Genomic DNA, 144,179 nt, shown 5'->3' with positions numbered 1-144,179 from the left:
ACCTATAATTCAGCCCCAATACTTAGCCATCTATCTAGTCATTTGACACATCATTTGATACATTGATATATTCTGTTGCCGAGCATGATTGTAGGAAGCTTGGGCTACAGGAATAATAACTGATGTAACCTAAGATACTAAGTCATATAAAAATAATTTAGATAGTTAAATGTTTTGAGTCCTGTTATTTTTCGATGAGTTGAATTTCTTAGATGAATCACATTTTGGCAAGTTGTAGTGTTTAATATATAAATAAATTGTTCTGCTGCCCCCTGAAGATCTCAGATGGTCAGAAGAGGTGCTGTTTCAAAGTAAGAACAATAATTTTGATTTGCAGAGAAGCCATATATCTAGAGTTGATTCCATCAGGAGAGCAGGATCCTTCTTGTGCACAACATGCTTCACTGCTTTTGTTTCTTCTCCGTAAGCTCTTTCCTTGAACATAAATCTGCTGAATTTATACATCCTTTCCATGTAATTTTTAAGAAGGAGATGTCGAAAGATCAGAATCTTGTAACTGAATGTTGGCTCATTAAGTCAATAATCCAAGAGAAGGTGCGAAATAAGTGATACTCAGGCATACATGGTGAGCTGTAGCCACTGAAAGTAGAAAATGAGTATTGTAAGATAATAGGCATTTCTTTAATAAGCAGAACTAACTGATTTGTGCAAATCCCTTTAACCCAATAAAGAAATTGACTTAAAATACAAACTGAATGTGTTCAACAAACAATTTTGTTTGCGTTCTGTTTGTATTTTAAGTCAATTTCTATTCCTATACTCAGATACTTATGTCCAAATAAAAATATACAGGTGTATTATTACACCTGTGACACTGCATTTGCTAGGTTGTATTAGCTCAATTAGAAATTAGTTCATTCTTCAAGCTTGTACTCTATCACAAAGTTGGGTTAGAACTCTTAAGAACATTTATTTTTTGCTACCTCAAAAATAAATTATAATACACACTATTAAAGGTAAATTAAGGTTTCACTATCAGAAGAATAATCTTTGAAATAATTTCAGACACATATACAGTAAATCCCAACGCTCAGGGATGAGTTGCTGCCGGTTCGGACTGGATCGCCCAAACCAGTAGCGACCTGCTGATGACATCATGATAGTGTCACAGATCCAGTTCAGTTGGTGCCGGTTGGTGGACGCCACCATCTTCTCTGGAATATTTTTTGGAATTTATTTTACTGTTTTGAAGTTTTTTTCATCTGCTGCAGATTGAAAAAGGGCCCTCCTGCCCACCCCTGAGTTTATACTTACCTTTGTTCCTTTGCCGGAAGCACAGTTGATCAGCTTTTCAGCTGTGTTTCGGGCTGATTATAGCTACTGAAGCAAAAATGCACTGAAATCTGAAACAGCCAGGAGTAGGTTGCTACTGCACCGATAGCAACCCACTCCTGGCTGTTTTAAAGGCAATAAGGAACCCATAATGAATAAGGATGCAGTGATGTGTGTGCTAACTATCACTATATGCCATGACTGTTTTTCATCTGTATTGTAAACTTTGCATTTGGGTGCCAAAATTCGGCAATTTAAGTACAGTGGTACCTCTACCTACAAATGCCTCTACTTAAAAACTTTTCTAGATAAGAACCGGGTGTTCAATATTTTTTAGCCTCTTCTCAAGAACCATTTTCCACTTACAAACCTGAGCCTCCGAAACTGTAACCGGAAAAGGCAGGGAGAAGCCTCTGTGGGGTCTCTCTAGGAATCTTCTGGGAGGAAACAAGGCTGGAAAAGGCGGGGAGAAGCCTCCATGGGGCCTCTCTAGAAATCTCCTGGGAGGAAACAGGGCCTCCACCCTCCCTGTGGTTTCCCCAATTGCACGCATTATTTGCCTTTACGTTGATTCCTATAGAACAAATTTCTTCTTCTTACAAACTTTTCTACTTAAGAACCTGGCCACAGAATGAATTAAGTTTGTAAGTAGAGGTACTACTGTACTGATTTTGACTTGTGAAGTCTTACATGAATCAGAAAATCTAGCTTCAATAACTGACACATTAAATGGGAACAACTTGGGAAAAACTGTTCTTTACTCCTTGGGGTTCATAAAGATTAAGGGGAAATGAGAGAAAATGCTTCTCTGATATGACCTTTATCATGGAATAGTTTAATTAGACTTCTGTGTTGGCCTTTGGGAAGAAAGTTAAGATGGACCCCTTTCAGAGAGTTAGTTTGTTTTTCTAAGATAATTGTTTGTTTCCTGGTTTTAAAAATAAATAAATATTTGCTATACATTTTTAATTATTATAATATGGGCATTCTTTTCTGTAAACTTCTCAAAGTGGCATGATTATCAGCGTTTGAGTAAATACATCTGTAGTTACCTCTAAGACGTTCAGTTTAATAATGCCATCTCCATCTTTATCAAAGGCATTGAATGCACCTAACATGAGAGAAACATAAGGAAGATCATTCTATGTAGGAAGCCAAGAAATTGGAACAGTAAACACAACATATTAGAACCACAATTTGTTCTCATTATTGTTAACGTTATCATTTCAATATTAATAGGAAATTCCTAGCTACTGTATACCATTCAGTCAGATAATTTATCTTATATAACAGAATTGCATAACTATCAACCCTCAGCCTTGGATACTTCGATATTTGAGAAAACATTTGTTTAGACAAGTAGATATTTTCCTGTTAATAACATGGACTCTCAGTTTAAAGAGGCCATGTGGGATTTGGATGTTTTGATTTGACCAAAGAAGCAGTCTTTCCATGAAGCAGGCAATATGAGCCGGGGTGGCGCAGCAGGTAGAGTGCTGTACTGCAGGCTACTGAAGCTGACTGTAGATCTGTAGGTCAGCGGTTCAAATCTCATCACCAGCTCAAGGTTGACTCAGCCTTCCATCCTTCCAAGGTGGGTAAAATGAGGACCCGGATTGTGGGGGCAATAGGCTGGCTCTGTTAAAAAGTGCTATTGCTAACATGTTGTAAGCCGCCCTGAGTCTAAGGAGAAGGGCGGCATAAAAATTGAATAAATAAATAACACGATTAACCACAAGAGCCCCTAACACAGTTTAAAAATCGAATGAATGAATGAATGAATGAATGAATGAATAAATAAATAAATAAATATCAATTTTGTTGTTTGCCACCCAGAGTTGCTTGTGAAATGGATGCCTATATAAATGATATAAACAAACAATGGAATGAAATGCTATCTGTTTCTGAAAATACTTCCAGTCAGGTAATAACTCCTTAAAACCCACCTTTGTCGTCAGGCATGGGGGAACTGAGATATCTCCCCCGGGCCTATACAATGTATGTATGGTATGTTTGTATGTATGTTTGCTTAATAATGGGGTTTTTTAAATACTTTAAATTGTAAATTATTAGATTTGTTATGAATTGTTTTATTGTGTTGTGAGCCACCCCGAGTCTACGGAGAGGGGCGGCATACAAATCTAATAAATAAAATAAAATAAATAAATAAATAAATAATATTCATGTGGCAAGAGCTAAGATAGCTAAAGAGACTAGGGATTTTTTTGCTTTAGGACACTTCTACCAAAACAAATGCATTGCTTATTTCTAGTTCCTATACAACAGGAGTGTCAAACTCGATTTTATTGAGGGCAGTATAATAACAATTAATAATTTAATAATAATAATTTATTGGATTTGTTTGCTGCCCCTCTCCGTAGATACTACTCCGTAGTATCATGGGGCAATATCACTCATGTCTGGGGCACCCCCCCCACCAGGCTTCATTTTTGGCTGCGATGGCCTCCTGCAGAGCTCTGCCAGCCAAAATGGAGCTTGGAAGGGCCACTCATGGCCCTCCCGAGTTCTGTTGTTGCTGGCAGAGGCACCGTGGGCTGTTCCTTCAGTGTTTCCAGGGAGGCTCTGCAGGCCAGATCTAAGCACCTTGGGCCTGGGCCTTGAGTTTGGTATCCCTACTATACAACTTATGAAGAGGAAGCACTAGAGGTGGATTCCTATTACCATCACTACCGGTGTACTGCATACATAGCATTGGTTAGCTTGTGTGCGTGTGTGTGTCCCAGCATGTTTTTGTTTCTGTGCATGTGCAGGAAGTAAAATCTCATGAGGGGCCGCGTACGTGCGTGAGATTTTTTTTGCTTCCACTCATGCGCAGAAGCAAAAAAATCACTGAAATTTCTTTCTCACACCTGTCCCCTCACAAGATTTTGCTTCCTGGACATGCGCAGAAGCAAAAACTAGGACGCATGCACATGTGCACACACGCTAACCGAAGCTGCGTGTGCAACACAGTGATTGCTACCGGTGTGTCGTTCTTTACCATACTTATTTTATTTATTTGTTTGTTTATTTTGTCCAATACACAGTAATACACAATGAAGCTTATATAGAGGATATAGTAGAGAAGAAATACGAGATATAGGAAGGACAATAGGACAGGGGATGGAAGGCACTCTAGTGCGCTTATGTACGCCCCTTACTGACCTCTTAGGAATTTGGAGAAGTCAACCGTGGATAGTCTAAGGGTAAAATGTTGGGGATTAGGGGAACATACTACGGAGTCCGGTAATGAGTTCCACGCTTTGACAACTTGATTACTAAAGTCGTATTTTTTACAGTCAAATTTGGAGCGGTTAATGTTAAGCTTGAATCTGTTGTGTGCTCTTGTGTTGTTGTGGTTGAAGTTGAAATAGTCTTTGACAGACAGGACATTGCAACATATGATCTTGTGGGAAATACTTAGATCATGTTTAAGGCGTCGTAGTTCTAAGCTTTCTAGACCCAGGATTGTAAGTCTAGTTTCGTAGGGAATTCTGTTTGGGTAGCGGAGTGAAGGGCTCTTCTGGTGAAGTATCTTTGGACATTTTCGAGGGTGTTAATGTCAGAAATGTGGTATGTGTTCCAAACAGGTGAGCTGTATTCTAGGATGGGTCTGGCGAAAGTTTTGTAAGCTCTGGTAAGTAGTGTGAGATTTCCAGAGCAGAAGCTACGTAGGATTAGATTAACAACTCTTGATGCCTTCTTGGCGATTTTCTTGGTTAGCTGGTAGCAACCCGCTACTGGGAAGCACTATTTACAAGGCCTAAAGTACAAAGAAAAGTTGAAGATAAGAGCAGCTGAATTCCAGTTGGAAGACCCTATGTCCCAGCATCAGATGCTATTCATGAAACAGATTCTCTAGGATCTTGCTACCTGTTAGCCACTTGGTGAAAAGCTAGTTTGCTCCCTGTGATGTACCATGGATAGTGTACATGCATGAACAAAATGAATTAGCAATCTTTTACCACTATTTTGTGGTAAAAACCATTGTAGACTTCCCTGGTTATGTATGCCATATGCTAAAAAACCCCAACCATCCTGGGATCTTGGAATAGAATAACAAGATACAGTGGTACCTCTGCTTAAGAATTTAATTAGTTCTGTGACCATGTTCTTAAGTAGAAGCAATTTTTCCCATAGGAATCAATGTAAAAGCAAATAATGCGTGCAAACCCATTAGGAAAGAAATAAAAGCTCGGAATTCGGGTGGGAGGAGGAGGAGGAAGAAGAGGAGGAGAGTCGCTGCTGAGGAAGTAGGTGAGGTGAGGGGAATCAAAAAGATCCAAAACTTTAAGGTTTTTTAAAAAAGAGGGACTCTGAGGTGGCGAGGAGGAGCACGCGCCTCCCTCTGTTCGTTCTGGGCTGCCAAAGCCTCTTTAGGCACCACCAAAAGGCTCCTCTGGCAGCCCAGAAAAGCCCAAGATGGCTGGGATTAAAGGGGGAATGGCAGGAAACTGGCCAGGCCTTCGTGCTGCTCTCAAATTTCCTGGGAAATTTTTCCGGGCTCAGGTTCATAAGTAGAAAATGGTTCAAAAAAATCTTGAACACCCGGTTCTTATCTAGAAAACTTCTTAAGTAGAAGCATTCTTAAGTAGAGGTACCACTGTAGAGACATTTTAAAGAAATGTACTCACGGAACATTCCTTCTAGTCGCACAAAGCAACAGATGAAACTGTCAAATTCAATATTCATATTTCTGTTACCGTAGCGCATTGTAATGATATCATATAATTGGTTATTCAGTTGAAATCCTGAGGAGAGAAAGAGATGAGAAGGTCCTGATGGAGAGAAGTGACTTCTTTTCTGTGAAAAGTTACAAACATCCAGACAGAGAAAATAAGAGAAGACCTCCCCACCCCAAATTCTGTCTGAGAACCCGGCTAGCACCATACAAACCTGCATCTTTAACTGCATTGCGCATCTCATAGCTGTTAATGGTTCCTGAGTGATCAGAGTCATAACGCTTGAAAATTTTCTGGAAAAGCAAAAAGTGAAATAACTTGCAAGAATTTGACGCATAAACTATTTCCCAGACTAATAATGCACTGTCCCAGAAATGCTGGTAAACTAAATCATGAAATGACGAAGCAAGAATCACAAAGAGAGAATGAATCATATATGTGGACCCACTCAACATTCTTTCCTATACTTAGTTCAGGGGTGGGTCCACTTACCTTTCCTACAGTGAAGGGCTGCAAAAAGTTTTACTACCACACTGTAGGTGTGTCTTATTTTGTGGGTGTACCCTGCCAGCCATGTGACCAGGTAGGAGTAGCTTGACGATCATGTGACCGGGGCTGGCTTAAAGGTCATGTGTCTGGCTTAAAGGTGGCCAACTTGAGGTCACTCACATCAGGGGTTTCGGTTAGGATTAGGGTGACTGGCCTCTCCTTGCCTTAAAGAGATACAATTTCCCTGTCTATTTACTATTACTAAACATAAAAAATATACTATTTAATTTTACGTATAGTGTTCCCTTGCTTTTCGCGGGGGATGCGTTCCGAGACCGCCTGCGAAAGTCGAATTTCCGCGAAGTAGAGATGCAGAAGTAAATACACTATTTTTGGCTATGAACAGTATCACAAGCCTTCCCTTAACACTTTAAACCCCTAAATTACAATTTTCCATTCCTTTAGCAACCATTCAGATTATTTACACACCATGTTTATTTATTAAAGTTTATTAAAAAAATATTTATTAAAGGCAGACGAAAGGTTGGCGATGACATGGCATCATGAGCCGGGAAAAACCATGGTGTAGGGAAAAAACCCGTGAAGTATTTTTTAATTAATATTTTTGAAAAACCGTGGTATAAACTTTTCGCGAAGTTTGAACCTGCAAAAATCGAGGGAACACTGTATATGCCATATGTGTGTTGGGTTTAACCACTCTACTACATGCTTGCACTCTCTTGTAAACATACCTCTATGGTCAGGTCGCAATTAACTGACTAGCGTGTCACCTTTTGATGACCAAAAGGGGCAGGTACTCTGCAGACTATATAAACTTCTGCAGAGTAGATGCTCCTCCCCTTCTGATCCTCTTTTTGGCCCTGCTGAGCCTTCTTCCACCTCCTTCTCTCTCCCTGTGTGCTCCATTGTCCTCGGTTGAGGACACATGTGTGAGATCAATCCGAAGACATCCTCACACATGGAAGCATCCAGAAGTTATTGATATATACTGAAAAATAAGCATATATGCCTGCATTGTGTAAATGCATGAATCAACTGAATTGTAAGTAAAGGTTACAGTTTATTTCATCTTTATGAAGGAGTGATCATTCATTACCAACAAATGGGATTCTAAGCCATACAATTGATTTCTTGCCATGCTGAATCCACTGCAACTAAAGCCAGCTAAACTTTGCTAATGCTAGTAATATTAATATTAACCAGAATACCCAACAAAGCCCAGACGGGGAAAAAAGGGGGGGGGGGGGATCAAAATTTTTCTACCGGTTCTGCGTACCTGACCATACCCATAGGAGCCCATCACTGCTTTCCTACCCATTCACATTGCAATGGAAGTGTGTGTTTTGCGCGTGCGCCAATGTCACATTGTGCAAAACACCAAGAAATGACTCTCTGTGCATGCACAGAAGCCTTTGTGCATGTGCAGAGTTTTTTTTTTGCAAACTGATGACCAGAGGACTGGTTAGGGAGCGTGGACTACCGGTCATCGCCAATTCAGCAAGTGGCAGTAAATTTTCATTACCAGTTCTAAAGAACCGTTCCGAACCGGCAGCAATCCACCACTGACCTAGTTTTATATTTACAATATTTGTAGCCCTCTCTAATCATTCCAACTATAAGAACTGGATAACAAAGCTGCAAAACATAATGCAATAAATCTTGGAGTTTGGAAAAGAAACACTATATCATTTCTTCCACGTGCTTTAAAATAATATGTGAACAGAGTGTTAAAGATGGTGATTTACTGGTGAATGACCAGCTCTTCTATTTTGTATCCTTATTGCTGTTGTCATGTTCTGTCTAGACCACAATGAATTCAACAAAACAAGAATACCTGCCAGCTTTTAATTTTAGTCCAAAGATGGCGAAATTCATCAAGATTTATTTTCCCGGAACCATCTGTCTGTGATAGCAGTTAAGTTCAAACTTTTCAAACATTTTTCTTTTCGTTTCCAGAAATGGAACATCTGAGATAAAACATCTTAATTGCTTAGATAGTGAGATATTAGAAAAGAGGCTCTTTAAACAAGGGGTGTCAAACTCAAGGCCTGGGGTCCGAATCCCAACTAAGGAGTGCTTAGGACTAGCCTGTGGTGCCATCCTGGAAACAAGCTCCGTTTTCGCTAGCAGAGGGTTGCAGCAGGACGCCATTATAGACAAAAAATGAGGTTGGGAACCCATTTTCTCTGGCAGAGCGCTCGGGTGACCACAGGCACTCCCAACATGAGCAATGTTCCCTCTAATTTTTTTTCGGTGTGGGCGGAAAAGTATAGTGTCTGAGCGACAGTCCCTTTGGGACTGAGCGGCATAGAAGTATAAATAAATAAATAAATAAATAAATAAATAAATAAATAAATAAACAAACAAACAAACAAACAAACAAATAAATAAATCTTTTCTTTTTTATTAAAAGGAATTAATAATTTTAAAAAACCAAAATCCATTACTATTAAAACTAAAACAACCAGAAAAACGATTAATAAAAACAGGTGAGGGCTGGGTTTTTTTCTCTGTTATTATTTAAGTGCTTTTACTATATGCTTTAAATCAAGAGTCACTTCTCTCTCTGTTTCTATCTCTTTCGTGTCATTCTCTGCCTGAATCATTTTCTCATTTCTCTTTTTTTCTCCCCCTTTTCTATCATTTCTCTCTCTCTTCCTTCCACTCTTCTCTCTCTCTCTTTCTTCCTCTCTCTCACTTCCTTCCTTCCTTTCTCATCAGGGCCGAGAGGCCAGGAGCACGAGGGGGCCGGAGGGAGAGGCAGGGACGGCCGCGGCTCCCTTCTACTGCCTGCGCCTCCCCGCCCGCCCCCCCCGCGGGCTGGCAGGGGGATGAGGAGCGCGCGACCAAGGAAAAGGGTGCGTGCGGGGGTATTTTAGAGAGAGCGCACTCTCACACGCGCAGCTTACAGGGAACGGTAAACATGAGTGACATTGAGCTGGCTGTGCCCACTCTGGCCACGCTCACTCCAGCCCCCTGAGAGGCTGCCCTGATGATGGCCTCAATGAAATCGAGTTTGATGCCTCTGCTTTAGATGAAGAGTGTGTGAAATCTGGGGGGGCTGAAAGTCACAATGAAATGGCATGCAAGAACCCATTCTCTAAGAACCGGAAAAGGCTAGAACAAAGTAATTAACATCTACATTAAATAAAAATCAAATGAAATGATTCACACTATTATTAGTTCTCATATATTTCATGATTCCACCCTTCTACTGCATTAACATTTAACCATTTATTAACAATTTCATAGGGTCATTCATGTTTTTGTTCAGACAAATTCAGCCAAGGGCTTCTGGTTGTAGATAATTCTTTACCCGTGAAATAGAAGTTATGTTCTCTTATAGATTGTTTCTGTAAGAATTAAAAAAAGTACTAAAACAATTACAAAAAATTAATAGAACAATTATGGAGTGATTTTAAAAATATAATTATAAATAAAACTCATTGCACTTCAATAATATGATGACAATTATTTATTTTATGACTGCATATCCCATCCTGCTAAATCATGTTTCCCCACATTGCAAAGATATAACTATATTCTGGGTCAACTGTCATGGTTTTGCTCCCAAAATTGATAAAGTTTATAATAGGAAACAAATCTTTAAAAGGATGGGAATAACAGCTTTTTAGCGCAAGGAATTATTGTTATTTTGTCTTCTAATTTTTTATTAATTAAAAATATCAAACTGATATTGAGGCACTTTCTAAGTGCAGGTCACTGAAATGGTTAGCCAAGAACAAAACAGCCTTTCAACTAGAAAAATACCTGACAATGGATCTGACTCAATACCATAGAACAGCACTCACTAGAGCAAGATTTGAGCAGTTAGATTCTATGGTCAAATATGGACGATTCCACCAAGTACCATATTTTGAGAGAACATGCATTTGCGGTGCACCAGAAATAGAAGACATTGCACATGTGCTACTCAATTGTAAAGTATACTCCTCAGTAAGACCTCAGTATTTACAGACCCTACTTGACAAAATCATACACTGGGACTGTAATAAACAATTATCATATTTTCTTCAGGGTACAAATATATATGTAGTTTCTAGAACCGCTAAGTTTATAGTCAAGGCTGTTCAGATGAGAATACGTTTTATAGAAGCAAAGGAGATGAACTCACTTAAGAATATTTTATATCAGTATCTTAGATTTGTTTAATATAATCCTTTGCACGAGTTATATTCTCATGTTTTACTACTCAATTTTAGCATATTATACTGCATTTTAACTTATTATTTATTCAAATTCCCTCTATTTTAGCCAATTTTATTGTATTTTAACCAGTCACAGTTTTATGACGACTGATGTGATCCTTTTCCTCGCTTTGATATGATCGATTGACTAATCAAATAAAGTTGATATTGATATTGATATTATTAATTAAAAAGGATACATCCATTAAGGCAATCATGCTGCGGCAGGATTCCAGGGCAAAACCTTCTGTTTTCAAGACTTTATCTAAAATGCAGTGAAATACTCTATTACTATATAACATGAAAGCTAACTGTGGTCTTGGTACATTTAAAATGTAAACCAGTTATTACATTCTGAGCATTAAGAAACTTTATATGTAATATATGCACATTCCTAGCCTCCCCCCCCAAAGCTATAGTAGTCTGCAGATGTAGAGCAAATTGTAGTAATCCATAGGGAGATGGACCAGGGCATGAGTAATCAAGATAATTTAGCAAAATTGTAGCCCTTCTAGTCATAGCTGCTGCCTGCTTCTTTAGAATAGAAGTGAAATCCCAGATTATGCACTAGGATTATCTGGGGCAGTGCAACCCCATTTAAGTCCAAAGATGATAAACCTGATGCAACAATACAATATATTTGCTGATGGCTTCCTAATGAACATGGCTACATTTGTGCTTCATATGCCAAATTATTATTTTGTACCATAATGGGAAAAGTTCAGATCTTTAGGATTTCATCACCAGAATAACCTCAGCAAATCATATTGTAAAATGAGACTTGTACAAAATCCAGTCTCTGCGTCTTTATATTCTTGGGGGTTATATAAGGCAGGGGTAGGCAAAGCTGGCTCTTCTATGACATGTGGACTTCAAGACCCAGAATTCCTGAGCTAGCATGATTGACTCAGGAATTCTGGGAGTTGAAGTCCACAAGTCATAGAAGAGCCATCGTTGCCTACCCCAGAAATAAGGAAAGAGAGAAGCAACGCTTACGTTTTTTCAGAACGTTGTTGAGGACATTCCTTAATTCATCAGCACTGATCTCCATGTCCTGTAAGTCATTTTAAAAAAATGCAAAGAGCTGTGGAAATGAGACATTGCAAGAACGAGCATATTATGTTTAGGATGGGTCAAATTGTTGGGGTAATCCACATCATTTCTTTCCCATATCATTCAGTTATCCAAGCATCTCCTTGATCTATGTTCTGCTTCTAGCATTGTAAAGTATTAGGTATTTGTTACTAACTTTAAGGTTGTTAGCAATACACTCTTCAACTTCTTGAGTGGAATGTTGGAAAGAAATTATATAAAGGGATTCTGGGCTTTGTTGCCCTGTCAGTGGGAGAGTGTTGTGGTTAGCTCTGGCCCAGCTCCTGCCCCAAGGAATGTGCAGGTGGATGTGGGGGAAACATCCACATGCCGCAGGTCTGTTTTGCTCCCCATGGAATCTGCCGACGAAGCCTCCTCTGACCAAGGAAGCATGAGTGACAGGGAAGAGGGGAGTTTGGCAGACAGCCCAGGAGGAGATCAGTCATCTGTTTCATCCCTGGATTCTGAACAAGAATTAATGACACATCCATGCATGTGTAGAGTGATGCATAGGAGACAACAACTGAAGGATTATTACAAGAGAAAATGAGGCCACCTGTGGTTGGGTGGGGCTGCTGTAATTAGCGCTACAGATAAAAGTGCAGCCTGGTGTTTTAGCCTCATGGCAGTTTATCTGATTCATTGTTACGTCAAGATCGTGGTTTTTGCTGTTCAGCATTGTGTGTGTGGACTCTCTGGACTTTAGAATTGGACTCAATTTCCCAGTTATTGGGTGAGCAATTGGACTGCATTTAACCTGTGCCTTGTGTGTACTAGAAAATCCCTTTGACATTTAAAAAGGGAGCTGTTTCTGTTTTTCTGTTTATAAAAACTTTTGGGTTTTCCTTTTATCGTGTGGTGTGTGTCTTCCTGGACTAATTACCCTGTAATTACAGGCGGTTGAGACACGCTGGCAGAACAGAGAGAAGCCAACAAAATAAAAAAGGAGTTTGAAAATGGGCTGAATGAGCAAATAATTCTAAGGAGGAAAAAATCCCCATAAGAGAGAGGCTGCTTGGCAGCACTTCAGAATGCTGCTAACTGGGCCATTCTAAGCTTCCTTTCCTTCTTCCTTTCCAGACATGTAACCAAGAGCAGGAATGTTTTTAAGAAAGTTCTGTAAGATTTTCCTAATTTGTGTCCCCCCCCCCCCCCGCCTCTTTGGTCCTTGGGATTTTGAATAGATTATGTTTGACTTCAAGTTCTTGGCTTCTTCCATCCCCAATTGAATAATAAACCCATCTTTATTTTTATCCATTGGAATAATTCTTTCTGAACTGGGTATTCATAAGCATCTGGCAGATTTCTCCCAAAATTATGCTTGAAAGCTGATCTGCCACCTTTTTTTTTTTTTTTTTTAAAGAAAGGTTGATCAGCAATTCCAATACTGCAGGCTCACCAAGATTCCCAAGATCATCACCAGTGGTGGTTTGCTCCTGGTTCAGACCGGTTTATTTATTTATTTTGGCCAATGCACAATAATACATAATGAAGGTTATAGAGGTTATACTCGAGTAAAATATATTAGAGAAAGAATAGAAGTGAAAATTTAGGAATAGAATATATCAATTAGAGCAGTGTTTCCCAACCTTGGCCACTTGAAGATATTTGGACTTGCTGGCTGGGGAATTCTGAGAGTTGAAGTCCAGGTATCTTCAAGTTGCCAAGGTTGGGAAACACTGAATTAGAGAATAGAAGGATATTATGAGAGTAGTATAAGAAGAATAGAATAGAAGAATAGTAGGAGAGACAATTGGACAAGGGACGGAAGGCACCCTGGTGCACTTATGCATGCCCCTTACTGACTTAGAACCAATAATGCTGGCGGCAGGAGGCTCCACCCACCCATTCAGAACGCTTCTGCACATGTGCAAAAGCATTGTGAGCGTGCAAGAGCAAACCAGTAATAAAGGATTTCAGAACCCATTACTGATCATCGCCATCTCAATGTACAATCCCTAATCTTTTGTCTCACTTGCAGGAATCTGAAGTCTTTTGCTACAATGGCCTGGGAATATATTTTCCTTCAGCCCTACAAGTGTTTCCATTTCACAGATAAATTTATCTCAAAATCTTATTTGCTTTTTTCAGTTTTGCCCATCCCTTTCAACTTGCAGGTAGAACATCTGGGGAGGGCCCTTTTACCGTGGCCTCTTTTTACTTATAGATTACAGAACTGAAAAGTCTTTGAAATAATTTGGGCTTAGCTTTGCTTACCTACAGGCGTTGCATAAGCTATTTACTGCCAGCTGCCAATGCTGGCCTGCTTTAAGAAACAGCTATATACTTACGTCCCCAGCAATTTGTCGAAAAATATTTCTGAACTGCTCATCTTCTTCATTCTCTGTATCCCTTTCTGCAGGCTGTAAAGACATGGAATGAAAAAGAAGTGGACAGAAAGATTAACTTCTCAGCTTTTGGAAAGTAGAAGGGCTGTTAGATCTTTATGAGATACAGTACTTCATTGCTGAAATTACCTACAAACGCCTCTATTTACAAACTTTTCTAGATAGGAACCGGGTATTCAAGATTTTTTTGCCTCTTCTCAAGAACCATTTCCCACTTACAAACCCGAGCCTCCACAACTGTAACCGGAAAAGGTGGAGAGAAGTCTCCGTGGGGCCTCTCTAGGAATTTCCTGGGAGGAAACAGGGCCTCCACCCTCCCTGTGGTTTCTCCAGTCGCACACATTATTTACTTTTGCATTGATTCCTATGGGAAAAATTGCTTCTTCGTACAAACTTTTCTACTTAAGAACCTGGTCATGGAATGAATTAAGTTCTTAAGTAGAGATATCACTGTATTTCTTTCCAGATTCCTATCTTTCGAAGAAAATATTTTCCATCCTCTTTCTGGGTTATTTCTTCCTGAGAGAAATTATTAATGAGTTACCATGCCTCCCTGAAAATAAGACCTTGTCTTATATATATTTTTTAATCCTGAAATAAGCGCTTGGCCTTATTGCCATGTACTCAAAAGCCCGATTGGGCTTATTATCAGGGGATGTCTTATTTTGGAGGAAACAGAGTATTAACTTCAAATTATTTACAATATTTCTATTAGTGCAGAGCAATACAGGAACAATACAGCTAGTCCTTGTTTAGTGACCATAAAAGGACTGGCATCTGGTTGGTTAAGAGAAGTGGGTCCAAATGAAAAATCACATGGCAGAGACTGTGCTTAGATTTTATTTCAGCTTTCTTTTGTTTTACAGCATCATAAGGAAATGAGCCCAAACAGAAAAGTGAGACCAATGGTGGGCAAGGTGGCTGGACTTTAACTTGAATAGGCCAGAGATAGATTTCTAGGAAAGTAATGGCAAATTGATTAGGCTCTGTGAAAAGTGGAGCTAGCAAGTTAGATCAGGTCTATATAATTGCTTAGATTGCCCACAAGCACCCCACAAGGGCTGCGACAGTTGCTCCTGACAGTTGCAAGATAGCAATCTCTGGTGGGTTTAAAGTTCTGGGAGATTAGAGGATAGCCATCTAGATTGCTCGAATAGTAATTAGCACTTTTAAAAGGAAACTGGGTTCTCATAGAGATAATCCTCAACTGATGGCCGGTGGTTTAATGACCTTTTGGAGCTACAATTGCCTAAAAAAGAAAGATGCTTTATTATGGCCAATAAAGCATTTTTGGCCGTTGTAAAATGTCACAGAACTCCATATTTCTTTGTTTTTTATTTAATTTTAAAAAAATTAATAATACAATTAAAACATTGGATGTTGTGTAACTTCCCTGGTTTAAACAATTCCAATGACCTTACAAGAAACCAGTTTCCCCTACCTTATAACATTGTAAGCATTATGTACAATCTATCAACTTTCAAAAACACCCATTCTTTCCATTTTATACATTGTAACTATACATATTCCAGTCCTATCTTTCAAAAAATACTAGAACATAAATTTCTAAATTTTCAACTTAGCCATTATCACTTATCCCAGCATTCCTCCTCAATTCCAACCATTTATAAATTCATCCCAGATTTCATAATAATCTGTTTCGCTCTTCTTCTTGAGTTCTAACGTCAACCTATCCATTTCAGTACAGGATAATACCTTAATTATTACTTCTGAAGGTGTCTCTTTGTCTTTACATTTCTGAACAAAGGCTAATCTTGCTAATGTATAATAATGTATAGGGTTCCTTTGTGTGTCCAATCACACTTGGCCAATAAAAATTCAATTCAATTCTATTCAATTCTATTCTATTCTATTCTATTTGTTGAATTTGTCCTTGGTGATGTCTAATAAGAAGAGCTCTGGTTTCAACTCAATGTTTTGCATTAATATCTCTTCCAACCAGCGTTTTATCATATACCAGAATGTTTGGGCTTTGGGGCAGGTCCCCAGTGCTTCTTTACATTTGCAACATTTTGATGAACTCTTTTTATCCATTTTAGCTATTCTCATAGGAGGGAGGTCCTACCTATAGAACATCTTGTATAGATTTTCTCTATTTGTGGTTGCTAACTTTCTATTCCTTTCCCATAGTTCTTGCCAGTTGTCTAAATCAATGCCATATCCAAAATTTTTACCCCGAATTAGCATCGTGTCTTTAACTTGTTCTTCCCACATATCCTGCTTCAGTAAGTAATGGTATTTTTTTTATTACTTTATTCTCTGTTCCTAATAAGATTTTATCTAATTCTTTATGCTCTAATTTTATCTCCCATTCTTTATATCTCGATTTTATTTGGAGGCATGCCAACCATTCAAGTTCGAAAATGTCCTTGTATGTACATAGAATTCCATAATTAAGTGCTTGGGAAATGCCTCAAATTTATCACTGATTCCAGGTCTTATGGAATCTGATAATTTATAAAAATAAATTATTAAGCTTGTCCGAACTTGAAACTAGATTGGCGCTGGTTATTAACTGTACTGCAAATATTTTCAAAAGAACTAGGTTTTCCATTCCTCTTCAGGTACAGATTCTGTAAATCTGTCTTCCCATTCTTTGTATCCATATGACTCTCATTGCTACTGTAGGATTGGTTGGAGTTGTAACCTATAGGGGAGAAGAGCAAGGAACCTCTTCTCATGGCAAAAGTATGTCTACCACAGCAGTACAGCCAATCCATAAGAAAACAAATTTATTGGATAAGAATAAAGAGAAAGACAGCCATGAGATAGAATGACCTAACTCTATGGAATGAACTAAAATATTTTTTTTACATTCTCTCTCTGTGTGTCTCTTTCCTCCTTATAGCTAGTAAGCTACTACACAGTGAGGATGATTCTACCCAAATGGTGCAAACTGGGGCATGTAACAGGACCTCACCTTGTTGTGTGACACTCAGGTCTCAAGCCAGGGGTATGTTCCTCTTATTCCTACCGGTGTGTTGCAATTTTGCTTCTGTGCATGCACAGAGGGACAATTTTCCTTCTGTGCAGGCTCCGAGAGCAAAAAAATGCACTGAAAATTAGGAAAATAAGATGGCGCTGTGCACAGACTGGCAAAGAACCCACCTCTGTCTCAAACACTGTCAGCTTTCCAGTTGACAAGCTCAGCATCTTTAACCGCTGAGCCATCCTGACCTCATTAAAGAATAAATATTTTCTAATTCTCTAAGGAAGGTAAATATTATTATTTATTATTAGATTTGTATCCCGCCCCTCTCCGATTACATCTGAAAATACTTGCTTGCCATGTTGATTTAGCAATCAGAATATTTGGGGATTATTATTATTATTATTATTATTATTATTATTATTATTTATTGGATTTATATGCCGCCCCTCTCCGAAAACTCAGTGCAGCTAACAGCAATCATAAACAGTATACAATAATAATCCAATACTAAAAGTGAATTAAAAACCCCTTAATATAAAAAACCAAACATACATACAAACATACCATGCATACAATTGTAAAGGCCTAGGGGGAGAAGGAATCTTAATTCCCCCATGCCTGGCGGCAGAGGTGGGTTTTAAGTAGCTTACGAAAGGCAAGGAGGGTGGGGGCAATTCTAATCTCTGGGGGGAGTTGGTTTCAGAGGGCTGGGGCCACCACAGAGAAGGCTCTTCCCCTGGGTCCCGCCAAGCGGCATTGTTTAGTTGACGGGACCCAGAGAAGACCCACTCTGTGGGACCTAACTGGTCGCTGGGATTCGTGCAGCAGAAGGCGGTCCCTGGGGTAATCTGGTCCGGTGCCATGAAGGGCTTTATAGGTCATAGCCAACACTTTGAATTGTGACCAGAAACTGATCGGCAACCAATGCAGACTGCGGAGTGTTGGTGTGATATGGGCATATTTAGGGAAGCCCATGATTGCTCTCGCAGCTGCATTCTGCACGATCTGAAGTTTCCGAACACTTTTCAAAGGTAGCCCCAAGTAGAGAGCGTTACAGTAGTCGAGCCTCGAAGTGATGAGGGCAAGAGTGACTGTGAGCAGTGACTCCCGGTCCAAATAGGGCCGCAACTATTCTTTTGAGCGACAGTGTGAAGAACTACAGCCAGGAGAATAGTCAGAATAAGAAACAGCTTAGTTCACAGATGGATTATGGGTATGCCACCATCTAGAAGGTATCTTCCCTGGTTTCTTGGGCTGTAAAAGTGACAAGGAAGAAATGCACTTCCAGACTTGTAAGATTCTATTAAAATAACCTTACAATAAAATATACTAGTAGTTAGTTCATCTGGGCATGCTTCCTATCTGGGCTACCTCACAGAGCTGGCACCACTTTAACATGCTGATTGGTTAGAGTGCATGCAAGTTCCTCATGCTGATCGATATAAAACCTCAGTGCTCTTCTTTTGCTTATTTGGGCTCGTTTTTTCCTTGTCCTTTCTTGGCCCCTCGCCACCTTTCCGATCTTTCATCTTGTTTGCTCTGTCTGAGACAAAGATGATTGGCTACCGGAAAGAGGAAAAGCAGAGAAGTAGGAACTAATCAATTTGGGACAGATTACAGGATAGCAGGATAGCATTTTCACAGAGGAGATTTTTCTTCCTTTGCTCTCCCCCCACCCCCCAGTTATATCACGCAGAAAACATAGTGTCACGTATGGAGAACGAAGAAAGATCAAGTCAGGTTTTCTCACTCTAAACTCTATCCAGTGGCTCTCAATCTTTTCTTCACCACGAGCCCCTTTGAACACCTTTTGTGGCCATCAACCATGGCCACAGACCCCTCCCCTCAAGACGTAACTCAAGATTTAAATCATAAACATTTGGACCTTCAGAGGCCTTCATGGACCTCTGTGACAATATTGCAGAACCCCAAGGTTCTGGGCAGAGGTGGGCTGCTAAGGTAGAATGGTGACATGAGCTCACCCCCGTGGCTCTGAGTGCTAGTGGAGTCCAGTGCAATTATGCTACTGCACCTGAGCAGATAGCAAAATCACGCACGGACATGCAGGTGCAGCCAAACATGGGCGCACCTGCGTGTCTGCACATGATTTTGCTATCTGCCCAGGTCCAGTAGCATAATTGCACTGGACTCCACTAGCACTCAGAGCCATGGGGACGAGCACACATCACCGTTCCACCTTAGCAGCCCATCTCTGGTTCTGTGCATCACAGGACCAGAAACACTGTCTTATGTCATGCACAAGGGGTTTGGGTGTGTGGGTGTGGGTGTTTCTGTGAAAAAAGTCAGGATATGGGACAGGATCACACAATTGAAGATTTGTTCATTTGCATCTCAATTGCCATATTTATTTTTTTAAACCTTTTTCATGAACATCACTGGCTATGCCTTCAGTTAATGTTTGATGAAGTATAAATGCTGCAGCATCAGTTTCAAAAGGCTTGGAAAGTCTATATGATTCTTTACTGCAATTGTTCCTAAGCACAAGAACCTGCACTATAGAAATGAACCAAAAATAAACAAATAAACAATATTCCAAATAGTAGCAATGAGGATGATTCCACTCAAGATGTGCAAAGTGATATAAAAAAGTTTCTACACTGACTATAAATATGTAATGAAGCAAGAGAACCACAACAATACCACTTTTCTGGAGCTTCATGTTGAAAAGAAACAATTCAAATTCAACTTATATTTGAATTGTATAGAATGTACTCACCGAGATATTTCCTGCTTCTATCTTGGTTTCAACTTCCCTGTAAGAAAATTGAAAAAATGGAAAAAAGAAATAATGGTTGAAGTATCCTGTCTTTATTTGGTTTGGAAAAAACAAAATTAAGTGATTTCTATTCCTATCTTTACAGATTATCACCACAACACTGATGTGGATGATAAACAGGAGGGCTGAGAATATGAAACCCCGAGGGACCCACACATTAGGGGATTTGGGCTCAGCTTCTCCTCACCAGGCAACATTGTCTACAACTGGCCACAAAGGAAGGTGAATAAGCATCACAACACCGCCTCCCACTTTCATGTCCTGTAGCCAGTACAAAGGAATACAGGTAGTCTTCGATTTATGTCCACAATTGAGCACAGAATTTATGTTGCTAAGTGAGAAATTTGTTAAGTGAGTTTTGCCCCATATTATGACCTTTCTTCCCACATTTGTCAAGTGAACCACTGCAGTTGTTAAATTAGTAACATGGTTATTAAATAAATTTGGTTTCCCCATTGACTTTGCTTGTCAGAACGTCGCAAAAGATGATCACACGATCCTGCAACCATCATAAATATGAGCCAGTTGTTAAGTATCTGAATGTAAATCACGTGATCATGGGGATGCTGCAAAAGGCATAAGAGCCTTCTCTGTGGTGGCCCCAGCCCTCTGGAATCAGGTTCCCCGGGAGATTCGTACTGCCCCCACCCTCCTTGCCTTCCGTAAGAGTCTCAAGACTCATTTATGTCACCAAGCTTGGGGCTATTAGACTTCTGCCCCCTGGCCAATGAAAGTTATGCGAGTTAGTGGATTGAATGGGCATGAGTGTTTTTATGGTCTTTGTGTTTTTAGGTTGTTAGTTATTAATTGGATTCAGGATGTTATATATTATTATTTCATATGTTGTAAGCTGCCCCAGGTCCTCAGAGATGGGCGGCATAAAAGTCCAATAAATAAATAAATAAATAAATAAATAAATAAATAAATAAATAAATAAATAAATAAGTGTGAAAAATGGTCATAAGTCACTTTTTTCAGTGCCATTGTAACTTCAAACGGTCACTAAATGAACTGTTGTAAATCGAGGACTACCTATACCATGATTAATGGTGCTGAAGGCAATAAAAAATTCAAGGAGAACCAAGATGGCTGCCCCACCACATCCTGGCTCCACATTAATTTAAATATGCCCCAAATCTCATACGATAAGGCAATTCTTTCAAGATTTTATCATCCTATGAGATTCTGGACATTAAAGAGATGTTGCAGTGTTTGAAAATATATTTTTTATTTTGAAAGTCCACAGTCACCATCTAGTGGTGTCATGGAAATAAGTGGAGCCAAGGATGGTGTCTTGCTGACTTCTACATTGCCACTTAACATTGAACAGTATTGGCATAACAGGCGCTGGAATGAATATAAAGCAATATGCGTGTGTATATGTCTGTGGTCTGAAATCCAAAATGGGAATCTTTTACTTACTCTGAAAGACTTCTTTTCTCTGAGAAAACTCTCAGGATAAATTCTCCTTCTTGGTGGGGTTCATAGGTGGATGGGATGATGACGTACTCGTTAGGTGGTAGCCGGAAGCGTTCTGCGATTTCTCGCATGTTTATGTAAGACTTGCATTTTACTTTGGAGGCATTGTAAAGGAAAAAATCCTTTTGTAAGTGTTTCTTGTCACCCTGCATCTGTAAACATGAATCGAGTGAAATATACATATGGCCTGCGTTACAAGACATAAGAACATAAGAAGAGCCATGCTGAATCAGGCCAAAGCCCATGGAGTCCAGCATTCTGTGTCACAGAGTGGCCCACCAATTGTACATGGGGATCTTGAGCAGAAGGAGAAGGCAAAACCCTCCCTTTCCCTTGACCCCAAACAAATGGTACTCAAGGGAATCCTGCCTGCCTCAACCAACATAGAGGCGGCACACGGACATACGTTTCAATAACCACCGATACACTTGGCATCCATGAATCTGTCTAATCCTGCCTTGAAGCTATCAAGGCTGACAGCTGTCACGACCTCTTCTGGAAGTGAATTCCATAAACCAATGACCCTCTGGGTGAAGAAATATTTCCCTTGATTTGTCCTCACTTTCTTACCTATGAGCTTTAGGGAGTGCCCCCTTGTCCTAGTATTGTGTGATAGAGAAAATCATTTTTCTCTATCCACCTTTTCTATCCCATGCATGAGTTTATACACTTCGATCAAGTCACCCCTTAAATGTTGTCTTTCAAGGCTGAAGAGACCAAAGTGTTGCTATGTCATAAGGCAGGTGCTCAAGAGGACATCCTCATATTTGGTACTTTAAAATAAACTGAAATTAAACTATGGACACAGAAAAACCACAATTACAAAGTAGCCTTTGATTTATAACTTACAACCATTCATTCAGCCAACAGTTCAAAGTTACAACATTGCAGCAAGTCTCTTTTATGTACATTGAGAGCATGTTCACCAAGACAAATTCCTTGTGTATCCAATCACACTTGACCAATAAAATTCTATTCTATTCTATTCTATTCTGTTCCGTTCCATCCCATCCCATCCCATCCCATCCCATTCCATCCATACTCAGTGTTTGCAACCATTCTTCATACGTTTTAGCTTCCAGTTCCCAATCATTTCTGTTACTCTTCTCTGCACTCTGTCTAGAAACCTGGTTCCCAACTTGGGCCCCATGCCACACAGAAGTGCAATTTGATTTTTAATGGGGGCAATTGGGACCTTGTTTAAACCAAGTTAATGGCCTTTTAGGCTGGGAACCACTGGTCTAGAGTCTCAACATCTTTTTTATAGTATGGTGATCCAAATCGGATGCAGTATACTAGATGTGGTCTTACTAAAGCCTTATAGAGTGGTGTTAGTACCTCAAAAGATCTTGATTCAATTTCAATCCTTCTATGAATGCAATTTAGGGTTGCATTGGCTTTTTTGACTGCTGCTGTATACTGCTGGCTCATATTTAATTGATTGCTCACATCATGTCACAGATATTGTTTTTAAGACAGGTTTCATTTATAATTTCTTGCCGAAGTGTAAGAGTTTACTTTTCTCTATGTTGAATTTCATTTTGTTAGATAGGGTCCAATGTTCAAGTTTGTTGAGATGCATTTGGATCTTGAGCCTATCATTAGGAGTGTTGGCCATTCTATTTGGCTTCACAAAACTGTGAACTGCCCAATGTATGTGATCTTTTTCAATTGACAGAAAAAATATTTGAGATAGAAACATAGAAACATAGAAGACTGACTACAACCATGCCTAATATAATGTCTAGTTACCCTGAATTTCTTTAATTTATTAAATACAGTAGGGGCATCACGAATAAGAACATTTGACAAGAATTTGATCATTTAAATCATTTTCTACAGTCTTGTGCTAAGGAAAAACTCATTTGGGTCAAGTTCAATTTCTGTTCAACTCATAAAAATTATTGTCAATATAACATGTTTTCTATGACTTTTTTTTTTAGACTTCATGGAGTTTTTTGATTCTCTGATACCTGCCTTTCAAGAACTAACTGAACCTGATGTGACTTAGGGCTTTCTGTTGGGTAGGAAAATTAATCTAAGATACTAGTTCAAATCATATATGATTTGCCATCGCTTTATTGATATTGCTACTGTTGTGTAAACTATCTAAAATAATGTCATAAAGTGTAAGAAAGTTCTGGAGTAGATTCGATATGCCTATAGTACTTTAACAGATGTAAAAGTCATACAGTCAAAATTATTGTATTTTCTATCTATCTATCTATTGAAAATTATATTCGATATATATATATATCGAATTTTACACATGGCCTCTTTTATTTATAAAAGGAGCTATGCCGTTCCTTCAATATACCAGGGTGATTCAACAGGAAAAAATATATAGCCCCTCCCTGGTACAAGGCTGAAGGGATCAGATCCTGTGGCCTAGAGGTTAATTCTAATGGTCACTAAGAAATTTAACCTGGAAACGTCTGAAGAGTAGAGTAGAAAAGGAGTTGTATTCAAAATGTTACCCAAGCAATTGACAGGTTTTTTCAGTCTCCTCTTACCTCTTTCGGCACCTGAAAAGCAAGCAAGGTAGAAATGCAATTAGGAAAGAAGTGAAAATGTCATATAGTATGATTTAAAATCTATGTTCAGAGTTTTGACAAATGTACATTCAGCTTAGGATCTTTCCAACACTTATTAAATATTGTAGTTATGATTATTGTAGTTATGATTATAGTTCCATCAACTTTTAAGAAACCTTAAGCCAGGTTATATACAGGTGGTCCTTGACTAACAACACTTTGCTTAGTGACTGAAGCTACAATGACTAAAAAAAGTGACATGACCATTTTTCATATTTACAACCATTGCAGAAATCCCAGTTGAGCATAACATTTCTGTGGTCATTGCAGTGTCACAGGGTCATATGATCTCCATTTGTGACTTCTCAGCTGACCTCTGACAAGCAAAGCCGATGGGAAAAACCAGATTTGCTAAACATGTGATTTGCTTAAGACCACAGTCAAAATGCTTGTCAAATTGGGTTGAGTCATAGGTTGGCTCATTTAATGACTTTATCCCTTAGTGACAGAGGTTCTGGTACCAATTGTGGTTCTAAGTTAAGGATGTACCTGTACAATTAGTTTGTCTACTGTGTATATAATTGGGCTGGAATCAGACCGGCTCAATTCTGAAGCAGTAGGACGTGATTAATCAGTAGCCTGATGACTAACATACCTCATAAATGGCAAAACCAATTGTGAGGAGATTGGCTCCTAGTTTGCGCTCTTTTCTCCTGTTTTTCTGCATCAGTGCCACCAGGAAGCTGCATATCACCTCAGTATCTTCTGGATCATCATCTTCTTCCAGGAGTTTCAAACGATATTGGGGATTGGTCCAAAAAGTGTCTGTAAATGATGCCGCAATTTAAATTACATTTCATTTTCCTACACAATGTTTTGACAGTTTTCATAAGATTATGGACTCAGTGCCACTATATATGCTTTAAGGCAGTGTTTCCCAACCTTTTTGGAGCCGTGGCACATTTTTCATATTTTCAAAATCCTGGGGAACATTGAGGGGGGGGGGCTAAAAAAGTTTGGACAAAAAAATCTCTCTTCCTCCCTTTCGCTCTATTTCTCTCTCCCTCCCTCTTTCTTTCTCTCTTCCTTCCTTCCTCTCTTTCTGTCTCCTATTTCCTCTCTCATCTCTCTTTCCTTCCTCTCCCTCCCTTTCTCTCTTTCCTTTCTCTCCCTTTCTGTCTATCCTTTCTATCTCTCACCCCTTCTCCCTCTTTCATTCCCTTTCTCTCCCTCCCTTTCTCTCTCATTCCTTTCTCTCCCTCTTTCCTTTCTATCTCTTTCTTTTTCTCCCTCCTTCATATCTTCTTTCTCTCCCCCCTTCCTCCCTCTTTCCTTTCTCCCCCTCCCTTTCTCTTCCTTTTTCTCTATCCTTTCTACCTCTTACTCTTTCTTTCTCTCCCTCCTTCATTCAATTTTCTCTCCCTCCCTTTCTCTCTCTTTCCTTTCTCTCCCTCCCTTGTTCTCCCCTGGGGCTGCCTGTGCCTGCCCTGCACCACCCAACACGGATGGACAGCCCCCGGTCGTCGGTTCGTCGCCCCTCCCCACACGGAGGGAGATCAGGCTGGCGAGGGCGGTAGATCTGCGTCCCCAGCCACTGGAGGGAAATCGGGCTGGCGGGGGCGGCAAATCCACCTCCCCAGCCGGGCGGAGGGAAATCGGGCTGGCGGGGGCGGCAAATCCACCTCCCCAGCCGGGTGGAGGGAGATCGGGCTGGCGAGGGCAGTGGATCCGCGTCCCCAGCCGCGCGGAGGGAAACCGTGCAGGCTGGCGAGTGGCCGCGGCTCCCTGCACGCCCCTGGAAAAGGGTGCGCGGGGGGCATTTTGGGGTGCGCTGGCGCAGGCATGCCCAGCCTACAGGGAACGGTGCCCAGGGCCGCTGCACCCGGCAGCCTCCTGTTTCCGCTGCCATTGCCCTCCCGCCGGGCCCCAAAGGACAATTGTTGCCACCCCCGCCAGGAAAGCTCCAGCTGGGCGGGGTGCTGCCGGTGGCTCCGCCCTGGAGCTCTTGCTCACCGCTGCCATCCCCCAGCAACTGCCCGGGGCCGCTGCAGCTGGCAGCCTCCCGTTCCTGCTGCCACTGCCCTCCCGCCGGGCCCGAAAAGACACTTGTTGCCGCCTCCACTGGGAAGCTCCAGCTGGGCGCGAAGAATAAAGCTCAGCTTCCGGTCTCAGAAGCTGAGCTTCGCGGCACACCTGATGATGTCTCGCGGCACACCAGTGTGCCGCGGCACACCGGTTGAAAAACACTGCTTTAAGGAAATCTCAACGGCCTGAAGGGTATTAAAGACATTGAAATACTTAAGGCAGTGTTTCTCTACTTGGGCAAACTTTCAGATCTGTGGACTTCAACTCCCAGAAATCCTCAGTTATCCTTGAATTGCCAAGAATTAGAACTACTGCTCTAAGGAACTCTTTAGGCCTGTTTGATTATAAGATGTTTTTAATTGTTGTCAATCTTGGTACTATTACTATTACTGGTCATTTTAGAACTGTTGTGGTTGGCTCTGGGCCAGCTCCTGCAACAGGGAATTTGGACATTGCTTCAGGGGAATTCTTGGGTTCACAGAGATGGGTGTTATTGCCAGCAGATTCTGATAGTGAAGATTCATTGGCAAGGACAGACAGTGGGGGAGAGGAATCAGACGGCGAGATGGGTGCAACCAGCCCATCAGTTAATGCTCCCATTAGTGAGACGTCAGAATTGGAGGAGGATCTGCTTGTGGATGCCTGTGTGCACAGGCTCATGGCAAGAAGGGACCAGCTGCGCAGGTGTCATCGAAGATAAGGGAGAACATCTGTTGCAGAGGCAATTAGGTTAATGTGTTTGATGATAAATTACGGGCATTGGGGAGTGTGCGTGTGGGCATTTATCCATTGGAGAAAGACCATTGCTACTGTTTAGATTATTCCAGGACTTCTACTGACTTTTGGACACTTCACAGTTAAATCACTCTTGTGGATTCATTGAAGGGGGTGGCTGTGAAGATTCACAGCCGCCTTAATTGCTCATTTGTTTTGCCTTTTGCGGCATTCCAGGAATGTTATCTGGGTGAGAGAAATTTGGCTCTTTTAAGAGTGTGTGCTCACAATGCAAACTTATTTGCATTTCTTCTGTGATGTGTTTGAATTTGCATTCCTAACTCACTGGGGGCTATTAGTGAAGGGCCCGGGATAACAAGAACAAAGACTTTTTTCAGCAGAAACATTTCAAAAAGAGCATCTGATTATTCATCTGATTATTTTAGATTTAAATAATATAAATTTCAAGGCCACACTTGGCATTATGCATCCAGTTTTGGTCGCCATAATGAAAAAAAGATGTTGAGACTCAAGAAAGAATGCAGAGAAGAGCAACAAAGATGATTAGGGAACTGGAGTCTAAAACATATAACAAATTGTGGCTGGAATTGGGTATGTCTAATTTAATGAAAAAACGGATTAGAGGAGACATGAGAGCAGTGTTCCAATATCTCAGGGGCTGCCATAAAGAAGAGGGAGTCAAGCTATTTTCCAAAGCATATGAGGGCAGGACAAGAAGCAATGGGTAGAAACTAATCAAGGAGAGAAGCAACTTAGAACTAAGGACAAATTTCCTGACTGTTAGAACAATTAACCAATGGAACAACTTGCCTCCAGACGTTGTAAATATTCCAACACTGCATAACCAGTGTATGGTCTCCCATGAGTACGACATGGCCTTCCTATCTACTATTCAAAGCACTGTGCTATAAAATCTGCCATAGCAGAAACTTCTGAGAAGGAATCCTTTTTTTGGTTTCAAAAATATTGCAAGAGAAGAGGCATTCTGTCAGCTCTTTGAAGTAGTCCAGCAAACAGTACTTTCAAAAGTACTCCATCCCCTTCCCTGTATTTAGAGAGAAGAAGGTCCCTTCTGAGATGTTTTCTGCCCTCACTCCCCATTTTAGACTTAAATTCACAGTTGTCTAGGCTGCTGGTTCTTCCTTCTATGTCCCAAGTTTCTTCTCACTGTGTGTTACACATTCTCCTTTGTGTTTGAGAGATGGCAGAAAAAACTCATCTACAATGATTTCCACTATCCAGCTTTTTAAAAAGATTTGTATAGAAATAATTATTCAGCAGCAAAATCTGTTTATATTCTCTGTTCCATTCAAGCAAAGGATCCCTAACACTTTATTTACCTGGATAGTTACGGCAGCCACCTGCAGTGCTGCCTCTCACCCATTGTCCTTCCGTGACGGAAACTGTCCATGTGTGAAGTTTATCGACCTCAAGGGTATCAGGGGTGAGATTACAAATCTCCAACTTTGTGAAATATCTCAGAAAATCTTGAAATGATATCCTACAGAGAGGGAAACAGGAAGTCACAAGATAGCAACAACATTGTGCACTTCATACGATGGCTACTTAAATACTCAAGTTAGGATGTTAAACGCAAAAATGAAAAGATTCTTCAAAAAGAAATGCATCTTTTAAAAAAAGACAAAGGAACTTGAGTATTACCAAAACTCGCCATCCTCTGCAATTTTATGTTGCAAGCGGACCTTCTCAGCATTGTCAATTTCATTCCATTCATCTGAGCTACAAGAAAAGAAAGAACCCTTTTCAGCTGATAAAAATGGAGTTACTTTTTCAATCATAAAGCAGAAAGAGACTTGTTAATAATAATAATAATAATAATAATAATAATAATAATAATAATAATAATTATTATTATTTATTAGATTGGTATGCTGCCCCTCTTCGCAGACTTGCATTATCTATGAACAAAGTTTATCTTTTATTAATTTAGTAAATACTGAATTTAGTTTAAACTGCTCCTTTTCTACCTTATCAATTGCAAATTCAGATGGTTGTTCTTTACCTACAATTATATCATTGACTAAAATATTACAAATTATCATCTTCTTAAACATAATAGAGAATTAGCTTCTCTGAAATTTATCTCTGAGAAAAAAAGTTCCATAGCTTCCATGTTTATTTTCAGGCTGTGTGTGTGTGTGTGTGTGTGTTGGTTAAAGCTCAGAATATCTTGGAGTCATCCTAACTATAAATTGTATCTCCCTATGTATGCATCAATTAACACTAGATCCATAAAAACTGGTTTCAGCTTTCATTCTTAAATCTACATGAATCTAATCTTCAACCCAAATAGGTGGGGGGGGGAATTTCTCTTAATTAAGCTGATTATTCAAAAATTATGCTCCCCATGGAATCTTCATGAGAAGAAATCTCATGTAGAGGAATCTCAGAGAAGAAAAATCGAAGGGGTATGTACAGGGGTGGGTTCCTCCCAGTTCAGACTGATTTGCCCGAACTGGTAGCAGCCTGCTGGTGATGTCATGATGATATCACCTGTTAAGTCTGTAAAAAGAAATTCTGTAAAAATACTGTCTCTGTAAATTTTAAATGTGAATAAATCAAGGTCGCGTCTGATTGTGGTCTGATTCATTTCATCACCAAATTGGATTGTTTGTGAATTTTTTTTTATTTTCCCCCCCAGTTTTTTATTTTTTTTTATTTTTCTTGTGCATGTGCAAAAGCCAGGTTTCTGGAACTGCATATGCACTACCATTTTATTTTTGGTGTAGAGTTTTTTTTGCAATTTTGGGGAGGTTTTTTGCACTGCGTATAGCCAGGTGGCACGGGAGGAAGCAAAGTGTCAGCGACATAAGTTGGAACCCATCCCTGATATGCACACAAACACACTACATACTATTCTGTTTTATTTAAAAATATATATTATTGCATCACTGAATCATGAATATGCAATATATATATATACTTTCTCCTGCCATCCTTATCATATTTAAGGAAATTTATTTATATGTTTATTTTAATTAATTAATTAATTGATTGATTGATTGATTAATTGGTTAATTTATTTATTAGATTTGTATGCCGCCCCTCTCTGTAGACTCGGGGCGGCTAACAACAGTAAAAAGACAATATGAACAAATCTAATATTAAAAGTAATGTAAAAAACCTCAATTTAAGAAACCAATCATACATATAGACATATCATGCATAAATTTTATAAGCCGAGGGGGAAGGGAATATCTCAATTGTTCAAGAACAGTCTTAAAAAATTAAGATGGACAAAGGAAAAACATTTAATTCCTGACTGTCACATCAGACCAATATCATGTTGGCAATGTGTCTGAGCAAACTAAAGAATACAATTTTGCAAAGTGAAATTAAGTTATCTTATTCAGTATACATCAGTAGTGGGTTCTAAATGGTTTTGCTACCAATTTGTGTGCGTGCTTGTGCTTGTGCCTGTGCTGCTGCTGCACATGTGCAGAAGCATCACGGGTAGGTGGGTGGGTGGGTGGAGCCTCCTGCTGCTGCCGCTACCGGTTCAAAGAACTAGGCCCAACCAGGAGCAGCCCACCGCTGGTATACATCACTGGCTTCCAAGAAGATAATAATAATTAATAATAATAATAATAATTTATTGGATTTGTATGCCGCCCCTCTCCGTAGACTCGGGGCAGCTAACAACAATCATAAAAACCGCATGTGACAATCCAATAATAAAGCAACTAAAAACCCTTATTATAAAACCAAACATACACACAGACATACCATGCATAACTTGTAATGGCCTAGGGAGAAGGAATATCTCAACTTCCCCATGCCTGGCAGTGAGTCTTGAGTAGTTTACAAAAGACAGGGAGGGTGGGGGCAATTCTAATCTCCGGTGGGAGTTGGTTCCAGAGGGCCAGGGCCACCACAGAGAAGGCTCTTCCCCTGGGGCCCGCCAAATAACATTGTTTAGTCGATGGGACCCGGAGAAGGCCAACTCTGTGGGACCTTATCGGTCGCTGGGATTCGTGCGGTAGCAGGCGGTTCCGGAGGTAGTCTGGTCCAAAGCCATGTAGGGCTTTAAAGGTCATGACCAACACTTTGAATTGTGACCGGAAACTGATCGGCAGCCAATGCAAGCCACGGAGTGTTGAGGAAACATGGGCGAATCTTGGAAGCCCCCAGATCAGCTTTCACTTACTTATCACTCCAAGCTCCATTCCATTCTACTTGTCCCCAGGGATTTCTGAGCCGCACCAGTTTTATCTTCTCCCCTTTAAGTGTTGTCTTGATGATAGGAAGGGGAAGAAACACATAATTAGAGATACCCTGAAATATCATAGCAACTCCTTACAGATTCTGGCCTGTGGCATGGAGGAGGAAACATCTGGTCAGTCAGCTAAATCAGCCAAATGAACCTGGAGGTAATAGATATCGCAGCCAAACCAAATGTGGCAAAATAGTGAATGTCCTTACTTTTTCCAAGGTTATTTATGTTTCACTAATAGTCAGAAACATCTATTCCTTTTTAAATAATGAAATTGCTTGGTTCAAAATCTTGTATAGAAAGTCAAAAAATTGTTAAATCGATGTCAGGCTTCTTGATTAAGAAATAGAATTCCATACTTACATCTTCTACTCCTGTGACTGAATATGCATGGCCTGTGACCAGTCCATTAGTCATGCGCCTTTCATACAACAATGGAATGATGGTCTGTTAAAAGCAGAAAAAGCTTGTTGGAATGATTACAGGACCTATAAAAGGCCAACAGTTTACTTCTGGATCAAATGGGCTCAAAACATCTAATTCTGGGTCAAGTGCAAGGTTCTGATTATCACCTACAAAACTATATGTCAAAGAATCAAGAACTCTGGAAGTAGAAAGACAAGCATCTTCATTTCCAATGCTTTGTTATTGTTGGAGACTAACCACCATAGTTGGCAGGAGGAGTCAAATGTGGAATTAGTCTGGAGACATTATGTAAGTTCAAGAGGACAAGGTCTGAAACTCCCTCTTGAATGCCATTGGACTAGAGTATACAGGCATTATCAAGTACTATATATATATATTTACTATATATTTCACTGGGGAAAAATAGAAAAATGCCCCAATAGATTATAGTTTAAAAACCAAGTGCTTGCCTGGTAATTATTATTGAGTAGATAATTCCAACTTCATTAATCATAATATCCCCAAACCCCCAACACTTTTCCCTTAGATTATCTACGGTTGACCTATCCAGATTCCTAAGAGGTCAGTAAGGGGCGAGTACAAGTGCACTAGAGTGCCTTCCGTCCCCTGTCCTATTGCTCTCCTATATCCCCTATACCTTTCTTCTATTCCTATATCTCTTCTTCTATTCTTTCATTGATATGTTCTATTACTATATCTTCTTTTCTATTATTTCTTAGATATATTTTACTATGAGTATCTCCTCTGTAACCTTTATCATGTAATTTACTATGTGTATATAGATATATACCCACTAAAACCCTCATTGTGTATTGGAATAAATAAATAAATAAATAAATAAATAAATAAATAAATAAATAAATAAATAAATAAATAAATAAATAAATAAATAAATAAATAAATATTCTAAAATTCCAGTGCTACAACTTGAACCTAATGCAAATCTTTCAAGGGATCTAGTTGATGAAGATGGCATAAAAACCACATTGTTCTTACTGGCAATTCATTTGAATAATACATACCCGGGTTGTTCTCTTTTCTGTTTCTTCAATTGACTCATTCAAAAATTCAGAATTCACCTTCTGCAACATTTGGGAAATGAATTCTCCAATATCAGTTGTAGGAGCACTTCCATAAATAAATCCTGAACTGTCCTAGAGAGAAAAAATAGAAAAGAAAAGTAGGAAGATAGTATGAAAAATAAAGCAGTGATATAGCAAAACGCTGAATAATAACTGAATAACATTATAATTAAATAAAATGTACCTTTATCAACAATGCCCAACAACATAAAATCTCTTTTATTTCTTTTATATATGTTGTTGAACATTTTACCAGAATATTAAGAATATATTTTTATTAATATTGTTTTTATGTGTTGCAGAATATTTATGCAGAGTATTTATATGTAAATAAATGCAATGTCACTATAAGATCAAAAAATACATCGTCACATATCTGAAATCCACCTAACAGAAGGCACAAACTTCCAGCCCACCCGCTGTCTGTGACTGGTCAGCAGAGGTCGGGGTCCGCTCCAGTGCGAGGATGAAAGAACTCACCGTGTCTGCCGGGACTCCTCCGGTTCCTGCTTTCCTGATGAATCATGAGGAAAGCAGGAACCGGAGGAGTCCGGGCAGACGCGGTGAGCTCTTTCATCCTCGCACTGGAGCGGACCCCGACCTCCTACTGAGAGCGGCCGAGAACAGAAACCACGCAAACGCTCCAGCGCAGTGACTGTGAAGCACCGTGTTGCCGTAAAGCAAACAATTAAGGGTCTGTAGAATAGGTCTGGGTGTTTAGGTCAGGCCAGGGTCTGGGTCTTTACAGTATTGGGTAGAACTGAGTTAATTATATTAGTCCAGCCCTCTAAAACCATCCCAATTTCTCATGCGGCCCCATGGCAAAATTAATTGTCCACCCCTGCCTTAGAAGTATAACTTCCTAGGTCCCTGAAAAAGCCCTTAGGTTTCACAGCCTGGAAGAGTCAGTCAACATTACTTGATGTTCTGTATCCAGAGTCAGAGAAAGGAATGGTAACCTGAATCAAGGAATGAGCCGAGCTAGCCTGGCTAAAAAGCACCAATGTCTATTTTTTATATACAGATAGGATTTTCAGCCCTTTCTGATTTTTATTCCTCTTCCTCTGTTGTTTTTCATTTCCTCACCTATTTATAAATTAGTTATTATAGTACCACTACTCATTTCTTTATGCAAAATATTTCCTTTCCAAGTCAAATAACTGCACAGAGGATACACTGGGTTACTCCTCTTTCCTATAAACTGCAGTGCACCCATTGTTCTATTACTATTCTTCAAAGATTTATCTGAATGCTATTTTATCAATGAATGCTTTTCCCACAACAATTACACTTTTCCCTTTTGCCTATTTCTCAATGTCATGCTTTCATTGTATTACCTCCCTCGACACCGGAAGCCATAAAAGAGGAAGTAAAGGAGAAGATGATTGCTCATTATTCACCAGCCTATTCCCTGAGGCATGCGAGGTCACCATTTTTGAGATCCAGATTTATTATAGGATTTGTAGCTTTTAGATATTCTTCCGTGCAAATATTTCACTTGCATATTGGACTCTTGCTGTGTTATACCCTCAAGACTCATTCAGTGCCCAGGTTTCACCTTCATTTTGTTGCCCTTTTATTTGCACACAAGATGAGCCAAGACTTATTACAAATATATTGCCTAAAATGTACCTCAATGGAGCAAGCCATAAGTGATCCTCTCTCAATGGCGTGCTTCATGATTTTGTATGTATCTTTAGGAGCATCCTTTATCTCATAAAATTCTGTCACTCCTCCTGTGAAATCCTCCATGGCCTCTGTGGTGTTGCCTCCTTTTAATGCTTCATAGGACCCATGAAGCCTGAAAAGGAACAGACACAAAGTTAAATGACTCTCCTTATTAGTCTCCATCCATTTGTATGTACGTCAGCTATCTGCAGACAGCAAAGGTTTACACTACAAGAAAAGCTAGCTTCCTTAATAAATGTTTTTACTTATTAGTCTTAAGCATAAGTAGATTTATTTGGATTTGATTAAAGTGTTCTATGAAGTCAGTCACTGCAGATTATAAACCAGGGGTGAAATGCTTTCGTCCGTATCAGTTGTTGTGAAGAGATGGTCACGACGGGAGCATGAGGCTCCACCCACCTGCCTGGATGCCGCCATTTTGTTCTTTTACTCTGTGTGATTGGGCAAAGTGTTCTAAATGGCAGTGTCCTGGTAGGTGGGTGGAGCCTTACGCTCCCTTCGTGACCGACTCTCCGATGACTGACAGGCACAAGCGAACCAGGAGCATTTTATCCCTGTTATAAACCATAGTTTATTACTCATTGTCAGACACATTATGGAAATGCATAACTCTCTCAGAAAGATGAAAGGAAAGAGAGGATGACCAGCAGCATGACGGATGAACTTGGTTATAGTAGCAATGAGTACATCGTTGGAAGGTCCAGGTGAAGGACAGATCATCTAGGAGAAAATCTGACTATGTAGTCACTAGGAATAAACTTAATGATAATGATGATTATGTGCAATCCACATGATGACATAATCATCATATCAATATCTGACTACAACAATTGTGTAGAAATCATGATTCAAACTAATTAATCTGGTGGAAACAGAAAACAATTTGGCCAAGAAGCAAAGCACCCATTTTGTTTTATTGTGCAAAGATATAGAGTGCAAGAAAATGCAGTATTTGCACGAACAATGGGACAATGAATCCCAAGAAAAAAATATAATTAACTTTATTGTCATCACTAGGTACCATGTTATTTGTGAAATCTGCTACTGTTTTACATCTACGTCAGGGCCGCCGATAGACGGGTATTACTGGGAGTGGTGTCACGGGCCCGGGCCAAGGGGGGGCCCGGAGCCTGCCAAAAACTCCCCAACCCCAATTGAGACAAACTCTGCCACTGCGGAGCTTCTCCGACCGCGGCCTGCACCAAGACAACAAAAGAGCCAGGGCTTGCACGACCGGTGAGGGGGGGGACTCCTTTCCGAAGCTCCCAGGGGATCCCCTTCCCTCCCACGGCCGGGAGGGGAACGAAGAAGGGGGAAGCGAAGAGAGAAGGCTGGCAGGCACCGGTTTTTGTATGGCCCGAACGAGTCGCCTCTCTCTCTCTCTCTCCGTCTCTCCCCGCCCGGCCGCAGACAAAGGAGCCGCTCGGCGCCATCCTGCAAGGCGCAGGGAAGGTGGAAAGGGTGGGAGGTGGTCGGATCTCTCCCCCCGGGGCAGGGGAGGGAAAGTGGGGGCGAGGCAAGAGAGAGGGGGGAGGCCGGAAGGAGGGGAGAAAGCGGGGAGGCTTGGCCACTGGGTAGCTGAAAAGGAAGAAGCCGGTTTTGGAGCTGCCCCCTTAAAACGCGCGGAGCCGGTGCGGGCACCATGGCTCCGTCTTGCAGGAGGTGGCTCGCCAACGAGGGAAGCAAGCATCTGCTCGCGACGGCCAGCAATGCTGCTGATAGCAACCACCCGATTGCTGGGAAGGCGTCTCAAAAGCCTCCTCAGGGGGTTTAAAGCAGGGGCTAGAAGATTGCCTCCCCCCCGCATTTTGAAAGGGAGAATCCAGCAGTCAAAAGAGATGAGAGCTGATCATTGTGAGTGCTGAGACAGAGTTGTAAAACTTCGGAGAGATGGGTGGGGGTTTGGTAGAGGGAGGACGAAGCTTCGGAGAGGGAGGATGAAAAGGCAGGAGGGGCTGGAATCCAGTGCCTGGCAGCACGTCTTTTCCCCACCCCGTTTCCCTCCAACACGACCGACCGCCCCCCCCCCCCCCGGTTTTGGAGCCATTGGGATCTGTTCCGGGACGATCCTTCCTTTATTTCTTTATTGGCCAAGTATGATTGGATACACAAGGGAGGAGAGATAAACATATGAGAGAGTGAAGGGGAGACAGAGGGAGAGGATGCAGGAATGAAGAGACCTGGAAGGAGAGAATGAGAGAGAAAGAAAAGAGAGAAATGGAGGGAGGAAGAAGGAAGAATGAAATGAATGGAGGGAAAGAGGGTGGAAGGACCTTTGGGGGGTAATTTCTTTCTCTCTCAACATTCAAATAATACAATGCACCATCTAATTTTCCACGAATAAAATGCTGTATTTTCTTAGTAATTAATATCAATCATCCCAAAAGTTGCAAAAGGTTTTTTTCTAATTTTGTCATCCAGTTACATACATTTTCTTTTAGTTAAATTCCCTCCTTAATGTTCCTTCAAAAAATATTTCTAACTTATTAACCAGTATGCCAAAGTGCTAAATTCAATTCCATTTATGCATTAATCCAAATCAGTATCACCTACTGCATATCATATTATAATCAATACTTCTAACTTTATTAAAACAGATCAGCAATTCCTAAATTCATATATGTAAATAGAAAAATAGAAGTTAAAAAAGAGCAAACAAAACAATACTCTAAGCTTAATCAACCCTTCTCAAACTCCAATTTCTTCAATCTGAGCAGAACTTTCAACCAAACCCTTTTTTTTATTTTTTGTATCCCCTTTTAATCCCCTTTTCCATTTTATTCTTTCTATTCTTCCTTCTAGGAAGAAAGGATTTTGTTAGAAAAATAAAGGGGTTATCGGATCAAACTTTGGACACTTGACAAGTTAGTTATGATGGTGGCCATGTCCCAGGGTTATGTGAACATCTTTTGGGAAGTTCAAGCAGCTGCAAGGATTAACTTAACGACTGTGGCAAGAAAGGTGGTAAAGTGAGGCAGAACTCACTTAATAACCGTCTTACTCAGGAGATAGAAACATTGGCCTCATTGGTTCATTTACTGATGGTTCAAAGTCACAACGGCCCTGAATAAAGTGACATGGCCCTTTTTAACACTTAGCACCTTCGCAGCAGCCCAATGATCAGAGGATCAAAACTTTGCTGCCGTTTCATTTTTATGACCGTTGCTGTGTGTCCTGAGGTCACGTGACCCCCTTTTGTTTCTAACCGATCCACGCCCAGGCATGGAAATGTGCCGCTCAGACATTATACTTTTCTGCTCACACCGAAAAAAAATTAGAGGGAACACTGCTTGAAGATATCTGGCTGGGGAATTCTGGGAGTTGAAGTCCAGATATCTTCAGGTTGCCAAGGTTGGGAAACACTGGCCTATGGGACCGCCTCGCTTGGTGTAAAGCGGGAAATGATCCCTGGGGGATGGAGTGGCTCGGTGACTTAAAGTAGTTTTAAAATGGTGAGGGGCCCAGACACTTAGGCTGTATGGGGCCCCAAAATTCCTGATGGCGGCCCTGATCTACGTGCTTTAATCTCAGCCTGAAAAATAAACGGCATGTCCAAGAAAAGGACTGAATGGACAAAACCTCCTTACTTTGCATAAGCTTTTTCCAGTAATGCACTCCAGAATTCATTCTGCTGGGAGGATTTAGTGAAGACCAGACGTTTTCCATATGTTGGTAAACGATCATCGATAATAACTTCCACCCAACTTCCATAACGCCAGAACTGGAAGATTTGAAAAACAAACAAACAAATTACAATTCACCATGGTAACAGCATAAAAGAAATATGTCACTTATGATCAAAAGCTGGTTTATACACCATAAAAGGGACTAGACTATATTTAATGATTAATTCGTAATAGGAAAATACACTTATCAGCAGAAGGCGCTGCATGACTGATTTTGTCCTATTTAGAACTCATCAGACACACATTACTCTATCACAAATTGACCTCTTGAATCTCTGCATTTTAGATGACAATTTATATTGCTTTGACTTTAGCAACTATCCAAATCTGTCTGCTTAGTTGTTTGTGACTATATAATCTAGTTATTTGCTATTACATAATCTATTGAAATGGTATATATGTACAATCCATTTTCCTTTAAGTTCTCAAAGAGGGGTGGCATATCAATCAATCAATCAATCAATCAATCAATCAATCAAACAAACAAACAAACAAACAAACAAACAAACCTATAAGTTACTACAGTAGTTCTCTTCTGTGGGGCACAGTGAGTACATACATATTCTGCATTATTCTGACATTAGCAAAATAGTGATTAATATAGGCTTTTCATTTCTGGGTGTACTTCTGAGTTATTGTCTAGTAATTTATAGATCATAGTGGAAATGCAGAAATGAATACCATCTTGGATTAGAGGTGGGTTCCTCCCGGTTTGGACTGGTTTGCCTGAACTGGTAGCAACCTGCTGGTGACATCACAATAATGTAATGGAACCGGTTTGGTAGGTGCTGGTCCATGGACACGGCCATCTTTTTTTTTTTTTTAATTCCAGGGTTTTCCCCCCCTTCTGAGTATGCTCAGAAGCCAAACTTCCAGCACTGCACATGCATTGCCATCTTCATTTTGGCTTTTTTTTTGGGGGGGGGGGGTTAAAAAAATCCAGTACTGTGCATATGTGCATGTGCCCAAGAGGCATAGTCACGCAGCACGGGAGGAAGCAAAGCGACAGCAAGGTAAGTTATATACCCATATATACTGTATAATATATACCTGGAAGTGAAAAATCCCAGCATAATCTTTTGTGAAGGTCTGACCTTCTGGAATGACCCGAAACAACAATTTTTCATTCAGGGTCAGACAAGCAATGGCAGCCAAAAACCAACAATCCCCTGAAAGAAAATAAACAGGGTGGGAGAAATTCAATATCAGAATGAAAAAGAATGCAAGCAACTGAATAATTAGATTTTACACCACTAATCACATTTTGTTGTTTTTCAGACAAATGTTTAGTACATATATTAATTAGAAAGTGATAATTGATAAATTAATTGGATAAACAAAATAGTTTAAAACCTAAACAACTGCAAAGGAAGGATTTCATACCTAGTTCTCCTTGACAAATGTCAGACCTATTAGCTCCACCAAGGATAAAGCGTGGATTCTCACAGATTTCCTAGATAAAAGAAATACATTGATGAGAAATGCACACACAGATATACATAAACACACTTCAATGATTAAGGAATGCAAAAAAAAAAAAGTCTACCACTTGTGAAAACTTTTTGATGCTTTGTGAACAAAATAGTTCCTCTGATAGGATTCAATTCGTACATATTGAAAGGGTAAATAAGCAACAACCTTGAAGTTACCTAAGTGATAATTCCAAAATGTAGCACTGACAATCAGTTCACAGAAGGGCTGAAAATACATGCAAAATGTTCTTGATTGGAGGCTTCAGTTTCTGCATAAGAACATCAGACTTTTTACTGGAGCGTTGTTTCTCAATCTTAACAACTTTAAGACATGTGGACCTCAACTTCCAGAATTCCTTAGGCAGCATAGCCCAGTCAACATACTGTTTTTTCGGAGTATAAGATGCACCTTAGTTTGGGGGGAGGAAAACAAGAGGAAATAAATTCTGCCTTTGCCTCCCAGCAATTTGCCTCCCTGCAAAGAGATGATATACACTGTTTGATGTGTATTTCTGTGCATGTGTGTATGACCCATAGAAATAGCAAAGAATTGAAGAAATGTGCCATTATGGCAATATATTAATGCCAGAAAGTTTTCTTAAATGTAGCCACACTAACTCCTCCCAATTATTTAAATAGATCTATTCCAAACATGACTAAGTCAGGGTTTAACTCAGCTGCCTTATCTTAATATTAAACAGGACATTGCTACATTTCAGATTATATTGTACAGATGCTGTTAAAATTGATGTGGCTTTCTGGAAGTATACATTATTCTCTGCTATTTAAAACAAGATACAATAGCACTGGGCCTCTTCATATCAAGCATTTATTTTAAAAAGGTTCTTCATTTTGTTAAATTGTCTAGTACAGGTGTAGGCAAAGTTGGCTCTTCTATGACATGTGGACTTCAACTCCCAGAATTCCTGAGCTAGCATGATTGGCTATAGTCATAGAAGAGCCAACTTTGCCTACCACTGGTCTAGAACAAAGCAGTCTTTAAAAATAAGTCTAATAATTTGAGCATTCTACAGACACTTATGACTTATTTATGATTTACCTCTTGCATAGAGTTTCAGCCACTGATTAGCACAAGAAAATAAAATTCTGCCTTTGCTTCTCCCTCCCAGGAATTTGCCATTTTGCAGCTTTAGTTTCACTTTCATTTTAGCACTTGGGCCTTCCTGCAGCTCCTGAATCAGCTGGGGCTCAGGGGGCTGATATCAGTTGGTTGTGCTAATCAGGCTCTGTGCTGTTTGCTGCAAGGAGGTAAACAATGTTGATTGGTGGGACCCAGGGGAAAAGCCTTCTCTGTGGCGGCCCCGGCCCTCTGAAACCAGCTGCCCCCAGAGATCAGAATTGCCCCCACCCTTCTCGCCTTTTGTAAGCTCCTTAAAACCCACCTCTGTCATCAGGCATGGGGAACTGAGATATCCTTTCTCCCTAGGCCTATACAATTTATACATGGTATGTTTGTGTGTGTGTTTGGTTTTTAATAAGGGGTGTTTTTTTAGTTGTTTTAAATATTAGATTTGTTATATGCTGTTTTTATTATTGTTGTTAGCCGCCCCAAGTCTACAGAGAGGGGCGGCATACAAATCTAATAAATAAGTAAGTAAGTAAGTAAGTAAGTAAGTAAGTAAGTAAATAAACAAACAAACAAACAAACAAACAAACTGCTGGGAGGCAGAGGCCAAAGGATGGGGTGACTCAATGGGATTACATTTGGTGTATAAAATGCACCGAAGTTTTCTACCCTCTTTTTGAAGGTAAAAAGATGTGTCTTATACTCTGAAAAATATGGTAATCACACAAACACACATAAGTTTCTAGGATTGAGAAACACTGCTGTAGAACACTCTGGTTACTATACATTTGTCCATGCATTACATTAGCAGACTACGTCTTCTGGGTAAATATTTCTCCATAACTTAGCCTATGCCAATATTTCTCAACCTTGGCAATTTTAAAATGTGTAGTTTTTAACTTCTATAGTTCCCCAGCCAGCTATTCTGGGAATTGAAGTCCATGCTTCTTAAAGTTGTCAAGGTTGAGAAACGCCCGCCTTTGCCGTGGATAGCTACTGGATTTTGCTTCATCCTGCCACCACATTGCCAACTGCACTCCTTGTTTGCATCTGACTGATGACATAGGGCAAGTACAAAAGGGGTGGATCTTGCTGCACAACAACACATTGCTAAATTTGAGGGAACGAGCAAATACACTACAGTGATACCTCGTCTTACAAACGCCTCATCATACAAACTTTTCGAGATACAAACCCGGAGTTTAAGATTTTTTTGCCTCTTCTTACAAACTATTTTCACCTTACAAACCCACCGCCGCAGCTGGGAAACCCCACCTCCGGACTTTCACGTTTTTGTGATGCTTCAGGGGAATCCCTGCAGCACAAAAACGGGCACTTCGCTGGCAATGGAAGCCTGAAAGTGGGGTTTCCCAGCGAGGGAAGCCTCAGTGAAATCGCATCATTGCAAAAACACAGAGGTCCAGAGGTGGGGTTTCGAGGACTTCGGTGTTTTTGCGATGCTGCGATTTCACTGATGCTCCCTTTGCTGGGAAACCCCACCTCCAGACTTCCGTTGCCAGCAAAGCACTCGTTTTTACGCTGCTGGGATTCCTCTGCTGGGATTTCCCTGCAGCATCACAAAAACACGGAAGTCTGGAGGTGGGGTTTCCCATGGAGGGGAACCTCAGGGGAATCCCAGAAGCACAAAAATGGGCACTTCGGTTGGCAAAAGGGGTGAATTTTGGGCTTGCACGCATTAATCGCTTTTCCATTGATTCCTGTGGGAAACATTGTTTCGTCTCACAAACTTTTCACCTTAAGAACCTCGTCCCAGAACCAATTATGTTTGTAAGACAAGGTATCACTGTATTTCAAATTCTTCTTTTCCAGATAGCCTTTTAAAATGATCTATGCTTTCTCACAGTGTCATACTATACAAGGCTGCTTATGGTCCCCCAAAACCTTGTGTGCCACAAAAAAGTGGCTACGAAAAGGTGATTTTTTTAAAATGATGGAAGTAAGAAATTATAAAATATGTGTTAAATAAACACATTCATAAAATCCAGCTGTTAATTATTTTTTTTCTGACCTCGACTTCTTGTTCATGCCTAGGTTATTGACTGTAACTTCGCAACACACAATTCCAAGATCTGTCAAAGATTTCATTTGGAGATACAGTGATACCTCATCTTACAAACGCCTCATCATACAAACTTTTCGAGATACAAACCCGGGGTTTAAATTTTTTTTGCCTCATCTTACAAACTATTTTCACCTTACAAACCCACCACCGCCACTGGGATGCCCCGCCTCCGGACTTCTGTTGCCAGCGAAGCACCCGTTTTTGCACTGCTGGGGTTCCCCTGAGGCTCCCCTCCATGGGAAACCCCACCTCAGGACTTCCGTGTTTTTGTGATGTTGCAGGGGAATCCCAGCAGTGCAAAAATGGGCGCTTCGCTGGCAATGAAAGTCCGGAGGTGGGGTTTCCCAGCAAGGGGAGCCTCAGTGAAATCGCAGCATCGCAAAAACACAGAGATCCGGAAGTGGGGTTTTGAGGACTTCAGTGTTTATGCGATGCTGTGATTTCACTGATGCTCCCTTTGCTGGGAAACCCCACCTCCAGACTTCTGTTGCCAGCAAAGTGCTCGTTTTTGCGATGCTGCGATTCCCCTGCAGCATCACAAAAACACTGAAGTCCAGAGGTGGGGTTTCCCATGGAGGGGAGCCTCAGGGGAATCCCAGCAGCACAAAAACGGGCGCTTCGGCTGGCAAAAGGGGTGAATTTTGGGCTAGCACGCATTAATCAATTTTCCATTGATTCCTATGGGAAACATTGTTTCGTCTTACAAACTTTTCATCTTAAGAACCTCGTCCCGGAACCAATTAAGTTTGTAAGACAAGGTATCACTGTATAGTACACTGCTGCTTTCCATTTGAAATAATATTACCTAGATCAGTGTTTCCCAACCTTGGCAACTTGAAGATATTTGGATTTCAACTCCCAGAATTCCCCAGCCAGCATTTGCCAATATCTTCAAGTTGCCAAGGTTGGGAAACACTGACCTAGATGACTTGCAAATTTTAAGCACATGCTAAACTTTAGATCAGACAAGAGGCCTACATCTTTAAACTTTAGATCAGACAATCACACTTGGCCAATATAAAAATCTATTCTATTCTACTCACTGATGGTCTTTTCCACTCAAATTTGAATGGAAGCCTTTGACTGAAGAAAAGGGAGCTGTCATTAGCTGGAAACTCTGGATCCTCATAAAGAATCTTCTTCTCAAGGCACTTCTTATGACGCTCATGAAAAGTTTTCTCCTTGACTTCAGTGATGGGCTGGTTGCGGCTGAGGATGGCTGAATAGATCCCTCCTGTTCCACCACCTGTTTCCGTAGTTGTGGCAGCATGCTGACAGGGAATTGGTTCAGAGCCAGTCCTTTGAACAACAGTGCTACTGACAGTGGACGGCATCTAGATCCAATTGAAGCAAAACTATCAATTAAATTATAACAATTGAAAAAGAAACTAGGATCTGGAAGGAAGTAGGGGGGGGAAGAAGAAGAAGAAATGGCGTTGCACAATCTCTTCTGCAGACTGAGGGTTTCTTTTCTCTTCCTTTTTTTGCAAGACTTCAAACAATTTTACTGATGCCACCGAGTTGTATAGATGTTATCCTGAGGTTCTCACAGCAGTTACTCTGTCCTTTCATGTTAAAATCCTCATTTTAGAAGGAAGCAAATTTGTAGAGTAACTTCCATCCTCCGATTCATGTGTGTGAGGGTGGCTGTGGCATGCTTTGTAAAGGTTGCAGTTCTGACAACTAAAAATAAACTCTTAGGAAGCATATTGGCATGGAGGAGGAGATGTGAAAAGTTCCCTTGTCCGTGTTGGATCTTTCAGTAAGATTGAGAGTTCAAGTAAGTGCAAATGCCAGGGAACTTTACACAATTTTTTAAACCAGCATTTACTCCATATACAAAAATTACAGGATGATGTAACATTATTCTGATGCAAATCATTTTACAGTATATGCAGAGATGTGCTAAAAAGCAAGACAAACCTTTCCAAAGAAGGAATGTTCCTTCCTGATCATTTTTAATAAAGAAATGTTTAACAGAATAAAAACTATACAAATTTTGAAAGGAAAAAAAGTAAGAGAGGAAAAGAATAAGTAAGTGGAAATTGTAAAGAAAGAAATAAAAATGTGAAGAAGAATAGAAAAGAGGAGGAGAGGGAAGGAAAAGTTATAAAGGAATGTTTTCCAATCTTTTAACAGCAGTTACAAGTACATTTTACACTCTCCCTATACTGTACACCCTTTCTATATAACATAGTTTCCTTATTTCCACAGATTAGATTAGATTAGATTTGTTGGATTTATATGCCGCCCCTCTCCGTAGACTCGGGGCGGCTCACAACAATGGTAAAAAACAATACATAGTAACAAATCTAATATTTAGCAATCTAAATTACAGTTTTAGGTTAAAAAATCCAAAAGAAACCCCAATATATAAAAAACAAGCACACAGTCGAATCATACACAGAAACTACATGGGCAAGGGGGAGATGTTTCAATTCCCCCATGCCTGACGGCAGAGGTGGGTTTTAAGGAGTTTCCAAAAGGAAAGGAGGGTGGGGGCAATCCTGATCTCTGGGGGGAGCTGGTTCCAGAGGGTTGGAGCCACCACAGAGAAGGCTCTTCCCCTGGGTCCCGCCAGACGACATTGTTTAGTCGACGGGACCCGGAGAAGGCCCACTCTGTGGGTCCTAACCGGTCGCTGGGATTCGTGCGGCAGAAGGCGGTCCCGGCGGTCTATCATCAAACCCATAAACTCATTTTTTTCCAGGAAAAAGTCCATAAAGCATGCTCCTACATCATCTGGAATTTTATCTCCAAAATATTATAAAGCATTTTGATTCAGAAAATTAACTTCTAAGAAACTACGTGACTCCACAAAACAACTGTGTAGGATCTGAAAGAGAAATGGGACATTCTTGAGATACATGTATCACTATTTGACTGAAAATGTTTTCCCAACCAACAAGGGGCATGCATAAGCACACTAGAGTGCCTTCCGATCCCTGTCCTATTGCTCTCCTATATCTCCTATACCTTTCTTCTATTCCTATATCTCTTCTATTCTTTCATTGATATGTTTTATTCCTATATCTTCTTTTCTATTATTTCTTAGATATATTTTACTATGAGTGTATCCTCTATAACAGCGGTCCCCAAACTACGGCCCACTGAGGCCATTTATCCGGCCCACAGGTGAGTGACACAACACAGTGTTCCATCTAATTTTCTATGAATAAAATGTGGTGTTTTGTTAGTAACTAATATCAATCATCAAAAAAGTTGCAAATTTCCCCCCCTAATTTTGTCATCCAGTTACATTCATTTTCTTTTAATTAAATTCCCTCCTTAATGTTCCTTCAAAAAGTACAATTATATTTCTAACTTATTAACCATTATGCCAAAGTGCTTCCTTCTTTCTTTATACATTTTTCTACAAGCCAAGAAAACCTACAATCAGATGTTAGCAAAAGAAAATTAAAAACAAAACATAAACATATATGAATTTCAGACTTCTTCCCTCCCTCTAAATAGTACATTCCCATTTTGTTTTTTACTTTAAAATAAGGTATGTGTAGTGTGCATAGGGATTTGTTCATAGCTTTTTTGTTATAGTCCGGCCCTCCAACAGTCTGAGGGACAGTGAACTGGCCCCCTGTGTAAAACGTTTGGGGATCCCTGCTCTATAACCTTCATTATGTATTTACTATATGTATATCCAATATAACCCTCATCGTGTAATGGACAAAATAAATAAATAAAATAAAAAATAAAATAAAAATATTTACTTCCACATTCTGCTTTCTCCTGGTATCTACTAATTTAGTTATTACAAGACCTGTGCATGTGCTTCTCTTGCAGCAGGAAATACTAGAAGCAACGTAAGCTGATTGGTATGGGAAGACATGAGTGATTCAGATCACTGCACAGTTAGAACAGCGCCAATGATACATTTCTGCAACTTGTGGAAGACTTTGGATTCTTTCCTTCCCTGATTTATTCTAGTAAAAAAATTCAAGTCATTCTGACAGAGGCACAAATGAATGACTGGCAGTCATTCTGCACTCTCATCTTTCAATCTTCCATTAATCTATGGCAGAGTAATCATAACAGCTATTTTTGAATATGGTAAGTATTGTAAAATCCCTATCAGCATTTATTTGGAGTTAAATACTCTGTCATGTTCCCATGAATCTGAAATGATACTAATTGGATAAGAACTGGCTTTTAGACAGAACTAAATCCATACTCACATCTAGTGGTAAATAAGCCTTACTGAAATTATGAATAAGGTCTTAAATTCTAGAATTTATAATACTCTCCTTCCCCCTTATTCTTTAACAAAGCTCACACTACAAGGGCTTTTTCTAAATTTAAAGTTCATTTTTATTGGCTATAGGTTTGTTTCAATTTGTCCAAAACGTATCTTGAAACAACATTTACCTCAAAATTTAAATTATACAATTGCTATTTAGATGAAATCTTTATCATTTGTCAGAGCAATGAGTATTTACCTATCTAGTCCTCAACCACAGTCGATTCGGTGAGATGGGAGGCTATACTGTATATATTTGATTAATAAATATAAATAAATGCAAATGAAAATAAAAAAGATATTTTAAGTTTTGAAAAGAAAATGCTCAGTCATTTCGAAACAACAAAGAACTTGGAGCAAAATATGTTCTTGAAAAGTAGAGGAAGGAACATTACAATGAGTTAAAAGTAAAAAAGAGAGGTTTTACTACATTTACACAGAGAGTGTGTGTGTGTGTGTGCTACACTATATATTACAGGTTATATAGAACAGTACAGATATCCTAATTTAGTAAATGGTTGCTAAGTCACATGGTCACCAAGTGAGCCATGGTCACATGGTCACCAAGTGAGCCATGGTCACATGGTCACCAAGTGAGCCATGTGACTGAGAAAGAGGGATGCTAGGAAGATTGCTGGTTACTGCCTCATTAGATAAAGTTATAACTTTATCTGATACAGCGTCCTCTGTCTGAACCGTTTCCCCTACACACTCACCCACTGGCTTGCAAGGTGCAGAGATTTATTTTATTTATTTATTTGCCAAAAACATGTACAAGATAATAGGTATTGGTATAAACATAAACATAAGCAGAGTAGGTACAGGTAAATTTGGACAATAGGACAGTAAGACAGGGACGGTAGGCACAATGGGTGTGCTTATGCCTACCCCTTACAGACCTCTTGAAAATGGGGAGAGGTCGACTGTAGACAGCCTAAGGTTAAAGTTTTGGGGGTTTGGGGAAAAAACCAGAGTCAAATAGTGCATTTCAGTCATTCATCAAGTCGCATTTTCTGCATTCAAGTTTGAAGCGGTTTATATTGAGTTTGAATCTATTGTGTGCTCATGTATTATTGTGGTTGAAGGTAAAGTATTCATTGTGGTAGATGATTTTATGAATTACATTTAGACCATAAAGAAGGCAATGTAGCTCTAAGCTATCTAAGCCCAAAATTGCAAGTCTGGTAGAATAAGGTATTGTGTTGCACTCAGAGGAGTGGAAGACTCTTCTTGTGAAATATTTCTGGACTCTCTCGATTGTATTAATGTCTAAAATGCAGTGTGTATTAAGTTTATTTATTTATTTATTTATTCATTCATTCATTTGTCCAATACACAAATACATAGGAAGAAAAATAGACGTAGTAATATATATAAGGGTAAAGTGAACTTAGAGGAGAGGATATATGAAAGAAAGAAAATATATATGATAAGTGAGAGAAAAGAAAGACAATTGGACAGGGGACGAAAGGCACACCAGTGGCCTTACTGGCCTCTTAGGAACCTGGAGAGGTCAATCGTGGAGAGTCTAAGGGAGAAATGTTGGGGGTTAGGGGTTGACACAATTGAGTCCAGCAATGAGTTCCACGCTTCGTTAACTCGATTGTTGAAATCATATTTTTTACAGTCAAGTTTGGAGTGGTTCGTATTAAGTTTGAATCTGTTGCGTGCTCTTGTGTTGTTGCGGTTGAAGCTGAAGTAGTCATTGACCGGTAGAACGTTGCAGCATATGATCTTGTGGGCAATACTCAAATCGTGTTTTAGGCACCGTAGTTGTTTAAGATTGCTTAAACAAGCTCTCTGTTCCTGAGCTGTTTCCCACCCACCCCTATCCCCCCAAAAAAGGGTTATGCCAAGTTAACAACACTCCGAGATCAGATTTCACCAAAACTGCATTAATTGGCACCAGTTTCACTAAAAACTGCACTAATCAGTTTCACTAAATGCACTAATTGGTCTGAAAATGAATTGTTTACAGTTAGTTCTCAACTTATAACTGCAATTGGAATCAGAACGTTTTGTCCTTTGTTAAATGAATCATCAGATGGCTGTGCCCAAGCTTACGATCTTTTTTGCTGCAGTGGTTAAGTGATCTGGCTTCTCCTACTGACTTTGCTTGTCAGAAGCCAGCTGAGAATGTTGTAAATGGTGATATCGTTTCCCTTCATAAATGCATGCCAGCTGGCCAAGCACACAAATTGGGATCACACAACCATGAGGATATTGCAACAGTAGTAACTGAAAGGAGTAGGTGTAGGTCTTTTTTTTTTGCAATTTGGAATGGTCACTAAATGAAAAAGTGGTAAATCCAAGACTATGAATTACCTTTATTATTATTACCATGGTATTTGTTAATGTTGCTATCTAAGACTATTGCTAAGTGACCAGATAGGTCCAAGAGTTGGCCTTCTCCGGGTCCCGTCGACTAAACAATGCCGTCTGGCGGGACCCAGGGAAAGAGCCTTCTCTGTGGTGGCCCTGGCCCTCTGGAATCAACTCCCCCCGGAGATTAGAACTGCCCCCACCCTCCTTGCCTTTTGTAAACTCCTTAAAACCCACCTCTGCCGTCAGGCATGGGGGGATTGAGACATCTCCCCCAGGCCTATATAGTTTATGCATGGTATGTTTGTGTGTATGTCTTGCTTTTTAAATAAGGGTTTTGTAGTTACTTTTAAATATTAGATTTGTTGTACATTGTTTCATTATTGTTGTGAGCCGCCCCGAGTCTACAGAGAGGGGCGGCATACAAAGGTTCACAATGAAAAAGTGCAAATGTACAAAAAAACTGCAGCTCCAAGCACAACAGACAAGTACTTTTGTGGTAAATATACGGTTTGCAAAATATACTTGCCAATTTAGCAGTTCTATGAATTCTAGTAACACTAGGACAGTGATGGTGAACTTTTTACTTCTTGCGTGCCAAAAATGGGAGTGTGCATGTGCTAGCGTACATGCGTGTCAGCACACAACACTTCCCCACGCATGTCACACTGTTTATGTGCGCATCCCCACACATCCCCCCCCCCCCCGTTGGACCATTTTTCACCCTCAGGTTCCCTTGAAGCCTCCGGAGTGTGAAAAACAGCCCAACAGGCAAGCCCGAAGTTTGGAAAAACAGACTTCTGGTTTACCCATTGGGCAATTTATCACACTTGATTTCACTGAGGACCGCATTAGGATTGTGTTTGAACTTGGGGGGGCTGAGGGGGGCATGGCCAGGGTGTTGGTGGTGCCCAGCTCACAAGCTCTGTTTTTGTCTGCGATGGCCTCCTGAAACCTTCTGGCAGTGAAAATGGAGCACCGCAGGCTGGTCCTTCGCTGTTTCCAGGGCAGCTCCGTGGGCCAGATCTAAGCACCCTGTGGGCCGGATCTGGACCCTGAAACTTGACTTTGATACTCCTGGCAGAGAAGGTAACTACCACTGAACTCAATAAAGAGTTCAGCACTAGTTTTCAGCAGAGATTATTAAATATACTTCTCAAAAAAATAAAGGGAACAAAAATAATAATAATAAATAAATAATTTATTAGATTGGTATTAGCCGCTCCGAGTCCTCGGAGAGAGGTGGCATACCAATCTAATAAATTTTTATTATTATTATTATTATTATTATTATTATTATTATTATTATTATTAAACAGAATATAACTCCAAGTAAATCAAACTTCTGTGAAACTGTGAGTCGGGGGGTGGCGCAGCAGGTAGAGTGCTGTACTGCAGGCCACAGAAGCTGACTGTAGATCTGCAAGTCAGCGGTTCAAATCTCATCACCGGCTCAAGGTTGACTCAGCCTTCCATCCTTCCAAGGTGGGTAAAATGAGGACCCGGATTGTGGGGGCAATATGCTGGCTCTGTTAAAAAGTGCTAAAGTAAGCCGCCCTGAATCTAAGAAGAAGGGCGGCATAAAAAACAAAAAGATAGATAGATAGATAGATAGATAGATAGATAGATAGATAGATAGACAGACAGACAAACAAATAAATTTAAAAAATTGTCCACTTAGGAAGCAACACTGATTGACAATCAATTTCACATGCTGTTGTGCACATTCAACTTTGTACAGAATGAAGTAATCAATGAGAATATTTCATTCATTCAGATCTAGGATGTGTTATTTGAGTGTTCCCTTTATTTTTTTTGAGCAGTGTATATCCTTGGAACTGGAAATGTTTTAAAACATCAACGGATGCCAGGCTGTGACATGCCCACAAAAATGCAGAGAACATTTTTACATCTTGCCTATACACAAGGCTCCTATGTATTTTACATCTTGTCTATGTATGAGGCAATCCCCCATTAAAAATTAAAGTGGTGGTATCATCTGCTCTCAAATCAGTTCCCAGAATAGTTCAAAGGCATGAAGTGGGAGAGTTCTTTAAGATTCCATGTAAAGCAGGCTGGCAAAGATCAATTTATATTTAGCAGCTTAAAGTGCAGTGCTAGTAATTTCTTTGGACAAACAGGTTTTACCAGGCGTACCCACTACAGAAAAACAGGCTTCGTTTGCTGATCGACTTAAATTCTATGAAAGTACCCAGAAGCTGAGCATATTTCTGCACGTGGGAGATTTGGTTGCTGTGAATGGAATCCAGAAGCTATGTTACTAGACACAAAAATCTTGCCCTGGGAGGATCTACATACATACTACAGTCTTATAAAGCTTTAAATAAAGGGAAATATGGAAGAGTAGAACTTACCTTGTGGAGTTAGCAAGGCATTTTTATCCTTTCTTGGAATCCAGAGTTTGGGACTACCTGCAAAGGAGAATTAAAACAGCCCCACCCTTTCCTTACTTGGAGACTTTATTGTATTAAAAAAATATTGAAAGCATGTGTGTGTACATGTGACAATATTGCCAATAGTGGGTTTTTAAGCCCAGATATGGATTTTTCAATCCCTGTTTGGGTTTCAGATTTTTTTATTGTAAAATTTAATGATTTTTTTCTGTATTGATTGACACAGCTACAAACTGCAAACAAATTCAGTATATGATACACATACAATATTAAATTTGTTTTGCAGTCCAGAGTGCCGAAATTTAGTTGCAATGGCAGTATTATAGTGGCTTATTGACTGACACATCTCCCTTCTCCCAAGAGTTACATGCACTTGAATTTCCCACTGTTTATCATCTGATTGACTGGCAGAAATACCTTCATTCCTCTAAAACGAGTGACACCAACACGCAGCACCAGGCAATTCTGTGAGATTTGTTTTTGAGGTCTCTCTCTCTCCCCACCCTGCACCTTATTATTTTTTAATAACTCAAGGTGGCAACCGCATCTAATACGCTTTCCTCATTCTATTTTCCCTATAACAACAATACTATAAGGTGAGCTGGGCTGAGTGTGTATGACTGGCTCAAAGTCACCCAGCTGGCTTTCATACCTAAGTTGAGGCTAGAGCTCAGAGTTCCTAGATTTCTAGTTGCTGCTGAGTATGGTGGGCATAGTTCAACTAGAAGACCCTGTTCCTTCCCATCTCCCATCTTTGGCCAATCTATTGAAGTCAAGTGCGCCTACTCCAGGGGGGAGTTGCGCTTACCTACACCAACAATTCATCTGCACCTCTATAACTGTCTGATTTGGTGCTGCAACCCAACGGGACCGACACAGACTTTAGAGGACAATCAGAACTGCAGAAAAAACAATTGCTGCCAACCTGCCTTCCATTGAGGACCTGTATACTGCACAAGCCAAAAAGAGGGCGGGGAAAATATTTACTGACCCCTCACATCCTGGACACAAATTGTTTCAACTCCTACCCTCGAGGCATCGCTACAGAGCACTGCACACCAAGACAACTAGACACAAGAACAGTTTTTTCCCGAATGCCATCGCTCTACTAAACAAATAATTCCCTCAACACTGTCACACTTTCTACTAAATCTGCACTTCTATTCTACTAGTTTTTCTCATCATTCCTTTCACCCATTTCCTCCCATGTTGACTGTATGACTGTAACTTGTTGCTTATATCCTAAGATTTTTATTAATATTGCTTCTTCATTGCTTATTTGACCTCTATGACAATCATTAAGTGTTGTACCACATGATTCTTGACAAATGTATATTTTATTTTATGTACGCTGAGAGCATATGCACCAAGACTAATTCCTTGTGTGTCCAATCACACTTGGCCAATTAAAAATTCTATTCTAAATTCGCATTGAAATGCTTTGTGCACTGAAAATTCCACTTCCACGCATGCTTTGTAGCGGGATTCAGCCCGAAACACAGCTGAGAAGCTCATCAGCTGTGCTTCAGGTAAAGTAATAAAGGTGAGTATTAGTCTGGGGGTGAGTGGGAGGGCTCTTTTTGAAGCAGAGAAAGAAGGGAAGTCATCCAAAGACGTACAATTCCGCCGAAAATTCTAAAAAAAAGATGGCGGCGTCCATGGAGTGCCTGAACAGGATCCATGACACCATTTTCACGCCACCAGTAGGTTGCTAACGGTTTGGGTGTTCTGGTCCGAACCAGGAGGAACCCCACCCAGCCTACTCGCTCCATTCACCAACTGGGAAGCCCAGACCGGTGATGGCAACATAGTCCTCAACATGATTGATTGCTTAAAATCATTTGAAGTTATGACATAGTCGAAAATTGTGGTATGTCAGTTATAATAAAGTTATGACTGATATAGTACCCCTATGGTCACATGAATATATTTCAGGTACAGTACTTGAAAACTGGCTTTCATTTATGACCAGTTGCTCAGTTATTTTTGACCTCCTATTCAGTCACGAGGTTGCATTTCGTGACTTCTCTTGCCATTTTGTAGCAAAAATGACCATTGGATAACTCGGATTCATATATGATTCATTTAGTGACTGCAGTGCCTCGCTTAACATCCATTGTAAAAACAGTCATAAAAATCAAGGCTGGTCACATAGTGACTCAACTTACAACTGCAAGCATTTATGATCAAACTTTCAAGCTCAATTGTGATTGTAAATTGAGATCTACCCATAGATTGTCTTTGATTTCAGTGTATGTGTTTGCATGCTTTCAAGTTCCAATTTAGTAATACATACATATATAGCAATGGTGGGTTGTAAATTATTTTGTTGCTGGCTTGCGTGTACATGCAGAGAAGCATCCTGGGCACTGCGCATGATACAGAGTAATACAAATGATTGAAGTAAAGAGTTGCGGAAGTAAAGAAAATAAAAACATGATATATTCCATTATATGGGGTGCTTTAGGACTCCTGCTCAGGCAGGGAGTTGGACTTGATGACCTGCATGGTCCCTTTCAACTGTAACAATAAATAAATGAATGAATGAATGAATGAATGAATGAATGAATGAATGAATGAATGAATGAATGAATGAATGGCTGTAGGAATTTAAAGGCTGGTTAAAAAAAGACAATGCTAATAAAAAGAACAGCTACTGCATGTGTTGTAAAATTTAACTTAAGACTGCAAATAAGTTAATATCGTTAACTCGCAAAAGAATTGAAAAATGCTCAGAAAAAAATTCGAAGCTGCAAATTCTGTACTATTTTTCTCATCTTTCTTAATAAAAAAGACAATCCCAGAAAGGGAAAAAGGTGCAAAGGCTGAAGCGCTAGTTGCAGATTATTTTTCAGAACATCATGTGCCTTTTGCACAAGTGAATCATCTTCAAGTGGCACTCCCAGATATTGCCAAAACTTAAATACGGGAAAAAGACCAAAGCTTTTGCATACCACACAGCTTGGCACAGGCCCGGGTGTGTCAAGTTAACTAGGAAGACAGCGGAGAGCTAGGAAAAGAGAAGATTTTAACAAGTAGTTCAGAAGGAGGAGAAAACAGTTCTTGGAGCTGTATGCCCGCTGGGAGGCATAAATAGAACATGAGAGATAGCAATTTAAGAAATATTGGTAAGCTTATAGTAATAGGAAAATAATAGAATAAGATAGGAACCAAATATTGTGCAATAAAAGTTTTGTATGGGGGAAAAACAAATGCAGTCTTCATATTTGTGTTCTGTACCATATTGAGAAAAAGCCTAACAGTAAACAAATGAAGAAATGGTTTTTATTCCTATTTCTAAGAATAAAATAATACAAAATATAATGTTTCAAACTATATTTTATTATGCAGAATATATTTAGCAAAATCTCATTCCACTTTTACATGATTGTAATAGCTATCGGTATATCTTTGCTATCCATATCTAGAATACTATATGAGGATACTATATGTATCTGATTTCTACTATGAGAATGATGGTTATATGTCCTGAGACTCTTTCCTTAGGTAAATTCTGCTTGAGTAAGCATGAAATATATTCTGAAACAAGAGACATTTGTTGTGAAAACTTGAGACTCTGAGTGTTTTGGACACTTCTAAAATATGACCCTTTTAATACTAATATGGCAAATATGTTTCTCTGCTCTGCAAACAGAAAAAGTTGCTTTTGGTAATTATTTTCCATATGAAATAGTAAGAGTCCTCGGAGAGGGGCGGCGTACATAATTGGAGGATGATTCTCACAATTTTTATGGGAATTCTATAGTCTGACACACCAGCTAAACGAAGGCTAGAGTTCATTAATTCCAGATGTCTTTACCTCATATAATGATACATTTGTGTTTTATGAAGCATAATCTCTTTGTGGCAGATGTATACCTATTATAATTATTCTCACTCATATTTCTTCTTTTGAAGAACTTCTTGGCAGAATTAATGTGTCAAATTGCTAAACAGAGTCCACCAAGAAACAGAGCAATGCACCAATTAGAACACAAGCAGACAATTTACACCAAAAGTGTTATAAAGGCAAGAAAACCATTGCACGGCTATACAAAAAAATATAAATATTTAATACAGAACTGCAAAATCCCAGATAAAACCAATTTTCCCAAGAAACAGTTTTTGCAAATAATATCAAAATGTTTTCATCCCTGAAAAGCATTTTGAATGTGAATCCATTAAATTATACAAACAGTAGTTTGTATGTCACACTTCAGTTTTGGTCTAGTTAAAAAAAAACCATATTAAATTTTTCAAAGCATTATTTTTTAGTTTTTCATCTACATCTCTGAATAGCAATGGCACCTAGACTTATATTCTGCTTTACAGCCCATTCTAAGTAAGTGGTTGACAGAGTCAGCATGTCTGAAGCCGTGCTTTCATTTGATACGAAGTTCCCAGTTATTGCCTATGTTTAAGGAAAGATTTTGAAGGGTCAGCACAGAATTTCTGGTATCGTATCTGAAAGTCACTGTCTTGTCTTCTTTTCCATCTGAATTGCAATTAAAGAAATACACATTAAACATTTATTTAAAGTAAGCCATGCATATTAATGTTGTCCTATATCTGCTCAAAATAAAGCTGTAATCAGGTTTTCTGTTCTGAAGCAAAAGCTTCCAGAATGAGCACCTGTTCTCAACTTTAGGAGAATGTTCTTGTGGTCTTTTGAGATATGTTGGCGAGTTATGGACAAGTTCAGGACTTACTACTATCCAAGTATTCCTTCCAACCTGCTATGCAAAGCAACTCAAATATCTACTTCTAATGGATGAAGAAAAGTCATTGATCTGCTCCAATAACAAAAGTAGCAGCACAAGCACTACTGATACTTCTTGTGATATTAATCTGTCACTGCTGCTATATAAATTACATTAGTTCCAGTTGACTTCTGGAAGCAATTCAAGATGTTGGTCATTACCTATCAACTGAATGTTGTCACCTTGTGTTTAGGAAATAACCTTGTTGAATGGAACTTTATTAAAGAAGAATTTTGCTACAGAAAACCAAATGCACCTTATTCTGTGCAGGAGTTCCATTTAATTCGGCAATTGTCACCTAATGAGACCCAGGAAATAGCTAAATTCTGGATTACCAAACCACACAAGATTTAGTTGGCTTCAACTCTGTTCACCTTTAGAAAGCCTTGAAGGGCTAGCATCAGTGAACCCACAGTGTTGGTGAATTGTGTCTTTGGCAACTACTTTGCATTTTAACTGAGTGTGAAATTTGTTTTTGTATTGTTTCTGGATTATATATTTTTAAAACCTTTGTCAGCCACTCAGAGTCATATTTAAAGAGAAGAGTGGCCATATAAAACAATTTAAATCAATAGATCTGATTTCTTCCAATGAGAGAAATGCAATGCTTCAAATGTCCTATAGCCGTGATGGCAAACCTTTGGCATGTGTGCCACAGGTGGCATGCAGAGCCATATCTGAGGGCATGTGAGGCATTGTGTGCATGAGTGAGCTGGTTAGCTGATTTTCAGCCTTGGGGAAGGCAGTTTTCGCCCTCTGGAGGCTTCCCTGAAAAATGGCCCAATGGGCAAACCGGAAGTCTGTTTTTCTGAACTTCCGGTTTGCCTGTTGAGCTGTTTTTGTACTCAGGAGGCTTCAGGGGAGTCTGAGGGTGAAAAGCAGCCCAATTTTGGGGTGTGTGTGTGCATGCGTGGTGATGCACATATGTGCAGTGTGGCATATGGGGGAAGATGCTGTGTGCTAGCACATGTGTGTTCTAGCGTGCATGCACGCTCCTATTTTTGACACACAAGAAGAAAAAGTTTTGCCATCATGCCCTAGAGAGTCTGGAGTATAAGCAAACAAGCTGGAAATTGGATTATTTCTCTCTCTTACCAAACATGGTGGTTGTCACAACCTTGGGCTCCTTTTTTATTCCCAAAATCAGTATCTGTTGAACTATACATTTTGTCTGGAATAGCCCTTCTTCACTAGCGCATCTGAGAAAACAAAGACAGTGTTTTAATTATTAATTTAATTAATAATAATAATTTAATTATTATGACTTCTTTTGGCAATGTTCCATAGGAAATATTGTACCTTCCCTTATTTATTTATTTATTATTTGGATTTGTATGCCGCCCCTCTCCGAAAACTCGGGGCGGCTCACAACAAGTGAAAAGACAATCCAATACATTAATCCAATTAATTAAAATATTATAAATTTAAGAAAAACCCCTATACTAACATACACACACACACAAGCATACCATATATAAATTCAACGTGCCCAGGGGAAGATGTTTAGTTTCCCCATGCCTGACGGCAAAGGTGGGTTTTGAGGAGTTTACGGAAGGCAGGAAGAGTAGGGGCAGTCCTGATCTCCGGGGGGAGTTGGTTCCAGAGAGCCGGTGCCGCCACAGAGAAGGCTCTCCCCCTGGGGCCCGCCAACCGGCATTGTTTAGTTGACGGGACCCGGAGGAGGCCCACTCTGTGGGACCTAATCGGTCGCTGGGATTTGTGCGGCAGAAGGCGGTCTCGGAGATATTCTGGTCCAGTGCCATGAAGGGCTTTAAAGGTCATAACCAACACTTTGAATTGTGACCGGAAACTGATCGGCAGCCAATGCAGGCTGCGGAGTGATGGTGAAACATGGGCATACCTGGGTAAGCCCATGACTGCTCTCGCAGCTGCATTCTGCACGATCTGAAGTTTCCGAACACTTTTCAAAGGTAGCCCCATGTAGAGAGCATTACAGTAGTCGAACCTCGAGGTGATGAGGGCATGAGTGACTGTGAGCAATGAGTCCTGGTCCAGGTAGGGCCGCAACTGGTGCACCAGGCGAACCTGGGCAAACGCCCCCCTCGCCACAGCTGAGAGATGTTGTTCTAATGTGAGCTGTGGATCGAGGAGGACGCCCAAGTTGCGGACCCTCTCTGAGGGGGTCAATAATTCCCCCCCCAGGGTAATGGACGGACAGATGGAGTTGTCCTTGGGAGGCAGAACCCACAGCCACTCCGTCTTATCCGGGTTGAGCTTGAGTCTGTTGACACCCATCCAGGCCCCAACAGCCTCCAGGCACCGGCACATCACTTCCACCGCTTCGCTGACTGGGCATGGGGTGGAGATGTAAAGCTGGGTATCATCCGCATATTGATGATACCTCACCCCATGTCCTTGGATGATCTCGCCCAGCGGTTTCATGTAGATGTTAAATAGCAGGGGGGAGAGGACCGACCCCTGAGGCACCCCACAAGGGAGAGACCTAGGAGCCGACCTCTGTCCCCCCACTAACACCGACTGCGACCGGCCAGAGAGGTAGGAGGAGAACCACTGAAGAACAGTGCCTCCCACTCCCAACCCCTCCAGCCGGTGCAGAAGGATACCATGGTCGATGGTATCGAAAGCCGCTGAGAGGTCAAGGAGCACCAGGACAGAGGACAAACCCCTGTCCCGGGCCCGCCAGAGATCATCCATCAACGCGACCAAAGCAGTTTCCGTGCTGTAACCGGGCCTGAAACCCGACTGCCGGGGACCTAGATAATCGGCTTCTTCCAAGGACCGCTGGAGCTGGAGTGCCACCACCTTCTCAACAACCTTCCCCATAAAGGGAAGGTTGGAGACTGGACGGTAGTTATTAAGCACAGCTGGGTCCAGGGAGGGCTTCTTGAGGAGGGGGCGCACAAGCGCTTCTTTATAGAGTGATGGAAAAACTCCCCTCCCCAAGGAAGCGTTGGTAATCTCCTGGGCCCAGCTCCGTGTCACCTCCCTGCTGGCCGAAACCAACCAGGAGGGACACGGATCCAGTGAACAGGTGGCGGAACTCACAGCTCCAATGGCCTTGTCCACTTCATCAGGTGTCACCAGATCAAACTCTTCCCAGACAGGTGGACAAGTACGTACCCCAGTCACCTCGACTGACTCGTTGTCAGTCGACTCTGTTTTACAATTGGAGTCGAGGTCGGCCCGAATCCGAGCGACTTTATCAGCGAAAAACGTGTTAAAGTCCTCGGCACTACTCTGCAAGGGCTCCCCAACTCCCCCCTGATTAAGAAGGGAGCGGGTCACCCTAAACAGAGCGGCCGGGCGGGATTCCGCTGATGCAATCAAAGCGGCATGGTACGCGCATCTTGCCGCCTTGAGCGCCACTTTGTAAGTCTTAATAAAAGCTCTTACAAGTGTTCGATCAGATTCAGACCTACTCTTCCTCCATCGCTTCTCTAGACGTCTCTTCTGGCGTTTCAACTCCCGGAGCTCCTCGTTGAACCATGGAGCTCTACGGGGTCTAGCGCCACGGAGAGGTCGCAAAGGCGCAATCCGGTCAAGAGCCCCTGCTGCAGCCTCATTCCAGGCTTTCGCAAGAGACTCTGCCGAACTGTGGACAAGTGCCTCTGGAATAACCCCAAGCGCCGTCTGAAAGCCCTCTGGGTCCATCAGGCGTCTGGGGCGGAACATCTTAATTGGTTCCGCCTCCCTGCGGGGAAGGATTGGAGCCAGGAAGTCAAGCCGTAATAGAAAATGGTCTGACCATGACAAAGGCACTGCTTCTAAGCCCCTTAGTCTCAGACCATTACTCAATTGCTCGGAAAGGAATACCATGTCGGGTGCGTGCCCCCCCTCATGAGTCGGACCCCGTACTACTTGAGTCAGGTCCATGGCTGTCATGGTGGCCATGAACTCCTGTGCCAACCCAGAGGTTTCGCCGAGTGACGGCAGGTTGAAGTCCCCCAAGACAATAAGTCTGGGGAACTCCACCGCCAACCCGGCTACCTCCTCGAGTAGCACAGGCAGGGCTTTTGACACGTAGCTGGGAGGCAGGTACGTGAGAAATAAGCCCACCTGAACCCCTAAGTCCAACTTCATCAGGAGTGACTCGCAACCCGCAATTTCCGGAGCAATGAGTCCACGTAGGCAAAGGCTCTCCCTGGCTATAATAGCCACTCCTCCCCCCCTTCCCTGGGGTTGAGGTTGATGCCATATCTGAAACCCAGCTGGGCAAATTTCAGAGAGAGGAACACCTCCCTCTGGGCCCAGCCAGGTTTCAGTAATACATGCCAGGTTGGCCTCCTCATCCAGGATCAAATCCCGGATGAGGAGAGCTTTATTTACCACCAACCTGGCATTAAGCAGCAGCAACCTGAGCCCAGGGCCAGAGTTACACTCATCACCAGTACCCAAGATTGGGCTCACGGAGCCAGAACAAGGGATCGTTATTAAGCAACGGTCCCTCGTTCCCCTGGAACGGCTAACTCCGTGGCCCCCGCCATATCTGCCTCTCCCCAGCAACACAGGAATATTCCGACCCTCTGCCACCCCAGAGATCGGTGCCCCATCTCCTCCCGCCTCTTGAGCGTCAGGTGGGCCAAATCTACCATTCATACTCTTACCATTCATCTCATCCATCCCGTAGCCCCTCCCACCCCAGTCATCCCAGTCATACCAGCCATTTAACTCATGCACACAAGTAATTCTGTCCCAGTCATCCATTTAAATTAGAACCCCCAATACTAAAAATAGATTAAATTGATAACACTTTAAAACACTAATAAATATGTAAGAAATGCAATTCCCAGTTAATTAATTCATTAGTTAAATATTAAAACAGATAAAAAATATAAAAATATAAAAATAGCTAAGAATGGATGTATTAAGATGTATTAAAAATATATAAAAATATAGAAAAGGAGTCAGTCAGCAGTTCTTAAATTCTTAATTAGTTCTTAATTGGAAGTTCTGGATTATAACAGTGTTCAGGGTCCCAGGGGAATATCTCAGCCTGGTTAAAAGGAAGGATCTCTTCTTAATATTAGTCACCCCTTTTTCTGGCGCTATGATGTCTCCCAGGTCTCTTCTCAGTCTCTCAGTTCCATCACCAGTCTCTTCGCTCTCATAGGACCCTCGCCCCTTGCTGGTCACTCCTCGGTGGCCTCCGATGGCGTCGCTGATTTCCGAGCGACATTTCCAGTTCTCTGTCTGCCAGACCCCACTGCATGGCCTCCAAGAACTCTCTTTCCCACCTCGGTATCGCTTCGACATCTCCCCCAGTCTCCACGCTCCTCTCACGGGCCACCATCTCCTCTTCCTCGACAGCAATATCCAGTCTAATCTTTCCATGCCGGTCTTTTCACCCCGTAGAGCCTCCGACGCTTGGGCGCTCCCACCAAGCAGCTCACAAGCGTCCTTAGTTCATGGGGGGGGGGGGGTCGTTCCAGCAGCAGCACCTCCAACCAGCGTCACCTTCGCCTCTCGGTCCCGTCTCTCCTCGTTCTCTCCTCCCTTCAAGGCTCCACTTTTATCAGTATCAATCAATCTCTCCCCCCAGTCTCAGCTACAGCCTCCTGTTGTAATTAAGGGGAACCGCCATTTCCCTGCAGCCCAGCTGCTTCCTCCACAAAATCTCCGTGGCTGAAATAGATTGAACAAACGCCACGGAAAAGGGTGCAGCAAGATCTTTCCACGCTGAATAAAACAATCTCTGCTAAGCTCATACAGCAGGCAGCGTGCTGCGGGGGTGTGAACAACAAGCTGTAAACAAGCTGTAAACCACAGGCGGCTCGACCAAATCTAAATTGTGGCAGGAAAAAATTGAGAACCTTGGTTAACTTGACAAAATTTTGTGGACCTGGTGCTGCTTTGGAGCTGCCAAGACTATCTCCAATATGGTGTACAAACCCAAATTTTATATGCTTGGGAGGGAGAAGAAACAGGTACAAGTACCTCCCTGAAAGAGAACCTGGCTGGAAGATAAGATGAAGGGGATTTTCTGGTTCTTAAACAGGGTGAATTCACGCACCATAGCTGGGATGGTTTGTATGATTTGCAGTGAGTACTTGAAGTCTATTACAGGTAGTGTTCCACTTACAACAGTTCATTTAGTGACCAAAGTAAAAACGGCCCTGAAAATAGTGATTTATGACCATTTTTCACATGTACAACTGTTGCATTATCTCCGTGGTCAGATGATAAAAATTCAGATGCTTGGCAATTGACTCGTAGTAATGATGATAGCACTGTCTCAAGGTTATGTGATTATGTTTTCGGACTAGCAAAGTCAATGGGGAAGCCAAGTTCACTTAACAACCGTGTTGCTAACATAACTTAGAGGTTTTAGTACTATTATTGATGTTTAATTTTTTTCACTGTGAGCCGCCTAGAGTCCTTATGAAGTTAGGCGGCATAGAAATTGAAATAAATAAATAAACAGAAAGTTGGTTTGAATTGTGGCTGTGCGTCAAGGACTACCTGTATAACATAAAAACCCAAGCATAGTAAAACAAACTATGATTCAAAATAGGTGAAAGAAAGTAAGCCTAACCATTCATTTTTGGGACAAGGAACTGAAAATTGCAATTTGTTGTGCTCTTTGTAAGCTGAAGCATGAAACTGATGAGCCATGCAAATGTAAGTGCCTATGATGATCAATATTTCCTGATTCTTCCTTCCATATTTAGAGTATACTTTACCTGGAGGAGAGGACATTCTCGTGGAAGCTGAACTTTCTCAACAGGAATTGTTTCTCATGAAGATAATGAAATGAGTGGCCATCATCCAGGTATAATTTACCTGTTGCACATCCCTATACATTAGGAAAACAACAGAACTATTTTATAATCAAATTCACTATCATTTATTTTATTTATTTATTTATTAGATTTGTATGCCGCCCCTCTCCTAAGACTCGGGGCGGCTCACAACAACAAATTTGATTGTTTTGCCCAACTGTTAATCTGCAAGCATGCAGATGCACACAAACACATAGACAGATAGAGACTTTATTGGAAACGTTTATGATTCTCCACAGCAAGATTCACTTTGCTTTATTTTCCTATAATCTTAATTGCTGCTAATTAAAGAAATGAAAACCAAATTAATATTGAAATTAAAATGGTGATCAGTACTGAAAAATGATACTTATTCATTTTAAATAACTTAATATACATTTAAAATTGACTATAAATACATAGTGTGTACGAAAATAGTTTTAGAGGACCTTATAATCTAGGGCAGCACGCAGTTCATATGGAACATCTACCATCCATTCTGTTGATTTTCCTACAGAAATCTTTAGAGGTATAATAGTCCCACCCCGTTGAAATACAGGAATCTGCAAAAAGAAAATAAATAGTGACTGGATTCACACATTGCACCAAGACAATATTTTAATCATAGTGTCAGGGTTCCAAATGATGCCCTAATTAAATCATGAACCTCAAGCCAAGCTTCAAAAGTAAGCCAGTTATTTATTAGGAGCTTCATGTTGGCACGGACCAAATGAAGCCAACTCTGTCCCCACTTAATTCGCGTCCTGGCTCTGATCCTGTTTCCTCCTTTTCCCCAAGCTGTGTCATCAGTCACATTCTCCAACAAAGCAATTTTGAGGCTTGTAGAAAGTCTCTCTCTCTGGCCACTGTGGGTCTGCATGGATATGACCTTGACATGGCCGGTTGGAATATGCTTTATTTTGACTGAAGTGCAAGTTCCTCAATGCAGCTGCGATGTTCGATTCCCCATCTCCCTGTCTATGCCAACTTGAGAGCAGGCCAGGAATGCTTCATGAGTTGACATATAGCTTATTAAACTAACCATCTTTAGATGAGTTCTCACAGAACTCAAACCCATAAATCAAAACACAACGTTTCACTTCATAAAATATACAAAGCCAAAACCTTACAAACTGTGCGTTAAAATATTGTATCAACCCAGCCAGTAAATAAGTACAATAAAATACTTTCTGAACAAAGGAAGAAGACAATGAAATACTTTTTTTGTAGCTAGCTCTTGCTTAGTTTATACTATTCAATTCCGAACTTTGGTAGTTATACATTTTAGATTTAAATCTTTATAAATTCTACATTTAAATCAACAGAGTTGACTAAACTAGAATTATCCCATTCTCTTAACAGAACTCCAGTTTTAATTAAATTAAATTAAATTAAAGATAAGATAAAGCTTTTAGAAAAATCTTAAAACAAGCACATACATTGTTCAATGTTACTGGGATCTTCAATATGCCATGACCCTCCAGAGGTCTAAAATTTCGAAAGTCATACCAAATCTGTCAAATAATAAAAAAGAAAACAAATGAGGAGGAATTAGATTTTAGATACAGAAATCCCACGCGAATCCTTGTAAAAAATCAAATCAATAAATGACCCATAAATCTCAACCAACACAGAAGTAGGAAACAACACATAAATAGCATTAAGTTGAGAGTAGTTAAGTTTTTGATGTATATATGTAAATATAATCCATGTAATAGTAAATAAGCACTGTTAGAATTGTACTACAGGCACTTCACAAATTGTCCAACTTTTATTTCAATGTTTTTTTCTCTGTGTAAGTTTTATTGTTTGTATTTTGTGTTTAAATAAAGTCTATTTTTAAAATTAAAAAAGAGAGTAGTTAAGTTTTCATTAAGACAACTATAATCAGTGAATCTATCACTTTACATTTTTCTCAAAAACTGATCTACATTTATTCAGCTCAAATCTTCCACTCAACAATTTAATTAATTGGCCAGAAATGGGAATCTAAAAAATAAAAACGATAGACTTCCAAACCCTTCCCTGAAGTAGTAGCAGATTATCCTGGTTTAGTAGAGTAGAAGACTCTCTACAAAAAGAGTTGCTTTTTGAAGAGGAAGAGAAAATTACTGCCTTATTAATAACCTGGGTTCTTTACTGTTTGGGGAATGAGGCTACTAGTTTTATTGGCAAAGTTTTATAAAAAGTAGGCTGCACAGAAAGAAGTTTTCATATTAGTACATTTTCCATCTGTTTCAAGTAGAGGAGGAAAGCATATTATTGCTGCTCTCTGGTTGAGCTCCCAGAAATTTTTGGAAGTTGAAATCTAACAATGTCTGGAGTGCAAAAAATTGCCTGTCCTGAAAAGTAACCATGAAGAACAATCTGAACTTTTCTGTTGCAGTCACTTTTAACAGGTGAGAGGTGATTCCTGGAACGAGCAGGTTCAGGCTCTAAAGGGCTACAAAGAACCAAAGCCATAACTTGAACTGGCCCAGAAGCAAAGTGGTGTTGTCAAAAGAATTTTGAATTAGATACTAATGGTGGTTATAGGCATTAATTATAATGATTGCCATGATTGTGGCCGCCCTGAGTCTACGGAGAGGGGCGGCATACAAATTTAATAAATAATAATAATAATAATAATAATTATAATAATAATAATAATAATAATAATGATTAATACATTATTTGAGTATTAAACCAGCAAAGGTACTGAAGTATACCGTCTGAACAATCACAATACTGTATCTCTATCTCCGAGAATATTCTAGAAAAAATATGGGTCCATAAATCATTTAGTTAATATGTTATGTTTATTTTTATTTATTTATCAAATTTATACACTGCCCACCTCACTATTTAAGTGACTTGGACAGTTTACAGATTAGAACCATATAAAAATAGTTAATAAGACAGAATTAAAAACAGTTAAAAACAAATTTTAAAAAAGTAGAGGGAGGGCCTCAAGCCCCCAACCACTTCCAGGATTGGATACTATTCTTGAATCCCCTTGACAGTTGACAGAGAGGTCTTAACGCTCTTCCAGAAGACAAGGAGACAATCTCACCTAGGGGGAGCTCTTCCTAAGGCCTGTTAATCAAAATAATTTAACTGATTATGTCCATACCATACCCTCTTTGCCTAAGCTAGAAATAGATAATATAAGATGTAATTGAATGAACGTTACTTTGTATGACTCTACTTTTCATTCTGATTAACTTTTTAAAAAGATTATGGCCAATTTTCTTGACAGAAAAACAAAATTTGCATGAGGTTATTAAAATAATAGTGCAAGTTGCCATTTGAAAATTGTGTGTGTGTGTGTGCATGTTTGTGTGTGTGTGTGAGTAAAATGTATGTCTCTGTGATGTGTGTGTTTGGGGGGAGGGAATTAATTCCATCTCTCTTACCTCTTGTGGGCCTGGCAGAAAGACATTTACTGTACTGGTTTTTGGAGCAGTGACGGGATGTACCAGTAACATATTTCCTAAATTAAAAACAAAAAAATTATTCCGTAGCAGAATTTCAAAAACTTGTTTATAAATTGATCTATGTGATCTAAAGGAAGACCTTTATGTTCAGGTTCTGAATGTTTTGTGCTACTTGATTAACTCTGCCACCCAAGGAGACTGGTTGTAAGTACCCCACAGGAAAAAAACAACAACTTTACATCTATAATACAGAATATAGAATATGCTGAAATAGCAATGCCTCAGCCAACTCAGAGGAGCCTTAACCAATACAATTATATGTATCTCCTCCAATTCTTATAAAATTGGCTATATAAATTGGAATAATAAACAGATTAGGGAAAAAATGGGGTACATAATGCTGCAACTTCAGAATAAATAGTAGACATTACGGATAATTTAAATTTACCAAGCATGTACTCATCTTCAATGCCAAAAGTTTCTAATTCCTTTGGAAATTCCACCCAGAGAGGCCTATGAAAATAAAGGCATTTTACTATTCATACAAATGCTAAGGAACATAATTTTCTCTCCTATACTACATCTATTTATAACTTCTTAAGTTCATGCTTTGGATGTGGGCATTAAAGTTGCTATTTTAACTATTTAAAATACAGTGATACCTCATCTTACAAACGCCTCGTCATACAAACTTTTCGAGATACAAACCCGGGGTTTAAGATTTTTTTGCCTCTTACGAACTATTTTCACTTTACAAACCCACCGCCGCCACTGGGATGTCCCGCCTCCGGACTTCCGTTGCCAGCGAAGTGCCCTTTTTTGCACTGCTGGACTGCTGGGATTCCCCTGAGGCTACCCTCCATGGGAAACCCCACCTCCGAACTTTTTTTGTGATGCTGCAGGGGAATCCCAGCAGGTGAATCCCAGCAGTGCAAAACAGGCGCTTCGCTGGCAACGGAAGTCCAGAGGTGGGGTTTCCCATGGAGGGGAGCCGCAGGGGAATCCCAGCAGCACAAGAATGGGCACTTCGGCTGGCAAAATGGGTGAATTTTGGGCTTGCACGCATTAATTGCTTTTCCATTGATTCCTATGGGAAACATTGTTTCGTCTTACAAACTTTTCACCTTACGAACCTCCTCCTGGAACCAATTAAGTTTGTAAGACGAGGTGTCACTGTATCTCTCTCTCTCACTCTCTCTCTTTCTCTCTCTGTGTGTCTATATATTTATGTCTATATCTATAGTTCCATTCTCATTGAAAAACTGAACACATAGAACAAATATTGTGATTTCAGTTTAAAAGGTGCACTGACCAACAATGAGAATAACTGAATAAAAACCCTTTGAGTGGACTGGGATTGGGAGAGTTTGATAGCTGAGTCATCCAGAGAGCTTTCTTGGCTGAGGTGAACTAGAAGCAGTTTCTCCTTGCTCCTATGTCATACCTTAATCACCACTATACCACATGAGTTATAATAATTATAATTATAAAATTAGAATGCAAATGTGGTATAAATAGGAAGTTATTAAATGCATAAGAAAGAAACATACATGATATTTTATCAACTTTATTTACATATTTAAACAAATCAAATTTAGCTTTGGTCCTGTCTTTCCCCCTGATTTTTCCTGGTTCAACTGATTTTTTAGAATTTGGTCCCTGGTATGCCAGTCAAAGACCAAGACAAGCCACCAGTCCCCAGAAAGCTAATTTACAATAGTCCCAAGAGCACTAAATGGAAAGTTGATGTAAGAATCATTTCCTACCACTTCCCATAACAAAACTCTGGGAAGCTGTATATATAGAGCGTAAGAAAGATGACCTTGATGGACGTATTCAAACTCTGTTGCCAAAGCAACAAAGGATAAAACATTAAGTCCAGAATATCCAGGACACACTGAAAAGCAACTCAGATACCTTCCCAACAATAAGTCAGAGGAAGTAGTATAATACAGTCAGACTCGCAAGACTGCTATCAGCCATACTAGATAGACCAAGACACAAAATTATCACTACAGATATGCACTAAAACTATTTTTTATTGAGATTAAGATACAGTTTTGAAAGTCTGATTAGGAATTGTATTCCAAACCTCATTTAATCCTAGAAAATGCAAAGAGTTTCAAGATAACCTGTTTTTTTTTTTACCAGCTCATGATACACAGATGGTGCTCTAAGACAGTGTTTCCCAACCTTGGCAACTTGAAGATATTTGGACTTCAACTTCCCAGAAATCCCAGCCAGAAAATGCTGGCTGGGGAATTCTGGGAGTTGAAGTCCAGACATCTTCAAGTTACCAAGGTTGGGAAACACTGCTCTAAGAGATCGCAGCTAAAGTAGTGAACTAGCATCTATGCCAGCCCTGCATTTCAATACATATTTCATTTCTATGAGTTGTCTAATCATAAACTCTATATCTGTTACAAATATTTGTGCATAAAGCAGAAATTAAATCTTTCCAATGACCGGCTTACCTCATAACCGGTTCAGCCATGCTGTAGGCCTGATAGAACAACGTATAAATGTAAGGAAGCAGGGAGTAGCGCTCCTTAATAGCTTCCTTGATGATCTTTGTGTTCTTCTCCCCAAATAGCCAGGGTTCACGACGTTTGGTATCCATATTGGCATGTCCTCTGAAGAAAGGCTGCAAAGCCCCAGCCTGATACCATCGAACCAATAGTTCTGGTTCTGGATCTCCGATAAATCCCCCTACATCCGCTGGACATCCAAAAAAAAAAAATGGTTTGTTTTGTCAGAAATTGGTGAGAAATTCAAACTTCTTGGATTGTCCCCATTTATTAATAGAGTTATGTGCTACCGTGTTTCCCCGAAAATAAGACACTGTCTTATATTAATTTTTGCTCCAAAAGTTGTGCTACGTCTTATTTTCGGGGGGGGGGGGGTGCCTTATATTTCTCAAATAAGACAAATTCACAGGCAGAAAAGCTGACACCCCCAAAGAAAGTGTACTGTATGGTACACTGATTACGGTACAAACGACGGCACTTATATGGTACAACAGTACACTCCTGCTATTGCAGCTTCCGGCCACCAGAGGAACTACAGTCTACGCACTGTAGTGGAGACTGTAATGGCGGTGAGACAGCAGCAGACTGTGTCTGCTGTACTGGACGGTACAAAGCGATGGAAAGGGCCAGAAGGGGACGCCACATTATTACAGTACCGCTATGAGCAGCTTTGAATGGTACCGTATGTTTTTCCACTGTACCGTATGTAAAGTTGACTATGCCTTATTTTCAGGGGGTGCCTTATATTAGCAAATTCTACAAAACCTCTGACATGCCTTACTTTCGGGGTATGTCTTATTTTCGGGGAAACAGGGCATGTCCTAAGACCAAACAGACTAATTTTCATTAAAAATGTATACATGTTTTAATTAAAAACAACTTTTGAAATGTTTCAGTCTCTTTTTAGACTTCAGAAGTGTCACCTACTACTTTTTATTTTGTTTTAATGGAATGTAGCATGCTTTCTGAAAGAGGAAAGGATGTCATTTGTCCAGTTAAATGGAGTTGATAAAGAAATATATATCTTACCACCACAGAAAGAAATTCCCGCAATGCTGATTGTCAGCAACATTGGAATAGAGATTTTCAAGTAACTCCAATCTGCTGTATTGTCTCCAGTCCAAACTGCACCTGCAAAAAGTTTGTAAGAAGAAGCAATTTTTCCCATAGGAATCAATGTAAAAGCAAATAATGTGTGCGATTGGGGAAACCGCAGGGAGGGTGAAGGCCCTGTTTCCTCCCAGGAGATTCCTAGAGAGGCCCCACGGAGGCTTCTCCTGCCTTTTCTAGTTACAGTTTCGGAGGCTCGGGTTTGTAAGTGGAAAATGGTTCTTGAGAGGAGGCAAAAAAATCTTGAATACCAGGTTCTTATCTAGAAAGGTTCGTAAGTAGAGGCGTTCTTAGGTAGAAGTACCACTGTATATTTTGGAAAATAATTCAGGAGAGGCATCTTTGAGCACATTTGTGTGTCTAAATGACAAAAACAGTATTATGCTAACATGACACAAATTTCACCTCTTTTATATATGTGACACAGCACAAATAACATGAAACTGTGTAATTTACACAGTAAGATCCTGTAGATGTCTCTATAACTAAGTGATCTTCAACTTCTGAAAAATCTGGTCATCCTAAAAATTGGAAATTTGCTCTCCTGTTATTTTTTATAGTTTTCATTATTTATCTCTTATTTATATCATGTACTTATTTAATTTATATGCCACCCATCTCCCATGGTGATGACTCTAGGCCGCTTATAATAATTTAGGTCGAGAAAAGATAATATTTTTATTTTAAGGAAATCATTTGCCGTGCAAAAAGAGGCTAATGTACAACAGCAAAGCATTTGTTAGTCTCTCCATCTGTCAGCATGTCAGGTGCTTCGCATGTCTTCACATTTCAAATTCAACATCTTACAATGACTCACACAGCATAACTGTCATGACTGTGGGGACATAGAGAACATGAGTTGTTTATCAATGCATTTTTTTTAATATAAAAAGGTGATTTTTAAAAATGAAATTCACCAATGCCATTCAGGAATAAGCAAACAGAATGGTATGGATCTCATTTGGACTCAAGTCAGCAGATGAAATAAATACGTATTTCAGTTTAACACCCTAAATCTGATTAACTATAGTCCCTAAAGGTCATCTGATTTAACTGTGGATCAGGGTGGGATTAAAGGGAATATGTGCCCAAATAAACACATATACTTGCATCACTTTTACTTTCAAGCGTACACAATTGTTCAAATCATCGAGTAGCCTAGAAATTATCAAATCCAGACAAAAACCAGCCTTTCTTGACACTTACCATATTTCTGCGATCCGGCAAAGAAAGAGCGGGTAAGAACAAAGGGTCTCTCCACTCCTCCACTTCGTTTCACCAGCCCATCTGCAGTTGCCATTTGCTGAAAAAGTTATAATAATAATAATAATAATGGTAGTTACCTTTAAAGCCCTACATGGCATTGGGCCAGAATACATCTGGAACCGCCTTCTACCGCATGAATCCCAGCGGCCGATAAGGTCCCAAAGAGTTGGCCTTCTCCGGGTCCCGTCGACCAAACAATGTTGTTTGGCGGGCCCCAGGGGAAGAGCGTTCTCTGTGGCGGCCCCGGACCTCTGGAATCAACTCCCCCCCAGAGATTGGAACGGCCCCCACCCTCCTTGTCTTTTGCAAATTACTCAAGACCCACCTTTGTCCCCAGGCATGGGGGAGTTAAGGTATTCCTTCCTCTAGGCCATTACAAGTTATGTGTGGTATGTTTGTGTGTATGTTTGGTTTTTATAATAAGGGTTTTTAGTTGTTTTATTAAATTGGATTGTTACATGTTGTTTTTTATCATTGTTGTTAGCCGCCCCGAGTCTGCGGAGAGGGGCGGCATACAAACCCAATAAATAATATAATAATAATAATATAATAATAATAATAATAATAATAATGATGATGATGATGATGATGATGTATTGTGTATCATAGTGTTATTATATTACAAATACCATCTTTACTTTGAACAACTCAGGTTGTTTTATTTTCCCCATAACTATCCCAAAGGTTCTTGTTCAAAAGGCAACTGGACTTTTGTTTTTTTCCCCCCTTGAAGACATTTCACTTCTCATCCAAGAAGCTTCTTCAACTCAGAACCACAGAAAGTCTAGTTGCTTTTGGAAAAAGCACCTTTGGGACAACCATGACCTAGATGACTGAGAACCTCTGTAGACATTTTATGCACAACTGTGAGGTGGGTTGGGCTGAGAGAATATGACTGGCCCCAAGTCACCCAGCTGGCTTTCATACCCATTTTTTAAGGAGTCATGGACTCCTATGTCTTATTCAGCACTTTAATCACTATGCAGCACAGTAATGATAAGCAAAATATTTTTAGCACATTTTGCAACGGGATTGGAATGATGCCTTTCGCAAGCTCCTTAAAACCCACCTCTGTCGTCAGGCATGGGGGAATTGAAAATTTCCCCTCCCCCCTAAGCTTATAGAATTTATATATGGTATGCTTGTATGTATGATTGGTTCTTTAAATTGGGGTTTTTAAGATTATTTTTAATATTAGATTTGTTTACATTGTCTTTTTTATTGTTGTTAGCTGCCCCAAGTCTTCGGAGAGGGGCGGCATACAAATCAAATCAAATCAAATCAAATCAAATCAAATCAAATCAAAAACAAACAAACAAACAAACAAATAATACAAAACTGAAGGCCAGGAATGATAAAATACAGCAAAACATATTGAAATATAGAAGAGACACATCTTAGGAACAGAAAGAAAGGAAAGAATGACATTGTGTATAATAAAGTACTGTACTGTACAGTACTTTGTAATAAAATATGATATTGTGGAATATATTATGCTGAAGATTGTTTTTAAGTAACATTAGCATCTACAAAGATTTTAAAATAATGTATTATTGTACAAAGATGTTAAAACAAATTATTAACATCTTGTTTTTTATATTAATGAATTTATAATCCACTTTGATTAAGAAACTATAGACAAAATGCAAGGTCAGCAGCCACAGGCAATGACATAATAAGAATTTACCGGTATTATAATTGTTAATTCAGTTATAATTGTCCTACCTGGTAAAAGCCATAGAGATTATGAACATCTCGATGTTCCCATTTGCCATAATGAATAGCGTCTTTTGACATGCTTTGTTCTATCCCTTTGAAGACTGAAGGCTCATTCATATCATTCCAGATAAAAACAATTTCAGAAGAACTCTGTAGGCCAACATTTAAGTTTATTTAATGTATTAGTAAAGTACAAGTACTGTAGCTAAATACTTGTTCTAACTTATTTTGTTCACACTGCTTTGAGTAGTGTGCTTTTTCCTTTTTCCTTGGCCTCTTTACCTGTCTCTTGTGCCTGAGATCCAACTGAACACAGTGATAATCCAATATGAAGGTTTCCTTCTTGGGGGTAATTCAAAACAGGGATATCTCACATACCTTCTCAATTCAAATCAACGTTAAACCAAATAAAGTACAGTGGTACCTCTAGTTAAGAACTTATTTCGTTCCGTGACCAGGTCTTAAGTAGAAATGTTCTTAAGTAGAAGGAATTTTTCCCATAAGAATCAATGTAAAAGTAAATAATGTGTGCAAACACATTAGGAAAGAAATAAAAGCTTGGAATTTGGGTGGGAGGAGGAAGAGGGAGAAGAGGGGGACAGTTGTTGCTGAAGGAAGAAGGTGAGGTGAGGTGAATCAAAAAAATCCAAAACTTTAAGGCTTAAAAAAAAGAGGGACTCTGAGGTGGTGAGGAGAAGCATGCGCCTCCCATACACCCGGCGCGAGGCTGCCTTCCATACACTGCGCCAGAGAGAGAAATCCAGGCGGGTGAGAGGGGGGAACCTCCCGCTCCTTTGACTGAAAGGCGGCTGCTGCTGCTGCTACCTGCTTCCTTCCCATGCTGAAGGGCTCCCCTCTCCTCTCGCTCATTCGCTTTGTAGCCGGTGCCTTTACTTCACTGTGGTGACTCCTCGGTTTGGCTAAAGCCGAATTGATCTGGCTGGGGTAAAGCGCCCCCTTTTGCCTTTCCATGCCCAGACGCTCCGGGAGGCAACCTCGCGCCGGGTTTATGTGAGGCAGAGCGAAGGAGTCACCACAGCGAAGTGGTTTATTCCTTCTCCAAGTGCCTAGCCCTAGAGAAAGGAAAATGCTCCGTTCGTTTTGGGCTGCCAAAGCCTCCTTAAGCGCCACCGAAAGGCTCCTCTGGCAGCCCAGAAAAGCCCGAGATGGCCAGGATTAAAGGGGGAATGGCAGGAAACTGGCTTTGTGCCACTCTAAAATTTCCTGGGAAATTTTTCCAGGCTCAGGTTCTTAAGTAGAGGCAAAAAAATCTTGAACACCCGGTTCTTATCTAGAAAAGTTCTTAAGTAGAGGCATTCTTAAGTATAGAGGTACCACTGTATTTAAGATAGTACAATCCTCTTATTTCCATCTTTATCTGTAATGGAATTTGCATGAGCTAAAAAGTGTCCAGATATCTTATACAAGGATGACTATGCAGAAAATGTTCTGCTTTAGTCTATCATTTTATATTCTGGATGGATTTTATTTATAATTCCCAAAGTTATTTATATTTTGTCTTTTTCCATATTTCCAAAATTAAGCAACCAGGGCTGTATAGAAATTACATTAATAGATAGTACTATTCTGTGGATCCTGACCATATCATTACAAAGCACAAACCTTGTATGTTTTGAAGTCAAACTGATCTGCATACCATTGTCGGACTTCAGGATTGGTAAAATCCAGGTATGATGAGAGACCTGCAGATGTTAGGATTGTATTATATTTGCAGGAAGAAAAAGCAAAACTGGCTTTTTCTTGTGGTGCCCTATCCCATTACAATAATAGAAAATATTAATGTTCAATCCAATGTAATGATACATGAGACAGAGGCCTATTACTATCATTTCTGGTTCTGACAAATGTTAAGGTAGAAATAAGAAATTTGCAGAAATAGAGAGAAACCTGTCAATTGTGAAGATAAGGAACTTATCAATTGATTTCAAATAGGTCAATTACAATTAGCGAAAAAATCCATTTTGATTTATCTCCTATGTGCTTCTTTGAAGTGGTTTTAAAAACAAAAAGAGTTTATTACCTGGCCAGCAGATGCCCTCAAAATCTTCACCATTACGATCTTTTACAAAGAATCCCTTTGCTTTTGCTTGTGAGTATATAGTGTAAAGAGGATCAATCTTAACATGTGGGTCCACAATGACAACCAGCTGCCAACATGAGAGATAATAACACAGCCTTATTGTTGACTGAATAATATGTTGCAGGAATGTTTAGAATAGCCTTCCATGAGCTGATATTCTCTTCTAAATGCTTTGGATTCCTAATTGCAAGAACTACCAATTAGATTGGCTTTCAGCAAATTAAAGCAGATGAAAAAGCATATGTAAGAAGTCAAAAATCTTCCCAAGTTAGCTGGGGAAAAACAGAATGCTTTATACCAGGGATCACCAACCTTTCAGACCTCAGGGACCACTAAATTCATAATTTGAAATCCCAAGGACTACTAATATTAATTTTTTAAAAAGATAAATAGCATTTAGTGCAATATAAAAAATGTAAATAATTTTTCTGCAGACCACCAAAATTTTCTCACAGACCAACAGTGGTCCATGGACCACCATTTGGTGACCACTGCTTTAGACCAATAAAGGGAATTTGCTAGCATGGTTGTTTTCTTCCGCAAAGAGCCTTCTTTGTGGTGGCCCCAACCCTATGGAATCAACTCCCCCCAGAGATTAGAATTGCCCCTACTCTTCCCACCTTCCGCAAGATTAAACAATGTCGTCTGGCGGGATCCAGGGGAAGAATCTTCTCTGTGGTGGCCCCAACCCTCTGGAACCAGCTCCCTCGGAGATTAGGATCGCCCCCACCCTCCTTGCCTTTCGTAAACTCCTTAAAACCCACCTCTGCCGTCAGGCATGGGGGAATTGAGACATCTCCCCCAGGCCTATATAGTTTATGCATGGTATACTTGTGTGTATGCTTTTTAAAATAATGGGTTTTTAGATATTTTTAAATATTAGATTTGTTATTGTACACTGTTTTTATTATTGCTGTGAGCCGCCCTGAGTCTACGGAGAGGGGCGGCATACAAATCTAATAAATAAATAAATAAAATAAATAAGATGTTGAAGACCTATCTATGTCGCCAGGCACCACCACTTTTTTCCTGACTGTAATACATGAGAATGGTGTGATTGTGCAGTAACAATTGTTTTTAATATTTATTCAATTTCAAATTCAATTTATTAGATTTGTATGCCGTCCCTCTCCGAAGACTCGGGGCGGCTCACAACAACAATAAAAACAATATTCTAGCGAAAACAAATCTAATATTAAAAGCACATAAAAACCCTATCATATTTAAAAAACAAACAACATATACATATCCAAACATAAATATAAAAAAAGCCTGGGGGAAAGGTGTCTCAACTCCCCCATGCCTGGTGGTGTAGGTGGGTCTTGAGTAATTTAGGAAAGACAAGGAGGGTGGGGGCAGTTCTAATCTCCGGGGGGAGTTGATTCCAGAGGGCCGGGGCCGCCACAGAGAAGGCTCTTCCCCTGGGGCCCGCCAAAGGACATTGTTTAGTCGACGGGACCCGAAGAAGGCCAACTCTGTGGGACCTTACACACAAACATACCATACATAACTTGTAATGGCCTAGAGGAAGGAATACCTTAACTCCCCCATGCCTGGGGACAAAGGTGGGTCTTGAGTCATTTGCAAAAGACAAGGAGGGTGGGGGCCGTTCCAATCTCTGGGGGGAGTTGATTCCAGAGGTCCGGGGCCGCCACAGAGAAGGCTCTTCCCCTGGGGCCCGCCAAAGGACATTGTTTAGTCGACGGGACCCGAAGAAGGCCAACTCTGTGGGACCTTATCGGTCGCTGGGATTCGTGCGGTAGCAGGCGGTTCCAGAGGTACTCTGGTCCAATGCCATGTAGGGCTTTAAAGGTCATAACCAACACTTTGAATTGTGGGTTTTGAATTTCGTTTTTATCTAATATTGGATTTGTACTCTGTGTATTGTATTGTTGTTGTTGTGAGCCGCCTTGAGTCTTCAGAGAGGAGCGGCATACAAATCTAAATAATAATAATAATAATAATAATAATAATAATAATAATAATAATAATAATTGTATTTATTTCCAAACAATAACATTTATTTTAAAAATTTCAAGGAAAGGATGCTTTCACTAGACACTAATACAAAAAAAGCGCATAGCTACATTACCCTCTATTTTAGTGCATTGCTTACCTTGCGTTTTTTCTTCATAAGTATCTGCTTCTGCATCTTCTCGGGATTGGGAAATCTCTTCTTGTCCCAAGTGAAGTACCGCTTGCCGTCAGTGTGCTCAATGTCTAGCCATATGACATCATACGGGATGTCAAAGATATCAAAACCTACATCCACTTTTTCTACATCATGGTCATCTTCATAATTCCAGCGGCATTGATGGTAGCCAAGAGAGAAGAGGGGAGGCAGCGCCTGAGTGCCTGTGAGGAGAACGAAGAGAGAAAAAATTGTGCTACCGTTCAAAATATAACTAAGGACGTATTAAATGATAAATATTTCATTTTTGGTCTTTCAATTAATATCTTTCACTTAATATAAATTATCAGGACAGGCTTCCATGCCATATATTGTATAGCTGGTAGATTAATTATGGAAGACTACAAGGGATGTGTAGTCCAGGTTTTCCCCGTTGCAATGTAGGGCTGTGGAAGTTGAATAAAGAAGACCGTGTGCCAAAGAATTGAGGCCTTTAAACTATGGTGCTGGAGAAGATTCCTGCGAGTCCCTTAGACCAGTGTTTCCCAACCTTGGCAACTTGAAGATATCTGGACTTCAACTACTAGAATACCCCAGCCAGCATTTGCTGGCTGGGGAATTCTGGGAGTTGAAGTCCAGATATCTTTAAGTTGCCAAGGTTGGGAAACACTGCCTTAGACTGCAAGGTTATCAAATTGGTCAGTCCTAGAGGAGATCAACTCCTCTTTAGAAGGCTAGATCCTGAAGATGAAATTCAAATACAGTGATACCTCGTCTTACAAACCCCTCATCATACAAACTTTTTGAGATACAAACCCAGGGTTTAAGATTTTTTTGCCTCTTCTTCCAAACTATTTTTACCTTACAAATCCAAGCCGCTGCCACTGGGATGCCCCGCCTCCGGATTTCTGTTGCCAGCGAAGCACCCATTTTTGTGCTGCTGAGATTCTCCTGAGGCTCCCCTCCATGGGAAACACCATCTCCAGACTCCCGTGTTTTTGCGATGCTGCAAGGGAATCCCAGCAGTACAAAAATGGGCGCTTCACTGGCAACGGAAGTCCGGAGGTGGGGTTTCCCAGCGAGGGGAGCCTCAGCGAAATCGCAGTATCGCAAAAACACAGAAGTTCGGAGGTGGGGTTTTGAGGACTTCCGTGTTTTTGCAATGCTGCAATTTCGCTGAGGCTCCCCTTGCTGGGAAACACCACCTCCGGACTTCGGTTACCAGTGAAGCACCCGTTTTTGCGCTGCTGGGATTCTCCTGCAGCATCACAAAAACACGGAAGTCCGGAGGTGGGGTTTCCCATGGAGGGGAGCCTCAGGAGAATCCCAGCAGCACAAAAATGGGCGCTTCGGCTGGCAAAAGGGGTGAGTTTTGGGCTTGCACACATTAATTGCGTTTCCATTGATTCCTATGGGAAACATTGTTTCATCTTACAAAACTTTTCATCTTACAAACCTCGTCCCGGCACCAATTAAGTTCATAAGATTAGGTATCACTGTACTTTGGCCACCTAATGAGAAGGAAGATCTTGCTGGAGAAAAGCCTAATGCTGGGAATGATTGAGGACAAAAAAATAAAGGGACGACAGAGAATGAGATGGCTGGATAGAGTCACTGAAAGAGTTGGCGTGAGTTTAAATGGTCTCTGGGGGATGGTAGAGGACAGGAAGGCCTGGAGGAACGTTGTCCATGGGGTTGCGATGGGTCAGACATGACTTCGCAACTAACAACAACAAGGGAGGGATAAAGGAAATTTCTCCATAAGCCAATAATAATAATAATAATAATAATAATAATAATAATAATAATAATAATAATAATAATTTATTAGACTTGTATGCCGCCCCTTTCCAAAGACTCAGAGCGGCAATACCTGTTAGCTGTCCATACTGCTTAAAAATATCAAAAGGACTGGGTCCCTTTAGGATGAACATGTCAATGATTCCACTTTCTGACATCCAGCGCACATCAGTTTGAGGCACTACCCTCTGCTTGGGCATGTCTGGAGTTTGGGATGGTAAAACCTTTAAAACAAACATATACAAATACTTAAAATTAATGTTAAATGCATTTATTAAAACATAATAAAAGTAAGATTTAAAAAGTCTTCAAAAAGTTTTCCAGCATTAATGATACCTTCTAGTGACCAGGATGGCTAGATGGTCAATGTTGTCCAACTCAACATGAGATTTTCAGGGGGGCGGAAGATACTTTATAATGTTATTAATTCTTACACAATGCCGCTATACTTCCATGTAGAACATAGTGAACCTCACCTTCATTGAAGCTTTTGTAGAAATCTCCACCAATGTTTCTGAGGAATTTAGCCAAAAGACTCCAATTGTCTGATCAGGCTTATGTGCTAAGAGTAAGGGCACGGAACCATAAATGCCCATTTTGCTGTGGATGGTATACCCGAAGACATCCAGATTATAAAGCCGGTAGACATCATCATCACTGGAACCCAAAGACAAATGAATTACTTGTAGAGATATTATTTTATGTTGTTCAGTGCGAGAAAAGGGTATTATATTGACACAAATGCCTTATGAATAAGTTGTCCACAATAATGATTTATACAGTTTTCTTGATGTATTTCCAGTTTTGTTGCAGTTCTGTTATCATAACACTTAGTGCATAATGTGACAGCCAGATTGCTGAGTAATATTATATTGTATAATCAAAATGTATTTTTGCCTGTCAGCTTTCTTTCTGAGTCTCTGTTCTCACAGAAAAAAGAAATAAAGAGGATGTGTTATGCTGACCCTAGAGTGTGAGATTGGGTTATGCTGACATTAGATAGAAGTAGTGTGCAGATGTGAAGTTTCAGGGAATTTCCATGCTGGAAGTCAGCCGAGTAAAATGCCAAGATGTCACACAGTGGGAGTGGAACAATGGAATGGGAGGAGTAATATTGTTGTTACCATATAGAGATTATTTGTATTTATATGGTGTATTCAAATGACAATATTGCCTTTGGTTGGAGAACTCAAAATTCTCCTTCCATTTGCCCTTTTGCAAAAGAACATAATAAATGCTTTTTATTGTTCATTCGGACTCCCGTTTGATTTCCTGGGTGTTTTTCTCACACAGGTAGTCCTTGATTTATGACTACAATTGAGCCCAAAATGTCCATTGCTAAGCAACTGAGTTGTTAAGTGAGTTTTACTCCATGTAATGACCTTTCTTGTTATAGGTGTTAAGTGAATCCATGCAGCCGTTAAGTTAGCAACATGGCTGTTAAATGAATCTGGCTTTGTCATTGACTTTGCATGTCAGAAGGTCACAAAAGGTGACCACATGACCTCCGGACACTGCAACTGTCATAAACACATGCCAGTTGCCAAGTGTCTGAATTTTGATCATGTGACCATGGGGATGCTGCAATGGTCTTAAGTGTGAAAAATGCTCATTAGTCATTTTTTTTTCAGTGCCATTGTAACTTTGAAAGATCAGTCAGGCGGTAGGGAAAGCAAGTAGGATGCTTGGCTGCATAGCTAGAGGTATAACAAGCAGGAAGAAGGAGATTATGATCCCGCTATATAGAGCACTGGTGAGACCACATTTGGAATACTGTGTTCAGTTCTGGAGACCTCACCTACAAAAAGATATTGACAAAATTGAATGGGTCCAAAGACGGGCTACAAGAATGGTGGAAGGTCTTAAGCATAAAATGTGTCAGGAAAGACTTAATGAACTCAATCTGTATAGTCTGGAGGACAGAAGGAAAAGGGGGGACATGATCGAAACATTTAAATATATCAAAGGGTTAAATAAGGTTCAGGAGGGAAGTGTTTTTAATAGGAAAGTGAACACAAGAACAAGGGGACACAATCTGAAGTTAGTTGGGGGAAAGATCAAAAGCAACATGAGAAAATATTATTTTACTGAAAGAGTAGTAGATCCTTGGAACAAACTTCCAGCAGACGTGGTAGATAAATCCACAGTAACTGAATTTAAACATGCCTGGGATAAATATATATCCATCCTAAGACAGAATACAAAAAATAGTATAAGGGCAGACTAGATGGACCATGAGGTCTTTTTCTCCCATCAGACTTCTATGTTTCTATCACTAAACAAATGGTTTAACCAAGGACCACCTGCAAACATTTTGCTGAGCACTGAATCCTGCAGTGAATGCAAGGGGAAGGACAGAACAGACTGAGCATGTCCTCCACTCTGTTTTTCTTGCTCTATAGATATTCTAAGTCATCCAGGTCATGTTTATCCCAAAGGTGTTTTTGCAGGGGGAATATCTTCAAGTTGCCAAGGTTGGGAAACACTGGTCTAAGGGACTTGCAGGAATCTTCTCCAGCACCATAGTTTAAAGGCCTCAATTCTTTGGCACTCAGTCTTCTTTATTCAACTTCCACAGCCCTACATTGCAACGGGGAAAACGTGGACTATACATCCCTTGTAGTTTTCCATAATTAATCTACCTTTCTGATTTTTTCTTTGAAGATGGTTCACTTCTCATCCAAGAAGCTTCTTCAAATCTGACTGGATCCTTCCATTCTCCACCATCTAATGCATGATTTAATTTAATTTAATTAACTTAACTTCTATGCCGCCCAATCCCAATGGGACTCAGGGTAGCTTACAACAGTAAATAGTGCAAACAAGAAGCCTCTGACAAATTGAAGCATAAATAATTCGCTGACAAATTGAAAGACAAAAAGGACAAGTATAAAAAGTGGAAAGAGGGGGAAATAACTATGGCAGAATATCAGCAAATAGCCCAAGCCTGTAAAGATGAAGTGAAGAAAGCTAAGGCTCACAATGAACACAGCCTTGTGTAAAGTAAAACAAAAAACAAAACTTCTTCCAACATGTTAAAAATAAGAAAAAAAGTCAAGGAGGAGAAAGTGGCAAAAAGATGACAAGCAACAGGGAGAAAGCAGAGCCACTTAACTCATTTTTTGCATCTGTCTTTACACAGAGGGGAAAAAACATTTCAACCTATCAAAAAGCATATCAGAAACACAAGTTAAAATAGGGGGAAAAATGGTAAGTGAATGCCTGTCTGCCTGAGACAGTTCAAATCACCAGGATTGGATGGATTACACCCCAAGTGTTGTGATTCAGCCTGAGGCTGCTCAGGGACCAGCTGTGTCTCTGCTGGCTCCATGCCCGGAGGAGGATAACAGCGCAGAGGAGGGGGCTGAACAGTCGGATGGGGGAGAGGAAAATCAGGAATGGGATGAAGGAGAACAGCATGAGAGCCCCGGGGGGGGGGGGGGGCTCTCCCCAGCCAGTAGCTTGGAGTCATTAGGTGATGACGCACAAGCTGTCATTGACATGAGACAGCGACGTTCAGAGCAACGAAAGGAGCAGTTAAAGAGATATTTTCACCATTGAAGTAGAAACAGCTGTGTTTGGGTGTGGTACTCATCAGCAGGGTTTAAAAGGCAGGCAAGCCCTTTAAGCCATGTGGAGTGTTATCAGCTTGGCGTGGCGTTATCCTCTCTTGTTTCTCGGCGTCTCTGTTCCTGGCTTGTGGCCCAGCAGCTTTGGAAGATCCGTGGGAGGTATAGGTCTGCTATCTACAGCCTTGGCTTGGCAGCAAGAATTCTGTATTGCTGCATGGACTTTTGGCCTTCGTGAATATATCTGAAGATACAGCATTTTCCTATTTGTAAGGACATTTTCTATTACCTGTGTTTTTCTTGAATTCTATAAAACTGCCTTTGCCTTTTACCAGTGTGTCTGGCTTCTCTTTTTGGGTTGGTATTGGCTTCTGGAGTGACCCAGACAGAATAACAAGGTTCTGAAGAAACTGGCAGACAAGATCTCAGGACCATTGAACTATATCTTTCAAAGATCCTGGAGCACTGGGGAATGGCCGGAGGACTGGAAAAGAGCTGATGTAGTTTCCATCTTAGTATAGACCCAGCAAACTACAGACCTATCAATCTGACTTCAATATCATGAACCAGGAGCAATGGGTGGAAACTAATCAAGGAGAGAAGCAACTTAGAACTAAGGAGAAATTTCCTGACAGTTAGAACAATTAATCAGTGGAGCAACTTGCCTCCAGAAGTTGTGAATACTCCAACACTGGAAGTTTTTTAGAAGATGGTGGATAACCATTTGTCTGAAGTGGTGTAGGGTTTCCTGCCTAAGCAAGGGGTTGGACTAGAAGACCTCCAAGGTCCCTTCCAACTCTGTTATTCTTTTCTATTCAATCATAGCTGAAGAAGCTTCTTTGATGAAAAGTGAACCGTCTTTAAAGAAAAAACAAGAAAATCCAGTTGCCTCCTGGAAAAGCACCTTGCAAGGGTTATTTGAAAGAAAATACTTATCTAGAATGTAACTCTTGGGAAAACATTGTGCCTGCAAAGAAAGCAAAAGGTCACCTCCAGCAATTGACTGCTCCGGGGCTTTATGTTGAAGAAAACAGGAGAAGAGGAGCAAGAAGCAGGAAAAAGAGAAGCTATGGGCATGGGAACGCCTGGCTGATTAAGGCTGTCTGAGTTTAAACAGCTCCACTAAATGAGGAAAGGGCTTAAAATCCAGGGGAGCAGAAGCTGATTGGAAACATTTATTTATTGTTAGGTTTCCATTTAATGCTTTGGCTGCCAATCAGTTTCCGGTCACAATTCAAAGTGTTGGTTACGACCTTTAAAGCCCTACATGGCATTGGACCAGAGTACCTCCGGAACTGCCTGCTACTGCACGAATCCCAGCGACCGATAAGGTCCCACAGAGTTGGCCTTCTCTGGGTCCCGTCGACTAAACAATGTCGTTTGGTGGGCCCCAGGGGAAGAGCCTTCTCTGTGGCGGCCCCGGCCCTCTGGAATCAACTCCCCCCAGAGATTAGAACTGCCCCCACCCTCCCTGTCTTTCGTAAACTACTCAAGACTCACTTATACCGCCAGGCATGGGGGAGTTGAGACACCTTTCCCCCAGGCTCTTTTATATTTTGTTTTATGTTTGGTATGAATGTGTTGTTTGGTTTTTTAAATATGATAGGGTTTTATATGTTTTTTACTATTAGATTTGTTCTACTATAATATTGTTTTTATTATTGTTGTGAGCCGCCCCGAGTCTTCGGAGAGGGGCGGCATACAAATCTAATAAATTATTATTATTATTATTTCAAACACAAGGTGTTGTACACAGCACTCCCTTCTCTTCTTTTCCCTCTCCCCCAAACAACAAACTTGAGAGAGAGGTTAGGCAGAGAAAGGGTGACCTTCAAAGTCACCCAATGAGCTCCCAAAGCTAAAGGAAATAACAATTTTGGTCTTCCCTGCCTTAATCCAACATCTTCATCATTGCTCCACAGTGGCTTTCAGGAAAAGATCAGCTGAATGGATTAGCGATGCTATCTGGGGAATGGAATGTGATATTCTAGATCAGGGGTATCAAACTCAAGGCCTCTAGGGTGCATGGATCTGGCCCGTGGACGCACGGGCCTGCCCTGAAAACAGAAAAGAAAAGGATTGGCCCACAGTGCCTCTGCCAGCGAAAACAGAACTTCCTTTTTGGCCGCAATAGCCTCCTGCAACCCTCTGCAAGTGAAAACAGAGCTCAGGCCCACCTAGGCTCCATTTTGGCCCTCCCCCCCCAAGGTCAAACACAATCTCGATGTGTCCCTCAATGAAATCTAGTTTGACATCCCTGTTCTAGATGTTTGGAAAGAGACTGCTGAGCTACTTCTTCCTGGTAGTGAATGTGGAACACAGAGGCTGTTGTCTTCCATTTCATGTTACTATTAATTTGGCATACCTATGATTGTTAATACGAAAATATCCCAGATCTTGGACCAAAAGTCTTGAGCTATGGTGACATTCAGAAAATGTCACTATCTTTTTATGCTTATTTCATTACCTGGTATTTTTCAAGAGGAGGGTTTCTGCATGCTGAGGTATTCCATAGAGATGTTCAAATCCATGCAAAGAAACATCTAAACCTACACTGCTAGGACCTGTAGTAAGACAGTGTAGCATTGTGAGGAATTGAAAACACAGGACAGCAAGAAAGAGTAAAATTGGATCAACACAAAAATCATTGGTCACGCTACCCCTGGCCATACTCATGAGTTTATTCAAGCCTGGCACTCTACAAGCAATTCCATCAACAGACACATTGACCTACAATCAGCCTATGAATCCCTCAGAATCCACATCAATTGCCCAACCAACCAGAGACAGCACCGACCCTCAATCAACCCATGCAATTCCCCCTCCACCCGTAGTTCAGCTCCCAACCCTGATCTGAGGTAATCTCCTTATCACAAGATCTATCACAAGAGTCATAGATAATTCACAGATGACCTATCACAGGATCTTTCACACCTGAAGCTCTTATAAAGAGAAGAACACTGACACTGATATTTTCTAAACTCCCCTGAAGATATTACGAAACATCCAGAAACTAACCCACAAGCTTGGCGAATGAAACTACATCCTCATACATTAGCATAATTGAAAGAAAGGACAACGTTTTCAATTATCAGATAATAGCTAAATATTGGCAACATGGCATGCTACATTCAATATCGCAAGATACAGTAGGAAGCAATGATCTCCAATATTTTTATAATTACTTTTACAAAAAATGGAAATGACCCAAACTTGCATGATAGCCAAGCTTTCACATAAAAGTAGGAAGCAATGATCTCCAATATTTTTATAATTACTTTTACAAAAAATGGAAATGACCCAAACTTGCAGGATAGCCAAGCTTTCACATAAAAACCTGTGAGATTTCAATCACAAACTGATCAAACTCAGAGCTGAAAAAGAATACTGGTCTCTGAGCCACTTACCATTAGCTTTGATGTCTAAAAAGTTGCCAAATTTTTCTTCCCAGAGACCTAAATCTTCACCAGTTTCCTTAAGATAAATGGAAAAGAGGTGTAACTCTGTCATGGACTATCCAACATAATTTAGCATTGTCTAATGATACAATCAGTTTCCAATCTGAGTTACAACTAATTCCAAGCAATATTCTACAATAAAATCACTGAACATTTCAGACCATAATAATTGTCAGTAACTGGCTTGTTTCTGTTGTACCCAAATAATGCACTGATATTATTATTATTTAAATAATTTTAAAATCAAAACTTATTACAGTACTGGTATTTCAACCACAGGACTGATTTTTTCCCTTGGACAAACTGACCAGACAAAAATCCATACATCTACAACTTTAATTTTATATCCTACATCTTTTAAATTTACCTTTAAAGAGTCTGCCAATCCACTTTCCTTTTCTTGAGAAGTAGATTTCCTTTAAAAATCAAATGTATTCAGTGTATATTTACAAGTAGATACTCCAAAAAAAAGTATTTTAGAGTCAGAATGTTAATTATCCCAACCTTCAATAGTTGATCTGTGCTTAGAGGATGAGCACAGATACCGATATTGCTTTCTGTATGTTTAAATAAGACAATATTTTTGTCTTTTTCTGTTTGTCCCTTTACATTTCCCCCCTTTTCTTTTATATATTAAAGCAATATCATACCTGCTTTGAGGTGGTGATTGCAGGTGTTCCAAATATAACAGGCCATTGGAATTCATACTCAGTAAAATTTCATCCTTAGAAATAAGCTGTATTTGAAAAGGTTTTGCCATTATATGAATCTGCTCGTCTAGCTCAGAACCTACCAGCACAAGTTTGTCTGCATCTTTCTCTGATATCCTCAGCCTTGGAAATGGAAAAAGACCAGCATAGACAAAATATTTAATAATTATATATGTGCAAAACTGGAAACCTGAATCAATTCCAACCATGCTAAACATTGTTAGAAATGTATTAGAATGTGCAGAAATGAGCAAGCTATCATTGGAATTGCATGATAAGGAGGAATCAGATTTTTATAAAACTTGGGATAAGTGATTTAGCTGGCTAAAACAAAATAAATATAAAACACAGTTATAAACCGGTCTCATAAATTAAGATAATATGTTAATATTAAGATAATATTCACTTTCTGTACTGATAGGAAGAAAACATGGAGATATTTATTTATCTATTTATTATAAATGAAATGAAAAAATGAAATTGTTGTTGATAAAGAAAACAATGGGGGACTCAATGTAACGATTGTGAAATATAACACAGTATATTAGTAGAACTGAATAAGAATGAAATTAATGTAAATTACAAATATATAAGAAAATAGCACAATTAGGCTGTAAAAGGAAATTGTCAATATTATATTTGAAGTTCCAACGGGTCCAAAGACGGGCTACAAGAATGGTGGAAGGTCTTAAGTATAAAACGTATCAGGAAAGACTTAATGAACTCAATCTGTATAGTCTGGAAGACAGAAGGAAAAGGGGGGACATGATCGAAACATTTAAATATGTTAAAGGGTTAAATAGTGTTCAGGAGGGAAGTGTTTTTAATAGGAGAGTGAACACAAGAACAAGGGGACACAATCTGAAGTTAGCTGGGGGAAAGATCAAAGGCAACATGAGAAAATATTATTTTACTGAAAGAGTAGTAGATCCTTGGAACAAACTTCCAGCAGACGTGGTTGGTAAATCCACAGTAACTGAATTTAAACATGCCTGGGATAAACATATATCCATCCTAAGATAAAATACAGAAAATAGTATAAGGGCAGACTAGATGGACCATGAGGTCTTTTTCTGCCGTCAGTCTTCTATGTTTCTATGTTATGTTCAATGTTATAAGTCAATTGTATGTTTTATGTTATATGTTTGTATGTTTGTTTTAACTGAAAAACTAATAAAGCTATTTGGACTGTTCAGTCCAAATAAACAATATTTATTTGAATGATGAAGACCTAGTATGAGGTCCTTCTTTATTACTCCACATGTAGTAAAATATATGACACAATATTCCTTCAAAAAATTCTCCTGATATTTCTTTTCTAAACTGGAGAGCTAAAACTCAACTATAGCAGCAAAAAGATGACTTGTTCTCAATCTACACCTGATCTAAGGTATCACTTCCCATAACTTACCTCAAGCTAGCTGGTTCCTTTATGAGAACATCAGGGACTTCATATCTTGGCTTGAGTGGATTTATCTCATTTATTTTGAGCCTGAAAATATTGCCCTCTATTTCATACATTTCTACTGACAGAGTTACCTAGTAATTGAATAAACATCAGAAAATGATTAGAGAATACTAATGTGCCATACTAGACAAAACACCTGTTCTTCACAAACATCAATTTTCTTCTTATTCTTTTATTATTTATTCAAAATAAATAAAATTTGAAAAGTATTGAGACGCCAGACGAATTGCTAAAACAGTGGTTCCCTTTATTCAGCTCTTTCCGCAAGTGACAATCAGCTGGGAACTCACCAGCCGGCAATGAGAAACTCGGCTCTATTTATACTCTTAAGGCTCGCGCCAAAAGAGCTGTCCTGCGTCTGAGCCAATCAGACGCTTCCTAGTATTTCCAATCTGCCTGGTAACAGCATTCACCTCAGGCAACTATTTACATGGTATATTAACATACTCAACACCCCTCCCTCCTTAGTCAATTGCAAACTGTCCATCAATTTAGCCATGTGATGAAGTCCTCCAATCGAGTGGGTCTGCGCGAAGCTCGCTCAGACCTGCGCAGATCAGTAGAGTCTGGAACTTCGTTGGTGGAGGTTGGCTCTCTGTCGGATCCGGAGCCTGGCTGGGCCCGAGTGGGGGCTCCGGCCTGCAGCGAAGTCCGGATAGAGGCTGAATCGACGTCGGAGGAGGATGATGGTGGCTCGTTGGTGTCGTGGGAGCGTTCCAGCCTCGGTGAGCCCAAATTTACATCCAACAAGTCGGGTTGTACATAAGAGTCTGCTTTGGGGGAAGAGGTTACAATGGCGGTTTGCGTATTTTCAGAGTTAATCCGCCCTCTTAAGTAATCAATGTGCCGTTTCCAAATACGGCCATCCTCTAATTGTATTAAATATGTTTTAGGCCCTTTTTGTTGTAGGACTTTCCCTTTTACCCATTGAACTCCCCCATCAAAATTTCGGGCAAATACATTCTGGCCTAGATACATGCTTCTTTCAGGTATTACAGACATTTCACCTTGACCCATGGTATTTAAAAATCGGGGGTGTAACCTGTCTAAAGGGGACCTTAGTTTCCGCCCCATTAAGACTTCTGCAGGGCTTTTATGGGTGGCAGCATTTGGAGTAATATGTTGCATTAACAGGAATTGGTCTAATTTACTTTGTACTTCCCCAGGGCCTGCTCTGCGCAGCGCCTCTTTCGCCACACGCACATAACGTTCAGCCAACCCGTTAGCCCATGGGGAGTAAGGGGAGATTAGCGCATGTCTGACCCCTAGATTACTCAAAAACACCTCAAACTGTCGTGCGGTCAGTTGTGGTCCATTATCTGAAACAAGGACATCAGGACACCCATGGGTTGCAAACAAATGATACAGAGCCTTTATGGTGGCACATGTTGTTATATTCTGCATAGTCACTATCTCTACCCACTTAGAAAAAGCATCTACGACCACCAGGAAAAACTGGGACCCGATGGGGCCAGCAAAGTCTATATGTATCCTGGACCAAGGCCCAGTGGGCTCTCCCCATTCTACGGGGGCAGTTCGAGGGGGATTGGGTCGTGACTCCTGACAGGGGTCACACTGAGCTACCCAATGTTCTATATCGAGATCTAGGCCCGGCCACCACAGGTATCCCCTTGCCAAACCCTTCATTCGGACAATGCCTGGGTGTCCCACATGCAACATAGTCAACACCTTTTGCCTAAGTGTGGTTGGAATGACCACTCGATCCCCCCATAGTACACATCCTTTCATGTATGACAATTCTAGTCGCTTTGTCTTAAAGTCTGCCAGTCCCCCCTCCTCTGGTCCCCCAAGCCAACCCCTGAGTATACAATTTATCACTCTTTGAAGAATGGGATCTGCCTTAGTATGCTCAGCCACTTCCCTGGCTGAAGTTGGGGGGGTTTCTTCTATATCTAGCAGTAGTACATCTTCTGAAGGAACTGGTTCTTCCCCTCTTTGTGCCAAGGGGCACCTGCTTAGTCCATCAGCGTGGCTTATGGACTTCCCTCCCTTATGTATTAAGGTATACTGATAACTGGAGAGGAAGAGAGCCCATCTAATCAGTCTAGGGGACATGAACGGAGGGGTAGGTTTATCTGAAGGCAACAGTCCCAAAAGGGGTTTGTGGTCTGTTATTAATTCAAACCTCCTTCCAAATAAATAATTATGAAATTTCTTAGTGCAAGCTATTAAAGCCAGGGCCTCTTTATCCAACTGGCTATAGTTCCGTTCAGCAGGGGTTAGTGTTCTGGAGAAAAAAGCTATAGGTGCCTCAGTGTTGTCTGGCATTACGTGGGCCAGTACTCCGCCCACCCCATAAGCCGAAGCATCGCATGTAAGCCTTATGGGCAAGACTGAACTGTACTGAACCACCACACTATTAGAAGTCAATAAGGTCTTTATTAGAGAAAATGCTTGGCGTTCAGGTCTGCCCCAGGTCCAGGGAATTCCCTTCTGAAGGAGTCGGTGGAGGGGTTCTGCGACCGTTGCCTTCTGTCTCAAAAAAATAGAATAAAAATTCAGAAGACCTAAAAAAGCTTGTAGTTCAGTCTTATTGGTTGGTTCAGGCGCTTCGGTAATTGCTTTTAATTTATCGGTTGTAGGGTGGATGCCCTGACTATCTATTCTATACCCTAGAAATTCAATGCTAGAGGTGCCCCATACACACTTGTCTGCTTTTACCCTGAGGCCCTTGGATTGGAGTCGTTGTAGGACAGCCCTGATTCTCTGGTTCAATTGGGGAATGGTTTTAGCCGAAATTAGTATATCATCGAAGTAGGGTATGGTTCCTTCAAGCCCCCCTAACACTCGCTCCATTAAGCTCTGAAAAATCCCAGGGGCTATGCTTACCCCGAATTGCAATCTTGTGCATCGGAAAGCACCTCTGTGCGTGACAATTGTCTGAGCCAAAGAGGTAGGCTCATCGACCGGAAGCTGCAGGTATGCCTGAGCAAGATCGATCTTTGCAAAGACTTTTCCCTCTCCTAGGGAGTGTAGGAGGTGCTGAACTACTGGTATGGGATAGGGGTGATGCTGAAGGGCCTTATTTATAGTAGACTTGTAGTCTGCACAGACTCTTAGCGAACCGTCTGGTTTCAATGGAGTGACAATTGGAGTCTCCCATGGCCCTTGCTCTACAGGGACTAGGATTCCTTGAGCAATAAGTTGATCTAACTGAAGGTCTAGTTTAGGCAGTAAAGGTAAAGGAACCCTTCGTGGTTTCAGGCGAATGGGCGGAACCTTTGGGTCTATGGAGAAAGAGATAGGGTCCCCCTTATACGTTCCCAAAGTGGGGCTGAATACTTCAGGAAACTCATGTACAAAATTTGGGGTATCAGAAGGGGACTGTACTAAACAGATGCCAGAGATCTCAATACCTAAGGGGGCCATCCAGGTTAACCCAAGGAGGGAATGCCTTGCCCCATCCACTATTACCAAAGGTAGGGAACAATTAACAGATTTGAATTGTACAGGAATATCAATTTTACCCAATACAGGGATTACATGTCCCTGGAAATCCCTTATAATCAAAGCAGTTTGAGTTAACTTAGACTTACAGACATGTGGCATATACATTTTAAATTTGTCCCAAGGCATAATAGAGTGCCTAGACCCGGTGTCCAGTTCTAAATCACAAGGCTTGCCATTTAAAAGTAGGGAAATAATGATTTTGGTGCCTTGCGTTGAATTTGCGCAATTTACGTAAGTTTGACAGTTACCTCTGTTGTAGTCGCGGTTAGCGGCTAAGTTGTTTTTCCGGTTAAAAGATCTTGGAGGCCGATTTTCACGGGCCTGTGGAGCCTGGTAGGAGAACCGCGGTTGGCGCGGAGCAGAGAAGGTTTCTTCTGGCTGGGGAGCCCGGCAGGCCTCAGCGATGTGACCGCGCCGATTGCAGCGGCGACAGATGGCTTCCCGAAACGGGCAGCGAAGTCGCGGATGATTTCCCCGGCATCCTGGGCATGGAGCTTGTGTGCGAGGGTATCTCGGTTGTCGTGAGGGGTCGCTGGGAAGCAGGAGGCAGGAATCGTCGGTGGTGGATGGCGGGCTGAGATCGTCGGCTGGATCGGCTGTGGAGGAGATCTTAGAGACGGTTTCTTTGTTGACGTGGCTTTGGAGGTCTTTGGCAGCCGCTTCGGCGACCTCGGCTGTCTGGGCAAGCTTGATGACGGTTTGCAAGGTAGGTTCGTCCTCGGTGAGGAGTTTGCCTCGTACGGTGGCGTTTTTCATGCCGAATATGATCGCGTCTGTTAGTCGAGCTTCTGGGCTGTCAAAACGGCATTTTGACAGGACGGTTCGGAGTCTTGTGGCGAATTGATTGATAGACTCAGCTTCTCGTTGGGCCATCCTGGAGAACTGATGGCGGTAGACCACAGCTGGCTTCGTGGGTTTGAAATGACCCGCAAGCTTGGATTGTAAGTCTGGCCACGGCACGTTCTTTGCAGGAAGCGGATCGGTGAGAGTTTGAACCAAGTCGAAAATCTCGGGGCCGCAGTAGTTAAGGAAGATGGCTCGCTTTCTGTCGTCTTCGGCGGTCCCCATTCCGGCGGCTTCCAGGAAGATTTCGAAGCGGGTCATGTAGGCTTCCCAAGACGCTTTTTCGGGGTCGAAGTAGTCGGGTGCTCGGCCGATCTGCGAAGGATTCATCTTGCTTGTAGGTTCTCTCCGGTTCTCGTCGCCAGTGAAAAGTATTGAGACGCCAGACGAATTGCTAAAACAGTGGTTCCCTTTATTCAGCTCTTTCCGCAAGTGACAATCAGCTGGGAACTCACCAGCCGGCAATGAGAAACTCGGCTCTATTTATACTCTTAAGGCTCGCGCCAAAAGAGCTGTCCTGCGTCTGAGCCAATCAGACGCTTCCTAGTATTTCCAATCTGCCTGGTAACAGCATTCACCTCAGGCAACTATTTACATGGTATATTAACATACTCAACAAAATTAATAAAATAAAATAAAAAAGACAATTTCAACATACTGTAAGTTCTCCAATTTGTGAATGTTTGCTATCAAACAGATTAGAAGCAAATCAGTAATAATGAAATACAGTACCTAATGGGATTCTAAACTGCTTTCAGTTAGGATGTTCACAATGAAAACTTTATTTTTCTGACCATCTTAAATTAATTGGGAACAACTATATCATTTGTTATTCTAGGTATTTAATATTATGATCCTCTACATATTCAAACAGGATTGGGACTAAATTGAGTTGACCAAATATCTGAATAGATATGTATTGGATTGTATCATTTATTGAGGACCTGGATTGTGGAGGCAATATGCTGGCTCTGTTTTTTAAAAAGTGCTATTGCTAACATGCTGTTATGCCCTTTGTTAAAAGGGCACTATAAATAAATGTTTATATATATGACAGTCTTGGTATATTCGGGTTTCTTCCCGTGTAGGATTTGGAAATTTCTGGCGACGTTTCGAAGAGGTCCCACTCGTCATCTTCAGGCTGGTGTTTCCAAATCCTACACGGGAAGAAACCCGAATATACCAAGACCATCATACCTGTACCCGTGAAAATCTACGAAAACATATATATGTATATATGTATGTATGTATGTATGTATGTACGTACATACATACATTGATTCATTCATTCATTCTTTCATTCATTCATCCATCCATCCATCCATTCTGTTGTCCATCTCCCTTATAAAGTGATTATGGGTAGCTTACAAGTTTTAAAATAAGTAGAAAAATAATTAAAAGATTAGAAGATTTTAGACTCTAGTGTCCCATAGTAACCCATGCTATTTTTTTCCTTGCAATTAATCAGGGGAAAGGACGATCTGCTGAAGGCACCATTCATGCTTTTAATAGACTTAAGAAACATTTCTTAAAATCCCTGACCTTTTCTAACTTCAGCGCTAAATAATACTCTGGTTTATACCATTTGTTCAACCATATTGAACAAATTAATACTTGGGTCCTAACATAATACAGTACATAAATTTTGACTTACAGACATATATAGATTTCTACAACTTTCTAAGCCCATAAATAAATTGTTGTCTGGCTTAACACTATGGATCCAAACAGAAGACTTTGGTCAGAATAAGCATTAGGGTGCAATTAAGTGGTTAAGTTGTTGTGGCAGTTGGCTGTAGTAAATAGGTGGGTGGCCAAAAGGTATTTGTAATTGTGGGTGAGCCTGAGGGGTATCTGAATTTTGAGGGTGCTGCAATGACTGAAACTTCAAGGATCAGTTCTTTATTCAGCACTATTGGAACTTTGAAAGATCACTGAATGGTTGGACTTTAAATGAGGACTACCTACATGTTTACCTAGCTTCATGACAGAAACATTTGAAAGAGTGAAAATAAATTGGTTGATAAATAAAACAATGCATATAACATTAATTATGGATGGAGAAACTTTTGAAATACTACCACCACACCATTGTCATGCAAAGTACTCAAAGCTAAATAAATATTAGCTAAAATTATTTAAATGCTTCCCAACATAATATAAAATACTATCTAACATCCACCAGATCAAAAAGATTTTACATGCAAACTGGGCATCCATGTTTTTGATCAAACACTGAGAGGTACTCCTACCTTGCTATCTTCATTGAAAATTTGGAATTTGACATTGCTGTTGGATAGTTCCAGAGTTTGTAGTAAGGCTTGGTATGGGGACTTCCCAGGGCATAAACGTTTCTGACGCCTGATGTACCCACCAAAAAACATAAAAAATCATATTACCTGCACATTATAGATGAGAATGTGATCATATTCAAAGGATTGACTAAATCCCATGTGATCATATTCAAAGACTTGACTAAATCACAAGAGTTAACTAAATCTAAATTACATAATTTCAAATCAATATTAAATGTTTTGTTATATTTTCATCTTATTTTTGTGATAGGCGGCCATCCTAATTGAATAAATAAATCTGGAATACAGGGTAGAGTTCTGATTATTCGACAAATAATAAAACAGCACAAGACCACTAAAATCTGATTATTGAACAAAAGAAACAGTTTATTTTTATTTTATTTATTATTTGGATTTGTATGCCGCCCCTCTCCGAAAACTCGGGGCGGCTCACAACAAGTGAAAAGACAATCCAATACATTAATCCAATTAATTAAAATATTATAAATTTAAGAAAAACCCCTATACTAACATACACACACACACACACAAGCATACCATATATAAGTTATGATATCTGACACTCCAACTGGAAATAAAGTACACCTGGGGTTTTAAAGTCACAAGAACAAGGGGGACACAATTTGAAGTTAGTTGGGGGAAAGATCAAAAGCAACATGAGAAAATATTATTTTACTGAAAGAGTAGTAGATCCTTGGAACAAACTTCCAGCAGACGTGGTTGGTAAATCCACAGTAACTGAATTTAAACATGCCTGGGATAAACATAGATCCATCCTAAGATAAAATACAAAAAATAGTATAAGGGCAGACTAGATGGATCATGAGGTCTTTTTCTGCCGCCAGTCTTCTATGTTTCTATGTCATTCATGGCATGGAGAAAGTGGACAGGAGAAGTATTTTGTCGATTCTCAAAATGCTAGAAAGAGGAACCATCCAATGAAGATGATTGGAAGGAGATTTAAAACGAACTAAAGAAAAAAATTATTTCCACAGCATGTAATTTAGTTGTGGAATCAGACAGGTATACAGTGTTCCCCCGATTTTTGTGGGGGATGCGTTCCGAGACCGCCCGCGAAAATCGAATTTCCACGAAGTAGAGATGAGGAAGTAAATACACTATTTTTGGCTATGAACAGTTTCACAAGCCTTCCCTTAACACTTGAAACCCCTAAACTGCAATTTTTCATTCCCTTAGCAACCATTTAGATTATTACTCACCATGTTTATTTATTAAAGTTTATTAAAAAAAATATTTATTAAAGGCGGACGAAAGTTTGGCGATGACGTATGACGTCATCGGGCGGGGAAAACCATGGTGTATAGGGAAAAAACAGCAAAGTATTTTTTAATTAATATTTTTGAAAAACCGTGGTATAGCCGTTTCGCGAGGTTCAAACCCGCGAAAATCGAGGGAACACTGTACTACTAACTTGCAACTGGACTTGCCAGCCCTTGCAATACCAATTGTGTGGTAATGAAATTGGGGAGAGGTATGTCTGTATCTCCTGCTTAGGAGCATTCAAAAAGCAGCTGGTTGGCCACTGTGTGAAACAAACTACTAGAGTAATGTAGTAGTAGCCCAAAAGGTAGACCACATGAAGAACCAGACTCTAAAGGAAGGCTAGAACTGCACTCTGTTGAGGTAGGCTGTAATAATATAATATTTCTCAGATGTTCAGATTTTTCTCTTCACATCTTTCTCACTGCAAAGTTGGAAGATTACTTCCTCTCCCCTCTTTTTGATCTATATATTTGAAAAATACTTTTATATTGTTATTTTATATTGGTTTGAGAATTGTTTTATTGTACTTGTATATTTCATAGTTCTTTTCATTGTAAATTGGGAGTCTTTGGCATTTGGAGTCTTGGGAGGCTTTGCCATTTGAGGAAAGGGATTACCGTAACTATATTAATGAAACAAATTTAAAATTAGAGCTAGGAGATCCTGGCCTAAAAAACCTGGACCACCACTAAACGGCTGCAAGAATTAAGGTGGGGTTTTATTTGTATCTGCATTGTAAACCATCCAGAATCATGTTGGTAAGAAGGACAGTGTAGAAATGTAATGGATAAATACATAAGACACTTTTCTGCCATGTAGATCTAGTAGCCCTTATAAAGTTCCCCTCAATGTAAACTTCACACTATAACTATAAGATATATTACTGCAATCGTTCTTCAGTGAGGATTGTGCCATACCATGTGATGTTATACGGATACAATATTTGCAGATAACAAAATATTCATAATCTTTACCTGTAAAAGGCAATTTGTTTGCACGTCTTAAAATGGCTTTTATCCACAGCCTCATCTTGAACGCTAAATGCAAGACAATATAATAATTCTAAAACATATAGTGAAGAAACAAAAAAATATTTTCCCCTTATCTATAGACCCCAGAACAAGCTTATTCTGATGCATATAATTCAAAATTCTGAAATAATTACCTGTATTAATTGCATACTGGTCACACTAAGCAGCTACACTATTACACATAATATTGGCAATATTTCAGTTTATCAATATTATTCCAAAACAAGTAAAATCTTTATTGCCAGTTGACTGAGAAAAACCTAAGTCAATTAAATGAAGACATTCTTATGGTGTCCTTCTTAAATTCTCAAATGGATTATCTTCTTTAAGCAGATACAGTACTGGCTACTTATTCCAATTCTCAAGTAGCCAAACCTGCTAAAGTCAGCTCAAACTGTAAGCACATGTCCAAGGCTGGTATAATACTCCATGTAAAATTAAGCAACGAGCTAATCCATTTCATGTTTTAATAATATTGTATTATTAATATCTTTTTTGTTTTTTTATTTTATGCTGCCCAGGGTCGATGGTGGTGATATAAATATGTTTGAAAAACAAGCAAACATTATATATCTTCACAATTAGGTCAAACAGTATAAACAGCCAAACAAAACCAAAATAAAACTGTTGTAGAACAAGGAAGGAACACTAATTCTACTATAATTAAATCAAGGGGTGCTGATTTGATTACTGTATATGCACACAGAAAATATGCTGGCATTGCTACTTAGAATTCAACAAGCCAAGGATAAGATTGATTGAAAAAGAGACATGTGAATACATAATTAACTTCTGCATGCTAAATAGCTTTGGACCACTTCAATTCATACATTGCAAAAACCTTCATGTCAAATGACTGCATGCAGACCATTTAAAAACTGTTTGTATTCATATGACTGCAGTAATCAAGTTGCAACAAGGGTATTTTATTGAAAAAAGGTAAAACAATTTACATTGTAAACTTTCATTTTCTCATTTAAGCTGCTTTTCCAAATGTCATGTGATTGATTTAGTATTTCTGGAACTCCTTCACTTTATACTTACTATACTATTACTATTTATTACATAGTACTGTATATTAGTATCAATGCTGTAAAAGTATTGTTTGCATTCCATCTACAGAATTTTATTCCCAGCTGTAATCTGCATGAATTCACTAGCATTTCAGAACAAAATATTATTTGGACTCTTTTAGAATCAAGCATTGTACCTAAGTAAGATTTGCAAATCAGTTAATGCAAAATCAGATATATATCTACCTGATTTCTTGACTGCCTGATTCCATGATTCGGAGTGAGCTATTTTTTGAAACATTCGTTAGGAAACGAAGAGGAAGTTCTCTAGCCAATAAGTTTCCATTTCACAGTCCCTTGTTGCATGCTGGGAAATGGAGTTTTTGACTATTTGACCAATAACGTGGAAGAGACGTCAGTATGTACGGTATGCTTTGCTGGTAGTACTGTATTTCTGCAGTGCTCAGAGAGCTGCATTCAGGAGAGAACTGGAGAAGTATTGGTTCCTATTAGTTTTCTTCTTAAATCGGTTTAATTGTACAGGGGTAAAGTAAATTTTGCTTGGAGTTATGCCAATTAGTTCCAAAAATATGAATTTAAAAAAATAAGATCTACATAATATTTTGTTCAAAAATATTAAGATCTCTTAGTTTTGATTCATCTTTTTAAAAATTTTTATTGTGGCTCTGACTTCCCCTTCTGACAAATTTCCAAGTGATTTCTCTCTGTCCCATTAGACACTTTTAAGAGATCATCTGCTATCAACATTTTAGAAAGGCAAATTTTCACTAACTGCAAAAGCATACAATATACTCCAAGTAAGACATGGATCGTTTCAAACTGAGGACTGTTTTAAATCTACCATAAGCAGGAGTGCCTACACCATTTCCAATAAATGGCTGTCCAATCTCCTCTTGAGTCTAAAATTTAAAGTGTTGGAGCTCTCACAACATCAGCAGGCAAGCTGTTCCACTGGTTGATCACTCTCACGGTCAGAAAGTTCCTCATTTCCAGGTTGAATCTCTCCTTGGTCAGCTTCCATCCATCATTCCTTGTCTGGCCTTCTGGTGCTTTGGAAAACAGCCTTACCCCGTCCTCTCTGTGGCAGCCCCTCAGGTATTGGAACACTGCTATCATGTCACCCCTAATCAGTAATTGGCAGCCATTTTTTTTACTGCCACACTGTGGGTGTGGCTTATTTTGTGGGTGTGGCTCGATGGTCATGTGACCGGGTAGGAGTGGCTTGAATGATCATCATCGTTCAAGTGAACTGTTAATTCCTCGACTTACAATGTCACCAGTTTTGCTCTCTGGGGTGATAATTTGCTTCGTGTTTCGTGCGCTCTCCTTCCTGGGTTGCCTCTTGCCTCAGGCTGGGTAGCTAGGCAAATGGGTGCCAATCAGCTGTTGAGAAAAGAGGCGGGAGGAAAAGGCCCCCCTGTAACTCCTGCTGGTGCTGGTCTCCCTGCCAATTTCTGAGGAAGAGGAGGAAGATGTGAAGGGGGGGATAGTCAGCTGGAGCTGGGCACACAGCTTCATTTCCGCCGGTGGAACTGTGTTCCACCCCGTCCTGCCTGGTCCTGGTCCTTCTCTTTGCCAGACTGACCATGCTCAGTTTCTGCATCACTCTTCATATGTTTTAGTTTCCAATCCCCTTATCATCCTCATTGCTCGCCTGCACTTTCTCTAGAGTTTCAATGTGATTTTTGTAATGTGGTGACCAAAACTGGATGCAGTACTCTTGGTGCGGTGTAATGAAGGCTTTATAGAGTGGTATTAGTATCTCCGTAGCCCTAGACTGTATTAGGATTGTATTAGGATTGCATTAGTTTTTTTGGCTGCCACTGCATATTGCTGGCTCATATTTAGTTGGTTGTCCACCAAGACTCCAAGATCCCTCTCACAGTTGCTGCTATTGAGTGTGGCAAGAGGCCTCAGTCTCTACATAGGACAGGGACACTTATGCACGCCCCTTACAGACCTCTTAGAAATGGGGAGAGGTCGACCGTAGACAATCTAAGGTTGCAGTTTTTGGGGTTTGGGGAAGAAACTAAAGAATCAGGTAGTGCATGCTGAAGTTCACTTTCTCTGCAGTCGAGTTTGGAGCGATTTACATTGAGTTTGAATCTATTACGTGCATGTGTATTGCTGCGGTTGAAGGTGAAGTAGTCATTAACAGGAAGGACATTTTGGTATATGATTTTATGAACTACCTTTAGATCAGATCAGAGGTGACGTAATTGTAAATTGTTTAATCCCAGTATTTCAACTTTGGTGGAATTTTGTTGTGAGCAGAGGAGTGAAGGACTCTTCTTGTGAAATATTTCTGGGCTTTCTCGATTGCATTAATATCTGATGTTTTATTTATTTATTTATTTATTCACTCATTCATTCAATTGACTTCTATGCCACCCTTCTCAATATGCAGTGCACAGTAATGGGTTGCTTCGCCAAAATCTCACGCAGCCGTGCATCCTCCCACAAGATTTCACTTCATGCGCTTGCACAGAAGGGAAATCTCGTGAGAGGATGCACAAGTGTGCCTGTTGGTCACTCAGAGCTGCGCACGCATTGCACCAGCAGCGGTGGTAAGTAGGACCCCCAGACTGGCAGGGCGGGTTCCAGACAGATGAGCTGTATTCCAGAACTGGTCTAACTTTTTATTAATATTGTTTCTTCGTTGCTTATTTGACCTCTGTGACAATCATTAAGTGTTGTACCTCACGATTCTTGACAAATGTATCTGTTCCTTTATGCGCATTGAGAGCATATGCACCAAAGACAAATTCCTTGTGTCTCCAATCACACTTGGCCAATAAACAGTTTTACTCTATTCCAAATGTTTTGTAAGCTCTGGTTAGCAGTGTAATATTGCCAGACATAAACGTGGGTTTCATTTATTTATTTATTAGATTTGTATGCCGCCCCTTTCCGTGGACTTGGGGCGGCTCACAACACAATAAAACAATTCATAACAAATCTAATAATATACAATTTAAAATTTAAAATAGTTAAAAAACCCCATTTTTAAGCAGACATACCTACAAACATACCATACATAAATTATATAGGCCCAGGGGAGATATCTCAATTCCCCCATGCCTGACGACAAAGGTGGGTTTTGAGGAGTTTACGAAAGGCAAGGAGGGTAGGGGCAGTTCTAATCTCTGGGGGAGCTGGTTCCAGAGAGTCGGGGCCGCCACAGAGAAGGCTCTTCCCCTGGGGCCCGCAAACCGACATTGTTTAGTTGACGGGACCCGGAGAAGGCCGACTCTGTGGGACCTAATTGGTTGCTGGGATTCGTGCAGCAGAAGGCGGTCTCGGAGATATTCTGGTCCGATGCCATGAAGGGCTTTATAGGTCATAAGCAACACTTTGAATTGTGCCCGGAAATTGATCTGCAACCAATGCAGACTGCGGAGTGTTGGTGCAACATGGTCATATTTGGAAAAGCCCATGATTGCTCATTCCCGGTACCGATGAAGCTCACATGGAAAAGTACACTGCTCAAAAAAATAATAATAATAAAGGGAACACTTAAAACAACACAATATAACTCCAAGTAAATCAAACTTCTGTGAAATCAAACTGTCCATTTAGGAAGCAACACTGATTGACAATCAATTTTACATGCTGTTGTGCACATTCAACTTTGTACAGAACAAAGTATTCCATGAGAATATTTCATTCATTCAGATCTAGGATGTGTTCTTTGAGTGTTCCCTTTATTTTTTTGAGCAGAATATTTAAAATAAGCCTCAGTGAAATCACTGGTTTTTTTTACTAGTAACTGGATGAACAGGACTTTGCTGAATAAACAAACCCCTTACAATCTATGAACATCTTTGAACAAACATGGGTTGGGTTCATACAAGGAGGCTACTCCCAAGAAAGTGTGTTCTATATCGTATATATTATTTAATTAATTTAAATAATTTAATAAATAATAATAATAATAACAAACAATAATTTATTAAATTTGTATCCTGCCTCTCTCCGCAGACTCGGGGCGGCTCACAACAAAGATTAATACAAAATACACTGCTCAAAAAATTAAAAATAAAGGGAACACTTAAACAACATAATATAACTCCAAGTAAATCAAACTTCTGTGAAATCAAACTGTCCACTTAGGAAGCAACACTGATTGACAATCAATTTCACATGCTGTTGTGCACATTCAACTTTGTATAGAATAAAGTATTCTATGAGAATATTTCATTCATTCAGATCTAGGATGTGTTCTTTGAGTGTTCTCCCTTTATTTTTTGGGAGCAGTATACAGTGGTACCTCTACTTAAGAACTTAATTCGTTCCCTGACCAGGTTTTTAAGTAGAAACAATTATTCCCATAGGAATCAATGTAAAAAAACATGTATGCAAACCCATTAGGAAAGAAATAAAAGCACAGAATTTGGGTGGGAGGAGGAAGAGGAAGAGGACAGTCGCTGCTGAAGGAAGAAGGTGAGGTGAGGGGAATCAAAAAAAATCCAAAACTTAAGGCTTAAAAAAAAGGGACTCTGAGGCAGCGCCCAGAGAAAGGAAAAGTGAAGGGAGCGTTTCTTTTCTCTGGCTGCAGGCAGAAGTTTATTCCCTCTCCGTGCCCAGAGAAAGGAAAATGCTTCATTCGCTCTGGACTGCCAAAGCCTCCTTAAGCACCACTGAAAGGCTCCTGTGGTAGCCCAGAAAAGCGCAAGATGGCAGGGATTAAAGGTGGAATGGCAGGAAACTGGCAGGGCCTTCGTGCAGCTCTCAAATTTCCTGGGAAATTTTTCCGGGCTCTGGTTCCTAAGTAGAAAATGGTTCTTAAGAAGAGGCAAAAAAAATCTTGAACACCCGGTTCTTATCTAGAAATGTTCTTAAGTAGAGGTACCACTGTATTTAGAGGCTCTGTCCTCATAAAACGACGCACGGTACAAAAGATTCTGCTTTGTTATGGAACAACACAAGAGCACACAACAGAATCAAGCTTAATATTAACCGCTCCAAACTTCACTATAAAAAATACAACTTTAGTAATCGGGTTGTCAAAGCGTGGAACTCATTACTGGACTCTGTAGTATCATCCCCTAACCCCCAACACTTTACCCTTAGACTATCCACAGTTGACCTCTCCAGATTTCTAAGAGGTCAGTATGGGGCGTACATAAGCGCACTAGAGTGCCTTTCGTCCCCTGTGCTATAGTTTCTCCTATATCTCCTATATCTTCTCTACTATATCCTCTATAACAGGGGTGGGCAATTAATTTTGCCAGGGGCTGCATGAGAAATTGGGATGGTTTTAGAGGGCCGGACTAATATAATTAACTCAGTTCTACCCAATACTGTATATTATTGGGTAGAACTGAGTTAATTATATTATAATTATAAATTACAATTATATATTATATTATATATTATATATATAAAATTACAGTGATCCCCCGCTCGTTGCGAGGGTTCCGTTCCAGGACCCCCCGCAACGAGCGGGTTTTCGCGAAGTAGCGCTGCGGAAGTAAAAAACACCATCTGCGCATGTGCAGATGATGTTTTTAACTTCCGCAGCGCTAGCGAGGAGCCGAAGATTGGGGGCGGCGCGGCTGTTTTAAAACGCGGGGGTGCGAAATGACTTGGAGGAATGTGAAGCTGAAACCGGCCGATTTGGACTTCCCATTCCTCCAAGTCACTTCGCCGCTCGTGTCCTGGCTAAACCGGGGCAGCAGGAGACAGGCTTTGAGTTTTGGCTGCGGGGCGAGGGAGTTAGGAAAGTCCTACTTCTCCCCCCGCAGCCAAAACTCAAAGCCTGTCTCCTGCTGCCCGGTTTAGCCAGGACACGAGCGGGCGAAATGACTTGGAGGAATGTGAAGCTGAAACCGGCCGGTTTCAGCTTCACATTCCTCCAAGTCATTTCGCCGCTCGTGTCCTGGCTAAACCCGGGCAGCAGGAGACAGGCGGTGGGCTGGGAGCCGCAGGCGAAAGGAGCTCGGGCATTGTTCTCCGGACCCCGCCCGCAGCCTGGAGAGGGAAAGGGCCGCCGCGGGGCTGAGCGGGCGGGGTCCGGAGAACAATGCCTGGCGCCGCGCTCCGATGCCCGAGCTCCTTTCACCTGCGGCTCCCAGCCCACCGCCTCGCTGGTTGGCTTCTCCTCCTGCTCAGCCTCGCCTCGGCCTTTGTGCGCGGCTTGTCCCGACAGCCCCCCACCCCAGCACTTTGAATCCAGCAGCTTCTGCTGGATACGGGGCGGTGGGTGGGACGAGCGGCGCGGAAGCCAGGGGCTGTGGCAGCTCGCCCCCCCCATCGCCCGTATCCAGCAGAAGCGGCGGGATTCAAAGTGCTGGGGTGGGGGGTGTACCGACAGCCCCCCACCCCAGCACTTTGAATCCAGCAGCTTCTGCTGGATACGGGCGGTGGGTGGGGACGAGCGGCGCGGAAGCCAGGGGCTGTGGCAGCTCGCCCCCGCCCATCGCCCGTATCCAGCAGAAGCGGCGGGATTCAAAGGGATTCAAGGCTAACTTCTGTGCTTGGCTTGAGGACTCAGCTGGGAAGCGGCACGGGTGTTTTAAAAGGTCTCCGCCGGCATGGGGGGGCTTCCTACCACCCCCACCCCGAACCCCCAACCCGGGTTTGGGGGGGGTGCTAAGAAGCCCCCCATGCCGACGGAGACCTTTTAAAACACCCGTGCCGCTCCCAACTGAGTCCCGAAGCCAAACGAACCCGGGTGGCCGGGCGAGCAGCGAGCAAATGGCAGGTGGCCGGGCGAAGGGCAGGCGAACGGAGGGCGAGCGGGTGCTGGGGGGGGGCTTCTCGCCCTCCCGCCAGCAAGAGGGGAAAGACCCAGGGAAGCCGCCCAGCAGCTGATCTGCCCGGCGGGGAACACCATCTACGCATGTGTGGCCATAGGAAAAAAGGGCGCACATGCGCAGATGGTGTTTTTACTTCCGGGTTGAAAAATCGCGATGTAGCCCCGTTCGCAATGGTCGGGGACGCAATAACCGGGGGGATCACTGTATATATTATATATTTCTCCTTCCTCCCTCCCTCCATTTCTCCTTCCTTCCTCCCTCCCTCCATTTCTCCTTCCTTCCTTCCTCATTTCTCCTCCCTCCCTCCCTCCATCTCTCCTTCCTCCCTCCCTCATTTCTCCTTCCTTCCTCTCTCCATTTCTCCTTCCTTCCTCCCTCCCTCCATTTCTCCTTCCTTCCTTCCTCCCTCATTTCTCCTTCCTTCCTCCCTCCCCTCAATCTCTCCTTCCTCCCTCCCTAATTTCTCCTTCCTTCCTCTCTCCATTTCTCCTTCTTTCCCCCTCCCTCCATTTCTCCCTTCCTTCCTCCCTCCCTCCATTTCTCCTTCCCTTGGTTAGACCAGCCAGGCTAGGTCCTATAACTAACTAACTAACTAAAATGAAAAAAAACCCCCAAATAATAGAAAGGAGGCAAAGCCAGAGTCATTCCCCAGCACTCCGCGGAGAGCAAATCCAACAGGGAAGGGAAAGGAACCCAGCAATCCACAGCTCGCCCTCCGCAGAACTTGCTCCGGACGCAACACCACGCGGAGCGAAGAGAGAAGCATCTCGCCCACCGCCGCTCTCGCCAAAGCTCCCGTTGGGCCCTCTGCGCAAGAGCCGCGCTCCCCCGCCCATCTCCGCCTGAGCGCCGGAGCCAATCCGGCGGCGCCCCATCACTCGGCCCTCGGTTGGGAATCGCGGCGGAACTCGGCGGAAGGGGAGGCGAAGGCGCTCGGCAGCGGGTTCTTTTCCTGGTCGACTTGGCTGAAAGAAGGGATGGCGGTGCCAGGCGCTTCGGGGAGGATGCCGTTGCCGCGGGGGCGCCTCTCTGTAGGACTGACCCTGCTCCTCCTCCAGCTCCTCTTAGCGGAGCTGCCCTGCCGGGCTGGAGCCAACCAGTTCTCCAAGTGGGAAGTGCCGCTGCCCACGGTGAGCTCGCAGGCAGGCAGCCCGTCCCCGCCACAGCCGTCCCTTTGGATGGGCAGGGCGAAGAGGAAGGCAGGTGGCCTGGATCGGAGGGGGGCCGGGATACCCCTACCCCGGAGCAGCGTTGCCGTGAAGGCCGGGGTAGTGGTGGTGGTGTAGATGGGTCGGTTTGGAGGCTCTGGAGCCACCTGGAGCCTTTCCATCTTTCCTGCCTTCCTGGGATGAGCAGAAGGCAGCTTTGGGCAGCTTGAGGTTATTTTGGGTGTCCAGTTTGACACATCTGGCACAGGGTTTTTGCCTCTCTTTCTATTTTTAATCACTTGAGATTGAACTGGTTCTTTGGGAACTATCCATTTTGCCAAATCCTGTGAGGGTGAATGAAATAAATAATCGGGGGAAGCAGGCCCTGAGCTTCCCATACCTTGTTATCATTTATTTACTTATTTATATTTATTAGTAGTATTTATATGCCGCCCAATTCCAAAATGGACTCTGGCCAGCTTATTTTATCTTTCTATCTATCTATCTATCTATCTATCTATCTATCTATCTATCTATCTATCTATCTATCTATCTATCCATCCATCCATCCATCCATCCACCCACCCACCCACCCACCCATCCATCCATCTATCTAATTATTTAATTATTTAATTCCACTTCTGTGCTGCTCAATCTGAAGGACTCAAGGCAGTTTACAACAATATAAAATTACAGACAACAATAATAATAAGAAAAAAAAACCAAATTCTAAAATCCTAGTTAAAATACAATAATAAAGGCAGGATTATTATTATTATTGTTGTTGTTGTTATTTCAACAGTACAACACAGCTGGAAGCACACCAGTCGGGCCACTTCCCAAGCACCTAAGACTGCGTGATGTAGCGGCGAATTATGTGTGCCGATCGCAGTAAAGCGGCCTTTTTCAATTGACAGATGTAGATTTTGTCAATTCTAATGGTTTTCAAATGTCTGCTGAGATCCTTTGGCACTGCGCCCAGCGTGCCAAGTACCACTGGGACCACTTTCACTGGCTTATGCTAGAGTCGTTGCAGCTCGGTTTTCAGATCTTCATATTTCACAAATTTCTGTAGCTGCTTCTCCTCAATTCTGCTGTCTCCTGGGATTGTGATGTCAATGATCCATACTTTCTTGATGTTGTTGTTGTTGTTGTTGTTGTTGTTATTATTATTATTATTATTATTATTATTATTATTATTATTATTATTATTATCATCTCAATGCTCTTACATACGGGTGCAAGGTAGGAGGTTCAGTTAAAGAGGAAGAAGATCTCGTGGTTGAAGTGTTGCCCAACCAGTTGGAAGGCTAGAAAGGAGCCAGTCAAAAAATTGTTCCCAAAAATGTTAATGAAGAGAGTGTGTTTCATTTGTTTATTGCTGAAAAGATTTATGTTAGCAGTGATATGAGCTAATGCTGTTAACATTTGCAGAAATATTTTAGCATCTACTTCTGGTTTTTTTTTTTTAATCTTGTGTGAGAAATCAAGATAGGGGAATCTCACATATTATCATAGCAGGCTTTCCCCCACCTTAATTTCCTTGTGTAATTCCTTAATTACACAAGGAATGGTGTAAGAATTTTATCTTGAAAATAATTATTACTGGTATGCGAAAACAAAATAGTCGCACAAGAGGATTTTGGAATGTCAGTATGGTGAAATATTAACTAAACGGTAGTGGCAGGCTATCTGAGCCCTTATCTGGTTTGCAATTCAGGTAGTACAGTATATAGAATAGAATACTTTATTGGCCAAGTGTGATTGGACACACAAGGAATTTGTCATTGGTGCATCTGCTCTCTGTGTACATAAAAGAAAAGATACATTTTCTAGAATCATGAGGTGTAACACTTAATGATATTCTTCCTTGCTACAACCTTTGTGACCTATATTAGGCTCATTGTTATTTATTGGCTCAAGATAGCAGAGATAAGGGATCAGAATGAGGATTTGAACTTGAATACCAGGATGCTTTCAAATAGACATTTGATGAAAGCAACATGCACTTTTCTTCTCTTTAGTACATTGTTGTTTGTGTGTTGTTTGTGAAAAAAAATCTATAGCAAATTTAGTATATTCAGTATATATCTGGCTGGACCTTCCATTGGCAAGCAGTGCAGAAAAATGGTATGTTGGAATATTCAAAGTACCTATCACATCATGCATTTAACAGTGTATATGTTTCGCTAAAGCGAATCTTCAGGTTAAGCGGGTGCCATTTTTAATACATTGCACATACAAAGATCTCTCCCCACCAAAGGATGTATTTTTCTCAGTTGTCTTTATTAATTGAACTCTTGCCTTCTTTTTAATTGAATATACCACCCTCCATATTTGAAGCTATTTCATAGAGGCATATTTCTTAGTTTTTGACAGTAGCAACCATCATGTTATTTGCTGCAAGTTTGAAATATGGCTCATCAAGCACTAAATAATCAGACGACACACATGAATGATTCTGTGCAGTTTTATCTCCTTTTCTTTCTGTCTTAAATTGTCATATTTATATGATCGTCCATTATATGGACAAATGACTCTGGATGGTATACTTATATTTGCTTTACGGTATGTCATCCAGCCTGATGGCACAAGCAAGTCGTCGGGGATGTCTGGAAAGTTAAAAGAAATGAGGCTAGCCTCACTTCAAGACTGTTCAATAAAGAGGGGTCATAGCAGAAAACATTCATCACTAGGACTGACCTAGTAAAGCTTAGTTAATGGGATCCACTGCATGTTTTTTTCTGCTTGATCTAATGGAACAGGCAGATGTTATCTGGAAGAAGTGGCCTTTAAAATAACTCAGTACCATGCCATGCCTTTAAAAGCCAAAGTACACTGCTCAAAAAAGTAAAGAAAAAAGGGAACACTTAAATATAACTCAAACTCAAACTAAATCAAACTTCTGTGAAATCAAACTGACCTCTTAGGAAGCAACACTGATTGACAATCAATTTCACATGCTGTTGGGCATATTCAACTTTGTACAGAACTACATATTCAAAGAGAATATTTCATTCATTCAGATCTAGGATGTGTTATTTGAGTGTTCCCTTTATTTTTTTGAGCAGTATGTTTATAAGTACGTCCAACTAATAATAGGTTTATTCCCAGAAATTGCAGATAATATAACATTAATATTTACTTGTTACGTCAACGTGGTAACAATAAAGGAACAGTATATCTGATTTTGTGAAGATGTACAGTATTTTAGGCCAGGAATTCCCAACCTTCAATGGATGAAATATATTGATGGTTTGCGGACGTACTGTCAGTGATTGTTGTTGAACAACTGTTGGTTGCTGAACAACTGTTCAGTTACTTCTGATACTTTGTGACCTAATGAATGTCATTTCAGCAGAATTGTCTATCAATAATTGCTTTTTAAATTCTTCTAGTTCATCTTTGTTTCTAATCTTGTTTTCTGTTGGCTTTCTTTTCAATTAAATAGGCATTGGATTTTTTATTTTTATTTATTTTTTGCTAATGACTGCTCCCTTCAAGAATATGTCAATATCTAAAATATTTAAGTTTATTTAAATTATTGCTGCTTCCAATGAGCACCCTGGCTTTACTTCATGTACAGTGTTCCCTCGATTTTTGCGGGAGATGCGTTCCGTGACCGCCCGCGAAAGTCGAATTTCCGCGAAGTAGAGATGTGGAAATAAATACACTATTTTTGGCTATGAACAGTATCCCAAGCCTTCCCTTAACACTTTAAACTCCTAAATTTACAATTTCCCATTCCCTTAGCAACCATTTAGATTATTACTCACCATGTTTATTTATTAAAGTTTATTTTAAAAAATGTTTTTTAAAGGCAGATGACAGTTTGGCAATGACATATGACATCATCGGGTGGGAAAAACCATGGTATACGGGGAAAAACCGTAAAGTATTTTTTAATTAATATTTTTGAAAAACCGTGGTATAGACGTTCCGCGAAGTTCGAACCCGCGAAAATCGAGGGAACACTGTACTCTTTTTCTCTTTGTGATCTAAACTATTCTCATCAATTCCTTCCAACACAAGAATTAAAAGGCATCACTGTTTTCTTTGTTAAGACATTTTGATGGTCTAGTTTTCCTAGGCACAAGTGTTGCAACTGAAAATAACATGACTTTGTAATATGTATATTTAGTGTCAGTGATTTTTGTTTGAAGTTTAACATTTGTTTAGAAGCATCATAGGCTTTCTTATACGTAGACATCTATGCTACAGTCACTATCCTTTGAGAGTACGAAGTTAAAGTCTGTTACTACTTCAGCTTCTCTGCCTATTTGCACTTGGTTGGCATTGTCTTTTGACATAGCCTTTAAAAAATAGTTTTTAAAATATCAAATATCAGACTGTCTTTTACATATCCTTTCACATTCAGGAAGATGTTCTTTAAACCTTTCATGCTTAAAATCCTCAAGAGTGCCATAGGTTTCTGGTTACTTTATACAGAAGTAATACAGCTGTATTTTTCCCAGCAATTTTAACTCAAAAATTCTGCTTTTTCTCATGATCAATAATGTTTTTCCTAATAATCAAGATCTCAATAGAAGACCAAATATTGTAAGATTTTGTATTCTTGCTTGAAATCTCAAGACATTTGGCTGTCCTGCATGCTTGGACCATTAAAAAAGGGTATTTATTTATTTTAGAGTGTACAAATACAATGTCACTCATAAGTGCCAGATTGCCGATCTTCTGGTTGGTTTTAAAAGCTGTGGATAATGCTAAAGTCTTCCGTATAATAGAAAGGTCAATGCTTTAAGAATTAAGTAGCTACTTAAATTTTGGAGAGACATATTTGCCTAATAGTATTAAGTATACAGGTGTTCCCCTCCCCCGATATTAATGAGCTTTCATACCTAGATAGTGATTCTCTTTATTTTCTTTCTCTTATAGAATACATATTTTCATTTTGGAAAACTTCTCTTTAGCAACACTACGATTTTCCTGAAGTGTAAGTACATTCATACTGCACCTTGAAGTGTAATATCCCATTTTTTTGTAAGGACTAGGTTAGAGACTAATATGTGTGATTTAGGATGACTTAATGACTTGGGCCTATAAAATTGCAGAACACATCTTTTTATAAATCCCTAACCTATTTTTCTTGGTAGTGGTTGAGATTGTAGTATCAACATAGTTTCACAAAGGAGTCATAGTATAGTGGTACCTCTACTTACAAACTTAATTCATTCCATGACCAGGTTCTTAAGTAGAAAAGTTTGTAAGAAGAAGCAATTTTCCCCATAGGAATCAATGTAAAAGCAAATAATGTGTAAGATTGGGGAAACCACAGGGAGGGTGGAGGCCCTGTTTCCTCCCAGGAGATTTCTAGAGAGGCCCCACAGAGGCTTCTCCCCACCTTTTCTGGCCCTGTTTTCTCCCAGAGGATTCCTACAGAGGCCCCACAGAGGCTTCTCCCCACCTTTTCCGGCCCTGTTTTTCCCAGGGGATTCCTAGAGAGGCCCCACAGAGGCTTCTCCCCACCTTTTCCGGCCCTGTTTTTCCCAGGGGATTCCTAGAGAGGCCCCACAGAGGCTTCCCCCTGCCTTTTCCGGTTACAGTTTTGTAGGCTCCGGTTTGTAAGTGGAAAATGGTTCTTGAAAAGAGGTACAAAAATCTTGAACACCCGATTCTTATCTAGAAAAGTTTGTAAGTAGAGGTGTTCTTAGGTAGAGGTACCACTGTATAATGGTAGCTTCATTGGTGAGTATGATTGATTTTGTAGTATGCTTTTTGTTTCCTGTGAGCTTGTTTAAAAATGGTAACATAGTATGAAGGGTAACTCTGTGAATGTATACAAATGATTTGTCATTAGCTGAGAGATACTATGGCTGCTGGATCATATATAACATTGGATCACAAAATTCCAATTGATCGCTAGATAACAATATTTTGTTATTAAATAAAGAGTGTCTTATGGAAGTAGGCCCCATCCATTCAATGGGACTTAGTTCTTAAAACTATATAAAATTCTGGGTAAAAGCTGTTTATAAAATAATCCGTCTGGTCATCTTGAATGCAAAGGCTCACTAACAAAGGGGAAAGGGACTAGACAATTAAACAGTGTCATTGTGAAGTAAGGACTTCTTTTCAAATAGTACCTCAGAACTATAAATGATTTTTTGCTGTCTGACCTTGCAAAATATTGACTAGCTTTATAAAACTGTTTTTTTTAAATTAACTGAAATAAAAAAGTAGTTTACTTCCCAATCTAAACTATATTCTTACAGTTATAATTATTTGCTAGGCTCTGTTATCTTATAAATTCTTTCCCCTTACATTTCTGTAAAAAATTGACAGGACTGTTTTTGTACATTCCTATTAAAAATGAAATAATATACCGGTAATAATATATTGATAATAATAATAACCTTAGGCATTTTATTGATTGATTGGTATGATATTCATGCAGTTGATCACATGAAACAGTCCATGTAACAGTTGATCACATGAAACAGTCCATAGAGTTGTACAATATTTGCATCTGAAGCAAGAAATGTGCTTTGGATTAAGCTAAGTATGTTTTTTTTATCTGCCTTTTTCTACAGCTTCTTTAAGGAGTTGATAACAGATACAGCACGTTCATGCGTGTGTATTCCTACAAATCACCTTTCCTGCTTTGTATCTGAATATTGCATACATCTAGCTGTAATAAATGCTTTAGTCATTAAAGTGCCAAAAAACCCGTTGATAGTTTGGCAACAGTATTTCCTTCTTACAGTATTTCAATTTTTTAACATACGGTATTTAACATTTTTTAACTCTACGGAGAGGGGCGGCATACAAATCTAATAAATAATATTTTTCTTATTTGTTTAGTTAGTGGCAATGACAGCGCCTGTGATCCTTCTCAAAGTTACACTGTAAGCTGGTATTTAAGATTCTCCTATTGCTACAATGAAGTCTTCAATTTTGGGGTAAGAAATTGGTTTTAAAAAGTAATTTAGCCTTCCACCTTATGATCCACATCATACTACTGTACAGGAAAATACTGCTGACCCCTTATGCAGAATAAAGGCCCATCTATTCCATTACTTTTGTTTGCTTTTCTCATCAACAGTCATTTTGGCTAGCAGTTCTTAATCCATCATAGTTGAGCTGTATCAGAAAACTGCTCTGATACGTTTGGAAAATGGGGATGTTTGACTTTGCCTATAGTTTACTAATATCTGAAAATATAATTAGCTCCTAGAATGACAATCAATATTGATATTTAGGAACATGGATTTTCCTTTTGCTTTCCAGTTTCCTCTGAGGTAATATTTTACATGTATACATGCCATGTTTTTTCATAAAGATATGCAAATTTTTGAATCCAAAGCCAAAAAGAACTTCAGAATGGGTATAGCAACTCATGCTACACCTGTCAGCACCTCTTCATTTAAAATACACTGACTTAAGGAAGCCTCAGTTCCTGGAATTGAGCAGTTATTATAAGAAGGGGTTAATATGTTTGATGTATGCACCCTTGCTTGCTCTAAAGTATATTTTGGGTTTTAGATTTAATATATCTGTTCCTCAACAATGTCAAGACAGGAGTATGGAAACTGACCTCCATATCATTAAATTATTTGTACATTCTTTTCTAATATTGTCTCTCCTAACAGACTTTTCAAGGCTTACAAGTTTTTCATATAGTGTACTGTTTGCTCTCTTTAATTGGAGAGCCTGTGAATCATTACTTTTAATGAAAAACATTATGTTTTCAATTTTTTGTTTACTGACTTCTATTTCTCTTGCTATATCAGCTAGTTCAAATCATGTCGTGTATCTTGACAGGATGAACAGGCAAATATATATTTTCAAAGCAGTTCAGAACAACATCCAAACTGGGCAGGATACTATGCTATGTCTGAGCTCTACTTCCACAATTGTAGTGAACTCTTAAAACCACAGGTATGATATGGGGACAATGAAGAGCCTATGGACGGGTTTATTATGAAGTATATTTGTTAGTTAAATCTTAATACAGATAAATCAAGGCTACAGTATACAGTATATATATTAGCTCTTCTACTGATATTTCTCTATTTGTCTGAAAAATCCATATCTTGTTTTTCCCCCAAGAACATATTTGAGATACTGAAGCATTTGAGCTTTTAAGGTGGTGAAATAAAACTTTTACATTTGTAGATGTTTATACAGTGGTACCTCAAGATATGAACCCCTCGTCTTACGAACAACTCGTGATACGAACCCGGGGTTCAGAAAAATTTTGCCTCTTCTTACAAACTTTTTTCGAGTTACGAACCGGCGTTCGGAGACTGCTGGGAAGCCGCGCGGCTGTTTTAAAAGGTGACAGCCGGGCGGCGGGGCTTCCCAGAAGCCTCCCGAACGCCGGTTCATAACTCGAACAAAGTTCGTAAGAAGAGGCAAAATTTTACTGAACCCTGGGTTCGGTTCGGGAGGTTGCTGGGAAGCCCCCCAGGCCGGCTGCGACCTTTTAAAACACCCGCGCCGCTTCGCAGCTGTCTCCCGAAGCCGAACGTGGAAGTTCGGCTTTAGCGTTCGGCTTCAGGAGACAGCTGCGAAGCGGCGCGGGTGTTTTAAAAGGTCGCAGCCGGCCTGGGGGGCTTGCCAGCACCCCCCCAAACCCAGGTTCGGGGTTCGGGGGGGTGCTGGCAAGCCCCCCAGGCCGGCTGCGACCTTTTAAAACACCCGCGCCGCTTCGCAGCTGTCTCCCGAAGCCGAACGCGGAAGTTCGGCTTTAGCGTTCGGCTTCAGGAGACAGCTGCGAAGCGGCGCGGGTGTTTTAAAAGGTCGCAGCCGGCCTGGGGGGCTTGCCAGCACCCCCCCAAACCCAGGTTCGGGGTTCGGGGGTGTGTGCTGGCAAGCCCCCCAGGCCGGCTGCGACCTTTTAAAACACCCGCGCCGCTTCGCAGCTGTCTCCCGAAGCCGAACGCGGAAGTTCGGCTTTAGCGTTCGGCTTCAGGAGACAGCTGCGAAGCGGCGCGGGTGTTTTAAAAGGTCGCAGCCAGCCTGGGGGGCTTGCCAGCACCCCCCCAAACCCAGGTTCGGGGTTCGGGGGGGTGCTGGCAAGCCCCCCAGGCCGGCTGCGACCTTTTAAAACACCCGCGCCGCTTCGCAGCTGTCTCCCGAAGCCGAACGCGGAAGTTCGGCTTTAGCGTTCGGCTTCAGGAGACAGCTGCGAAGCGGCGCGGGTGTTTTAAAAGGTCGCAGCCAGCCTGGGGGGCTTGCCAGCACCCCCCCAAACCCAGGTTCGGGGTTCGGGGGGGTGCTGGCAAGCCCCCCAGGCCGGCTGCGACCTTTTAAAACACCCGCGCCGCTTCGCAGCTGTCTCCCGAAGCCGAACGCGGAAGTTCGGCTTTAGCGTTCGGCTTCAGGAGACAGCTGCGAAGCGGCGCGGGTGTTTTAAAAGGTCGCAGCCAGCCTGGGGGGCTTGCCAGCACCCCCCCGAACCCCGGGTTCGGGGGGGTGCTGGCAAGCCCTCCAGGCCGGCTGTCACATTTTAAAACAGCCGGAAAGCTGTTTTTTTGCGGGGGTTTTTTTGTTGCACGGATTAATTGACTTTACATTGTTTCCTATGGGAAACAATGTTTCGTCTTACGAACCTTTCGTCTTACGAACCTCCTCCTTGCACCAATTAAGTTCGTATCATGAGGTATTACTGTACTTGCAAGATTATTTGAATCTGTTTGATTTTTAATACTTTTGAGCCCAAGAATTATTACTAAACGGACTGTATGCATGTCATTCTAATGATATATCTATGCAGCAAATATATTATAGATGTTTCATTACCCGTCAGTTAACACTGATGATGTTACTGAGTTTAGGTAATGAAACATCTGTAAGAAATCAACCAGGTTCAGAGAGACCCTTCATTTTTACCCTGAGCTGCAAATATTCTGTCAAATATAACACAAATTCTTTCCTGAACTGACCAAAACTAATTTATGATCCACCCCTTTTAAAATAACTCCATCCTACATAAATTGTCTTCGGAGAGGGGTGGCATAGTACTCCAATCAATCAATCAATCAATCAATCAATCAAAATATGTTTAATATATTTAAGATCATATTGTCGGTAATCCAGAATTGTAAAGCTCCACTGCATTTGCCAGCATTATATTGTTTCAGATTCAGCTTAATGTATCATACATGCTTCTGTCCAGGGATGGGCTTCCAAAATTTTAGCATTGGTATTCTCTGCTGGGTGGGAGTGGCTATGGTGGGTTTTCTGCTGGGTGGATGTGACTATGGTGGGTGTGGACTAGTCTGCCTCCTGCACCATGGCGGTGTATGTGTGCAATTTTCCCCTCTTTGGGCTCCAGAGGTTTTTTGCGAGCCTTTGGGAGGGCAAAAATAGCCTTCCCAGGCTTCAGAGGACCTCTGGAGGCTGGAAACGGGCCCATTTACATTTATACATTTGGCTGTATACTCATGATATAATCTATAGCAGAAAAGGATCAGGAGAAATGGGTAAAACATGACCACAACAAATGATCTATCCATGGATCAATCTGCGTTGGTCATTGGGACAAGACCAACCAAGTTTTTGAGCTTCTAGACTTGTGCTGAAACCTATCCTTAGGAACTTCTCTCTCTGACATTCCCTGACTGATTGTGAATGCCTGCATGGTAGAATTGCTATCTGAAACCAACATCTCATGTTGTGTAATCAGATTTTAGAATATACACATGAATATAAATACATTTATAGCCCTTCTTTGTAGCCTTTTATTGCTGTAATCTCATTAATATTATATTCTTCCTATTTGCTATATGTGTGTATATATGATGTAACAAAACCCCATTGTTTATCTTTTATTAGAATTTCTACAGTGAATTTGTTCACCCAGTCCCCTTAGGGAGTAAAGAGGTATTTAAAACAATTATTATTGCTTGCAAAATTGTGATTTACAAATATATGTTTAGGCTTTTTGACTAAATCTACTTTTGCCTTAAATAGGATGGGAAAGAGAATGGAACAAACACTACTGTAGTAGAGAATTCTGTAAGTATGTGAAAAGCGATGTGTGTGGAATGTAGTGGGCATGGTTATAATTGTGTTTTATTAAATAAGTCTGCTGTTTGTATGATTCATTGACTACAGGAAATACATCCTGTGACTTCTGTACTTCATGCTTCCCAATTAAAATCAATAGTGTGTAAATATTTAATGTTGAGAATAAAGAACACCTGGTAGCACAACTTACATTGTTTTGTGGCTATAGGTTAGGTTGTTAGGTTATATCTGATTTCCTGAAGTAATCTTGTTGACACAGGAGAAATGTGCAGTCTTTAAAATCTTGCATTGTGTAGTGACTTACAATTGTGTGTTTGTTTCAGGCAATGAATGCTGTTATGCAAACATGGCAAGATGGGCCCTATATCTTTATTGTAAAGGTTGGAGTAAATATGAAAGGAACACATGAAGAATTGCCAAATGTTATGGCTTCTTCTGATCAACTCAAAGCACCATTAACCAGTGAGCCCTGTGTAGTTCTTTTATTTTGGAATTTGCCTAAACACTTAGATGTTACATGCTAATGTTTAAATGTGTGTCTTGGAGTTACAGAGATACTTTTGCTTGGTTGGATATAGAAGGGGAAATAAGGAAGAGCTTTTGTTTCAAACATACAAATTTATATGTAGCAATATTTGCAAATTCACGGAGTGAATGGTAATAAATGTTTTTAATAATATTAGAACTTTTAGCTTTTTTAATCATATTAATTGGATCTAGATGTATTGTCGTGTTTTCTTGGATATGTTGTGAGGCACCCTGAGTCCTCGGAGAGGGGTGGCATACAAATCCTATTAATAAATAATAATAAAATAATAAATTTATTTTTGCCATGTTTTCTCCATGTAAGACTCCCTTTGATCTCTGAGCAAGAGAAAACATCCTAACTCAATAGTGAGATAAAGAAGGTTCCCAGCTTTTTTTTTAAAAAATGTGATGTTTATAATGGAGTGTCTAGAAAAAGCTCTTTGCACTAACTTTGGCAGACTGGCAATAATAAGTTAAATTTTCATGGTGCTTTTGTTGATTTTTAAAAGAAAATGCCATAGGAAGTAAAAGAGCACAAAAGGGAAATCAAAATTACTAAGTAGTAATTTTTATTTCCCTTTTGTGCCCTTTTACTTGCTATGGCATTTTCTTTTAAAAATCATCAAAGGCACCATGAAAATTTAACATGCTTAGAGTAAATTTCAAGCAAACAAACAAACAATTTGTGGGGCTTTTAGTTCAGTAGAAAAAAAAGGTAAGGTGGCAAACTTTTATTCTGACAAGAAAGGTAAGAAAAAAGTGCATATGATGAATTCTTCTTACTTGGTAATTTAGCATTGGGAAAAGTCATAGGGAGGTAATCTTAGCAGTTACTTGTACAGTTCGTAAATATTCCCCTTGTCTCCTTCTCCTCTTCCATCTTGGGAAGATCTAATTCAGTGTTTCCCAACCTTGGCCACTTGAATATATTTGGACTTCAGCTCCCAGAATTCCCTAGCCAGCGAATGCTGGCTGGGGAATTCTAGGAGTTGAAGTCCAGATATCTTCCAGTGGCCAAAGTTGGGAAACACTGATCTAATTCAGCTGAATAGAGGGGAATTCCAGATCCCCAAAGCCATGTATTTACTTATGAAAATACTGTACATTATTTAATCTGTGTGAATGTGAAATCACAACATAGGAAGATGGTTACCTATTCAGATGATTTAAAAATATTACCAGAGATAAGGCCCTCTGCGTCTAGTACACATAATAGTCATATAATGCCACTAGTATCAGAGGCAGCATGGGATTGAAGTTGCTGATATTGGAAGAGTTCTGCTCCCTTGTATGTTTTCCACTGACATTTACTTGCTGCTTTGAGAAACTAGACCAGTGATGGCGAACCTATGGCACGGGGGCCACAGGTGGCACGCTGAGCCACATCTGATGGCACATGAACTATTGCCCTAGCTCAGCTCAACATGCATGTGTGTGCTGGCCAGCTGATTTTTGGCTCTCACAGAGGCTCTGGGAGGGCATTTTTGGCTTCCAGAGAGCCTCCAGGGGGCTGGGGAGGGAGTTTTTACCCTCTTCCGGCTCCAGGGAAGCCTTTGGAGCCTAGGTCGTGTTGTGATTCAGCCTGAGGCTCCTCAGGGACCGGCTGGATCTCTGCCGGATCCATGCCCAGAGGAGGAGGACAGTGAACAGGAGGGGGAGGACCAGGCAGACGGGGGAGAGGAACGTCAGGAAGAGGAGGAGGGAGAGCAGCCTGAGACCCCCGGGGGGGCCCTCTCCCCAGCTAGTAGCCTGGATTCATTGGATGAAGACGCACAGGCTATAATAGACATGAGGCAGCAACGAGCAGCTCAAAGACGGGGCCAATTAGAAAGGTATTTCCATCCCTGAATTGGCAACAGCTGGGTTTGTGTGTGGTTCTCCTCAGCAGGGTTGAAAAGGCAGGCCCGCCCTTACAGTCTTGTGGAGAGTTATCAATTGGGAGTCCTGTGACCTTGCTTCGATTCTCGGCGTCTCTGATCTTGGCTTGTGGCCTAGAAGTCTGGAAGACTTGGGGGAGGCGTGGGTTTTATTATCTCCAGCGTTGTTTTTGCCAGCAAGAATCCTGTTTTATTGCCTGGCCTTCGTGAAACCTCTGTGAAGCTTCATCGTGTTCCTGTCTGTAAGAACAGTTTTTGTTACATGTGTTTGCTTTGAATTATATAAACTGCCTTTGCTTTTTACCAGTGTGTCTGGATACTCTTTTTGGTTGGGGTTGGCGTCTGGGGGGACCCAGACAGAACAGGTCGGATGAAACATGAACCCTCCAGAGCAGTGTTTCCCAACCTTTTTTGAGCCGCGGCACATTATTCATATTTTCAAAATCCCGGGGAACACTGAAAGGGGCGGGGCGGGGGGGAGGGCTAAAGAAAAGTTTGGACAAAAAAACCCTCTCTCTTCCTCCCTTTCGCTCTATTTCTCCCTCTTTCTCTTTTCCTTCCTTCCCTTCTTTCTCTCTCTCCATCCCTCTTTCTTTCTTTCTCTCTTTTTTTCTCTCTTTCTCTCTCCCTCCTTCCCTTCCTCTATGTCTTTCTCTCTCCTTTGCTCTCTCTCTCTCTCTGTCTCTCTTGCTATCTCTTTCTTGCTTTTCTCTCTTGCTCTCTCTCTCTCTTTCACTGTCTTGCTATATGTCTCTTTCTTTCTCTTTGCCTCTCTTGCTATCTCTCTTTCTTTCTCTTTCTCTCTCTCTGTCTCTCTTGCTATGTCTCTCTTTCTTTCTCTTTCTCTCTCTCTCTGTGCCTCTCTTGCTAAGTCTCTCTTTTTCTCTTGCTATGTCTCTCTTTCTTTTTCTCTCTCTCTGCCTCTCTTGCTATGTCTCTCTTTCTCTGCCTCTCTTTCTTGCTCTGTCTCTCTCTCTCTGCCTCTCTTGCTATGTCTCTCTTTCTCTCTCTCTCTTTCTCTGCCTCTCTTTCTTGCTCTGTCTCTTTCTCTGCCTCTCTTGCTATGTCTCTCTTTCTCTCTCTCTCTGCCTCTCTTATATGTCTCTCTTTCTTTCTCTCTCTCTCTCTCAGCTGACTGCAAGCGGGAGCCCTGACGGCGGCAGCTGGACGTGCTGCTGGACACCGTATATGCCAGGCCCGCAGCGCCAGCATGTATGACGTCTAGCAGCACGTCCAACCGCCACCGTCAGGGCTCCCGCTTGCAGTCAGCTGAGAGAGAGAGAGAGAGCGCTCCCCCTCGCCGCCGCCATCTCCCCACGACTGCCTGCGGCCACTGCGGCCGCCCCCGCCCCCCGCTCCCATCGCCAGTGCCCTCCCGCCGGGCCACAAAGGAAACTTGCCGTCGACGCAGGAGAAGCTCCAGCTGGGCGGGGCGCTGCCGGTACTTCCGTCTTGGGGCTCCCGCTCGCAGCTGTCAACCGGCTCCTGCTCGATGCCGCGGTTTTCGGCGCTCTCCTGCTGGGTCCCAAAGAAGGAAGGCGGGGAAAAGGCGCGAAGAATAAAGCTCTCCTTCTTCCTGCCTTCCTTCTTTGGCGCCCAGCAGGAGAGCGCCGAAAACCGCGGCATCGAGCAGGAGGCGGGGGACAGCTGCGAGCGGGAGCCCCAGGACGGAAGTACCGGCAGCGCCCCGCCCAGCTGGAGCTTAGCGGCACACCTGGCCATGTCTCGCGGCACACCGGTGTGCCGCGGCACACCGGTTGGGAAACGCTGCTCCAGAGAGCTTCCGGGCTGTGGGGGAAGCTGTTTTCCCCTTCCCCAGGCACTGAAATATGGGCATGGGCACTCACGCATGCGCGATAGCACTCACGCACACTCTTTCAGTACCTGAGGGAAAAAAGGTTCGCCATCACTGAACTAGATACTGTATTTAAAAGGTGCTAGTACACAATCAAGCAGAGCTATTAATCTATAGTTCTAATTTCTTGTTCTTTGGTTGTTTTCTGACAGTGACTGTGGACGTGATCGGACCATATGAATACCTTTCTCTAGCAGATTATCCTCTTATGACTGTAAGTTAATGCAGTTATTTGCTGTAAAGTATGTTTAGTTGGATTCGAATACAGTGGTACCTCTACCTAAGAACGCCTCTACGTACGAACGTTTCTAGATAAGAACCGAGTGTTTAAGGTTTTTTTGCCTCTTCTCAGGAACCATTTTCTACTTATAAACCCGAGCCTTCGAAACTGTAACCGGAAAAGGCACGGAGAAGCCTCTGTGGGGCCTCTCTAGAAATATTCTGGGAGGAAACAGGGCAGGGAAAGATGGGGAGAAACCTCTGTGGGGCCTCTAGGAATCTCCTTGGAGAAAATAGGGCTGGAAAAGGCAGAGAGAAGCCTCTGTGGTGCCTCTAGGAATCTCCTCGGAGGAAATAGGGCTGGAAAAGGCAGAGAGAAGCTTCTGTGGGGCCTCTTGGAATCTCCTTGGAGGAAACAGGCATTATTTGCTTTTACATATGGGAAAAATTGCTTCTTCTTTCTTCTTAAGAACTTGGTCATAGAACGAATTAAGTCCATAAGTAGAGGTACCACTGTATAAGCAAACTTGAATATTAAGCTCACAGAGGGCTAAATCACATTTTTACCACACCTGGAAAGATGATATCAGAGGTGGGTTTCTACTGGTTCTAACCAATTCTTTAGAACCATTAGTAAACCAGTGGTGATATCATGGAATCTGTTCTGTTGGTGCCAGTCTATGGGCACCGCCATCTTGTTTTTGGTTACTGTGCATGCACAGAAGCTGTTTTTTGCTTCTGCGCATGCATAGAAGCCAGGTTTTTGGCACTGTGCATGTGCCTGTGACACGGCCACACAGGCACATGCGATGCATGCACAGCCATTTGGTACAGGAGGATGCGAACCGGCAGTCAGGTAAGTTAGACCTCACACCTGGAAGATATATATTAACAAGAATTGTTGTTATTGTTAGTTGCGAAGTTGTGTCCTACCCATTGCAACCCCATGGACAATGTTCCTCCAGGCCTTCCTCTCCTCTGCCATCCTCTGGAGTCCATTTAAGCTCACACCTACTGCTTCAGTGACTCCATCCAATCACCTCATTCTCTGTCGTCCCCTTTTTCTTTTGCCCTCCATCTTTCCCAACATTAGGCTCCTCTCCAGTGATTCCTTCCTTCTCATTAGGTGGCCAAGATATTTGAGCTTCATCTTCAGGATCTGGCCCTCTAAAGAGCAGTCAGGGTTGATCTCCTTCTAGGACTGACTGTTTTGAATGTTTTGCAGTCCAAGGAACTTACAGGAATCTTCTCAAGCACCAGAGTTCAAAGACCTTATTTCTTTAGCGCTCAGCTTTTCTTATGGTCCAACTTTCACAGCCATACATTACAACTGGGAAAACCATAGCCTTGGCTATACGCACCTTTTAGTAAGCTGTCTGGATTTATCATTGTTTTCCTCCCCAGGAGCAAGTGGCTTTTAATTTCTGGCTGTGGTCCCCATCTGTGGTGATCTTGGAGCCCAGAAAAATAAAATCTGCCATTATCTCCATTTCTTCCCCATCTATTTGCCAGGAATTGAGAGGCCCAGTCGCTTCATTCTTTGGAATTGAGAGGCCCAGTTTTTTCATTCTTTCTGGGGCTAACCCTCTGCTCTTCGCCAGTAGCGTATTGGACACCTCCAACCTGAGGTGCTCATCTTCCAGTGTCATATCTTTTTGCCTTATATAAATGATTTATAAAATCTGTAAATGAATTTTATTATTATTGAATTTAACAGATAATTTAAATTTAAAAGATAATTAATTAAAAAATTAAAAATTCTATTAGTATCAGAATTAAAGAAATCTAGGTAGAATCTCTCCATATAAGTAAGCATCTAGAAGAGTGTAGTTTGCAATAACCCTTTAAACTGCATCTCATTTTTCTTTCTCTAATAGTTCTTCATGGTGATGTGTATTGTATATGTGTTGTTTGGCGTTCTGTGGTTTGCGTGGTCAGCCTGCTACTGGCGGGATCTCCTAAGGATACAGTTTTGGATTGGTACAGTTATCTTACTTGGAATGTTGGAGAAAGCTGTGTTTTATGCAGAATTCCAGAATATTCGCTATACGGGAAAATCGGGTATGTGTGAAGAACATTTTAAAATATATGCACAAGTGTAAGAATTTGAATGATTTTCTATCTATACTAACTTTTTCTATCTAGTGATACAAATATATATTCTGTCATTCTTTCTAATGTTTAACTGATCAAAGTCCTTAGAGCATGCATTAAAACAAACAAAAATATTTCTGAGGTTAATTTTTCACGAGCTGTCTCTCAGTGCAAAAGGTAATGACTGACTGAGATAAATACAGTACAGTGATCCCTCGATTTGCGCGTTCTCGATTAGCGCGAAACGCTGCAACGCGGTTTTTCAAAAAATATTAATTAAAAAATAAGTCCGCGTTTTTTTCCCTACACCACGGTTTTTCCCGCCCGATGACGTCATACTGATTGCTGATTGGCCAAAATCAGGAAGGAAGGAGGGAGGGAGAGAAGGGAAGGAGGGAGGGTTGCCATTGCCATTGCCGCCAGCGCTGCCCCAAGAAAGCCGGTGAGAGGAAGGAAGGAGGGAGGGAGAGAAGGGAAGGAGGGAAGGAGGGAAGGAGGGAGGGTTGCCATTGCCATTGCCGCCAGCGCTGCCCTGTGGGTAGCGGCGAGGAGCCCGGAAAAATCACCATTGCATTGCCAGCCTCCGAACTTGCGTCGCTCCACCTTCTGCGCATGTGCGGCCATGGAACAAAGGGCGCGCATGCGCAGATGGTGTTTTTACTTCCGCATCCAGTATAACGCGGAAATCGGTTAGCGCGGGAGGTCTTGGAACGTAACCCCCGCGCTAACCGAGGGATCACTGTATTCTAAAAATTCACAATGAGAATCATTTAGTTTAGTTGAATGTAGTTCATTTTTAAAGAATTTAAATATAGTTCTCATATTTTTTGTATTGTTCTAATATTATTCAAAAAGACATATCTTTTCCCCTTTATTTTTTCTTTAATATTCAGCCTTTGTTAAATATTTGTTGCAATACGGTGCAAGTTTTAAATGCTAATCAGTGTGTTCAGGAAGTGTCCTGTCCTGTGTTTATTTGCAGTCCGTGAGGCTCTAATCCTGGCTGAGCTACTATCGGCGTTGAAGCGTTCCCTTGCTCGAATTCTTGTTATCATAGTGAGTCTGGGATATGGCATAGTGAAGTGAGTAATCCTTGTGCCCCAATTTTTTAAAAATTCTCTCAAGTGAATTGGAAATTGGAATCGCTCAAGAGCTTTTCCGCATGCTTTATTTACAACGAAGAAACCACAAAATGTCAACCTTGCTACTTAGTTTTTCAAGGGGATGCATGAACCTGGGCGTCATATCTTGCAAAGAGGGAGGGAATACTTGAAAGGATGTTCTGAGAGGATCAGTAGGCCTCTTCTCCAGTAGGAAATTATGTTATTTTTTTTCTGCTTTTTTAAAATGGGAAAATACCTTTTTGAGAGGGATATGCAAAGTTTATGATTTAGGACCAAAACATTTTAGAGAACTCTGAAAGACTCTATTTTTCTCTGGACAATCCTAATTTTCTTCTAGGCCATGGTGATCTGAAGGCAAATTAGAGGTGGGATTCAGAAGGTTCTAACCGTTTTTGGAGAACTGGTAGTGGAAATGTTGAGTAGTTTGGAGAATTGGTAAATACCACCTCTGACTGGACCCGTCCCCATCTGTTCTCTGCCTCCCGAGTCCCAGCTGAATTGGATGAAATGGGGATTTTGCAGCAACCTTTCGTGGAGTGGGGAGGGAATGGAGATTTTATAGTATCTTTTCCCTGCTACGCCCACCAAGCCACACCCATAGAACTGGCAGTAAAATTATTTGAATCCCACTATTGGGGCAAATGTTCAGTAGTTTCTAGAAACAAATGAAAGTAATTTACTTCTGGAAATTGCTGAACCATCCCTAGATGACAAAATCTGGGTGAAGGTTTAGTAGGGTCCAATAAGTAATGGAATGCTCATTTCTGCACATTCTAATACTTTTAAAGATTATCATTATGCTGGTGGGAACAGTTTCTGATTTCCAATTCTGGGCAAAGATAATCCTGGCTGCCATTATTATGTGAAATATAATATATTGATCGTTTTTGTTTATATTTTCTCTGATGATTCCCAACAAAAATAATTCTGGAATCAAATCTAATTTTTGTTTTATAATTTCCTCTAACCACTTTTTGATTTTATCCCCAATACTTCTTCACCCCTGGGCACATCCACCACATGTGGTAGAAAGTCCCTTAATCATATTTACACTTCTAATATTTTCCTGATATGTTTGCTGATATTTTTGCCAGTGCAAGTAGAAATAAAATGTACGAACACTATAAGTTAAAAGAAGAAGTGAAATAAGTGAAATAAGTTTTGTTACTGATAATGGACAGTTGTAAAAATGAATTTATGATTTTAAATGTATAAAATGTATAAAATTCAATTTTAAAACTATTTTAAAAAAACACCAAAGAATAATGGAATGCTGATGGATTTTGCGCTTCCCAATCTTTAACATTGTTTCTCATCCCACCTTTGTTCTTTAGTACCTCTTGTGGGAAGAGGAATATAGGATGCAGAAATATAGCAGGTTGAGTATGGGCAGCCTGCTTGACATAAGTTGACTACACTTGTTGAATTTGCGATGTCTCGCTAAAAATCAGCAAAGTTATAAAAATAACAAGATATTTAAAAATAATATTGCAACAGGCTCACATTTTCTTAAAGGGGGAAATGATAGATAAGTAAATGAAATGTCATTTGAGAAACCAGTCTGTGCTTTCACTTTCTTTTAAACTTCTTTTATTCCCAATTGCAGACCTCGTCTGGGACTCACTCTTCATAAAGTAATTGCAGCTGGAGCCCTTTATTTGTTATTTTCTGGCATGGAAGGTGTACTCAGAGTCACAGGGGTTAGTAAAACCACTTGTTTCAGACTTTTATAGCTCTCAGAAGCTGGCAGATTTTGCTTGCTTGTTATACTTGTTATACAAGTTTTGTATACTTGCTTTACAAGTTTTATATAACATAAAGTAACAGATTTGTTGAATATTTATGGTTGACATTCTTGATGGTCACACCTATTTTGTGGAATAATGTCCTCTCTGCAGCAGTACATTTCTGTTGACTCTAAGAAATAAATTTTTTTTGATTGGCTTTTTTCAACTACTTCTTTTCTGATGCAATGTTTTTGATCAATTTTAACCTTGTTTTTAATCCTTTCTATCCTGTATTTATTAAGGAACAGTTCTGTGCCCTTTATAAGTTCTTTTTCATTAATGAAGTGGATAAGACTTCCTACTCAGTAGTTTTAAAAAAGCATTCCTTTTTGTATTTTTTTGAGTACCATATTGTTGGTTTGCATGGTTGAACTCTGCCTCTTGAGTCTATTAACATTCTCAACTATCTAGACCAGTGATGGTAAACCTATGGCACTGGTGCCACAGGTGGCACACAGAGCCATATCTGCTGGCACATGAGCCGTTGCCCTAGCTCAGCTCCAACATGCCGGTCAGCTGATTTTTGGTTTGCACAGAGGCTCTGGGAGGGCGTTTTTGGCTTCCAGAGAGCCTCCAGGGGGATGGGGGAAGCTGTTTTCACCCTCCCCAGGCATTGAATTATGGGCGTGGGCACTGTTGCATGCACAATGAGGGGAAAAAAGGTTCGTCATCACTGATCTAGAATATCTAGGAGATGAATTTTTCTAGGTCGTATGGCAAGTCCTGGCCTGGTCGTTATTTCTCCATATTGCTCAGTGAAAACGAGAAGTGGGTTCCTTCTGGTTCAAACTACTGGTGATGTCACAATGAAGTCATGGAACCAGTTCTATCGGTGCTGGTCCATGGACACTGCCATCTTTTTTTTGCAGGGGGGAGAATTTTTTCCAGGCTTTTTTTCTTCTGTGTATGTGCAGAAGGTGAATTTCAGGCACTGTGCATGCATACCATCTTGTTTTTGGCTTTTTTGGAGGCTGGGTGGGGTGATTTTGTTTGGATTTTTGGTGTAAACTATGTACATTAAGTCCCATTGAATTTTATTTTGTATCTGGTAGACTATTATTCCTTCTTCCTATGCTGATCCATATTTAAAAATCCCTTTGATTGTATTTGTAATATAAAACCAATTCTCTTTCTAATGCCTTTTCAGTCGTTCCATGGTGTTACAGCTGCTGTAGCTAACTTCGGACTGTCTATCATTGACTCCTGTATTATTTATTGGATATCCTTTCAAAAATTGAGTTTTATGTTTCTAATTTATATCATCGCAATATGTCTCCTGGGTTTTTAACGGATCAAAGAAAAACTCTACTATAGATGTATTTGAGAAACTAGTGAACAAATAGTTAAATTATCTAAAGTTTATCCTCTCCCTCTTTTTAGGATCCAGCTTTAGAAAGTATGTAGGTAGATGGGGACATGTCTTAATATTACTGGGTTTTTCCTTTTCACCCAAGGTTAATTCAACCTTTTGTAGAACAAAGAAATAACAATAGCATCTAGACTTACATACCAGCTTCACAATGCTTTGCAGCTCTCTCCAAGTGGTTTACAGAGAGTATGCATATTGCTCCCAACAATCTGGGTCATTTTACCAACCTTGGAAGGGTGGAAGACTGAGTCAACCTTGACCCAACTGAGATTCCAAATTACTGGCAGCCGGTGATCAGCGGAAGTAGCTTCTAACCACTGCACTACAGAGGAAATATTGTGCCCAGTTTCATCTCGGGAAAGAAGTACATATGTTGTTTCTGCTGTACTAAAAAATATTTTGGAAGTTCACTTCTAGTAGCCTGTTTGTTCCTTACAAGCCAATGATCAAAGCAGGAAAGTGTCTAGGCAGCATATTTTTAGGTTATTTAGCATCTGTTCCATCAGGTACCTTTTTTCATTTTGTAATGGAAAGCTAGTTTCTCTGCAGCTTTAGAACTAAGATAATCCTTTGGAACATTTCTGAAGCTTTTGCTGTGCTCAACTTCTCTGTGGTTATGAAGCTTATAAAACAGATACCGGCCTATTTGCTTGGTTTAATAGAAAGTTTGTAATGTGCTTCTGATCACTTTGTAGAGATACTGCTCTAAGGCATTCTTTCCTATCAGCTCTCCTTCATTGATAGAGAATGAAAGTTGTGAAGGGTAATTCCAGTCTGCAGGAAATGGAGTTAGCAATGTTGTCTTCTGCTAGGGCCATGATGGTGAACCTATGGCATGTGTGCCACAAATGGCACAAGGAGCCATATTGGTGGGGTGTGAGCTCAGGTCTGGCGTGCATGTGTGTGTCCCAGTCAGTTGACTTTCAAGCCTTCTGGGCCCACTGGGAGTTCGGGAAACAGCCTGTTTTCAGCCTCTCCCCAAGCTCCAGAGCCATTCTAGGAGCCTAAGGAGAACAAAAACAGCCTCCCCCCCAGGAGGTTGAAAACATTCAATTTGTCAACTTCCAGTTGACCTCTCCCCAGGCTACGGAGCCTTTATAAGAGCCTGGGGAGGGTGAAAACTGCCTTCCCTACTTTCCACGAGGCCCTCCAGATCCAGCAGGTTTTGATAGGTTCTGGAGAACTAGTAGTGGAAATTCTGAATAGTTCAGAGAACTGGTAGCAGAAATTCTGGAGAACCGCAAATACCACCTCTGGTTGGCCCCAGAATGAGTTGGGAATGGAGATTTTGCAGTATTATTTCCCTGCCACGCCCACCAAGCCACACCCCCAGAATTGGTAGTGAAAAAAAAATGGATTTAACCACTGACCATATATATTTATGGTATATTTAATCACCTTCCCTGGCCCTCTAGAATGAACTCCCTCCAGGGATACGTATTGTCCCCCTCCCTCCTAGTCTTTCATAAAGCTCTTAAGACCTACCTCTGCCGGTGGGCATGGGAGCCGTGAGTGGTGAGATTGCCCACCGGCCAATGCTATGTATGACTGAACCGGATGAATGTACATGATTATATAGGGTTTTTTTAATGCTTTTTTAGTAATTTGTATAATTTTTATAATCATTTAGATTTCTTTATATGTTGTTCCATTTATAATGTTGTACACTGCCCTGAGATGCCTCAAGAAGGGCAGCATAGAAATCAATCAATCAAATCAATCAAATCAAATCAATCAAATCAATCAAATCAATCAAATCAATCAAGACAGAGCGAAAGAGAGAGAGAGAGAGAGAGAGAGAGAGAGACTGTGACTAGATAGCATTTTAGAGTAATATAATAACTGGACTTTGGGAATATAGCAAGGAAAACTATGTTCAGTAGATAGCAAGGTAATAGGTCTAAGCTTTCGGGTGCAATCTTTTCTCAATCTTAATCTTTGTAGGCATGTTTCCTGATCCTTGATCTCAATGCCCTTTTCTCTTTGTCTCTCTAGGCACAGAGTGATCTTGCCTCCTTGGCTTTTATTCCACTGGCTTTCCTAGATACTGCTCTCTGTTGGTGGATATCCTTCTTCACTGGTTTATTTGGTAGATTGCTCATTTATTTGGAGCTGGGTTTTCATGGTGGGTGGCATTCTACTTTGGATACTCTGTCTGATCTTGTTATTGTTGGATTGATTCCCCAAATGCAGTGCTCCCAGATTTTGCTCCTACCTGCCTTTACTAGTGCATTTCAATTAGTAAATTTGAAAATGCATTCCAGATGTGTTTGATTTCAGCATTCTGATCCTTCGCTCAGCATGATAAGCGTTGAATCTCAATACATCCAGAATGCAGGTTATGGAAAGCTATAGTACAGAACAAGCCTCATTGTATTAGTGGACCTTTTGGGTCAAAAGGGTCAGCATTTCACTGCAAATCTGGTGGCCAAAGAGGTTAGTGAAAGCTAAATCTTTTGCAGAGTGATTTACACAATCCCATGCGGTCAACGGTACAGGTAGTCTTCAATCCACGACCACAATTGACTTATCTCACTTTTCAATGCTGTTGTAGCTTTGAACAGTCACTAAAAGAACTGTTATAAGTTGTGGACTACCTGTAGCTACCATTTTTGGAAGTGCTGTTGTTGCAGTAGTAAGGTATATAATTGTGTATATCCTGCTGAAATTTTACTGAAAGAGTAGTAGATCCTTGGAACAAACTTCCAGCAGACGTGGTAGATAAATCCACAGTAACTGAATTTAAACATGCCTGGGATAAACATATATCCATCCTAAGATAAAATACAGAAAATAGTATAAGGGCAGACTAGATGGATCATGAGGTCTTTTTCTGCCGTCAGTCTTCTATGTTTCTATGTTTCTATATAATTGAATTTCTACAGAGTGTATCCAAGCCTAATTTAGGTACCCACCAGAAGTGCGGATTTCAGTAGTTGTGGTAGTTGGGAATTTTGAAATCTGAAGTTGTACATCACTCACTTGGGAAAGACAAGTTGGGGATTTTTCAACTTGGATTGGATACTGGAGAGCTGCTGTTAGCACAAGTAGTAATAGGATAGATGGGTCATGGTCGGATTCAATAATTTGATTCAACATAGCACTAACACAACTTATTTGATTTGGGGCTTTGTTACGCAAGCCCATCTCATTCTACTGATTATGTTTAAGCAAACCATAGTTTAGAATGAAGTATGAACCCATCCACTGTAAGGCAATTTAAATTGTATTGGCAAAAAGGGATATGCTGTGCTCATTTTAGCAATCCTGTTCAGAGTTTGCATGTCATTAGAGATGGAAGTCATCTTAGCATACTTCTGGTAAAATTGCTCAAAACTATGTTCATAAGGACAATGCTTTATACGTGCACCATAAAGTTTGGCGATAGGGTGCCACATGACCAATCTCTGTTCTATTAGTTCATATTTCATGCAGCAGGATTATTTTTATTTTTTTTAAAAAAAGGTCTTCAAAAGGTTGCTTTATTTAACTAAAAAGCAGGAAAAGCACAACTTTATATATCAAGTCTTTTTCAGAGTCTGGGGAAAAAAATGCAACAGCCAGCAAGCCAGCTGGCTTCCCGCTTGCAGTTTTCCGATAGTTGAAGCAATTGTTAGGGAAAAGATTTATTCTGATGGTAACTGCTTCTTCCCATTGGGTAGAGTTTTTCCTGGAGGGCCTGCCACAAGTCACTCAGGGCCCCAAAGGGAAGGAGAAATGCCACCCTTTCTAAGATTTGGGGGGCTTGGTTACAGAAATGAAACCTCTCTTTGCCGAGCAAAATCTGGCGAATCCAGATGTAGTCCGTGTGGTTTTGAGCAAGCCATTGAACGGGAGAAATCCGCTTTGTTTGACTCACTAGAAATTCTGAATATTTTGGGGAGAAAAGCAAGTGTGGGGGGAAGGTTCCATCCCAAGGCGATGCTTTGGACAGGCTTAAAATTGACTGACACTTTCTTAGAATTTCCTCTAGCAGTATTTATTTATTTATTTATTTTATTTATTATTTAGATTTGTATGCTGCCCCTCTCCGCAGACTCGGGGCGGCTCACAACAGAATACAACAATTCATGACAAATCTAAATTATAGTTTAAAATATTTTAAAAACCCCATTATTAAAAGCAAACATACACACAAACATACCATGCATAAATTGTATATGCCCGGGGGAGATGACTCAGTTCCCCCATGCCTGACGACAAAGGTGGGTTTTAAGGAGCTTACGAAAGGCAAGGAGAGTAGGGGCAGTTCTAATCTCTGGGGGCAGTTGGTTCCAGAGAGTCGGGGCCGCCACAGAGAAGGCTCTTCCCCTGGGGCCCGCCAACCGACATTGTTTAGTTGACGGGACCCGGAGAAGGCCCACTCTGTGGGACCTAATCGGTCACTAGGATTCGTGCAGAAGGCGGTCTCAGAGATATTCTGGTCCAGTGCCATGAAGCCATGAAGGGCTTTAAAGCCATGAAGGGCTTTAAAGGTCATAACCAACACTTTGAATTGTGACCGGAAATTGATCGGCAACCAATGCAGACTGCAGAGTGTTGGTGAAACATGGGCATACCTAGGGAAGCCCATGACTGCTCTCGCAGCTGCATTCTGCACGATCTGAAGTTTCCGAACACTTTTCAAAGGTAGCCCCATGTAGAGAGCGTTACAGTAGTCGAACCTCGAGGTGATGAGGGCATGAGTGACTGTGAGCAGTGAGTCCCGGTATAGTTCCTTGGAGCAATCCTTCGGGGGCAGACAAGTGCAGGTATCTATCCAGGTGGATTTCAGAGTTGGCTTATTTTGATGAATGATGCAGGGTGTAAAATAGGTAGAATATCAGTCAGATTTTTGTGAGTTGTTTATTATATATATATCATCATGTATATCATTTTTCCAGGATTAACTGGGTAATAATACTGTATATCTGATGTTATCAATTATTAATCTGAAGCAAAACTAGAGTATGATTATGTCATAAATGTACATATACTGAATCTTTCCTTGACTTTCTATACATATTTATCAGTTTAACTCAAACAATGAAATTGCTGAAGCTTAGGAGGAATGTTGTGAAGCTTTCTCTTTACCGGCACTTCACCAATACGCTCATCTTGGCAATAGCAGGTAACTCATAGAAACATGGTTCAACCAGATTTATTTTATTCATTTATTTATTGGATTTGTATGCCGTCCCTCTCCGAAGACCCGGGGCGGCTAACAACAACAATAAGACAGCATATAATAATAATCCAATACTAAAAACAATTAAAAACCCATTATAATAAAAACCAAACAGACATACAGACATACCATGCATAAAATTGTAACATCCTAGGGGGAAAGAGTATCTCAGTTCCCCCATGCCTGGCGGCAGAGGTGGGTTTTAAGTAGCTTACGAAAGGCAAGGAGGGTGGGGGCAATTCTAATCTCTGGGGGGAGTTGGTTCCAGAGGGCCGGGGCCACCACAGAGAAGGCTGTTCCCCTGGGTCCCGCCAAGCGGCATTGTTTAGTTGACAGGACCCGGAGAAGACCCACTCTGTGGGACCTAACTGGTCGCTGGGATTTGGGCAGCAGAAGGCGGTCCCTGAGATAATCATAGGATACTTGGCATTTGGTGCTCAAACTGTCAAGAAACATGTCCACATTTATTTAATAAATAAATAATAATGTAAGATAAATGAAGGAGATAAAGGAAATATTTGCTGGAAGGGTGAACATTGCATTCTTATGATTTACTGATACTTACCAATCTATTTCAAACAAACCAACAAAAAAAGCTTATTTCTTATTATAATTCTGAGATGTAGAAGTAAATATTTTTGTTATCTTTGTTATCTCCTTGGGTTTATTGAACTGAATAGGAAGTTGAGGGTAAATATTTTTTTTGTAAAACTGTTCATTTTTCATGATTTTTATATAAAGAGCAAGTTTCAAAGGAATCAGGCAGATAATAATATGAATTGGTTATAGATGATAAAAATAATTATATTAAAAAGTCATTGCGTTCTGCTGTTCAATCTGATTTGCTAATATTTTGCCATATGTATATATTCTTTTTTTTTAAAAAAAAATCTTTTAGCATCTATTGTTTTTATCATCTGGACAACTTTGAAATTCAGACTGATGGATTGTAAGTCGGTAAGTCTATCTCTTTTCTTTTTGTTCAGTTTTGCTAGTTAAGTAGATAGCTAGGAATTTGATAAACTTGCCTTAACTTGGAGGCTAAGCTGGCTCAGACCTGGGTAGATGCGATAGGGAAATATCAAGATAGTAGTCTGCTTTGGGAAGATTAGAATATGTCATGGGGGAAGTCAATGGCAAATGAAGACACTTCTTTATTGTTGCTAAGGAAACAACGTGGACATGAGCTTAAAATCTCTAGGAGTCAAACTTTAATTTTGCCATGCTGAAAATGTTCTAAAAATGTACCTTTTAATTTTTTTCTATCTTACATCAATTAACAGGATTGGCAAGAGCTATGGGTTGATGATGCCATCTGGCGGCTGTTATTCTCAATGATTCTTTTTGTCATCATGATTCTTTGGAGGCCATCTGCCAACAACCAGCGGTATTATAATTTTTACTATACTTTACATTATGGTATATATACTACAAATATTGGTAGATACAGTCTAAGGCAGGAGTGTCAAACTCGCGGCCCATGGGCCGGATGCATCACACACTGGCCACACCCACGCCCGGATTAGCGGGGGGTAAAGTTGCAAAACGTCACATGACGACGTGAGCTTGACACCCCTGGCCTAAGGCATCTGTTTAATGTTGGTGTCCTGAACTTTCCCTTTCAGGTTTAGATACGACAAACAATCTTAAATATATAGCAAGTTTTAAAGAAACTGTAAAAAACATTTTATATTAATCTGATGAAGCCATTATTTGTTACTTTGCTTTCTGAAAGGTTTGCTTTTTCACCATTGTCTGAAGAAGATGAGGACGATGAACAGAAAGAGCCAATGCTGAAAGAGAGCTTTGGTAAGAAAAACATATCTCTAGTTTATGAATGCAACTTTTATTCTGAAAGGGCGTATTTATTTATTTATTCAATTTTTATGCCGCCCTTCTCCTTAGACCCAGGGTGGCTTACAACATGTTAGTAATGACACTTTTTAACAGAGCCAGCCTATTGCCCCCACAATCCGGGTCCTCATTTTACCCACCTCGGAAGGATGGAAGGCTGAGTCAACCTTGAGCCGGTGATGAGATTTGAACCACTGACCTTCAGATCTACAGTCAGCTTCAATGGCCTGCAGTACAGCACTCTACCTGCTGCGCCACCCCGGCTCTGTATCTGTACCTTTATGTGTTATCACTAGCATCCCTTTGCTCCAATTTAAGTTTTAATAACATACCATTGTTGAATTATTTCCTAACACAAGGCACAATAAGCAATTTTCTTGCATTTTTCTCCCTAAAAGATATAATTGTATTTCATGGGATGGCCTCTCCAACCTTTGCGTTGACACTGGAATTCGAGCAGCAGCTGAAAACATAAGTAACATTTGAGTTAGACATTTATGAAATGAACAAGGCAGACTTGATTCTCACATTATATTGAGCTGTAGTTTAATGACTGCATTGGGTGTATTTGCACCAGGAATGGGTTGCTATCAGTGCAGTAGGCGACTGTACACTGTACAATTTGTCCATAACCGCTCCGGTGCCAGTCCTATGGGTGCCGCCATCTTTTTTCTTTAATTTTTTGTAATTTTTGCTCCATGTGCATGCGCAGAAGCAAAATCTCGCGAAGGGACGCTCATGAGATTTTGGCATGTTTTTGCTTCCTGCGCATGCATGGAATAAAACCATACTGGGTGCATGCGCGCACATGCAAGTGTACCGGTAGCAGCCAGTAATAGCAGTCCGTCCCTGATCTGCACATATTAAGCTAAGATCAAAGTATCACATTATGATTTACCATGTCATGTGAACCAGGGTCTTCTAAAGTTGATCATACTGTTCAGTATGCAAGAAATATATCCTTATATCTTCATGAGAGCATTCAGTTATAGAGTGGAACTAGAACAGGTTAAAACAGATCTCTCACTTTTTCTCACATTTCCACACAGACCTGTTTGCTCTGTGTTTGGCAGACATAGATACTGAACCTCTGTTCCTGCTGTGGGCTACTCCAGTTTTGCGCAGTTTATACATGCTTTTGTCTCTTTGAAAATCTCTCTCATACTGATTCATCGTAGCGTCAGAAATAAACAGAATTGAAAACCAGGCCAATAGAAGAAAATAATTTCCCCTGTGTTACTTTTCCCAGGAGTTGCCTCCACCTAAATCCATTGCACTTTCCCATATAACAGTAGAGTTTTTAAACCTGCTCTGAGTGAGGAAAATAGATTAAACACTGATAGATAATATATATTATATTTTACATACTGAACATAATGAAGTGTTTAACTCTTGAATAAGATTCCTCCCCCCAATATTTTATACAGAGGGCATGAAAATGAGAACTTCAAAACAAGAATCAAATGGAAATCCTAAAAACAACAAAGCAGTAAGTCCTTTGCTAATATTTTTAACTAATGCTAGGAAAATGGAAGACATAAGAATAATGTGCTAAGATGCTCATTAGCGAAATATTACTTTCAATAAATGGCAGCAACTATAAGTGATGTCAGTTGTTGGGATTAAACTAAGATATAATAAAAAAGGAAGATGCAGTAGCAAAGATAAGTCTCCTTAAAATTTGCATTTAATCTCATGCCTTTTATAAATGCATATTTCAGGTCTTTTATGGCAAAAATATGTGATGATAACTGTTACAAAATATATTCCTTCTGTACTGTGTGTGATGAAAAAAATTACCATTATGTGAATAAACTCTACTTTCCAAATGACTAATTATTTTAGTAATTAAAGATTATTTAATGACATTTGTCCGATGAATAATAATAAATTAAAGCACTTCGGAATACTATACAGGTAGTCCTCAATTAACAATTGTAACTGTTGCCAGCAATTCAGTAATGGGTGTCAATTTTTTTTTTACTATCAGTTCTGTCGGCGAGGCTTGGTGAGTGTGACAGGGAAGTATACTGTAAAATCTCCATTCCCTCCCCACTCCAGGGGAAGGTTACTGCAAAATCCCCATTTCCTCCCAATCAGCTGGGACTAGGGAGGCAGAAAATAAATGGGGGCGGGGCCAGTGAGATGTCTATTTACCAGTTCTCCGAACTACTCAAAATTCCGCTACCGGTTCTCCAGAACTGGTCAAAACCTGCTAAACCCCACCTCTGCATCAATTCCGTTATTAAGTGACAGCGTCATAAAGTACATCATGTGACTATGTTAGCTTAATACCTGTAGCAGCAGTTGGAATCCCACGTGCATCCTGCAGTTCCATGATGGCAATTTGCAACCTCTTTAGGCTTCCCTTGTTGATTTTGCTTGTCAAAAGCTGACAGTGAATACTGTATTGCAAATGATGATCGTGTGACCGTGGGAAAAACCTCCAGATCCTGATCACATGACCACAGGGAAGCTGCAACAGTTGCAACTATGAGGGACCTTTTGTAAGTCCCTCTTGTTCAGTGCCATTATAACTTTGAATAGTGACTGAATGAATGGATGTTAAGCAAGGACTACACGTATATGAATAACCTATAAATGAAAATTTCCAATGAATATTTGTAAGTTAAAGCACTTTGGATGCTATATATTCTTTAGCATGCTTTAAAAAAGCGGTAATTAAATGAAGGATATCATTTTAAAATGATAGCCTATGTTATATATAAGATAGAAATAGAAAGAGGTGCAAAAGTGTCAGATATAGTTAATGAGATATTCTATTGGGAAAATGTGGGGAAGATACTTTTTTGCTTTAAACATTAGATTGAATGTAATTATCACAAAAATGTACTATAATTTTAATCTTGAGTATAATAATCCAATAATCATCTGACTTTGAAAAACTGTAGCAAGAAGATGATTTGAAATGGGTAGAAGAGAACGTTCCTTCTTCTGTGACTGATGTGTAAGTATCTATAGTATAAGATATACATAAAAATATATTTTAAAAGCACTAAAATCGCTTTGTTGAAAATAAAGGGGATGTTGCCACTTGCAATATCCAGAATAATTGTAACTATTGGATTCTGCCTTTTAGGCTTTAAGTTAACAGTTTCTAATATAAATTGTAACTCTAATATAAATTGTCCCTGTTTAAACTTGCTTTTACTTGATGAAAACAATATTTGGGAAGCTTTATGAATCACAATGGCCTTTGTTAGACTAGATCAGTGATGGCAATCCTTTTTGCCACCACGTGCCAAAAGTGAGAGTCGCAGAGGGGGGGTTGCATGAATGCATGCCCACACCCATAATGCAATGCCCCCCTGCACGGCCCACATGCTTCCCCTGCCCCCTGTGCATGCGTACATGACCCCCAGCCCCTCCACACATGCACATGCGAACCACGCGGCCTGTTTTGGGCCTGGCAAACCTCCATGAAGACTTCTGGGACCAAAAATGGGCTCCCCCGTGCATACACGCTCTATCTCCATGCAAACATGCATGCTCCCACATGTGTCCCGCCTTCAAGCCAGAGACCCCAAAATCAGCTGGCTGGCAGGAGGTACGTGCATGTGCGGTGGAGCTGAACTGGGCGATAGCTTGCATGCCCGCAGAGGTAGCTCAGCTTGCCACCTGTGGCACGCACGCCATAGGTTTGCCATCACGGGACTAGACAATAACCACTGGATCAGCTGCTAAATAGCAGTAGCACTTAGACATACACTAGCACTGCACACCAGAACAACTTCACAAGAACAGTTCTTTACCTAAACGCCATCACTCTGCTAAACAAATAATTTCCTCAACACTTTCAACACTTTCACTTCTTGATGAACGTATCTTTTCTTTTATGTATACTGAGAGCATGTGCACCAAGACAAATTCCTTGTGTGTCCAATCACACTTGGCCAATAAAAAAATTCTATTCTATTCTATTCCATTCTATTCCTATTTCTGTCCTGTCCTATTCTATTCTATTGCTTTTACAGCCCTCTATAAACATTTTATAGAATCAGCATATTGCCCCCAACAATCTGGGGGCAATATGCTCGGAGACCACAGAGGGATAGAAAGCTGAGTCAACCTTGAGCCAGTCAGGATCAAACTCCTGGTTATGGGCAGAGTTAGCCTGCAATACTGCATTCTAACCATTTTGCTACCAGGGCTCTTCTGCCCCACATTTTAGTGTTATGACGATGTCACCAAAAGAGATGGCTTGAAATGGGGCAGTCCTTTTTATTATGAAGATTGGAGATAGGTTAAAGATGAAAATGGGAATAGAAAGTTTATCATTTCTATCATTAAACTTCAGTCTGAGATTTAAAGGCCACATGTATCTCTCCAAAGTTTTGGGTGCAGGCCCAAGATTTAACTACAAAATTGTTGAAGGAAGAAAAAGTTAATAAATACATGATGAACCATCCTATTTATTACATTTTAATAAATTTCATTTTTAATTAAATAACACACAATTATCTTTCTGGGCTTACCTATTTTTTGTTCCATCCATGTGCTATCAAGTAGTCAAATGCAGACCCAAACAGAAACCCTTGTCTTACATGTGGACAAATGCTAATTTTCTTTAATGTTCAATGAAAGAAAAATACAAGGTTTTGTCCAATTGTGTGGTTTTTCTTTTCCTTCATTCTGAATCAGCAGCATATTTTGGTGAATAGGCATGCCTCATGCTAGCATGACAGCAATCATAAGTCTCTCTTTGTTTCACTGTGTTTTCCCCCCTCTCAATTGCAGAGCTCTGCCAGCATTACTGGATTCAGATGAGGTCAGTAACTATCCCTTAAGCAATAATTCAGGTCTTATGATGTGACAGCAGAGTCATGAGCTAAGAATTAGAGAAATTATTCCAGCAGTTAAAAACTGAATGCTTTAACTGTTTATTAGGAGACTACTAAATGTCAAAAGGAAATGTTGTTTAATATTTAGTCAAAGATTTCATAAGATATACCTGATTTAAAAAAAACAACAACAATCTGCATTGAGATACTTATGCAGAAAGCTTATGAATGGCATCCTTTAACCCATCCCTGCAATTATCCTTTTATACCACCCATTAGCTATTCTTTTACAAAAAATCTTAATTTTGCCTGTGTATATGGAGTGGGGAGATAATTAAATCTGAACTGGAATAATTCTAAAATATCTTGAGATTCTATGTCAGCCTTTGGTGAAAAACATCAAGCTGACAGCATTTCATTCAAAATGTCTAATACCAGCTTTTACAATGATAAATATCAATTGTCCAATCTGGAATTTCTGGCAAGGGAAGCCTTGCTTGCATTACTAGCTCTCTGAACAAACCTGATACTTTGTGGAGGGGATGGGGAATACGGTATAGTGTTAAGATTAATTTTAATGTGAATTGGATATGAGCATTTTTTGAATGCTATTTGAAAAACGTGCTGAGGCTACCAAGCATCCTGAATGACAATCCAAATCATATTACCCCTGATCTTAAAATGTAGAGGTATTGCTATTGTGTTTTTATTAAAATGTCACGAGGTGACTTTTACCTGTTTCATGTGGTATTTCTTTTGAGCAAGCTACTGGGCTTAGATCAATAGTTTTCTAGGGCTTAAAAGCTTTAAGTCACTGTTTAATAACATGTTAATCTTAGTTTGCATCTGAAAGAGCACAAGCAAATGAAGTGTATATTTTATGTATGATAAAAGTTGTATTGTGCTCACTTTATATTGAAATTGCTTTTATGCTACTTGACAACTTTACAATATTAGCAGTAGTAGCAGAAGTTAGGCTTTTTCTCAATCACTCTTCAATTACAATAATGTAATTTTTTCAGGGAAGTAAATTGTTATATTTACTGGGTTCTGTTTGTTAAATCTTGCAGGAAAGAATGATCACACACTTTGAAAGATCCAAAATGGAATGAAAGATGACACGACTTGCAGCAGAAGCTGTCTTACTGTTTGAGAAAGAAAGAAACTTTGTCTATCTTGAAATGTTCCAGTGCTGCTTTCTCTGATATGTTCCATGGACTTTGGAACGACTGATTATTATCAGAGGGAATTTTTTTGTTAGGTCAGCATGGAGGGAATTTTGGTCATGAAAGATTTGCATTTGCACTGTTTGCTGCCAGTGTGCTATTTAAACTATGGAAATGTCTTTTATTGCAGCAAATTCTTTTAAAGTATTTTAAGTTGAAATGTTTAACAATTGGCAGAGCAAATTTTAATTCAACACTAGATCTAAATCCCATGATTTAACTATAGGGGGTTGAGAGAAAATAAGAAGTTTCTTTGAGCCAGTAAGGATGAACCATGTGTAGAAGTTTCTTCAAACAAGCCCAAAGTGACCTCTGCTTATAGATAATTTCCAACATGGTGTATTCAGTAAGATGTTGCACATAACTCCAGTATCCAATACTTGAGACTGTAAATGGAGGGGGGGGGGTCAATTCCTATCTCCATCCACTTTTCTTGGAGGACTTGACATTGTCAGAGCTGGCAGGAACATCATCCCATTTGTAAAAGTGCTTTGCGTATAAAAACATGTATGCAACACTCTGTCATGTGTGAGAAATATGTGAATCAGGATCAGTGCCTTTTCTCTTAGAAACAGTAGCTATTGTCTGAAGATTCTGCTGTCCGGCTAGGAAAATAAGAGTGTTTCCATAAGTTTTTGCTTATGGAAAACTCCAATAGAAGTATTTGGGAGAAATTATGATGCTTAATATTTTTTAGCAAAATTAAGTGCACTTTTTTCATTCCACAGCATAGTAAAATATTTTGAATTTAATGTATTTAAAAGCAATTCTTACTTAACCCCAGGTTTGTTGCCATCTCATTGCTGGCAATGAGGTTTGAGCATGAGCTATTTGAATTGGAACAGTAGTTGAACGAAAACACAATTGAACATCATAGCACTTACAAACTATCCCTATTTTCATGTTAAAATTCCAAAAGGTTTTGAGCCACTGATTCATAAGGTCAGACAGAACCTATGAGCCATGAATTGTGGTACTGTAACTTGTCAAAAGCCTTTTTGATTTGAAATTACTTGTGAGTGGCAAATTCCAGTTGGACTATGTTTGAGTTTAAATTGTTTGTAAGTGGCATTTCTGATTGCTTCCAGGGCTCTTGCTGGTGTAGTGGGGCTGAAATCCCATCCCGATACACCACCTTTTTAACACTTCTGAAGTACCAGTCTTCTGATGCCAATGAGATATTTCAAATAGCTACTTACCTGTTCGCTGCTTTAGGTAAACCATAGCCAAGGCTTACAGAAGAAGAGATCTTTCTGAGCTATTTCTTCAGATCTGGAGCTGGCTGTGACAATAAAAATGCAGACTATAATGTGCCAGCTCAGTCCTCACATCACTTTAACCAAAGGCCAGAAGGATCTTGTTACAGTACAGTATCAGTAGCTTCATTACCTTCTACAGTTCTTCTACATCCTACCTCCCTTCCAACTATTACCTACACTAAGAGACATTTTTAACACTTGTATAATTATATTTAGATACTGAAATATTTGAGAGGGGTTTTTTTTAAAGAGGCTATCAAGAAACCTGACTCTTTTACTGGGTAGATAGACAAATCTTGCAACGAACAGATTCAGGTTAACCGAATGACAAATATGCTTCTGAAATAATTTATGCAAGTATATGTGCTGGACCTTTCTTTACAGTTGCAAAAGAAGGTATTTTTTTTAACCTTTAAATTGTGTTTTTCTAAGTTTAGTGCCAAAACATGAGTCCTACAGATATTTGATATAGTCATTTCTTCTGGAAAAACTGGAACTGGATTTTCACATGGAATTTACTACTGGCTTAAATCTATTTCCCAGATGTGTTTTGGTTGTACTTACAATGTATATAAGTGGTTTGGTAAATAGGGTGGCCTCTGTCTTATAGGAACTTTTTCATTTGATTCAGTCTGAATTATGTATTGTATAATAAAATTATAATAATTTTATTGTATAATAATAATAAAATTATTTTTGCCTTGAAACTCTGAAATGAGCTAAGTGTATCTTACTAATATATTTTATTTGAAATGTCTTATTTTTGATGGTAAAATGTCAGGAACAGATCATGGGTTCAGATACAGTGGCAGTTCCTGCATTCTAATATATATGTCAGTGGATGAGCAAAATACCGAGGAAAAAAGTAACTTATACATTACTCAATCTTAATAATTTTAGCTTTTTGTTATTACCCGAATGCCGTCACTAATCATTTTAGAGTTTGAAATATATGTTGAGACAAAGCCAAAGAAGCAGTGTTGACTTAGGACATATTATTCTTTTGAAGTGTTAGGCTATTTCAGATTTGAGGTATATTAAGAAGATGTATGCTGAATATAAGAATAAGGATTTTAAGTTCATGTAGAATTTATTTATTTAGACAACTTATATTGCTATCTACTCACACTTGGCAACTCAAGGTGGCTTACAAGGGCATAAAAACACAACATAAAAGAAATAAAAACAATAAAAAAGAAAAATAATAAAATAAATTATTATATTTAACGAAATGTGAGAGATGTAAAGCTAAATGAATATGATAACCTGGGAGACTTGATAACTTGCTATTGTAATTGCATAATTTTTTTTAAAAAATCCACACACTGCCTTTTTAAAAAAGAGATCTGTTCATTAATTTTTACTTTTTCTCTTTAAATTCAGAAGAAAAAGGCCAGCAATCTAGGTTTTATTAGGCAAGATGGGCGGCATATAAGTAAAAGAAAAAAGAAAAAACTTTTTAAAATGTTCCATACCTGCAAGCATGCATGTTCCACCCTGAGGATAGTAAATTGATGCTAAACAAAAGAATTAAGGCATTATGCCAGATGAATTTAGGGAGGGAATTTTTTTTTAAAAAAATGAATAAATAAAATATAGTATTTAAGATTACTGCGTTGAAAAAATCCATTCTGTAGCTTAATGAAGCAACTGCATATACCTAGGAAAAGGTGGGGGGGAGAGACAGAGGCTCTGGAGACAAGCTATTATAGCATGAAGAACTATATATTTTTATCATTCACCCACATTTGCGGAGGCAGTACAATGGATTCCTTGTAATATAGTTGCAGGAATGAATTGTACGGACAGGAGGCTACATCTACAATAATCACACAAGCACAAGCTGTTGTGGGTGCCCTTAGATACACCCACACTACACCAATTCTTCACGGGT

General features: G+C 40.5%; 3 protein-coding genes across 7 annotated transcripts; 1 reads left to right on the top strand and 2 right to left on the bottom strand.

The window, feature by feature from the left end:
* Window positions 1-170: 170 nt before the first annotated feature.
* Window positions 171-43,809, bottom strand: CAPN3 (calpain 3). 2 transcript variants are annotated; one of them, XM_070734352.1, is made up of 23 exons: window positions 43,519-43,809; window positions 39,217-39,286; window positions 38,884-39,002; window positions 37,735-37,868; window positions 34,091-34,259; window positions 32,399-32,530; window positions 31,314-31,397; window positions 30,885-30,970; window positions 28,379-28,456; window positions 28,057-28,217; window positions 24,552-24,721; window positions 23,876-23,887; window positions 21,306-21,514; window positions 19,824-19,860; window positions 18,535-18,648; window positions 14,077-14,148; window positions 11,690-11,747; window positions 10,894-10,958; window positions 8,320-8,388; window positions 6,190-6,268; window positions 5,928-6,044; window positions 2,346-2,404; window positions 171-600 (listed from the first exon to the last, which is right to left on the bottom strand). In XM_070734352.1, exons 1-23 carry the CDS (start codon window positions 43,807-43,809, stop codon window positions 574-576), a joined length of 2,412 nt encoding a protein of 803 aa, XP_070590453.1. In that variant the 3' UTR covers window positions 171-573. The 2 variants fall into 2 exon arrangements, with proteins under 2 accessions (XP_070590453.1, XP_070590460.1); XM_070734359.1 differs by lacking the exons at window positions 18,535-18,648; window positions 23,876-23,887; window positions 24,552-24,721; ... (8 more) ...; window positions 39,217-39,286; window positions 43,519-43,809 and having other exon boundaries at window positions 21,306-21,544.
* Window positions 43,810-54,787: 10,978 nt separating this feature from the next.
* On the bottom strand, window positions 54,788-98,516 carry GANC (glucosidase alpha, neutral C). 2 transcript variants are annotated; one of them, XM_070757717.1, is made up of 24 exons: window positions 98,446-98,516; window positions 97,130-97,192; window positions 94,809-94,917; window positions 88,186-88,313; window positions 86,715-86,897; window positions 86,432-86,480; window positions 86,014-86,080; window positions 85,074-85,170; window positions 79,514-79,694; window positions 79,111-79,261; window positions 77,223-77,461; window positions 75,047-75,173; window positions 74,629-74,708; window positions 73,012-73,155; window positions 71,227-71,323; window positions 69,940-70,041; window positions 68,857-69,100; window positions 66,831-66,895; window positions 66,362-66,438; window positions 64,406-64,480; window positions 63,416-63,529; window positions 62,889-63,001; window positions 57,322-57,425; window positions 54,788-55,961 (listed from the first exon to the last, which is right to left on the bottom strand). In XM_070757717.1, exons 1-24 carry the CDS (start codon window positions 98,469-98,471, stop codon window positions 55,849-55,851), a joined length of 2,748 nt encoding a protein of 915 aa, XP_070613818.1. In that variant the 5' UTR covers window positions 98,472-98,516; the 3' UTR covers window positions 54,788-55,848. The 2 variants fall into 2 exon arrangements, with proteins under 2 accessions (XP_070613818.1, XP_070613827.1); XM_070757726.1 differs by lacking the exon at window positions 94,809-94,917 and having other exon boundaries at window positions 98,446-98,468.
* Window positions 98,517-105,845: 7,329 nt separating this feature from the next.
* On the top strand, window positions 105,846-141,186 carry TMEM87A (transmembrane protein 87A). 3 transcript variants are annotated; one of them, XM_070757702.1, is made up of 20 exons: window positions 105,846-106,111; window positions 111,026-111,083; window positions 112,952-113,049; window positions 113,912-114,028; window positions 116,930-116,977; window positions 117,068-117,112; window positions 117,448-117,586; window positions 121,537-121,598; window positions 123,481-123,664; window positions 124,680-124,779; window positions 126,428-126,521; window positions 127,756-127,831; window positions 132,983-133,087; window positions 134,043-134,101; window positions 134,428-134,531; window positions 134,880-134,953; window positions 136,426-136,487; window positions 137,911-137,966; window positions 139,757-139,787; window positions 140,871-141,186. In XM_070757702.1, the coding sequence occupies exons 1-20, from the start codon at window positions 105,959-105,961 to the stop codon at window positions 140,910-140,912; spliced, it is 1,707 nt and encodes a 568-aa protein (XP_070613803.1). In that variant the 5' UTR covers window positions 105,846-105,958; the 3' UTR covers window positions 140,913-141,186. The 3 variants fall into 3 exon arrangements, with proteins under 3 accessions (XP_070613803.1, XP_070613786.1, XP_070613795.1); XM_070757685.1 differs by lacking the exon at window positions 127,756-127,831 and adding an exon at window positions 129,973-130,041 and having other exon boundaries at window positions 105,874-106,111; window positions 132,979-133,087; XM_070757694.1 differs by lacking the exon at window positions 127,756-127,831 and adding an exon at window positions 129,973-130,045 and having other exon boundaries at window positions 105,874-106,111.
* Window positions 141,187-144,179: the final 2,993 nt, after the last annotated feature.

This window comes from Erythrolamprus reginae, chromosome 1, assembly GCF_031021105.1.
Source record: "Erythrolamprus reginae isolate rEryReg1 chromosome 1, rEryReg1.hap1, whole genome shotgun sequence".
In the NCBI taxonomy this organism is placed as follows: domain Eukaryota; kingdom Metazoa; phylum Chordata; class Lepidosauria; order Squamata; family Dipsadidae; genus Erythrolamprus; species Erythrolamprus reginae.
Note: the sequence above shows the minus strand (reverse complement) of the source record. Positions and strands in the feature narration are given on the sequence as shown.

Bases quoted from the DNA above. Each gene is read 5' to 3' on its own strand.
- TMEM87A (XM_070757702.1), top strand. From the start codon at position 105,959: ATGGCGGTGCCAGGCGCTTCGGGGAGGATGCCGTTGCCGCGGGGGCGC. The intron at 123,665-124,679 runs GTATGTGTGAAG...GTTTATTTGCAG, and splicing joins TCGCTATACGGGAAAATCGG to TCCGTGAGGCTCTAATCCTG. The intron at 139,788-140,870 runs GTCAGTAACTAT...TAAATCTTGCAG, and splicing joins CATTACTGGATTCAGATGAG to GAAAGAATGATCACACACTT.
- GANC (XM_070757717.1), bottom strand. From the start codon at position 98,471: ATGGAATCAGGCAGTCAAGAAATCAG. The intron at 97,193-98,445 runs GTAGATATATAT...TCTTGCATTTAG, and splicing joins TCAGGCAGTCAAGAAATCAG to CGTTCAAGATGAGGCTGTGG. The intron at 73,156-74,628 runs GTTTGTGCTTTG...GTTGGCCTACAG, and splicing joins TTGACTTCAAAACATACAAG to AGTTCTTCTGAAATTGTTTT.
- CAPN3 (XM_070734352.1), bottom strand. From the start codon at position 43,809: ATGCCGTCCACTGTCAGTAGCACTGTTGTTCAAAGGACTGGCTCTGAA. The intron at 37,869-38,883 runs GTATATATTATA...CAAATCTTCCAG, and splicing joins CTGGGATTTTTCACTTCCAG to TTCTGGCGTTATGGAAGTTG. The intron at 24,722-28,056 runs GTAAATAAAGTG...CATCATTTACAG, and splicing joins TGGCTGCCGTAACTATCCAG to ACACTTTTTGGACCAATCCC.